Raw genomic sequence first — 144,179 nt, 5'->3', positions numbered from 1 at the left:
AATTCTCTGTGAAGGAGCATAACAAAAGTCATGGCTTTGATATGATTAATAGCACTGTCAGGACCTGTTTGAGATTTAGCTTCCTCATTGTGAAAGTGTAACTTACTAGTTGCAGAATAAAACTCTACATAGATCACAACGTTATGGCAGTTGAAAGCAGGTTTGAAGTCATATGGATTCTTAAGAGCTGAGGCAAAGCGTAGCCATAAAGGGTGTTTATTATACTGAAGCAGTTGGAAAGTCATAGTATTTCATATAATGTACACACCACTGTTTGAATTTTTTGATGCCAGTTAAGCTACTTGAATCATCAATCCAATTAAAAACAAGTGGAACAAGTGTGCCTAAATCCCCTGAGCACCACTGAAGTCTCTGCCTTCATGTATATTGATCTGCTTGCAAATTAAGTAAATAATCTGAAATATTATCACAGAGTCCACACTCAACATCCAGCCTGGTGTTGTCTGCAGACTCATTGAGGGTGCACTCGATCCCCTCGTCCAGATCATTGATAAAGAGATTAAACAGAATTGGCCCCAATACCCAGCCCTGGGAAACACCACCCATGATCAGCCAACTGGGATTGGGCTCCGATCACCAGCTCCGTGAGCCTGGCCCTGCAGCCAGTTCTTTACCCAGCAAAGAGTATGCCCAGATACGGTTTATCTTAAAACCCAGGCACTGTCCCAATTAAGCAAGACTGAACTGTGCATACAAAAATCTACATGAAAGTGGATAGCCTTTGCTTCCTCCTTCCTTTTCCTAATTGCTGCAGTGCCTGTGGTAGTTGTGTCGAATACCAATAAGAACTCATCTGATTTAAACTTCAGACAGTAAGTTTTGGATCATTAAAAAAATTATTCAATCTTTTTTCTATGTCTTAAGCAGGTTGGTTTTGCCCAGAGGTATTCTGTGAGTCATCAAGCTATATTACTTTTTCGAGTTGCTATGTTTACTACTAGTTTTACCTAAATTTCAAATCATATCTTCAAATGCAAAGGTCTGGTAAATCAGCAGTTCTGCTAAGGAATTTATATGTAAAGTTTAGGCGTATTTTGGGGTGAGTCCTCTACTCCCTGGCTAGACTAGGAGCTTTCCTCTCCTTCATATAAAGCAGATAAATATATATATTAAACATTTAGCTTTAACATGGAGGTGTTAGAAACGTCTGCAGAAGCAAGACTCAGATAATTGAAACTGCATAATAACATTCAGCCTAATTAAATGTTGATGTTATAAGAATAGAGAAACATTGCAGAGTACCCATATGACAACACTGAATAATCCAATATTACAGCACTAAAAAACATCCACTTGTTTAGAGGCCAGGAAACAATTCCCTTGGAAACAAATTCTAAGCTCAGTAGAATGTTTCCACTACTAGATAAGGAAATTGCTACATGAACAGCTGCCCACAGAACAACTTTTGCCAGGTGCAAGAGAGTCAGTGATACCCAGCAGGACCCAAGCTCTGAGATAGCATCCCAGGTTTGTATTATACACACCCCTTCTCCACCCCTGAGGAGACTGCAGCCCTCAAACTGAGCAGAACGCTAAAATCAGCAGTGTTTGTACCACCACTGCGCTTTGTACCGCACTGCAACCACAGCCTCAAACTTAATTAAGGCCACCTCTGAGCTACAGACTTCCTCTGTTATTACTTGTACACAGGACAAGAATCACAGAATGTCAGGGATTGGAAGGGACCTGGAAAGTTCATCCAGTGCAATCCCCCCATGGAGCAGGAACACCCAGCTGAGGTTACACAGGAAGGTGTCCAGGCGGGTTGCAATGTCTGCACAGAAGGAGACTCCACAACCCCCCTGGGCAGCCTGGGCCAGGCTCTGCCACCCTCACTGAGAAGAAGTTTCTTCTCATATTTAAGTGGAACCTCCTGTGTTCCAGTTTGAACCCATTACCGTTTGTCCTACCAAGGGCTGTCACCGAGAAGAGCCTGGCTCCACCCTCCTGACACTTACCCTTTATATATTCATAAACATTAACGAGGTCACCCCTCAGTCTCCTCTTCTCCAAGCTAAAAAGCCCCAGCTCCCTCAGCCTTTCCTCACATGGGAGATGCTCCACTCCCTTCATCATCTTTGTTGCCCTACACTGGATTCTCTCCAGCAGTTCCCTGTCCTTCTGGAACTGAGTGGCCCAGAAATGGACACAATATTCCAGATGTGGTCTCACTGGGGCAGAGTAGAGGGGCAGGAGAACCTCTCTGACCTACTGACCACCCCCCTTCTAATACACCCCAAGATGCCATTGACCTTCCTGGCCACAAGGGCACAGTGCTGGCTCATGGTCATCCTGCGGTCCACCAGGACCCCCAGGCCCCTTTCCCCTACACCGCTCTCTAATAGGTCATTCCCCAACTTATATTGGAACCTGGGGTTGTTCCTACCCAGATGCAAGACTCTACACTTGCCCTTGTTCTATTTCATTAAATTTGCAGAGGAATGAAGCTGAGCTATGCCTTGGCCCCTGCCCTCTCTGCAGCATCCTGCTGCTCCCAGCATCACCAGCCAGCCAGGCAGGGCAGGCACAGCACCTACCGCGGGACCAAAGGAGGTTACATTAGGGTGGAAATGCTTAGTTTCTTCAGCTCATTTAATTGGCAAAGGACTTATAAATGTCTTGTCTCTCATCTTCTTTACACCATAAATCAGAACAACTTCTCTAAATTTGATGTAGTTAAACTGGTACAACGCTAATCTCAAAGAACTGTGAAGCCACGTAGCTATGATACAAAGTAAAAAAATATATGAAACCCTTGTCTAATCATTAATTTACATCAGCCTACTGGGCAAACCTCCTGCTAGCACAAGAACAGACAATTTGGAGGAAGAATTGACTCCCACACAGCCAGGATGTAGGTAAGATCTCATCAGAGCATTCACAGGGCCCAAAAAGAGGCAGAGCAAAAAAATTACACAAAGTACTCAAGATGCTTTGTCCCTGCATATTGGCCTTATTAACAGGTAGACGCTTATTCTCTTGGGCAGGTGGTTTATACAGAGGTTCGTTATCTTACACAGTGCTCATAACTCCCTCCACTTTAATTGCAGCATATAAAAGCAGCTGCTCAGTGCTGATTCTAAAGCAGACAAAAAGGCCATAGTGGCTATTTTATATTTTTTTTTTTAAATGGTCACTAGTTTTACTTCCGAAGGGTTGTGGTACCTGTGGGTTAAATCCAATGAAAACGGCTCAATTGGAATCAGTGGAATTGCATCCATTCAAGGTATGGGTGATGTTTTCCTCAAGCCTCAGGTTTGAAGTGCATTTGGGTCAGGAATGGAGGATGACAAGAAAAATAATTCCAATTTACCCCCGCATTTTCCATTTCTTGAGCATCACAAGGACTCAATAAGTTGCTGTCACACCCTCATCCAGGTGTGGACGTGGGCTCCACAGAGCAAAAGACACAGCAAGGCTGCTGGCAGGAATTGCTGTGTTTGCAGATACAGAAAAGGAACACACTGGAGTCCCATATTCCTTAGACAGTCACACTTAAATCTCTACCTATGTAATTTAGTACAGAGGGTGAGACTGACACAATATAACTGGAATATTCAGTTGCATAAACATGAGCATCTAATACCTCATTAGTTGTCTTACTGTAGGCAGCTAAACCCCACATTTCTTGACCAGTTGTGACAATCTTTCCCATCTAAGTGGTCAGACATCTCTCATACAAAAACTGAACAGACCTCTAGCTGAATGATGCACATTTTAGAACTCAGGGAAATTAGTCTTGAGATCAGAATGGAGCAAACAGCCTACTAGTGTTCTTTGAAACAGAGGAAGGATAAAAAATCGCTAAGAAAGATCAGCTTGGAATTGGTTTTCCCTTTTGAAAAGGTACTGAAGACTATATGTGAGGTCAATCTTTTTTTCAGGAAGGACTTTCTTTCAAGACCAAGTTAGACTTGTTTATGGGGAAAATGTAGTTCTGAGAGAGCAAAACAAAATACATAAATAGACTGGCGAGATTTGAAAGAATAAGGCAATAAATCAAATCCCCATAAATAGCATTCAGAGTCACATACCATACAAAGTGACCTAAAGCAGTGCAGGAAGAAAAAACATTTGGAAAGCATAAAACTCAAAACCCAGACAATTTCGAGAGGGCAAACAGTGCATAACTTATAAGTGAGGCAAAACTGCAGTGGTAGCAATAAAGAAGTGAAAATAATAGAAAACTAGAGCTTTTCAATTCGAAGTTTTCCCCTAAAGTACAATAGCTGTACTGTCATCAGGGAGTTGGAGGATACAAGCAAGTGCAGAGCCCCCTGTTCCTGTGACAGCAGCTTCTGGTGGGAACTCACTGATATAAGCACAACAGTAGCATGATGTCCGGTCCAGCAAATGGCATTCTTCAATCATCATTAATCTTGGCATTAACAACATCATATAGATCTTTATCTATCTCAAGGTGCTGTACACAGTTGTATGCTATTCACACAATATTGTAGTGGGCAGCTTGTTCCCATTTCTTCACAGTAATCCACAAGACAAGTGGAAGGCACAACAAATAAAACCCAACCTTCTCTTCTTGGTTCATTCTTTTCCCTGATCACACATTCCCCTCTTCCCACAACCCATACAAATATTACTTTCTAGTCTAGGGTGCAATTATTTAAAACTTTTTGCTCTGATTGATTCGTAGCTCTTGACATTTTCAGGCTACTTTGGATGAATGTTTGACATGGCTACGAAACTGCAGTGTGGTAGCAATGCAAAGTAATCAACTCAACCTGACTCTCCCCCAACCAGCAGGACAGTGAGAGAAAATAGGATGAGAAAGTTCATGGCTGGAGACAAAGACAGGAGATCACTTAACTAACATCACAGGTGAAACAGACCCTAGGATCTAGGACTGGAAATCTTAATGCAAATTTATTATATTTAAACATTGGCAATACCACAAAATCTTAAAAATAGTGAGTATTATCCTACCCAAATTTATTTGTAAATGACAAATGAATAGCCAAGCTTCAAAGGAATTAAGAAACTGTTACTATACCTTTTTTTTATACCCAGGAGACACAGAGATGTTTATTTGTCTATTCCTAGACTTGCTGATTTATATTCTTGTCTTCAAGTTAAGCACCAAAGAACTGAAAAGCAAACAACAAGGACAAGAAAAAATGGGAGTCAGAGAAGAGCAGAGAACATGCTCTGATTCACTGGAATTCAGTTCTCACCACTGGGAACTGCCTTGTACCCTTTAAAAAAAAAAAATCAATCAAAAAAACACACCCACCCTCAAAAAGATTCCCCAGCAATCCCATTGAGAAATTCATCCATTCAGCAATATCCACAAAGGAAAAGAGAAACAAGCCCTTTATCTTGCTTCCCAGATCTGAGCAAGCAACACAGTATGATGCAAGAAGCAAAACCATTTTCATAGGCAAATAAGTCACAGCACAAATCTTCAAGAATAATAGTTTTAACCTAATAACTTAGTTAGGGTTTTTTTAAGCACAGTACAAGGGAGGCATAACGTTTATTGTGAATCCAGAAGAGAAGTTCTCATTCTCTCCATCTCAATTTAATACCATTTAATATTAGCCTGACACCAAGAATACCAACCTAGCTGTTCACATCAATTGCATAGTTAACAAAGTGTTAGTTTTCTTTATAGGACACCTCTCAGGCTTATCATCTTAGGGAAAAAAAAAAGGAGCTTTTATACTTAGGGAGAAAATGGTGCTGGCCAGCTATGTAGTAATCACTGCCAGTATGAAAAATAGCAGGAATCTAAAAGCTATATTATTAAGAGTGTACAGAGGGGACAGTAGTACAGCCACGACCTCACTTGAACTGGTATTAGTGCCTGTTTCTGGAGGAAGATGGAGCCCAAGATACCTAGCAGCGAGTTTGTACGATTACCACAACTTTTATTTGCTTTATAGCACAACTGCAATTCAGACAGATTATCATGAGAAGCACCAAGTAAAGCTTTGCTGTGTTTGCAAACAAGGAGATGAAGTCTGCCCTGACAGTGCTGGCTTTGGTGCTCAGAGTTCCCTCTCAAGCAAGGATTTCCTTCACATCCCACATGTGCATCCACTCCTCACAGCATTCAAAGCAGAGAGCAAGATGACAATCTACAATGAGACTGCAAGACCAGAGTTTTAGCCCAGTGTCACTGATGATTCCCATCACAATTATCACCAGAAGGAGAGGGAATAAGGAATATCACTGAGTTTTTGTGTCCTGCCTCCAAAGAATGTGAGCTTTACTTGTCTGAATGTGTCAGGTTCCCTCCATGCGAATGCCTTATTTTGACCTTTCAGCATTTTGTATTTCAGTCACCGTTCCTTTCTCACCCCCTCCCATCCTGGACTGTGATGGCTGTATTTTAGGAGACATTATGAAAAGACTAGCTAGTTTTAGTAGCTTTTATTATAAGCAGAGCAATTTCTTCTCCTTGGCAGTGTGGTTTCTCCTATGAATCTTGAGCTGAGTCACACAGTTTCCAGCAGTGATATAATTGTTCTCTTTTCCCCAGAAGTGGGGGCACTAAGGAAATAAAGGTAGCAGAAATAACATCTCTACCTAGTGCCACTTGCTGGATTTTCAGCCCCTTTGCCTGTGCGTGCTGGGCAAGCCTCTGCAGAGGGTGTCATTGCCAAGGGCCTGGCGCTGCGAGCTGAATTCAAAAGCAGACTCCCAAGCCAGCCCTGCTGCCATCACCCTCTGGCTGAGGAGAAGTGGCAGCAATCTATATCACAGTCAAGGAAAATTAAGAGGCAAACAGCTGCCTGCAAACCTTGTTTCCTCATGCATCACCATCAGGCAGCTTGCATCTTTCTGAAGGTCTGTTTGAAACAAGACTAAGAAGAAAGCTGTTGTCAGTTGCTTTTGTATTTTGGCTCAATACTGAATTGAAAGTCAAGGAAGTGGGAGCAGAATATTCAAGAAAAGAGCTACTAAATGAGACACTTGTCAAACTAAGTTAATTTCTGGACCACCCACTTTGACAGCAGCTCTTTAATCACATACCAGAACAAGGAGATCATCGGTGCCACTGAATTAACTTCTAATTTCTTCTGAAATATTTAACATAGCATTGTATAACTCTGGCTGATAAAATATGACTATGACCAAGCCTTTTGGAACAGTATGTTGCTATGCTGAGAAGCCCTAGTCAAAATATTTTGTCATGGCATGTTTGTGGTGGACTGCAGGGCTCTGAGGCGGTGTTATCCCTGCTCTGAGATAGAAAACACGCAGTACAGAAACCAGCACACAGCATCTTAGTTAAACAGTGCAGCAGTGCCTTGAGAAACCAAAGTCACCACTAGCAAAAAAGGAGCTTTCAAATTACATCTATGGTTTCAGGCTGCATACATGTGTGAGTCACTCAAGGATCTGCGCATAAAGCTTATAAATTCTGAATAATGCTATAAATTTTTCTCTATAGGAATTGCTACATCTCTGGGTCCCTCTGCCTTGCAGGACAGGCTGTTCTGCCTCAGCTACAGCACGGTCACAGCACAGAGCTCCGTGGTCATCGGGCTAATATCATTTTATGATGGGATCTTGCTAGAAGACAGAAGAAACACCAGCCAAAAAAATTCTTATTCTAGATAGATCAGAGCTGGAAAAAGAGAATTAGAATTGGCCTGATAAGGACAAGAAGAGAAGGAAGAATAGCATGGGGCTAGGAGCTCAGGGCAGAACCTGTAAGGGATTAGAAGGGGGTTTGGAGCAGCACAGGGACCTGCAGCAGCCAAATGAGGTGCCCAACTGCCCAAAAAGAGATGGGCAGTCACAGGCTTGGGCAGAATCACTCAAAGAAAGCAAAGCACTCCAGTTAACCAGCCAGGAGGGCAGGCAGTGTGGGATGTTTATTAGTCTGGTCTCTTCTGCCTAAACAGGCAGTCAGGCCATTTCCAGAGATGTTACCAGTCTGTAAAGGCATCTGATGCACTTTCTTATTGCAGGTGACATTACGTCATGTAGGAGGTGCATGAAATAGAGTTGTAAGTTTTGGTATAATTTCTATGTTGTCTGGATTTGTTTCCAGCAACTTAATATTAGTGAATTGGTCAGACCTTAACAGGTTCACCTTTTATATCTTCATTGTATCCTCACTGAGAAAAAAACCACTAAGTAATAGAAGAGTTATGTGAACTGTTCAGGTTTGAGTTTAAGGATTAGTTTGGGGGCACATGCCAGCCCACACATTTTAATTTACTTGTCAAGCTCGTGTTAGAAATTTGGATAACTTTTCACAGATCTTACTGCAGATGTTTTACTAGCTGTTGGAGTACCGTCTGACAGCTAGATATTTGGGACAGATACTGGAAAAACAATACATGGAGCACACCTACAGAGATGTGTTCCCCCACACTCATTCCAGAGCAGCATTTCCATTTCCCAGCTGAGCCTTTCCCATCTCTTTTGCCGGAAACTGGCACAGGTAACACAAGGACCAAACACAGACCACTGGGCTGAGGTACTTCGGGCACTGGGCTGATAACCAGGTACAGGGTTGGGATTTAATAAAGGAAGGCTACAGGAAAGAACAATCTGAACAGAGGAGATAAAGGGAGAGGAAAAGAGAAAACAGAAGCTCTCCAACAGCAGAGAAGGGAAGAATGCTGTGTAGCCCCAAGGTTTAAACACCACCCTGAGAAATCAGGTTCTTTGCTTAAAACTGCTAACATGAGTCAGAGGACTGGAGTAGCATCTGAATATCAAAAGCTTTGCCAACCAGCAATGAAAAAAGCCCATTCTGCACATTGTTGAACCATGAAAGAAAATGAGGGAAGAAAGAGGGAGAGAAGGAAAATTAAAATCTGCTGAGAGCTTTGTGGTGTCAGGTTTGAAATACTCTTAGTCTGTGACAATAGGTTTCGCTAACACTTAACATGACAGAAAACCTACCTTGATAATTGACCTTAATTCCTTATACAAAGCTTTTGAACCTGCATTACACTGCCATGTTCATTCACACAGGTATAAATAACTACATAGGGTATAGGGGAAAATGTGCTGAGATCTGAGCAGGGAGAACCTGTGTGGCAACAACCCATCTGCAATGGGAGACGTACAGATGATCTTATGCAAGGAGGCATTTTAATTCATTCTTTTCTGAACAATACTGAATAAAACTGTCTATTAATCTAAAGGCCTTAATGTAATCATACAAACTGTGTGTTTTCTTAGTGGCACTTATGTATTGTAAGAAAGCCAATAATGGCCCTGTGGGGAACAATAGCAAAATAGATAGTCACTTAGAGAAATATCTGGAGGGCAAGTAATGCCATTTTTACAGTGCAAATTGAGATGTTCGTGGGGAGTGATCTGGCTCTTTCAGTGACTCAAGCTCTGTCCCTCAGAGTGGACAGCACTGCAGCAGCACGCTGCACTGGAAAGCACTTCATTCAGGGGACAGTCCATGTCCTGGTGGCCAAAGCAGGACCATATATTAAAAACAAACCGGTAATCCCCCCATTTCCCTGTCACAATGCAAGAGCAAAGATTCCTGAGTAAAATAAATATCTATATTTTTTGAGCTGGTTTCTGTGGCACAAGGTGGGAAGCATAGCGAGTGTCCCCACACCCAGAGCATTCAAAAGGCATCAGAAAAAGTCCAGGCCACTACTGTAATTTGCAATCTGGAAAACGAGTTGAATGAACTTGTCCCTGTTTGCCCTGAGGTCAGAAGTTGGGGAAATCACAGACCTGAAGCCCAAGATCTGCTGTGAAAGGCAGTGCCAGGAGATGGTGCTGGGATGGCACAGTGTTAGAGAAGGAGGCGGCAGTGTTAGCTCCACCGTTTCCAGCTCCTGAGCTCTCTCTGCCTCTCAGGTTGTTTCTATCTGAAAATATAACTTCTCACAGTTTTGCTTCCTTAGTATATCCCACACACGTCTCAATGCCCTGCTTCTTGTGAGAACTTTCAAATGAAACAGACTGTACTAAGCTTGCACACATTAATTTATATTATCTTCTTTTCTTTCTGTGAGTGCAACCCTGAAGTTCTACGCAGCTGCCTGCAAGTCCTAAAAACTGCCATCATTTCACAGTTTGTAGGTTGCATCTCTCTTCTTCAGTATTGCCACATCATACAGGGAAATTCCCTTTTCTCAACTCCCAAACTCTGTCTTTAGGTTCAAATACTCCTGTTGTGTCATGTGTTTGACTTCAGACACACAGGGTCATATCCTGAGAGGTGGTTAGGGCCAACAAATTAGAAGTAATACCCATGTGGTGTGACCTCGCAAACTGGGAACAATTGGGCAGGTACTCTACATTCTAGAGCTGGCTGTGACGGCTTCAGAGCTCCTGCCTGTGGGGTATGAGTTCTGCCAAAGGCAGCACAAGAGTCTTCAGTGTGACAGAAAAGCAGCAGTTTAGTTACAATAATGAAAATATTTGCTCATAATTCAATATTGAAGATCTTATTTATAGATAAGAGTAAACAAAATTGTCTTAAAAAGATCCGAAGTATCTAGTATGTTTTAAAAGCTAATTATTGAGGTACTGGGAGATGACTGAGTGCAAAAAGGAACCTGCTCACCACTTCATCCACTCTGGGAAAGGTCTTTTGGAGAAAGGTCTCATGACACGTGTTCTTAGGGAAGTGTAGTCTGAAATACACTTACAGTATCTAGATAATTGTGGGCCAAACAGACTTCAGCGGTGAATCTGCCTGGTTCTCACTCTCTTTCCAGAAGCAGAGCTCATGGACTTATCTGAGACATTAACTGCTCATTAGCAAAGTCAGATTTTCCTCACAGCCATTACTTAGAGTAATTTGTTTTTTTTTTTCTTATCCTTTGCAAACAATATAACAGATCTGTTAAGCCCATTTTGCAAACACCAGAGTATAAAAAGGGGTTGCTAAGGCACACAATGGCCAGTAGCCAGATGCAAACAGAAGCACAGTTGTGAGCTATCTGGTAAAGAATTGGTGATAATACAATAATACCAAAATGATTGTGATTAGTGACTACGAATGCCACACTGTAAGAAAAGTTCATTTTGAGAATGTCACATTCGATTCTGAAAAGAGAGTTACCTAAATCATTTGTCGCTTTCAAAAATCATTCACCATTAATTTTTAATAGCCTGACTCATACCGCATTTATGGAATGACCTGATCAGTTCTATCTGATAATTTCTTAACGTAATGTAGCTTATTTACTGTTCATGGAATTTAAAGCTAATGCTACATGTTTTGTATTCTGCGAGTTTGTTTTAGGGATCCTAACAGTGTCTTTGCACAAACACCTTTGCTGTTTCAGCTGGAGGAGCAGCCAGCATCCTGCATAACAGTGCATTTGTACCCCAAGAGCTTGTTGCCTCACCCTGTCAGATCCAAGCATCCAGCTTCTATAGTGCCTGTTACAACCCAAATGAAAGAAAGCAAAAATCTAATCAAAGGATGGAGCAAATTAAACAAAGTAGTGAAATACCTGCTTTCTACTATTCGAGGACACAGAATAAGAACTTCCAGGCAAACATGTCCAACTTCCAGTCTAAGAAAGTGGTGATAAAAACTCAGCTTTTCTAAATCTGCTCGGTAATACTCCTCACTTAAGTAGGACACTAATTAAATCTACCATATTACCTATTAACTGCATCTTAGACATTCAGAGTCCCTCTCCTAAGACAGACATACCGACCACTGAGATGGCCCTGCAGTAAACTGCACATCATAAAGATAGACATAAATTTCTTCTGTTCTTCCTTATTCTTTCTAGGAACTGACTATGTAGACATAATAAAGCTAAGGTATCTTTTCCAGTGAATCTCTTCTACCAGAAATATAGCTTTTTCCTTAGCTCAATGGATTCATTCTTTAATGTCTCTCAACTCTTGACCTCCATGCAGATTTACATGTTCCTAACTGGTGCACAGAGCAGCTGGATGCAGTAGGTAGTGGGGGGTTAATGGGGAATCCTAAAAAGTTGTGCTTAGGTTTCAGTATGCAGATTGTGCAATTAGGGAAGAGAGGGGCGAGGCGGGGAGAGAGAGAGAGTGAAAAAAAAAAGCCAAAACCAACCAAACAAAAAAAACCACCCCACCACATCCACATCAACTTGTTTGCTTGAAACTTACATAGAACTAGACAGATTCAAATAACAAGTAATGTCAGGTTTTATCATTATATCCTCACTTTGTTTTCTATGACAATCAGTACTTGGCAAATCCCATAAGAAGCTGAGATGCGCCTGGAAGATGCTAAACATTTACAGCTCTAATGACAACAGGAGCTCTCTGAGGAAGATGCTTGGTCCTGTAAGCTATAAAAGCCAGAATCTCAAGTGACTGTATCATAACAATGTCACTTTTATACAGCTTAATCTCTGCTATATAATTAAACTGGTACATAAGTTGTAAAATAATTAAAAATGAGCCACAGTGAAGTCTGCTATAAACATTTGTGCTTCAGTGCTAATTGCTTCCATTATAAATACTGCACACCAGCTTCTCCTCTGTGCAACTCCAGTGAATACATATAGTTGCACCAGGGATAAATTATACTTAACTACCTTTGCACGGTCAAACAAAACTTTATTGCTGTGGAGTGATTAAAAATGGGCTAATCTGCATCATTGCTGTCTTGTAGCAAAAAGGAACAGAGTGTAGTACAAGTGTAGATGTGGTTGTACCAACACTGCAAAACTCTTACCCAGATATTTTTCTACCCTGGTAATACAGGTACGGACTTCAGAGCACTGAACTATTCCTGGAACAAACTTTTTTTTTTTTTAAATGGGATCAAATAAAAATGTGTTGTTACTTTGATCAAATTAAGTAAATAGAAAAGTTTTGTTAAAAGATTTTGAAGTTATATTTCAGTCAAACTCAGATATAACGCTGTCGCATTTATGTTGGTTTATAACAAGTTTGAGACCAATGTGTATGTAATAAACTAAAAGTTTTGACCACCTGCCATAAAGAAGAGGTAGCAAGTTTGTAGTCAGTCAACAATATAGTGACAGAGGCAATAGACCTGACTGAATTGAACGCTTCGGTTTCACTTATATAATTTTTTTACTATTAGAGGGAAATCTAGGGTTTTTCTTCTCTTGCCCAAAAGTTGAGCTGAGTGGCATCTTGTTTTCTCCACTCCCAGCAAAGGATGTTTTCGCTTCACCTTTACTCAATCATTGCAACGTTAAATGAGCCATGAAAAAAGCTGAGCTCAATGCTTACACCTCAGGAGGATCTTAGCAACAACTGCGTGTATTGACCTAGCCGTACAGATTAATTTCTTTGCCAATCTTTAGGTTCTCCTTTCTCTCTCCTTGCGATAATTCAGAGCTGGCTGAGGCTCCCACCAGTGCCTTGTACACACTGATGCCTGAAGCATAGAAAACAGAATGAAAAACCTCCAAATGTATTGGGAATTTGGCAGTACTGGAGAATTTGAGACTAGGGTTTCAAAAGGGTTCAGACGACACTTCAAAGCAAACCCATCACACTCTGCAATTATTTGAAATTCTGGTTTAGAGAGAAGCTTATGCCAGGGGTGTACAAAGCAACTATCACATCAGCTCTAATACTTGCATTTACGATTCTATATAGATCTACCATACACCTCCTCAAAATTCTGTTAATTTCTAAACATTAGTATTAGGGTATTGGAAGATCAGAGGACACTTGAGGTACACAATCCTGATTCACATTCCACAGATGTGATCACCACAGAAAATGAGCAAATTTTGGATTTGTAGTGAACCCACCACTTTACCCTAAGACTAGAGCTTGTCCAGTTAAACAGGAGATGCTTGTCTTTGTTCTCCTTTCAATGTCTATCTTGCAGTTCCACCATTGTAAAATTACATTCTGTTTTAAGTTTTCTCTTATCAGGACAACTCACCAGAAATGAATATGGGCAAGACATTAGTTTTGGTGAGGGAAAGATCAATAGCCAGGGAAAACAAACACAATTTATGGAATCAAGCAATTTTTAGTGAAACCTGGATCTGTTGCAAACACAATAGTTTTTGTCTCTAGAGAACTATTTTTCCATAAAGTATAGACATAAATATTCTCAACTCCTTTACTGAAATAAACACATTTTATTTACTGCTGGATGCTTCATTCTTCTTTCCAGCAGCAAATCTTCAAGACACTGGGACAAGCACAACCCTGCTATCACTCTTGTGATTTCAACAAGAGGCTAAATTAGTCCATCACGAATACCATGTGCTTGTCAAACCATTTGCACTTGCTTGCTGGGGTACATAGCAACTTACTGTGTCTCGTGATAAAATTACCACTCATTACTTCATGCATTAGATTATATCTAAATTATTGTTCACATAGCACAAGTCTCATGTATTATTCAAATTCCAGCCTGTGCATTAACTCTGCCACTCAGCCAAGATTACAGCTGAAAATAGGTAGTACATGTCCTACTTCAGAATGTGCTTTATGTTACTACCAACACAGCCTCAGATTTCACATGTGCTCAGATTTCACATTTTTGACCTTCAAGAGAACGTGAAGAACAAAAATTATTATTACATAATTGCAATAAGAGTAAATGAAAGCCTGTAGCTTCTGGCCACGCGGTACCAGCTGGCATGCGTAATAATGCATGATTTACAGTAGAGGAGGTAGTTATATTTATTCAGATTGTTTATATTTGACTGCTTAGGAATACTATGGTACATAGGCAAGAATAATAATATTCCACAAGTAGCCAGGTCAAAATTAGAACTGTAAATTTAAAATGTTTCCAGATTCACAGCAAGAAATTGCATTTGAACTTCAGTATCCATCCTCTATCCTTGATATGCAAGAAAAGGGCTTACTTCAGGTGCTGTGACTCTACACAGAAAGAGCTAAAGGAATATTAACCTTTCCTCCTCCTGAATACACTCAATACTGCTGCGAGCACCCCTTTGTCCTATAATATACCCGTACATTTGCCCTCTTCCTCACCTGTTTCCTCCGGTTCTCTTCACAAGTCAGCACTGAAGAGTTAAAAGCTGAAGAGATTCCAGCCCCAAATGGGAATACTCTTAGGAGAAGAGATGGTCCTCATCCAATTTACACCATTTCTGCTGGAAGAATTCCTCTACACTATATATACACCAGGCCATCCAGTACAAAGCTAGTTTTACTTACATTCCAGGCTAAATTCTGAGCCACAATATCATTTAAATAGAGTTCAAACCAAGATATAAGCAGATACAGGCAAAGTGCATGAATGGATATCATTCCCAAACACTTATTTCCGAAAAGAATAAAAAAAATTTTCCTAACTCTTTGCTTGTTCTACTAGCATACTTCAAATCACAGCTCACTTTCTGGTACACATGCAATTCCATTTTGACATAAAGTACACATCAGAAATACAGCCATTTTACCATTTAAAATATAGTTCCTTTTATTCTCTAGGGAAAGAATTTTCTCTTAGGCTTGCTATAATCTAAAGACTTAAATTGTACATAGATGACCTGTAGTAGGATCAAAATGTCCTAAATTGGCTCTATATAATTAAGAAATAAGCCTAGAGTGTTTAGAGTAAATGTTCATCCAGACACAGATTCAGTAAGAAACGGCTCCACATTCATTCATCAACCTCTTCAGCTTCCAGTTTAGATACATTAGAGGTGCTCTTCTGAAGATGGAATTGGCCTGCGATTTGTTTGTAATCCCTTTTAGGGTTCTTTTATGTTCATTTTCCTTTTTCATTCTACTTCTGCAGTATTCTGAAAATTTAGGGGCTAGAATTAACGAGGACTGTCCCACAGTGCTTCAAAAGATTCCAAAGCCAGCAAGCTCCTGCCCAGGTTAAAGATGAAAAGTGAAAATAATTCCATTGTATTTGCACCTTCAGAGGCTTTTTTTTACATGACTGATTTGCTGTAGCTCCCTGCTGTATAACAAAGTACTTGCTGCACTGTTATTATAAACCTCAGGCTTTGTTATCGGTAATAGCTATGCTGTTTAAACCATTGTTTAGATAATAGAGAAATGAAAGGGAGAGTAGAAGTGTGTGTAATATTGCTGTTGCCCTCCCTAGCATTTATTTAAATGGGAAACTCACTTAATTGAGCACTTTTAAAAATAATATATAAAACATTTGGACTCTAAAGCTGTGTATCTATTGTTTCTAGAATGCATCTACATATTCTTTCTGCAATATGGTGTCACATACTTCTGTGGGGGGGAGGATTTATTTTTGGCCTCTTCATCTCCTGCAGTATGTACCTTGCATACTTCAAGATGGATAGACTAAGGAGGTCACTCCTGAGCCAGGACTTACTTATGGCCAAGAGCAAATGCATTCTTGCTTGTGACAAATAAAGGAGATTATTGTAATTTATTGCAAATGAGAGTTGCACCACAGATTTTTCCAACACACAAACATCTCCAAATTTTCTTGAAGCTACTCAGAGTCAGCCTCTGTCTCCTGTTTGGCAGCTGCCTCCCTGCAATCTTGTTCCATCTCCAGTGGAGGTTTTTTCTAGCCTGCAGAAATGCAGAGCAGTAGAGCAAAAGCCTACTTTGAATTGGATTTTATTAAATAATAAAACTGATTCTCTAACTCTTGACAAGTAATATTGTCAAAGAGCTGAAGAAGGAGAATTGAAAACTACAGTTGACATTTATTTCTGTGTATAAAGCCTCACACACCACTTCTTGATGATGTGAACTGTAATCTATGCAGCAATATGTTTTACACAAAAGATGTTGAGACAGGTTGACACACACAAAGATTGATTTGCACAGTCTATAACTCATAGCATACATCAACTCTACCAGTAAAAGTTACTTTGGGGGAAAATAAAAACAAATAAAAGGGAAAACTCTCCAGTGGCCAGCCAGAAGAAGAAAAGCAATGTGGTCTCCAGAAGAATGTCCTGACCTGAGCATCCTCTGCAGTGCAAAAGCACTCACTAGTAAAAGTGGAAACTCAAAAGTTTTGTTTCTGATACAGTTTGGTTACACTTGTCAATATGTAGCTCATCCAAGAGGGGGATGGTGTTTGGTTTTTTTGTTTTGATTTTTCTGAGCAAAATCTGGCCGCCAAAAAAAAAAAAAAAATAATAATAATAATAATAATCAAGGTTATTTCTAAACAGGACAAAGCATTATTTAAAAACAAGTACTTAAAGTGAAGCTGTAATCATTATCAATACGGTAATAACTTTCTAAAAGAACTGGATGTTTTTGACATGCATGTTCAATAGTGGTATTGCAGGTATTGTAACTTCACATTTTGGTTACACTGAAATCAGAATAACTTGCTTGCTGGACTAACCTGGACTTCTCAGTGCAAATCAACTGGCTTTCACCGATTTCAGTGGAGCTATACTGACAAGTGCATCTCAGATAGTGTCACAGAAGCAGGAAAAATAAACATTAACCTCAATTATACTGTCCAGAAGCCATTAGCATCTCTAGTCTGCCCTAGAGAAATCTTTTTTTTCTTGCTTTGTACCTCTCAAAATAAAAAGTGGAAGTTTTTATTATCTTGTAGATTGAGTGTTCCACCACCTTAAAGGGTTAAAGTGTCACAAAGAAGGTACCAAGAAGCAGCTGCTATTGCACCAGTGAGAAACACAAGAGCTCTCAGCAGCACTTTCCCCCTTTTTAGGACAGGCAAACAGCTGATACATACACTTGAAATTAATTGTAGAGTTCTTCATGCAGGAAGCAGGGCCTTCAATGCAGTACCTCACACAGATAAGGGCAGAGCACTTGGTAGACCTTTAAATACCAGTGATGAGATGGCTGACTGCCCATTTGTTGGGGAACAACCACCCAAAAACCCACATACAACCTAAAGCTTTGCTTTCATCTGCTATTTTATCGCTATCGCACTCTGAAATTCCATTACTCTTGTTGTCTGCTCTGAAATGTGACCAGGGGTTAAACAGTTGAAGTGTTTAAATAAAAATCTGTTTTGCAGTCCATCTCCTCAGGCACTCAGAGCAAGTCTGAACAAGAACATTCCCAACAAACAGGCACAATGTGAGGAGCAGCAGCTGGAGAACAGCCAGCTCTAGATGGCAAATGCAGTCAGAAATAAGAACCTGGCTCTGGTTCTTATCCCATGTGCAGTGATTTGCCTTCGTGTTTTCTAGCATTCATGACACGCAGTGGCATGGTAGAGAGCAACTACTAGGTTCTCTCATTTTCTATATGGGAACTGGATGAGAAGGAAATCATAGTTTTCTGTGTCCCAAAAAGCTGAGCTTGACATACAAAAATGAATGTTGTATAAGGAATACAGCTAAGTATAAACAATTATGTATCTGGGAACTGTACAGTCATAGACCAAGTTGCAGTCACTGTCAGTATGAAAATAAGAGAGGCCTTCCATCACCAAAAACACAAGTGGGCTATAATTCTTGAGTACCTGTTATAACTCTTGAGTACCTGTTCCTATTCTCAACAAATGAATGGTGGTCTGTGCTTCTGTCTTCTGTCCTGAGCCACATGAAGCATGGGTTTGGAACCAATCAAACCATGCCAAGGAGTTCGTGTGTACAGCAGACAAATAAAGAAGGTGGTAAGGAGGTATGTTCACTCTTACAGAGCTGCTCACATGAGTGAAGTTCACTGTATTTAAAGTGTCCATACCATTTGTACTCCCAGTAGTAGCCCACTCATGTTCAAAACAAAGTTATGAATATTGATACACTGAAGTATCTAGTAGGATTATACTGGCGGGATTCATTTTAGACTTTCTCACCTGATTGCCTACTGACTCTTTATGGCCAACTGCATGAAACTGGCCCATTTCCAACATTATCTGACCCATGTCAAATACCTACCTAAGGAAATGATCAGTAGCCCCCTACAACTGCATAATTCTTCCTCAGTTACAGGAATCCAGCTTAGAGAAAATTAAGAGACAAATCCTTTTCCAGCTGACTCAGAGCACAAGATTCACCATGAGTCAATGGACTATGCAGTCCCTCCATTATTTGTTGTTTTTTTGTGGGTTTTTTTTTTTTTTAATGAGTAGCAGGAAATAAATATCATTGTGACAGCAAGCAAATATTTATTATGAGGGTTAATAATTATGTCTGCTTTAAATATGTATCATAATTCATTAAACAAAATATTTACATGAGAAAATGGAGATTAGTCCCCTTAGCAGTACTATGAAATCTTCCATTTACAGAAATAAGAGACAGTTTTGCAACTACAAACCAGACGGCCTATTCCCAGCAGAAGGATGGTCACATTTAGTTGCAAGCATAGTTCTCTAAGTAAGGCAGAAGCCTGTAAATTGAAAGCTGCTCTACAAGTACATGGTGGCATTACTGCAACATTTGTCTTCCACTGAAATTATCCTTTAAGTTACACAGCATCCTGAGGCACAACCACAGCTAGCATGAGTTATTTGCAGACCTGTATTGTGACTATATATTACAACATATTATCCAAGTTGCAGACCAACTGGATGCAAAAAAGTAATCCTGTATCATCTTGCCACATATTAATTTGTAACTTGAAAGAAAGATCTTCACTCTGTTGCCTTGTGAAGTATTCAGAACATAAATCCTTGGACCCTACTAAATGCATTTCAGAACAGATTTTTGTGTCATTGTGAAATAAGTGCAAAATTCTAGATTCAGGGAGGAATCTCCCAGGCTCCTTGCACTACAGTCACGCTGCAATCAGCTCTAACAAACTCCAGCTGCTGGGAAAGTCACCGCAGCCCAGGTCTGTGAACTGCTCGGTCCACCCCACCTCGCACACAACAGAAGCAGCACAACGAGGTGCCTGAGCTCTCTATACCCTGTAGCTCCCTTCAAACCCATGGGCCTCCATGTGCCCCCAGGAGAACACGATGCCCAGGTTGTAGCTAAGGGGTCACTGGTCAGAAGAGATCCTGCAACCAGTAGCTGTCATTTTAGGAGATACAACCTAGTGCCAGCGTTCTTCAGAAAGTTGTAATGGGGTCTGGAAGAGACAATCTGTAGTCACCATGACATGGTTACTTGTTTTGAGACAGTGGATGGAAGTGCAAGGTCATTGGACAAAAGGAGTTTGGCCTCACCCCCATGGCAACCACCTCTCTCTATTCTCTCTCTAACATAAGTAGAGATAATCAATCCCAGGACTAGTTCTAACTTTCAAGACTCTATTTTTGTACTTAAGATGGAGCAGGCTTTTTGCAGTGAGAGCCTAACTTCATATTCAGTCACAGAGTACCTAGTACATTACCCCTACATAAAAAAGTACAAAAGTTAATGCTGTGTTAAAGTCTTGATTTTCGTAATCCAGTACAAGATTTACAGGTCCAAGACCAGCAGACATTAAAAAAATACTCCGCACAAAATCTGTTCATATTCAATTATTCCTCTACAACCCAAAATATATATTACAGATTTTATCACATCATTATATTAGTACCACAAACTTTTATATAGCTGGTTCCAGTGACATTTTAAAAGATTTTTTAGTAGTATGGTAAATAATTGAAAGCTGTGTTTATTATATGGCTTTTTACAGAGTCTTTTTCATTGCAGTGATTTACCATTTAAAGTTTTATAACAACAATATATGGAGCAGTTGAAGTCCCATGGTGCTCACAATAATCACTCCACAACCCAACCACTGGTTCACCTGAACGACAATGTTTAACTGGGAGCAGAGGATGCGTAAGGAACAGAAAACACAGGTATAGAGGGCTGAATTTTCTGAAGTGTCAGTAAATAAAATTTGCTGCTGGTTTTCCACAGTTTATACACTTCTATAAAAGTATTCCCTGTTTCTCAAGTTTTAACGCTGCTCATTTGCAGAGCTGGAGACACTTCTGTAAACTTTGGCCTGTAAACCTTGGCTTGAGGTTCAAATTCAAAGCGATCGTCAGCTCTGCCTCCCCATGTTGCATCCAGCCGAATGCTGGGCACAATTTGCTGACACCCAGCCAGCTTTCCTGGCTCCGCTTTCCACATCACAGGAAGCTTTGCAAAATTAACTTCTTTTTTGGCAAATATCTATAGTCCTGTTTCTGAACAAGCACTTTTTGAAAGCTGAAAAAGGTGAAAGGTTCCCAGAGCTTCATTATCTGTGCTGTACATGTCATTCAGTAATTTGAAAGTGTTTTTTCTGCACTCCCTTCCCATTATTACAAGTGAGGAAAAAAAAAAAAACACATTAGGTATGCTACACCTAATACACTTTTGCATATTATGGCACCTCTGTTATATACAGTGCTTAATTTGTGAGTACCAGTCAGCTGGATGCCTTGCTGTGGAGGTCATCACCTACTGAACTACACAGCCTAATAAATCATATGTAGAGTGCAATTAGTCTGAGCCCAGTACAAGGGCTGGAATGGCACTTTTTCCCTAACCCTGCCCAAGGCACCAGACAATCTGCATCTCCTGCAATGAGCCAGCACCCAGAAATCAACTTTCTTCCCCACACAAGTTTTTGCCATCATTTTCAGCAGGCAGGTCTGGGTATTATCTGCCATATGATTTTCTTATGAAGATAAATGTGAATAATGTTGATTTTGGGATTCTCAATTATTAAAAAAAAAAAGTTGTGTACAGGCTTTTTTTGGTCTTAATATGCTAAGAAAGCAGAGGCTTGAGCTGATATTAAAAAAAAAAGCTAGAGGCCTTTATGAGCCAAAGTCCCACTACTTTTCCAGCTTCCAGACAGATATAATATCTTGGACTTATTTGAAAAATTCAGAGATCTGTAATTATTGCTCATCAGATGGTGGGTGGCAGCACTACAGCTTTGCTTGATCATCCAAATTTAAGATTCCATAATTTGAATTTCTACCCAGAGGTATACCAAATTAAATCTGACAATAGACACACCAAATGCCTAATTCCACCTGCTTTTATAGATGTACAGATGACACTTACCCTCTAATGTTGTAAATACTCCAAGTAAATGAAATATTAAATACAGATCAAGTTTTTAGATTTCTTTTTTTTAATCTAGGTATATACTTTTCATTCAGGTTAAAAATGAGGCTGCTACCATCTTGTCAGATCTTATTGCAGAGAGACAAAAGACTAATACTTTCAAAATACTGGATGTAAGAAAAAACAATCAAGTACGGATTAAATCCTATTGATTTCTATAGGAGCTGTTTTGATTTGGGTTTTTTTTTTTCAGTTGGGGTTTTTGCCTGTGCTACTGTTCCCAATGGGATCTGGGGAATCCTGGCTTGATAAAATGGTGTGTTCTTTTTATTTATCATAAGAATTCTTGAAGGATCATGCAATCAGCTTTGACTTTCCCCACAGATTTTGAAAACAACCACCACAGACACTTCTGTCAAAGATCAGAATTTTTTTCAGTTCTTGTAGGAAACAGAGAGCTGCTCCCTTCAGACTGAATGATTTAACTTGTGTTAGAAAGCCTCAAAGTATCATACATCCAGAAGACTGAGTGAAAGGGATGACAAATTTTGGTGCAGCCAGCCCATCCAACTTCAAAAGCTGCAGCAATTGTAATATTGTAATAATGCATACTATTGCAGACCTAGTGCAAGGTGCATTAGTGTTTGTACACCTCAGTTAGGTACGATGCCAGGAGCTTTTTTTTTTGGTATTATACAGAAAAACAAAAAGTCATCAATTATTCTAAAATCTGAAGCATTTTCCTTCCTTAACAATTGTCCACTGTACCTTTCTCACACAATTTTAAGCTCCATGTTTTAGCTAAACCCAGCACCCACACACAGGGAGGAGGACTAACCCAGGAATGGGATTCCAAATTGCTAATATCGGTGTTCAGTTCTTGTTACACAACCACCCTTCATCCCTCCACTAATGCAACCAGCTATTCAATGCAGTATCTTCACCTCTCCCAACCTCCAGCTCAATCGATGGCCATGGCCAAGGCAACAGCGACAATACACCCCCTGCCCCACTCCTGCAGCCCCAGCTGTTACTAATACAAATGTGTATTATTTGTGGACACTGACATCTCAGCAGAAAGTACTTAGTCACTGGAGTGATATTCCATATTCACCAAATAACAGACAGAACTCTCAGCCAACAAAAGTACTACCATTACACATATCTAAATTTTTTCATAGCCAAGTATTTGCACCTTTTTTTTTCCTGCTATCCTAATTTTATGGTAGAAGTATAAAATAAGATCTGCTGTTACCACTTATAGTGAACAATCCTTGAAAATACATAAGAGATTAAATATTTTTATTTCCTTAAGGTGAAAATCTAGGACCAGCAAAAAGTCATGCAAGCTTTTCCTGAAAGTATTAAACAAGTTGAAAAGTGTTTTGCATTCGCTTTCTGAAAAGGGAAAGTGTTTTCCTGTCTCTAGGGGAAGCTAAAATTATTTACCAAACAGCACTGAGATCACCTTTACAGACCCCAACACAGTGTAAACAGGATCATTTATAAAGCACTGACATGATAATACTCAGTTCCATGCAAGAAAAATAAGAGGGAAATGTGCAGAGTCAGCCCGTGGCTGTTGGCGCGTTGCCAGCCTGGCCACAAGAACTGCAGTGAGATGGTCATTTAACTTGTGAGCACAGCAGCGCTGACGGGTGTCACTGCCGTGGTCTGCTAAATGCACTGATCTGTGCTGTAAACTGGTTTTAATGTGCAGGTTGAATTCGTCAGCTGAGAACCAACTCCATTCTAAACTGGAAATAAAAGACAACATTTCATTTTGTTCTTTTGCTGAAACCATCAAGGTTTAATATTTAAAGATGACACTGAAGAATACACTGGCTCCATGTAAGCTATCCTTTCGCAGAAAGATCAAAGTATTTTCACTTCAGATACATCCTCACATGACAGACAGATGTTATGGACATCCTGGGCAACTCCACTAAATGACATGTTATTACCTTTTTGTTTCCCTTAACCCAAAGGGAGATTAACATCCAATGGCTTTTCTGAGGAAGGAATACATGATGGGCCAAACTGTGTACAGAACAGACATTTGTTCATGAATAAAGCCAAGATCAAGGTTGCTCAAAAGTGAATCAGAACTAGTTTTCACCCCTTTGCTAATAGAGACCTGGGAAACTTATTTGCACAAGAAACAGCTGCAGAAAAGACAACCAGGCCATCAGATATGACTTTAATCCTCCACATCCTGCCATTCATCTGTATGTTGCCCTACAATTTCCTTTGGTTTTAAATTTAGCTGCGCAGAAGCTAGATGGGCTAGCTGGCAAAAACTTGTTTTTTTATTTATTTTATTTCTTTTCAGGGAATATTTTTTTCATCTTCTTGGAAAGACTGAAATCTGTCTGCTGGAAAATGCAGATATTCTTTTTGGACGAAACAGTATATTGCTTGGTTATCTCTGGAGTGGCCTAGTGTTCACTTTTATCTCTTTGTACTCAAATTGCCTTGTCTTCATGAAACTGAAGCCCCTTTTTCATTGAGGAACTATCACTTATATCTGTAATATATAACAGACATTGCACAAACAAAGGCAGCCTTGGAGTTTCTGAGACAAGCCCTTTCCTCACCTTGCTTGCTTATAAACAGAGCTTATCTAACAAGAAGCTGACATTCCACTTATAACTTACATCTCTGGGAATTAGGACCACACAGTATTCTCTGGATTGTATCTCTCTGATAAAGTTCACCTTCCAAAGAATCTGAGACTGCAAAACTGGAGATGGCAAGCTACTGGTAAAAGAAATTTGAGATATTTAATCTTACAAGAAAACATTTACATAACATTGAGAGATGCATTACATTAAGCCCAGGAATGTCACACCACTGCCTGTGTTGCAGCGTGATAGGAGAGCAAACAGCTGGGGGTATTCCCATTTGAAAAGCAAAACAAACAAACCAACCAAATAACACACAGTACAGCAAACATCCTCCATTCTTATGATAAAAGTATCTGCCAATGCAGCCTCGGTTGTGCGTTACACAAGAAGCACTAAGGAGTTTCGATAACGGGTTGTTTTATCATTAGCATTTCCCAAAGCAACAACTTCAGAAGAAATGAAAACAGTTTCACATAAAAGCAAACATATCTGTATGTGTTTCTTGGGGGCAAAATTCATAAAGTATCAAAAAACATTCTACGGTGAAGTAAATCACATCAGTAGGAGCAGAGTCTCCTAACTTTCACCCATATTGGACCCCAGCACTTTAAATTACTGATGAAGTGAAGGGGACTGTAGCCTTTTTCAGCTGCTCTAGAAGAATGGAAAGAAGCAAAACAAGTGAGCTCCTCACTGGGGCTTACTACAAAAGACCTAAGTCTCTACCTCAATTACTTCACAACTGAATGTTCCTAAGAGGCGGCCAGCAGAAATGTCACGGGTACACCAAAACAGAGAGAAACGAATGAGACTTGTTCTCAAATCCCTGATCAGAGAATATTGCAGAAACATAGACCAGCTAAACAGTTTGAACGAGAATCAGCAGCGTGCCGTTGAGGAACTTAATATCGATGATCAACTACGGTTTCAACAACATCAGCAAAAGCGTAGCCAGCAGGTCAAGGGAAGTGATTATTTCACTCTGCTTGGCACTTGTGAGACCACATCTATAAAACTGTATCCCATTTGGATCCTCAAGAATGAGAGAGCCATTGACAACTGGAGGGTGTCCACTGAAAGGCCACAAGGCCCTGAGCAACCTGGTCTAACCTGAAGTTACTTTTGGTTTGAGTGGAAGCATGTGTGACTTCTGCTTTAAGGAGTAAAGTCATTACAGCAAGGAAAGACCCCTTCGTTCTCCTGCTCCATCCTCCTGGCCCTTCAGAAGAGTCTTCTCAAGTGCAACTGGAGGAACTCAATTTCCCTATTGCCCAGGAACACACTTCACACCTCCCCTTCCTCCCCAGTGGTGGGATACAGCAAAAAACAGCAACATGGATAACGTTTCTAAGCAAAAGAAAACAAAGAAATCACTACTTACAGTGTAACCTCCAATCACTGAAAACAGATACTATCTTGCAATGTTAATGCAGTGGAAAATTAAGTGGAGGTGGGGCGTGCTGGATTTACAGACCGCTTCACCATGACTTTGGAAGTGCCTCATTACTGCGATGTTCTCATTCTGCTCTACAGCCATCAGCCCTGTCGAGGTGATGACTGCACGGGAAAGCAAGGCATAGCTGATGAGGTGACACTGTAAGAAAACTTGACCCTAGACAAATACAGTATTTCTGTCTTCAGTTATGACAATACTTAATACAAAACAAATCATGATTAAAATCCAGTGAGATAATTCTAAACAGCACTCCTCACACAGTCGTTCTGATGCCCTCTGTGTTTGAAAGGGTCAGTACTTTCTGCTGGTTCACTCATACGTGGATGTTTTGGTTTTCTGTCTTTTATTAATCTATGTGAACAAGAGCAGTTCACAAGAAAAATCCTTTGAGCTCTTCTCAACACACACAGTAGCATGAGTTTGCCTCTTGATCTTGGACAAACTGGAGCTCTGGAGTTCCCAGGCTTTCCAATAGGAAAATGTGGCAAAAACAGTATACAAATAAACTTTCTTCTGTCGTGTGTCTACACAACAGTCTGATGATCTCAAATTTCTGACAAATGGTTTAGTGTGATACATCTTGCAATGGGCAGTTGTCTCAGCATTGACTGTTTCCTTATTTCATCAGCCTCTCCATAGCCCAGAGGCTGGTGTAGTCACAGTTTGTGTAAGTAACTGGACAAGAGCAAAATACCACCCACTGAGGAGTAGTGCATTTTCCAAGAGATTCAGCTCTAAAAACTTCCTAGTTCTTATTCTCCCTTCACATTTCATTGGGTACAGGTCCCAAAGTATGAGTGTTGTTGCTTGTCATTATTCCCAACACTTGTTTTCTTAAATTCCTTTGAGTGGAGGAGTCGCACAGAATTGTGTTATGTTTGATAATTAATGCATGGATAGATCTGCTTTAGCTCCACTGAATATTGAGACATTTATATTTTTCTTTCCAAGCTAAATTTAATTTCTCCTGGATTAAAGGCCTTTCTCCCATCATTTCTAGAGCGCTAAGCCTTGCATCCCCATCCCCAAGTGATTCCTCCAGCAGGATCATCTCCACAATGTGAATCACTGCTCAGCACCATCCCTACAATCTGCTCTGGACCTTCTGCAAACTTGAGTAGACATATAAACAAGAGATGTCAAAACTAGCAGTGATCAGATTTAAAATCACAGGAGTTTTAAGAAGGAACCAGAATGAAATACAGACTGTAGATATTTCCAGGTTATCATTCATATTTAACTACAATCGTATGCAGCTAATTTTGTGTTCCTCTCACAATATCAACCCCACACTAGTATTTGGATATGCCAAGGCACGCAGATAATCTGGATTACAATACTACAAGTCACTCTTTTAGATGAAGGCGTTTTATATTCTTACACCTGTGAAAAAACTCTGGTATTAGCAAATTGCCTCATCTATGTATCTTCAGGAGGCCAGGAAAGACTGTTAACCTTAGAAGTCTGGAAGATGCAAGACCAATAGACAGAGGAGCAGCCCCAGAGCTGGGTATTCTGGTTTTGACCCTGCATTTCTGCAGCAGATCAGTGCTCTATCAATCCTTAACATGACTCTGGCAGATCAGCCCTTGCCTTTGTGATTGCTGGTGTTGGGCATTATTTATGGAAATCAGACCAATGGATTCCAGCAGCACGCTGACCCTAGTGAAACTATCTATCTGAGAAAGGACTCACCTGAGTGAAGGTTACAAAACCAGTTTGCTATGTGCTGGGAATAACTTGTAAGTTTGCTTGATATCACATACACACAGCCCTTTGATTGATCCCAGTATAGTCTGTATAGTCCTCAGATAAGGCTGAGGGCTTCCATATATCTAATCAAGTCTTAATATTACTATGCTTATTAGAATTCTTTTTTCTGCTTTCAGAAAATTTAAAAAACAGTATTTATGAGTTAGTTTATAGCCTTTCTCCCCCCTTTATGGCACTTCACTCTTCAAATACACAGTAAGAAGTTGGATTTCAACCCATTGATCATATATTTTTCTAAGTTTCATAGCATAGTAGATTCTGATATCAGTGAAGGTTACTTGCTAGTGCTTGCCCCCTGGCATGAGTGATGGACTGTCCATCTGAACCCTCTCAGGACACACTGTACAAGGAGGGCTCTTCAGTTGCAGCATCTGGTACATCTGCAGTACTGGATGTAAGGGGTAGTATTTTTACAACATAGATTGATAAGCAGCATCAAGAAAAGATCTTAGGAAAGACACTCTTTTTTTCTTCTTTAGCACAGCCATTTCACAAATCGAAGGGATGTGCAATTACACTGTGTATGAAAACAACAGCTGAGCCAAGCTCATGTAAGTGTTCTGATATAACAGGAGCACTTGGAAACCCATCAGGATTTTAGAATAGCAGAAGTCTTTAACAGGAATTAACAACTTGATCAGTACCTGCCCTATATGTATTTTCCAGACCTGTGAGGGTCAGGGCACTGAACACATGCGGACTATTTCCTACAAGTTATGTGTTTATTTACACCTTTCTCCTGCTTTCCTTGGGATAGGACTTGCAAAGACTACTACCCAACGCCTTTTTTTTGGCCATTCTTTGGCTTGGTTGGTGCAAAAGTTAAATTTATGTGGAGACAGGTTTGCTATTACATTACCATGTCATTCCCTTCTAGGAAACAGTCTGGCAAAGAAACTGCAAGGAAAGTAGTTCTTGGGAAGAAGTTCTCTGCTTTTTGTCCCATATTGCTACAAATAAGTCATTGTACCTTCATCTGGGAGTGTTATATTATATAATTAAATCTTAAAATTGGGAACCAAATGCAGTTTAGCTTTCGGTGAAAGACTGAATAAAGAAAATGTCTACATTGGTAGACATTTCACAAGTGAAATTGTCACTTTACCTCCCAATACCATAAATAAGCTAATAAGTATTACTGCTGCAAGTGCATTTCACATAAGATTGTCACATCACAAAATATTAAATGGCCATGATGAGTTAAAAGTCTAAGGCAACTGGGGAATGACACAGGTCTGGGGATCAACCACCACGTTGTGGGCTCAAGTGAGGCCCTTCAAACTGGCAGGGGACATTGCTCTTTCATTAGCAATTCAAAATTGTGTCTTCTTTAGCTTATTGAACTATTCACATGATGCAGTCTCCTAGCAGTCTAACACTTATCTCTGAGGTCTCAGCTGGAAAGTTCAATAAACTTGGAGATATATGGCTTCAGTAGGTCTGAAGCAGAAACTTAGGAGATTCCTGATGTGCTTGATATATTGCACCTCACTGGTACCGGAGCTATCCAACTGGAAAGTCATAAAATAAGACAAAATAAAGTGCTGGAGCAGAAATGGTTTGGTCATTAACACCAGACTCTCAGCCATTAAATCTCACCCACAAAATGGACAGCATGGTGTTTACGCAGAGCACCCTCCGGACACACACAGAGACCCAACAGCCTCATGGACACGTTGGTCAGATTTCCTTAAATCACAGGGATTTGCCACAGGGTTTATCTAGGTTGAGAAATTGTGAAATCACATTATTATTATTTTGCTGCCGGCACCACTACCTGTTCCAGTTTCAGTTTAGGAACATCCAAGCCTCAGACATAGGGTTCAGAAAAGACACTTGCAGTATCTTTGTAGTACACTATGACTTCAAGTTTCTCCTAAGGGCTTGATAAGGATTCCTCTGTGCTCTGCAACCACAGCTATAACAGACCTGAGCTCCTGCAAAGCTCAGAACTGTTCTCCAGAGCGATTACTTGATCCAACATCCTCAAGCTCTGCTGCCTGCAGACTTGGAAAAGGGAAGACTGAAATGACAGCATCCATTGCCATGAAGCAATGCCAGTTTACTGAGACAAGAATCAGGCCCCTGAAGAAAAATAACCCAATTTATCATCACCTTGCAGTTACTTCGTTATTTTGTTCTAATGCAAAGGTTTGTAAAGTACTAAATAAATCAAAATGAGAAATCATTGCTGTGAAGACAACGCAAGGACAATGACGGATTGAGCACAAGTCTGAGGGGGAGAGACTTAAGGAGAGATATGAAGCATTGAAGCAATGAGGAAAAATGGAGGAGTAGAGAGTCCACGTAGGAGTCACAGGAGTAAAGAAGGTTTTATAGCAGGAAAGACAGACCTCTGAGCCTCTTGCAATCCTTCATTTCATACAGCTTTGTTTATTATAGCATCTTCCTTTCCTAAGGCTGTGAGCTCAAGACTTTGATTTATACTTCAGAGCTAATTCTTTCCAACCTTGAAACGCAGGAAAGAAAATGTAAAGGTTTGTCAAAACAACTGCAGGGAGGCTGTAATGCAGCCTTTGCTTACCTCCTCCAAAGCTGAAGGTATTTCAGGCTCAGAAGGCAGAACAAATATGAGATGTTCAAGACTGAATTTCCCCAGCCATTGAGAATCAATGCTTCTGGTTGGTGTGAGACATTACTCTTCGCTGGGTGGCAGAGAAAGGTGATGATATGGTATGATATGATATCAAAAAGCCTGCACAGAGTTATCACAGAAACTCCAAACTGTGTATCCAGGTACCAAAAAAATAAAAAAGGAAGCAATCTGATTCTGTTCTCCCCTCAGCACAGTCACAAAACTTGTGCATATTTTGGAGGATTTAAGTATTAAAAGAAAAGGTCTGAACTGAAGGATGTGAGTTGATGAAGAGACCTCCCAGCAGCTTCGTTTCAAACGTTTATTCTAACCTGTGGGGCAAGAAGAAATAAGGAAGCCTGCAACATCCATCAAACACTAAGTCTGGTTTGCAGGGTCCACATTAGCAGAAACTTCATCACTTTAAAACATCTTAAGGATTCAAGCCCCTGAAGCAGCACGCTGTCTGTATCTAGTGCCGGGGTGCTTCACTCCATAGTTTCTCATTCATCCCACCAAGCTTCAGGGACCCAAAGAGCATAATCACTGAAGAAAGTTAATCAATGAACAGAGACAGGCATCTCCAGAGGGCAATTCAGCCCACACAGGACATCAATCGCTTGCTGAAACCAGCATCTCATTAGCTACAGGGGGGCACAGGTTAAGTACGCGCCAAGTTCAAGCACCTCAGTTAAGTGTCTAATGCTTGATGGAATCCTCATGTAAGAGTCTTTCAAAGACCCTTGTGGCCACTGGAAATGCTCATAGATTTCAATGGGCTCTGGGTCAGGATTTCAATTCATCCTATTTCAGTAATAAAGTCAAACGCAGCCTTAAGCATTTAAGGAAAAAGAACACCTGCAACTTATTACACAACTGAGACGTTTTTGCTGTGACTGCTATCTCTTTCAGTTTATGAAAACAAAAGCTTCCGATACCCTCTGGTAGGACATATAACACTGTTTTCAGAATTCTTCCTCTTCAATACCAATCCAAGACCTGAAGATCAACTTAAAAAAAAACTGTCTGCCAAATAAAAATTAAATTATAGTTTTAAACACTAGCAAGAGAACCTATACTTTTTTCCAAGTTTAATGTCAACAAAAAAAGACAAAAGTCATATTCCCCCTACACAAACATGATTTTTTTTATACCTTTTGTCAGCAGTGCAAACTTCTTCAAGTTACTCTTAAATGCAGCCATTGCAAACAGAGCTAAAACCCATCTACTCTTGTTATCTCACCACACCATAAATTGTCTTGATAGGGAAATAACAGCGACAAGACTGTAATATTCTTGCTAACAATCCCCCGCTATCACCCAAATCAGTAAGTCATGTACACAAAGCCAGGAGCAGACTTTGGCTGCAGCAGCGTATCAAGGAATACGTCAGTAAAATGAAAGCTGCCATCTCTACATGGTGTCAGACATATATAGCCACAGTTAATTATCTGTATTACTGCAGTGCCTGAAAACCTTTTATCTGAACCAGAAGCCCATTCTTCAAAGTGACAAATAAATAAAGAACATAAAAACAGTGCAGTGAGACAAGTACTAAACCCTGTTGTGGGAGAGAGGCCATAACCCAGACAGATGGGGAAGGACGCCCATGCAGATCCATGGGACAGGGGACCCTCAGCCCATCAGCTGCCCCCCATCACCCAGTGAAATAAGAAAACTTGCATGGGGGAACTAGAGAAAAGGTTGGGAGGTGGGTTCAGTTACAGGGAGCTCCTGCTGAGCGTAGGAAAACCTTCAAGGTACATCTCTCAGTATTTAGTGGCTGCACTATTAAGGGTTTTAGCAGGGGCCAGGAGAGAGCTGGTAATTCAAGAGTCATAAAAGGCTTAGTGAGAAGGAGAAGATTAAAGAAGAGGCCATGAGCAGTAGAGAGCTGTTTGTGCTGGCAAAAAGCAGTGAAATGCCTACATTAATAGAGAATATACCTAAGTGTCTTTAAAAGCTATCTACATCTAAAATAGATCCCAAAGGTTATGTTATCCAAGCTGCATTCCTACGACTGAACACATCTAAGCCCCAGAAAGCCATAGCTCTCCCTCCCTGCCCTTCCTAACCCCCCCGCTATTTGGGGTGCCTGTTCCAGGACCCCTGTCACCCTCCTCCTACTGCCATGAGGCTGCCACCCTCGCTCACACAGCTTTTAATTACCAGACAGAAGCTGAAGTAGGGACTAATCACAACCAGCCTTTTTCTCTGCAAAACCCTTGTGTTGCAAAGACAGAAATTTGTCAGAAACTGAACTTCTATGCATCATTCATTTCCATTTGTACCAGTACTTGCTCCTACAGTTTGGTAATTGCTTACTTGCCCTGCAAAATGAAGTGAAAAAAAGGCCAATAATGCCACCCACAGGTGCTCGTGTTTATTGCCGCAATGAATTCCGAAATGGGTTTTCTTGTCTTGCATTTGACTGGAATGTTAATTCTCACCTGATAGTGACACTGAGGTCCTTCTGATCTCACCTGCACTTGTGGTCAGAACCCCAATGCCTGTGTGTGTTCTGTGCTGCTGTGGTGGAGCACACGGTTTTATTGCACAGCTGCCTTAGTTCTACTGCAAATAAGGGGGGGGAAGAACCACCCACACCTAAACAGGCTACAAAATAGAGATTAAAAATAAGAAGTCCTCTCATCTCAGCACTCAGCAATAGGCAGATCTGGTGAAAGCATTTCAAATAATGCACGTTAGCCACTTTTTTAATTAAAAACATACAACAGGCACGTTTCCATAGTTTGTAGCATATTTTGCCCCATTTTATTTTGCCATTCCTAGCTCAGAGATCCTTCAACTGTGATGACAATGACTGTAATGATTTAAGAGCTCTTCTTTACAGAATACAACAAAAACAATTTGAAATAAGACCTCAGTCTTTAGGTACAACTGAAGAGGGAGAGGTTTCCTTACAGACACTGTGCTCTTATTTCCCTTATCCATGTTTATTGAAAATGCTGTAATGGAAACAACCTTTTCAATAATTGTTACCTGAATGTTAAAATATGATTTTATGTTTAAGGTAAAAGGGGTTAAAGGATATTTATTAGCTTATTCTTCTTTTCTGTCAGAGCCACAGGATTCCAGAGAATGAAGTCTGTCAGAAAAGCTCAGGACCACATTGTACTGCAGGGGAGGAGGCAACGCTCTCTCATATACCTGATCTCTCTCAAAAGCAACTCAGGTGGGCCACAATGGGGAGATAAAGCCTTCTACATGGATATATTACATCTCCCAGCTGGAATTAATTTGCATCTCCCAGCTAGATTCACAACAGCTAACTCTGAATTCAGCAGGACATGTGATGGTTCCACACCATTAATCCTTCTCATGTTCTATTGCACCTCAGATCCTTACAAAAGATCAAGTTATCTGAATTTTCTAAGGTTTTCTGTCAGTATGAACTGGGGTAGTAGACACGGGTGCATTTACAGAAAAAGTTGTAGGGGTCAAAAGCACAGGAAAAGTGGGTAAAGCTAGGATTTAGTATCATGAATGTTTAGCTCAAAAATGGACTAGCCCTACCCAAAGTGTATTCACTACATGAAACATGAATGATGTATGTTGAGGTTCTCTCAGATGTCCAAATCAACTGAATAACTTGAGAAAATCAGTCTGGGAAATTTTCTTTATTTAAAAAAGGTAACTGCCTTGTTTGAAACAGGTTTGGTAAATATGAGAATCCAAAGGCAAGCTATCGGGTCCTGCACTTCATCTCATGACAGACATCTTACATTATAGTTTTCTTATACGCAATTGCAGATATGGCATCTACATTCCACAGTCTGTACAGTTTTAATATCATCCTACTTATAACAACAAGTCTCTGTACATTCATTGTATGTGTAATCATTTAGCTTATTTTAACTTATTTAGTGTACAGAACACATATCAGTTGAGGCCAGATTTAAGATAAATTAGAGACTAAACTCTTCCTAGACATCATCGCACTTTGTTGATGAAGTTCATCAATACTTTTATTTAAATCCCCCGAGATCTTAATGAACCACTGTCATGTTAAAGGCTTGCTATCATTGCTTGCACCATAGGGGAGAAGTTGCTTCTAACACCTAATCTGGCTTTCCCACAGAAAGCTCTCTGAACAGTAACACACAGTAGTGACTTTGTAGAGCTACAACAGAGCTGGGCCTTAATTTTAGCCTCCATACATTGCCCAGTCTCTAATATAACAGCAACTCCAGATGTTCAGTGCAGTTACACAACACTCGTGACATAGAAGAACTCAGGTATTGCAGATCAGCCAACTCAAGTTGTTCCCCAAACAAACGTGTTTATCTATTTTTATTTATATGCAATCATTAAAAGAAAAAAATCATATTCATTTTAAAGGTTCTATAACAACATAAGACCACTCAAATGGTTTCTGTGAGAAGTGTTGTGTTTGTTGTCGTGCAGGCTGCCACCAGGCAGATGATAACGTGTTTCATGACAAAACCAAAACACCCTCCAGGCAAATTTATGGAAATCCTCACTCACAGACGAGTGTGATAAAAATCTATAAAGCTTAACTTAACGGTGAGGGTGAGAGATTGGATCCTCAGTAAACTTACTTTCAAGGCGATACTTATCTGGGTGATCTGGAGGACACGTTATTTAACAGCACAATTGGATTTTGCTGATGAACGACTGCCCGTTTGGTGGTTTTGCTCGGTCTGTCATTGACTAAGTGTCAGCGTACATGGACTGCTACATATATGCCTTCATCCACCACAACCAGCACTGCTTGCTGACTTGCTGAAGTGTATTTCACCAGGAAAACACCAGGAAAAAGCAAATGCTGATTCATTAGATCATTTGGGTGGTGACAGAGACTGTGAAAGAGAGTTTGCAACTGGGGAGGCTGGTGCATCTGGAGATCCATCCAGATCTCCTGAAACTGAACAGTAATTCTCCAGGAACAAAGTTCTCCCTGGTGCTCTCCCCATGAGGAACAACAGCACGGAGTCTCTGCTCCGTCATGGAAAGCTCTTCTGCGTTTAGTCCCTGAAGAAGGTGAGGAGCTGCTACACCAGGCACCACCGTTAAACAGCCCAGACCCCACCAAAAGCAGTTCTACACAAAGCTCTCACCTATTCACAGATTTTATCCATCCTCTGGACACAGCCTGCCTCCAAACGCTAAGACAACATTAAATCTGTAAGAGTTTGTGACTCTACCACAGGAGAGAAGAGCGGCAATCCAAGTCAGCAGTTTGAAATAGTTAAATATGGTAGCCATGGATTAAAATCACTACGGATCTTCAGAAAACCCAGCATATCTGTGCCTGAAATTGGACACCCAGTAATCAAGCTTTCAAATACATCCATCCTATAGCCATATTTACAACTGAAATCTTAAGACATCTAAAAGAAACACTAAATTGCAACACAGGAACACCAGCCCCGCAGTGTGCCAAAACACACAGCTGGTCCCAAAACAAATAATGACAAGTGCTAAAGGCTGTGCAACGGGAGGAAAAAACATTTAAAAATCTCAATGCAGGAGTTTTCCGGCACCTCCTGGAAATGGTATTGATACATGTCTGCAGAAGAGAGCTACTCAGAATGGCAATAATTAACTCCTGCTAGAAATCTGCAGATTGGTACTATTTCCTTTGGGTCCAAAAGAAATGGTACCACAGAGAAGAGCTAGTTTTACAGATATCTATGAAAGTTTTTGCCAGGAGAGGTTGTGAAGCCCTTCCCCAGGAGCTAATACCACTCACACATCCCAAGACTCCAAAATTCAGAGGAAAAGCAGCTCAGGGACTCAGGAGAGGACAGACACTCAACCTGCACCAGGGCAAGCACATTGCTAATACACATATCATAGGAGATATGGGGCCCGATCTTCCATTGAGCCTGTAAAGTCTCCTCTTGCTCCCTCAATATAATGTGTCAAGTGCCTGCAGTCTCCAAAGGTTGAGAAGCAAAACTTTATATATATATATATATATATTTATATACACATACACATATATACAAAAAAACACCAACTATTTTACCTTCCATATATTTAAACCTTAATCCTCTTCAGTTAAACTACAATTTTCTGAGAGCTTCTTTAGCTGGCAGGCTTGCTTTGACACAGCTCCTCCCTCCACACCTCCTCCTGCCCCACGCTCCAGCCCCTTCATTACTCTCAGCTGCTTCTGCAGATGTAGCTGAACTGGGCAACAGATTAAAGACAGGGATTTAAGTGGCCACGACTTTCGGCAGCTTATTTTCAGCCAGATGAGCTCCAAGCGCAGCTCCCAAGCAGAGGTTAAGAACAAACACACAGGAAGGAGCACTCCATGACCTGCCACAACCCTCGAAGCAGAAACTTGCAAAATTACACTCCAGCAGAGACCCAGCAGGACGTCGCAACCACCTAATGTGAAAATTTGCTATTGGATGTTTTAAAAGCGCCACAGGAATCGTATCCTATACCCACACCGACTCCCCAGAGAACGAGGTAATGTTTGCACCAGCAAGGAAAACCTGCAAAAGTATGCTGCTGATACGTTTTGCTGGACTGAAATACAGTTATAAATACTATTTGCTCCACTGGAATATCAAAAAGGAAACCCAGCCAAAGCCCCAATAAGAAACAGATAAATACCTTGGCAGTTATCCAGCAAGTGTGCAGCTTGGATTCATCCACAGAGAACCAATGATGGAAAACTTCAAGCACAAATCTCTTTTTCAATTTGTAATAAAGCTTAAAAGCAATATTTAGGAAAAAACAAACAAACAAAAAACAGAAGTTTTCTTCTGCAGACACAGTTTGCCATAGCATGGGTGTCACAACATAAGCCATAAGACACACATTGCATCTGCCGAGCCCACGTAACCGCTCTCAGAGGCATGAAAAATATCACTAGCAGCAACACAACCTTTGACAACACAAAGGTAACAGGCCAGAAAAAATGCTTCAGAGCATGTTGTAGGGGCTGGTTTCTTCACCCAGCCATCACAGCCAGCCTGCTGGAGCTCTCACACCAGGGCACATGGCAATGAGCAAACTCCCATCCACTTTCCTTCCTAAAATACATCTATTTAACCTTAAACAATACCAGTTTACCTACTGCCTCTTGGTAAGAAGTCTGAGTTCACTACAGCAGCTGGCTGCCTTGACCTCCTTCTCTATAAGCCCCACATGAGCTCAGTGGTGCTGATGTGCTCCCTCCCACCAAGGCTGGTCTGACCCTTGTCCCCACCTCACCTGGAAAACAGCACCGCAGCCAGGACACCAAACAGAAACACATCTCGTCCTCTCCAGGAGGTCCGTTCACCTCCACACTTTTTACCATGTTCAGTGTTCTAAGATGAGGATGGGATCCCATTTCACTGGTCTGTCCCAGGAAAACAAGGTGTTATCCACTGACAGGCTGTGTGCTTGGACAGGAAGATTTGCCACATCTCAGCACAGCTCTGACTAACTCTATCTGCAAGCAGATGTTTGAAAGATTTTCAAATTGCAGTGAGTAATTTGGGATTATAGCTGGGAAGTTTCTAAGTGTTTTGACTTTAAACTGGGTGTGTTGCAAAAAATTCAATAAAAGTCACAAACAGGCATTCTTCACAAGTCATATAACCCCTACAAATTGCTGTGACATCAATGAAACTGACTCCTGAAGAAACTAGAAAGTTTGTCATAAACCTGGCCAGTCTCTAAACAATGTCAGGGTATTTTAAAGAGAACTTTTCCCATTTACAACCCAGCAGCACAGCCTTCTACCAGACACTCAGCTCCACGGCTCACCCCCAGGGACCAGAATGGTGAGCTCTCCATCCATGAAAAATGAATATACGTTTTATGCAGCTTCTGAACTCTGAATGACCATGCACTTTACTGAAATGTTATTTCTTTTTATAACTATGTAAGAGCTTAAGGGGGGAAGAAAGAGAAGAAGGAACCCAATGCTGTCACTTTGGAAAGGTTTTATTCTAATCAACCTTACAACGCTTTTTGTTCTACAATAGAAAGAATGTTTAATCTCTCTTGGCTGGCACATTCCCTCCAGGGTTTTACCACTTACAATGGGAGTTTTCACTTTGACTGTGGTAAAAATAGCATCAAACCCCATTGCGAGGCCCCACTTTTACTCTGGATTCATTTGGGAAGTTCTGAAGAACCAATGATGTCATGAGATGTGGGAAAAAAGTAGGAATTCTTTTGAAGAGGAATCATACTTCACTTCATACGCTTCACTTCCTGTGAATACAACTGTCTCTGAAACGTGTTTCACTTGGCTGTTGCAAATCCCTGCATAGCTTGTGGTTTGAATGATTTTTAAAAATATATATAAATGAGCTAAGATTTCCATAACACTTGTTCTTCATGAAATTTCTCCAAACCCTTTCTGGATGTGCAGGCTCAAGGTGTTCCAGATAGGGAGGGAGGACGCAACAGAGGTCTTGGAGTGGAGCCACTCAACTAGGGCTCCAAAGTGCTGAGCTGTTTGTAGAACTGAAACTTCAGCTTTTTCTTCTTTTTTTCACATTGGTTTAGAGGGAAACGAAGCAGTTTTTGTGTAATGAGCTCTGGCCTGAATATTTTCTAAAGCTCAGGCCAAATTCAGCCTCTGAGTTTTGGAAAAGGTTATTAGAAAGTTACAGTGCAAGAAACTCCCCTGTACTTCCAGATTTGTACCAGGCATACAGACTGACAGATGGAAACTTCCCAAGAGGATTTCATTTTGTTCAGAGAGAGGCAAACAAGCGATTTCCATCTGGATGACTCCATTGCAATTGGGAGAACTAAAAAGAAGTGTAGCTCTGGATTGAAGCCAGCACAGACTGAAGCACCAGGTAGTGAGCAATGTGTATGTCCTGTACCAGGAACCACAGGCACCTCTTTGGTTTAGACAAGTCCCATGAAATAGAATAAATGTATTTATCTTTCTACATTTTTTTTCCTACTCTCCATATCAGCACTTTCCAGACTGATGAGGCCATTCCAGATAAACATCCAGATTGAATCTCTGTATCCAACAGAAGCCAAAGCTAAGCTTGTATTTTCAGTCTCTGCCATGGTGACATATAAAGGGGTATCATAAATAAAAAAAGTGAATGTGTTGAATTGCATTAACAGCCATTATGAAGACACCTTTGCTCTCTTTGAGGCCCTGACAATGACAACAGTGCTTTGCTCCTTTCCCAAGAATGAATTTTTGTTCTTTATTTATTTCTCAGGAAGACATATTTAGTTTATAATAGGTGGATTTAATTGCTATCTTAACAGTTGTTGTACCCAACATAAAATGCATCCACAATAGATTGCCAGTAATAAAGCCACAAGAACTGTATTTTAGTAGCAACTAGAAAGCAATAGAAATGGTGTGCTTCTTTTGCTCGAAATAGCTACGGATTGCTGAAATATAAAATTAGACTAAAGGGTCACAGTGTCTCTGCAGCTTTCTCAGCTGTATATTGTGCAGCTCCATTAGTGGAGTCCAACTCTGGTACGAGGTGATGAGCCTTGCACCCTGGATTGAAGAGGCCATGTTTAGTGACAGGTTTGGAAAAAGTATCCTGTTATTCCACACAGAACAGAAGTGAAAGTACTTCAGTCAAATAACAGAAATACCTCCACAGAGTTTACTAAAAATAGGTCAGATTTTCAAAGGAATACAAAGAGTTACATGCCTCTTTTTCCTGACTTTCTGTTCAGGCTGAAGCTCATAACCCCTTTGGTGGGAACAGCAAATAACCGGAGTGAAGGTGGCATCTGACAGCCCAGTGGGTGAAAGGTTTTGGCATACACTGGTCAGGAGACATTTCTACACGTGTCACATACAGGGTGTCAAAGCCAAACATGCAATTTTCTAGCAGTGTACAAGTGGAAAAATAGGTCATAAAATAGGTCAAAAATAAATGCTGGGTAGTTTCTCATTCATTATTTTGATGAGTCCTGATTGAGACGCTAACGGTTTGAAGGGGAAAGGATAAGACATGGACATAAGAGAGACTCTCATTTCCCTGATAGGTGTAAATAATCCATCATGGAGAAGCTTTGGGGTGCTGGAGAGCTTTCTGGTCTGCTAGAGATGTTTCTTAGTCTTGTGCTGGATAAAAATGCAGAAGGCAGGTCACATTTATGCTGCTGCTCTGTAGCCTTCCAGATGATAGGTAATTACTCATGCATGTGTTCTGCAGATGCTCCAGGGATCCATCTGCACACATCTGACTGAGAGTAGATGGTTCTGGATGGGTTCAGAAGAGACCAGAGCTGTATGAAGAGTGGTGGGGCTTGGGGATGCTTAGTAATTCAATTTTGCAGTCTCTGGATAGAAAATAATAAAGCAATGATAATAAGGCTAGCAATATAACACCAGTTCCTTGGGAAACCAAACAACTGTACAGCCATGGAAGAGCAGGGATGTGGCCAAGTGGGGGCAGCCAGCCCACTCTTCAGCTCCAGGACCTATGGCCACAATGTTTGACGCATGCTTCTCCAACCTATAAAAAGTTCTACCACCCCTCAACAACATATCTCTGGGCTTCACTAGGTTTTTCTACTGGAAGGTGTGTTTTTCTGAATGCCCATCCTCAGTCTGCTCTCTTACAACTGAAGGTCACCATAGTTTGTCTGTCCCCAATGGCAATGGTGACCACGCTGATCACTGTTGAGGTTAAGCTCAGCTCTGCTGTGGCAAGTGCAGGCTCCTCGGCAGATGGGCCAACCTGGCAAAGCCTGCGGAGCTCAGGGAGCAAGTGGGGAGGTGAGATCTATGAGGTGTGTGGAGGTGGGAGCACAGAGCATATGATTATCTATTTTCACTGACTGGAGCAACCAGAGAAAGAAGCGATCCCCCAAATCATCCAGGATAAGTTAGGGCTCTATACTGCTTTATCTGACATTAATAGTGAGGTTTGCAATTAATTCAACTCAAAGGGACTTTTGTGTTGACCATAATTCCTCTGCTGCTGGAGAGAATTGCTCTGCAATTTTCTGGAGAAGGAAAACTCTGTAGCTAAGACAAAGCACAGAGGTGGACAGCCAGATGTGATAAAACTCCAGGGAGCCAGCACAGGGAAAATAAGAACTGCCTTATGCAGGACTTAGAAATGGAATAAACAGGTTATTTTTACAAGCTGGAAATGAACATATAACTCCAGGGATGAGGAGGAATGTAGCAAGTAACAGCATTTGCAGCTCAGCATATTCCATTGCTACTAAAAAAAAAAAAAAAGGCAATGAAAGCAGATGGGAATAACACAACCAAAGCACCTCAGAGTTTTATTTAGCCACAGAAGAATTTTGAGAAGCAGAGCAGACAGCACTGTGGTATCTGTAGTTATGGATTCTGCCTCCTGTATGCTCCCTGATAATGGGAGATGTGAACCCCTAATCTGCTGCAGAAGTGCTGGTCATTTTATGCCACCATTAAAATGCAGAATGAGAGCTGCTCTAGTTCTCCTGTGGACACTTATACGTTTTTTTTTTTCTTTGCAGCTTTGGCCAATCCACACTAACAGTCAATTGGACTGGAGTTTTCTTTGCCCCCCAGGCTGGAAAAGTTCAACTGGTTCCTCTGTGAAGTGGGAGACCCAGGTATTAATTATCATAAGGTGGATTTGCAAAGCACCAGTTGGCTCAGCTCTTTTCATTCGTTTTTTCAGCTCACACTAAGTCCTTGAGTCTGTTGTGTCTTATCCCAGTGCATGGAATAGTACATCATTCAACATTATTAAGCATGGCCAAAAGAGATTCTAAATATTAAAAATAAAAAGCAAAAAAAAATGAATTATCACTTGAGAAAGCATTTCTTCACTTATGTTTTATGATCTGTGACAGAAAATTTTGCAATGAACCACAGCTCTTTGTCACTTGGAATAGTTCTGATATTGTTGTTGTTGTTGTACTTTTCCACTACAGCAAAATCACTGGTATTACCCTTGAAACGTCCAGACAGCTCAGGCCAGGGGACCAGACCTTCTGTGGGAATGAACTACTATATCTACAGAAATTTTAATGCATCCAGTGTACCGAGTGTACATTCAGTGGTCATACTTGTAGGAATAACTGTCCTGCGATATGTAAAAAGCTACTGATGGACACCGGTGTGCCGGAGCGTGGCAGTCGGGAGCAGGCACAGGTTGTCACTGTCACACATGTATTGGCTGTGGGTACAAGGCGGGACAAGCACCAGGTTGTTGGCAGCTGATAGGAGTCTAAACTAAGAACTTCAAGAATCATTTGGCCCTTCGCATCCCCTTTTCAAGACATATTTCTTTTGTTTTTCAGTACATTTATTTTGTTTTTTGGTTTTTAACAGGCCCTGTTACGACAGGACAAGGGGTGATGGCTTCAAACTAAAGGAGGGAGATTCAGGCTGGACATGAGGAAGAATGTTTTACACTGGGGGTGGTGAGAGCCTGGCCCAGGTTGCCCAAAGAGGTGGTGGATGAACCATCCCTGGAGACATCCCAGGCCAGGCTGGACGGGGCTCTGAGCAACCTGAGCTGGTGAAGATGTCCCTGCTCATGGCAGGGGGGGCACTGGGGGAGCTTTGGAGGTCCCTTCCAACCCAAACTATCCTATGATTCTATTCTACGATTTTATGAAAGACGTTCCCATGGGTACACACGGCTCTGAGAAGACACAAGCCTTTCTCCACAGACTGGACTTGAGTGCAAAATCATCTGTAAGGTCAGAAACAGAGCAGCAAACAGTGGGGCAGCTGAGTGTGCTCTGAGCCCTCTGAAGGACTCCTCTACATTGAGCCTTTGGAATTTGTCTCTCCTAAGGAGCAGGGGCAACAAACTGCACTATTGTACCCTCTCCCAGCCACACTCAAGTGTTTGCAATGGAAAATGACTATCCCAAGAATAAGAGAAGATGTCACTAAGCCTTACATGTATTTGCTGTTTAGATTCATGCCATCACTTATTCCATTTCCCTGTAATGGCTTCAGACTCTTCTATCTCTCTCTCAGCAGACTTCTCTGCTGCTTTGCATTTAAATTCACCTGCCTTCATAAAAGCATAGTCGAACTGTAAGCAATAAATGAGCCAGACAAAACCAAACATGCTGTTGTTTTCTCGGCTTGCTCTGCGGTCCCAGGCAGAGGATGTTTTTGTGCCCCTTTGAGAAAACTCTGCACATGCTGAGTAACTATTTGAAAACAAATGGGTAGGATTGTACCAGACATCTACTCCTCAGCCTTAGAAGCCTATCCATAAATATTTGTTACCATGATAGTTCTGAAAATAAAGCAATCTGGAACATTCCTTATCAGGCCAGGCTACAGTATCCAGCTTCCTTACACCAATTACTGTCTATTTGACATGATTCGTGCTCTCTTCATTAATGGGATGAAAGGCTTTATGGGATAATAACCTAGTTCCAGTGAACAAGTGTACTTATGAGACCAAAGGCCAAGTCATTTATCCTTGCAGAAGGAGCCTTGAGACTGTAGTGGTTGGAACTGGTCTAGGATGGATAAAACACAAGAGCAAAACTTCTGTCCCATTGGACACAGATCCATCCATGAATGGCTGAGTACGCAGGGGTTCTCACCACAGGAAAGCTGACAGAGCAGAGAACATCCTGCTGATGATGCTGCTACAGGACAAAAGTAGGAGGACAGCCATTGGCTTCACTTGCATATTGAAGATGCTGTAATTAGAGTTACTGCCATGTTAAATAGTTCCTAATGTTTTCTTCAGCTGAATCAAGACTGGGTTGAAAACTAGTGACTTGAAATCATGGCCATTACATTATTGCCAGAATTTATTGGTTTTCTCCCTCTGCAGACAGGACACAGACGGCAATTGCTTCCTAAAACATTCCTCAGCTGTACAACAGTGACAAACATTCTTCTCAGCTCACAAAACCCTAAGACACATTAGAATCTACCTGAGCTGAAAGGTTTTCCTTGGTTCTGGTAGGAGCCATGCAGCAGCCCCTCTCATCGGGGGTGAGGCGTGTTTGATAGACAATAACCGCACAGGCTTTCCACCCCGGCTGTGCCCTACTATCGATCTCTTTGCATTAGCACCCAATTTGTGTGTTCCCTCTAGTAACTTCTGCTGGGTAAGAACAGCACAATCACCTCTGATTGTGATTTCTGGCCATGTGGGACAGTGTCTGCACACCAGGTTCTTGCTGCAGGCTCCGTTTCAGTTCACACAATCCATACACAGAGGTCTACCACAAAGGAAAAAAAATCCATACTGACCAAATATTATCACAGAGTGGCATCAACATATCACATTGGACAGTCCTAATCTATGTGCTGAACAATAACGTGGTGTTCAAAACACCACTGTGAGGAAACCATTCGCTGTAAAGGCAGGCACGGTAAGACAGAGCCTGACAAGGATTTGTAGTAAGGATTTTAGAGGGGTCTGTACTTGTGGCACGTAAAATCAAAGTGGCAATACAGAAAATACCATTTTTAAACTCAGACTGTGTGTTGAAGTTAGACCTCTAAACCAGAGATTTCTGAGTTAACAGCAGGTTCTTACACAGCAGCATTTACTAGAAAAGCAAAGATTTTTATGCAAATCAGTGACTGTAATATAGTTCAAATTATGGCTGTAAGAGAAAGCTTTTGGTTTCTATCACCTTCTTAATCAAGGCAGTATTTACTAACATCTGTGTTTTTTCAGTTTTCTAGTCTGCAGTGATTTTGTGCAGACACCTCTGTCTAACTGGAGGCTTCTACTTGAAAAGTCTTCCTTAGCATCTCTCAGAGACGTTCTGTGTTAGATTGACATAGCAAAAAAAAAAAATTCGATCATTTGGGAGCAATTTATTTTCCACAGCTCTACACTAGTAAACACCCATTTCCATACCACCTACAGATATGTGTATATCTTTTTGTTCTAATATTGAGAAAACAATATTTCCATTCCTCCAATACAAGCAATTCTTGGCTTGATTTTTTAGCTGGTCAAATAATGCTAAGGAAGCAAAGACATTGGAGTTTCTGTCCACACCACTGGGACTATGCAGGCAGGCAAACTCTATTACGGCCACAGACTTATCAAAGGAAAGCTGAATCTCCTCATTAAATCTTGGCGGTTGTTATTTTCAAGAAGAAAGACTCTCTATTGCAGGCAAAATTATGGAAAAATGTGCAAAGGAGTGGTGAAGGATGGCACAGAGAGGCTGCGGGGGGGAGCTGGAGCCCCTGCCCGGGAACATTAATGCTCTTCATCTGATGGGTACCAGGTACAGCCAGGATTGGCTCGGGATTTATGTATTTTAGCCATCAACCCCTATACTGGGCATTTGGATACAATCTGGCATCACTCCATCTTACCTTAACAAAATAAATAAATAAAACCACCAAAACTCACACTTATGTTTTCCTCCAGCATATGGACAGCAAAAACTCATTAAGGGAGGCTTCGTTTGACAAGGATGTATGCCAAAGCTCCCCTTTACAGAGAAGTGTCCAAAGTGCAAAGGGCTAAATTAGAACTGAAGTAATTAAGAGTACACTCCAATAGAAGTGGCATTGATCCCAAAGCCCTGTTGCTCTCTCTATGCCTTTTACTAGTTTGCCATCTGTTAAAATGGATATAAAATTAGTCCTGTTTTCCTAGTGTTTTGGGAGGAAGGGGGAAAACAGAAAAGATGAAGAGGGGATGAGGTACAAGAAGAAGGACTCTGACACAAGGATAATTATGCCTATCTTAAATAATTCTAATTTTTTTCTTAGAATGTTTAGGGAATGCAGTTTGAAGGGAGTTTAAGAGGTTTCCAGTGATCATGTTTAAAGTATGTAGAAGTAATCTAAATGGTTGTTAAAATGCTGACTGGAAGAGAAACATGTTTATGTTATGTTAAACTAGATATTAAAATTGCTTTTTCAGTACTTCAAATGCAAGAAACTGCCTCGCGCTTTTGCTAGCACTCTTAAGAAATGTTAATAAGACCTTTTTCCTGCTACATTTTAAATGGAAGATAGGCAGTATAAACAAAGCTGCAGATTGCTTTCTTTATTCTGCTGGGACATCCAGCTATGCTCCTACTGATAAGAGAGAATTTTGTTTACATATTCTGCATAAAGTTGTCCAGCAAACTTCAAATGAACTCATACCAGGATCCCAAATTCAGTGTATTCAATGGACAACTAGAGCTTTCCCTGGGCACCATCTCCCCCAGCTCCAAGCCAGCTGGGGAACACTAATTCAAATATTGGTGGCAGGGGACTTTGTGATTTAGGAGTCTAGCAAATTATACTGAAGGATTTTTTTAAAATGATGTTGGCAATACTGTAGGCTAGATGTTATCTCAATTCAGGTCGTATTAACCCAGCTCTAAGTCCCTTTATTGGAGGCATCAACCTCTGCTCTGGAGCTGCGATCACAGCCTGGCCAGGCTGGAAGGGACAAACCAGCTGCTGCGGGGTGCAGACATATGCACTGTATGTCTGTCTTTAGCTTAGGATATGTTGCAAAGGAAAGGTAAAGCTGGGATCAGTCAGGCCTTACTGAGAGCTCCCTTCAAAGGAAGGTTTTGATGTATTCTGAACTGTTTGAAATAAACCCCCACCAAATACCTGATGTCCCAGTTGTACCTACACAGGCTCAATTGCCAGAATGTTTAGGTATGTGCATAACAGAAGCCACAATCATACTATGCCTTTAATGCTTAAAACAAACTACTGGGAAAGCACCAATATTTTTGCAAAATAATGGTTTTTTTGGTTGTTTGGTTCCTTTTTTTTCCTCAAAGACTGGATTGACTACAAAAACGAAGGCAAGTTAAAAGTACGAATTCTGTAAAAAATTTGTTCCAAGGAGCAAGCACATGCACCCAGGAAATCTTTGTTGATTGTTGCTAATATCTATGATAATTAAGCTAAAAATACCCACAAAGCAATAGAATTTGCTGAGATGACTCTATTGTCTTAAGCAAATAACGAAGGAAGGAACAGCTAAATTGATCCCATGGCTCTCATTTCAATAATAAAGCAGCAACAACTGTTAATCTATAGCACTTACTTTAGATTACAAACCTAACACCGAATGGGCAATTTCATTAGGGAGAATATAGCTAAGAGAGAAATGCTGGCAGGGAAAAAAGAAGACATCCCCATTGAAACCAAAACATCCTGAGAACTTCTTGCTGCTCTGTACCCAGATATTGGTGTTAGAGAGGCTCCAGCACATGAGACACACGTGTCCCTGGGGACAGAAGGAGCCAAATGAGCAGATGGGGAACTTTTTTCCCCCCCTCTTTTTATTCTTGGCCACGAAATCAACCCATGATCCAAAAGCCAAGAAAACTCACCCACAGATCCCAGCACTGCCTGGAAGAAACAGTTCTCGTTTTCAGTTCGATTCCAGACACTGACACAAATCCACAGATATCGCAGGGGCTGCAGAGCTGGAGCTGAACATCCCCGGAGCGATGCTGCAGGTGAAGAAAAGGCTTCCACCACCTCTGCTGGCAGCTGTGTGGAGCTCATGGGAGTAACAACATTCTGTTCTCACTGAAGGACTTTAAATACCAACATGGAACAACTGACTACCATACTAACAGCCATTTTTTATGGTAGGACCAGATTTCACAGGTACTAGGCAACTTTCTGAGACCTTGTTGAGGTCTTTGCCAATCTTTGAAAACAGACCCTAGAAGTTTTGGTAACATCTTCTGTGTGTCTTCATGAAGAGTAAATGTCTCTTAAGATTTCTGCATATGTATATATATATATCACATTCTGTGATTCTGTGAGATATAGATATATAGATATATAGATATATAGATATATAGATATATAGATATATAGATATATAGATATATAGATATATATGCATGCTCTCCCCAGGTGTCATGCTGTCTTACACCAACATTCTACATTCTTTTCAACACTAATAAAGGACAAGGAAAAGCCAAAATTCAACTGACATCACCAGGAGTTTTTACTGACCGCAGTGACCTTGAAAATACCCTGGTCATGTCAGTGCAACAGCAGGAATCAGGATGTCAGTGTTAGTGCTGGAATTGAGTTATTTTAACGTGACTTTACTGAAAAGGAAGATTTAGTAGCTGCTCAAGAGGGAGGAGGCTTGAAATCTATAACCAGTATTCCTGTTTAAAATTCTGTTAGCCAAATTTATGACACACACTGGAGTCCCATTTTTCCTCTAGTAAGAATATTTCTTTCAGCCATTCATTTTGCATTTCACGAGACACTCCTGCAGATGCAATGAGCTATATCACTCTATTCTGTTTATACAGCATCCTGAAATCTAGACACTTCAAAACCTGTGTGTGTTGTGATGACTGTGTAGAATACCTCAATGAAAGTCTACTTCTGCATCCTTGATAATTCATTTGTATCCAAGTGAAAATATTTATTGTAGCATTTGAAAAGGCTGTTCTAAGCCATGGGGTAGGTGTTCACAAAACCTAACTCCCTGCACCCAGGTTCTTGCAAGAATTCATCCTGTACATAGAATCTCCTTTATCACAGGAGTTTAGTAAAACGTTGCCTCTCCCTAATGAATTTTCCATTTTTCTTTTCCTTTGTTGCAATACACATGCATTTTACCAGTACACCATAACTGTGTGGCTTTAATTTTGTTATAATACTCAGGGAATAGTTAGTTCTGTATCTTCTAATGAAGAACAAATGTATGCATTCAAAAATTAAATATTTACTTTCCAAAGAGCCATCATGAGTTTTTGTGAGTGCTTATCTTCATTACGCATGGAAAATTAAATGCACTCTGTGTAATAATTCCGCTGGTATAATAAAGGATTATGTATGACAAGGGAAAAGTGATCCAGTTCAGCAAGAAAAAAGCACACACCCTTCTCATAAAATTTGAGTTCAAATTGCAATAGGCTCAGGTCTTATCAGATATAACAAGTTTAGACTTATTTTACTGCATTGAGATATACTGTAGTGGGTGACACTGATTGCTCAGGAGGTCCAATACTGACTCAGCCTACAGGTTTGAGGGAAACATTGGGTAGTACCAAATGTTGCAAGTCTCATGTGAAACTTATGCAGGCAGAAGTATTCTCATTCCTTCCCCAGGTGCTAAAACAGATATGGCTCAGTGGCAACTCCCCTAATTAATTAATTAATTAATTAGTTAATTAATTAAAATATATGTGTATATATACATTAAAAATAAAATATTCAGGATTTACTGAATATCTGATTTCTACAAAGGGGGTGAATTGAGAACTTCACAGATGGGTGGAAATCAATACCTAAGTATAGGTGTTGTGGTGTCACGGAGACACCTCAAAAGTCAGTTTCAGGTGGACAACAAGTTCCAAAACAGACTTTCTTCTAGTCAGAAAAGTGTAGCAAACTGACTAGAAGCAGGGTTTATATAATTATTTAGCACTCTGACAACATAAAATACAGGTTCAGATATCAGTTGAGGAGATTATGACAACATAAGAATAATGAGGATCCACAACGTGCATGCAAACACAAGCAACAAAACCAGAGGCCTCTCACTCAAGGGCACCCACAAGAAATAATCTCCACCTGGGTTAGGCAAGGGCTCACACTCACCTGGGTTAGGTGAGAACTCATTCCAGGATATATCCAGTAAATAACCACTTACCACAGCAGGAGGTGAGATGCTCTCAATCCCAGGAAGTCTCCTTAGACGGCATCCCAGTCTAAGGGAAGGGCTCCAGTTCATAGACCCACTGCTCCGAGAAGACCACTCCAAGGGGTTCTTCAGCAGGGACCACATTTTAAACCTTGGTCAGATCAGGCTGTGGGCATCACAACATGGTGCAGAAGCTTCTCAGCTTCTCTGGGCACCTCCTTTTTTAAGGACACTGTCAATCAACTGAGGGTCCCACCCCTCTTGCCCCCCAAGCTGGATGGAGGTGAGGTCACCCTGCTGGGGGGTGGCACCTTGGCATAATTTTAGATGTGTCCCTTGGGACAGGCACAACGGAGCACAAAAGGTCCTAAGGAGCCATCAACTCCCCTATTGAAGACTCCAGAGCTCAGGAGGATGTGCAACTGCCACAAGTGGGATGGGAAGGCCAGGAAGACAGCTCAAGAAAGCACTAGCCTTATTTTTAGCAGATCATAGTTGTGCACAACTCACAGATACCACTCCAGATGAAATCAGCAGCAGGGCTGTTCCTGTAACAGAGATGCATTATAGCTAAGCACATTGCCTTAGCACTTACCCCACCTAAAACCTGCAAGTCTCCTCATTTCTCTTTCTTGGGCACATCAGTGGTACATGAAACAATCCAATGCCTCTGGTAGCCAAGACACATGGTTTACACAGCAAAATCTGCTGTTCTCCCTGTTTCCTGGCACTGGGGAATCTGTTTATTCCTCATCTTCTTTGGAAACCTTGTGATGCTGGAGCTTTTGAATTTTGACCCTTGTCTTCAGGCTATTAAACAGTTGTTCCAGCCTTTTAGATTAGATAACCCAACTTCCAACTTGCTTTAGGAGGTTAAAAGATACAGAGACAACCTCGAGCTTTTTGCATCAACTAATCTATTGCTAAACCACTTGCAATTTCCCTCTCTCTGCAGATATGCTAACCTCCAGTCACTGCATGAAAAGGTTTAACAGTTTCTAAAACACAGAAATATACACAAGCCCAGAACTTCGAACTGCTTTTTGCTGTGGATTTCATGGACAATTTGAGGCTTGCAAGGCATTACCCAAACTTGGGGTTCTGCAGGAGCTGTGTCCCTCTGCTCCCTTGCATAGCCCTGCAACCTTCCCAAAGCTCTTCCACTGCTGTCTTACATCTCCCAGCATCCTTTCCAGGGACAACTCTTACACCATCTGCTAATCTTAGCTCTTCTTCTACAAATGAGCTGTCTCCTAGTAGTATATTTGGCTGTCTTAAGTACAGTTTTCAAAACAACCTAAAATATTCAGCAGCCATTTTCCAAAATAACCTAGAGTGAAACCTACAAAATTATGGAATTGTGAAAAAGCCACAGAAGCTTGTCAGAGGATTTTTAACAACAGGCGAGACACCTGGTGAGACGCCCATCTGCATCTCCACCCACCTCAGTGCTCACCGGCCCCAAGGTCTCAGGATGCCTCAGTCCCAACCTCAAACAAACATGAGTTTGTAAATCATCTTGGCAGTTTTGAGAATCAGTCAGTTTAATTAAACTCAATATAAAAAAAAATTAATCTGTGATGTAAAATGCCATGGGCAAACATTTCACCAGCATAAGCTGTTATAGCTCCATTAAAGTCAAAGGAATTATGACAATGTACACCAGCTGGAACCCGTCACCAGCATGTGTGACAACAAATGAGTTTGTAACTTGAGAAAACAGTACCTAAGTGTACAGTTAAGCACCTGGGGCCAAATCCTCATCATGCATCCTCGTTCCCTTACACACCCACTTATGTTGTCAGAGCAGCATTAATTGGTGTGAAAACAAACACAAATCAAATTTAACAAAATAACGCACACACCAGGGAGAGAATAGCTGCGAGGCCACATGCATTATGATAGAGTGCTCAATGCCATATGCAGCAACAGTATCTTGATTTAAAGCTCAGAAATTTCCAGCAGCCCAGGCTGCACTCACACAGCTGCTGCTCACCTGAGCAGCCCCTCTGCAATTCGTTGACCTGCTTATGCAAACGCACACAGGCACAAAGCACAACCATTCTCTTGCCTCATGTGGCACCTCAGCATTCAATAGATCTGTTATCGCTCCAAGCTGAATGTACCCACAAGCCAAAAAATGAATCAAAGTAGAAAAACAGCTGTGGTTTCCCTGGTGGCAGCTGACCTTGCTTTCCGAGAGCACGTCTGCATGGGGAGCACCATCCGGCAGAGCGTCAATCACGGCTGTCGGAACGGCTCCCATCAGAGCTCCGGCTTCACCAGGCTGCAAACTCAGCTGCAGAGCAGCTGGGTGGGACCTGAGGATAATCAAAGTCTACTCAGAGATCACAAAGGAGACCAGACCTACTTACCAATGGGGAGACTGAGGCACAGAGCAATGTAGAAATTGCCAAGCAGCAGCTGAGCACATCCATCCACAAAGTCCTGTAAGAACAGAACTCTTTTCACAACTCTAATGGGAGCTGGGGCAAGTATATTTTTCTACTTTTCTTGGCTTACACTAATCCAAATACTGTTCTTAGAGCCACTAGTACCATCTTCTGGGTCTTAATGGTGTTAGGCAGAGCTGGACAACAAGCTTCACCCAGCAAGGGAACCATCCTGCGTGCAGCTGCATGGCTCTTGCTGACACGCTGGGGTCAGGAGCCAAGCCTGGAAGTGGAAGACCCTATTTGGATGGTCATCAACCACAACAGAAACTCTGAATGCGATGCTTCACCCAGTTGTAATTCTGTTAGCTCTAGTATTATTGTGCTTGTTACTTACAATTATTTTATGTATAAAAGCCCAGTACACATGTAAGCGAAGGATCTCTATTTGATGATCAGTGGAACTACTGAGTGAAAAACTGTATTATCTTAGAATAAATGTGGTTCACCAAAAAAAGTATTTAAATTCAGCTTAATGTAATATGAACTCTTGTGTTATCCACCAGCCATGGATGAACCTGCATCTTCTCCTTCAGACTGGAAAGCAGCTTATTGCCATCATGTCAATGGTACGTTCTGAAATTGACATAGGAGATAGTCAGTACATTATGTCCAGGAGATTTTTCAGCAATTTGAGGAATCCTCTGTTCTTTTCAGGTCTGCTTTAAAACATCTGTAAAATAAGCTGAATTATTTGAAACTACCCTGATGCTTAAACTTACGGCTGAACTTTCTGAAATAGATTTTCTGGCACTCCAGACACTTAACACAATTGTTCTATGTTTACTCTTTTTTAGAGAACAGGACTAGAAACAGTCAAGTAAGAATCACTCTCTTAGATCAGATTTTGTAAACTTTAGACATGACAAGGTGCAAGCAGGTGAATTAGGTTGGTTTTCATCTTTTTTTCCCTAGTTTTGGAAACAGTGTTTTCGCTACTTCCTCTGAGGATTTTCTGCACTGCCTTCCCCCCTGATTCTTCCTGAAAAATGTGATGATGAAAGAGAAAGAAAAACGATTGCCGTTCTCTTCCGGCATCTCCTCGGCCCCCAGCGCGCTGTTTCCAGCAGGACACACCTGATCTGCTGTGCCCATGTGAGATCTGGCAGGGACTTTCCCCTCCTCAGATTCACTTTTGGGCCTGTTTCTCCCGCCTCAGGCTGGGAACAGATACCAGCGTTGCCTGCAAATTAAAATGCTATTGCCTGACCACAGCCTTGGATCTAATGACCTAATTACACCATCCCACCTCAGACCCCTTCAATGAGTCATTTTCACTATGACCTCATTGCCAAGTGTTCTGTTTTATTGATTTTAAGTGTCTCATTGCCAAATTCCAGGGTTTCCCTTGCTGCTCCTTCACCCCTGTTCTAAGTGTCTCTGTTCTTGCTAGTGAGCTGCTCCCCCTTTTCCCATCCATTACTTCCAGGGATCTTCTGTGGAAGCCAGTAAAGCCTCCCAGCAAGTTGTATTGATTTCACGTGGAAACACACACTGTTTTTGAAACCTGCATAGTAACTAGAACAAGTCATCCGTCTCTGGAGTTCTACCAAATTCCCTGAGGTCTGCAAAGGTACAAACTTCAGTGGCATCGTCCCATTTCACCCCTTTTTCTTTAGGAATCAACAAGCCTGAGCTGCTTTGTAAAAGTTGTTGTTTACTGTTTGCTCCTCCAAATAAACTTTTTCTTCCTTGCTACACCGTGGTAATCTGGCTCTGGCAAATAAAGCGGCTCCCGATGATCTCACCGCAGGGCTGCTTCTTCTTGTTGGAACAATCAGCGCAGGAGCAGCAGGAGAGTGTTCAGATAGCAACAGAGAGATGAGAGAGAAAACAACAACAAAAAAAAAAGGAATAAAGCAAACAAACAAACAAACAAACCAAACAAAAAACACTTCACCAAAATATGAGCAGGCCTCTTGTTTCTCCAGATGTTCTCAGAAAGGACTGAAGCACGTTATCCCAGCTTCCTCTGATCAGCACAGACATGGGGATGCTGGGCTCCTCTCCTGCCGCTTCCTGCAGACCCCCAGAAACCACAGGGCTGTTCCTCCTGGTAGCTGCAAAGGACCCTCAGCTGTTAGAAAGGTGACACTTCAAGTCCCACCTCACTTTGATTTTCCACCAAGCTCTCTGAAGTACCCAACAGCCGTGTGCAAAACTCATTCCTCGTAGCCAGAGCAGAGCACAGAGGTTTCAGAAAGGCAGAGGGAGCCATGGGAAGGAAGGCTTGGGAGAAAGTGAAGCACCTACTTTTCTTGCTGGAGTTTTCTATCCTGTAATTTTACCTACAGCAGAACTGTGCAATTTTGCAGTAAAGGCTGGGAGACCCATTGTGAGCTACTGAACCTTGTGAATTACAAAGTAATTGGAAAAACACAATGAAAACCAGGATTTGCACCATAAAGCATTCCTAATTCGTTTATTGCTATGGCTATAGGTTTGGTTATTTAAGAGAACACTTTGCAACACACTGCCGTACTTATGAGGGGATGCTTAGTGAAGGAAACAAACAGATTACAAAGTCCTAATAAAGGGAGGTTTCACTGTAAGCCAGAAGGGCAGCATTATTGCAGCAGTAAAGATCCTGTCTATGAAGAAATACCCGGAGCCAACTGAATTGCACTGGACTTTATAAGAGGACAGATTAATGAAATCACATTTGCAGCTGTTGCACAAACCCCTACCTAGTCCTCTCTCCCTTGGGGAAGCCACCTTCTCCATATCTCAGTGATGTAGGGCAGAGCAGTCACCTGCACGAGCAAGAAACCTCCTCTGCAGCCACTCTCGACACCCCGCAAATCCATCAGCATACTTTTTTCTTTCCAGTCCTGACAGCCTTTCGCCTCTTGCTACACAGACCAGACAAATGGGGTTTAGCAGTAAATATACCAGCAGGTGCTAAATAAAACCGTTCAGCTCAGGTAATGGCAGCACATCCACCGAGCCAGCAGCAGGACCGACGCTTTCATTTGGCAGTAGTCTGGGTCCAGACCAGGCATTCTGTCCTTCGCAGAGCTGCAGCCGCCGTGCTCGCTGCCCCACGCTGGCGTGTGCAGGGCAGGGTACGGAACACTGGACTCTGCTTCTGCTTCAGACACGGGTGCTGTTGAGTATACATGGTACAAAATCATTCAGAGGAGACCAAATCCTCTGCTGCAACACCTGCAGACCTCAAAATAAGTACAGATCGTGCGAATGCACAGGAAGGGACAGGGTTCAGCCCACCGGCTCCCTGTGGGGAGCAGCCCGCGCCGCCAGGCGCAGCCCCGGCTCCCCGACAAGCCTCAGATCCATTCCAAAAAGTGGAAAAGGTTGCCCTACACTTTGTCATTTCTCTCTGCTTCCAGCTGTGATACTCATTCTCACCCTTCACACGCTCAGTAATAAACGAAGAGCAAGTACGAGATGATAAAAATGTTTATCTTCCCCTTCCTTTTTTCTTTCTCTTTCTGTGGATTTGCTACACATGTGCTAGTTAGTGATGGATGAGTTTAATCCTTACCCTTTTCCTAAGGTCTGGTGATTATTTACTGGTGTTCTTGTAGTTTGCTGATCTATATCTACAAAGGGAATTTTGTAATATGTAATGCCTGCGTTAATGGGATTTTTGGCCTGTATAAATCATCCAACACCGATAGTCACTGTGGAATACATGCCTCTGAAGTGGACAAGGTCCCACAGCCCCTTTGAAAGCCACAAATGGTGCTTTTTAACCCTCTAATTCTTTTTAAACCCTCTATGAAGATCCCTCCTTCTCTCCCAACTCCCCCAAAAAACAATGTACCAAAAAACCCACCTGTGAATGCTTTTGGTGTTTGAATACACTAAACTCTTCAATGGCTTTGCTGCTGATCTGGTTTGGGTTACAGTTCAGCCACCTGAATTTTTAATCTTTAGGTTATTTGTGTTTGTGCTATATTGGTCAGAAAAAGCAGGCTGACCTTACCCCTATAGATGTCTGACTCTAGAAGGGTGGGATTTTACTTTGAAATTGTTAAAAACTCCCATAAGTCTATAACATTGAAGATATGCCCACTTTTCCTACTAAAATTTCCTTTTATTATAGGATTATAAACATAATAGGCAATGCAATATTTGCAGAGATAGAATACCTTCCCCAGCTTTATTTATTCAGCACTATTAATATCTGGACGCAATCCCCTAGTTCACATAAAATATCTGAGGGAGACAGTCGCTCTCGACCCTGCTGTGTAAATATGGCAGGCTGACCTTTAAAACAATGCTGCAGGAGTCGCATTTTGCATTTATAGGTCTCCACTTATCCCGTATGATCCCACACCAGCACCAGACACACCGACTGTGGGGAGGCAGGAGCTCCAGTGTGTGAGCTGGGGGACACACAGCTTGAGATCTGGGGCACAGAAGCCAGCAGAACCTCAGACATCAGCCTGGCAGGTAGACTCAGCTACCCCACAGTTTACTTTGTCCCCTGAGAAATACTTGTGCACCCAGACATTTGCCTGTTCTTTCTAAATTCGACAATAAAAGATATTACCTCTTCCCACACATCTTATTCCAAATAGAAATTAACTGGAATTGAGCGATAGGAGATTTGGTTTTCCTATATCAGGTTTGCTACCTGCCTCATGAAGTCACAATACAACTTGCATGAAAAGGTTGGGGAGCACGATTGGAGAAATTCCTGGCTTGGGAGTCAGTGATACTTCTGTGGAAGCCCTTTTATCATTTAGGAAATAATTTCTGTTTAAACGGTTTGAGTGGGGATGACCTTAGAAATAACAAGAGAAGATCTCTTCTCATTTCTAGGTAAGTTTGTTAACTTCTCAGAAAGTCCACTGAATATTCAGAGACTCCTCATTTACACAGAGAAGATATTCCCCTTCATGCCAAGTAACATCAATAGCATGTATCTTCACTACCCAATGAATATTAGGAGAAAATAAATGAGTGAGGCTTTTCAAACCACAATGGAAACATTATTCATCTTGAAAATCTTTTGGATGCTTATACACATAGTTTTGTTTCAATGAACAGGCAGAAGAACTGTTGGAGTCAGTATTTGTATATACGCACATGTATAGAAAGCTTTTCAAGATCTGAGTCTATTCTTCCCAGCTCTTATAACTTCATATAGAATATGATGCAGAGGGTATGTCTGATCCAGTAACAAGAAAAAATTTCTCAACTTTGTCTGAATCATGCAGACACATTTTTTGAGAGAAACAAGCTTCACTGATGACAGAACCACTTGTAAATTATTCAGCCCTGGCATTCATCTCTGAGACTTCAACTAAAACTTCATTTTTTATGCTGAACTATCACAGAAGACACAGAAATAACAATAACTCCTGTTTGTTAAGATCACACCTGCTTTCAAGATGTGCAGCTGAATAAAATGAAATCTGCCTTCATTTACCACCCAAGAGGCTGCTGCATTTCAAAGAGGTGATAGCCAAATGCATGAGGATGATAAGAAAGAGCTGTTCAAGGAATGATTCTCAGCAATGACTAATATTCGATAATAACAGCCATGAAATGAAAGCAGAGTTAACTTTTATTAAATAATTTTCCACTGCCTCCACACTGAAGCATTAGCATGAGCAGCAGAGAGCTTAACTAAATTATCAGTTGAGAAAGTGCGGTCGGGAGCTATTACAAAATGTAGCAGCAGTAATGAAATTCAAATCCCATGATTGCTCTTAGAGAAGTTGTTTTATAGACGTGGAGGTGGGGAAGGAAAGGCAATCCTAGTTAGTAGCCGATAACAACAGTAACCATCAGCCTCCTCCACTTCACCCACCTTGGCAGGTGGCACTTACTGCGCCTTGGTGCGAGCACAGGACAACTCATGTCCATAATAGGTATGTCTCATGTTGTCTTCTTCTGACTCATCTGATTTTCAAAACATAAAGGTCTAGGGACTCTAGTTTTGTTTTCATGACTTGCTGCTTTGCTGGAAATTTTTATTAAGGGCTTTTCCTCCTTTCCCTTCATACGTGGTTGGTGGCTGTGCTGATCTAAGAGTGAAATACAAAGACGAGCAGCAATGGTGAACCAGGCCAAAACGCGTTTAAAGACACACAATGGAGACATAAATCAGACGAATGCAGACAACAAAGAAAACATAAATAATCGTGTACAGAAAAGAGATTCACCTAAAGGTTAGATTAAAAATATCCTCAAACGAACAAACAAAAAATTAGTTGCACAAGGCGGTTGGGCTGGAATCCATTTTGTTATTACAGTTCTCTCCCACTTTCTGTTGAATTATGAAGGATTATTAATTATTGCGGCTACCATGGTATTCCTGGTATGGTACTGTGCTAAATAAACACAATACACAAAATGCAAACAATACAACATGCTTTATACTCCCACCTGCCTATATTTCTTCATCACCTATACATATTCATCAGAGCTCCTTGGACTCAATGCAGCAGGATAAGAAAATCATCCATGAGTGACCAGCGCACCAGCTGAGTTAGGAGAACAGAAGGGGAACAGTTGGAAGTCCTCCTAGTGAAGACATTAAAAAATAAAATAAAATTAAAATAAAATTAAAATAAAATAAAATAAAATAAAATAAATAAAATAAAATAAAATAAAATAAAATAAAATAAAATAAAATAAAATAAAATAAAATAAAATAAAATAAAATAAAATAAAATAAAATAAAATAAAATAAAATAAAATAAAATAATGCAAATGATATGACCTACTCATTTTTGCTCCTTCTTGTTGGTGCCCTTACTGATACCTCCTGATGTGCTGTAACTCACTGTTTAGTCATCTCAGAGCTAATTATACATCTACTCCTTAGTTTCTTTGATCCATTATTTTTATGAGAAACTGAAAGAGCTCAGTCTAGCAAGATATTCAAAGTAAAGACACCTTGTTCAGGAGCTATAATTAACAAACTGGAGAGGAGATATCTGAGACTAGAAAATTTGAGAAAAAGAAAAGAAAATTAAAATGAGATGCCATGTGTAAAAAGTGGTCAGCCACATTCACACTGAAAATAAAATCAAACTTAATGTGACTAAGCACTAAGTAGACCACACATTGGTATTGTGGATTTATTGGCAACTGAGTCTCTGAATTCCAAAGCACAATGTTCAATCACAGGCAATTAGAATTCATGTAAGAAACGCTGGCTGGAAAGTGTGGTCGGTTATTCAGGTCAGAGAAGACAGGACTCTGGCTTCCGAATTTACTACCCAAAAAGATAAACTGCAATGGCTGGTAGGTTAGACCTACTACAAAACATTCACAACTCCATACTTTGCTAAAGTATCAAATGCCAATTACTTTTCTTAGCTGCTCAACATGGTCATTAATACCTGCTCTGGGATCACTTGTTTTTCCTTTCACAGGAAAGATGCATTGACAGAAATTTATAACAATATGGACTCATTCATGGTATTCAACGAAGATATATTTTCTCCCCTCACTCTCATGTACTCTTTCCAAGGGATAAACCTTGGCTTTGGCTTTACTGTACGTTGCCTTGCATGGGTGGCTCATTTCAATAGCCACCAGATTGCCTCCCAGCATTAGTTTCAGGTTCTCCATCTCTTCAGTTTACAGCTCTCTCTCTGGACCTGGCTGTTTTGTGCCTTATTAAAACAACACGCAATTCCCTCAAATCTATGTCCTGATTTTATCTAAATTAATCAGCAGGCTTTATTTTGTTGGTTTGCTTTCCTCTTGGAGCATGGCCTCATCATACCCTTATTCATGAAACAGAGATCATCTCCAATCCCAGAATGTCAATATATTTTATCTCCTGCAGAGCTCAAAACATCAGTAGCATTCTCAGTGCGATCTTAGAGCAGAGCTGCATCGTTTCATCATCTCTGGCTCTCGTTGTGCTCATCCAGCCTCCCTGTGTTATTACACCATTACACTCCTCTGCATTGTGCTGAGCACGTGCTAAGCCGAACAGCTGTGCATGCGAATGCTCCTGGATCAGTAAACTGATTTCCAGATAGCTATTAGGGGCAGAAGACATCGCCACTAAAAAGTGGGGAAAAAGAAAGACTGACACAGTTAAATCAGTTCCAAAAGTGACCTGGAGGACCTGTGGGTTACAGGAGTGTACAGATGGGGCAGCTCCCGGTGTCACCTAGACAGCCATGGAGCCAAACTGCTCTGAAAGCCAGTAATAGCATATGTCTTATTTTCACAGGACCCTTGAAAACACTACTTAAATCCACTGTAGAGCTTTGTGAATTGAAGTAGTGATGGAATATTATGAAACACTTGGAGATATGATTCTTCTACAGAGGGAAAATGCCATCTTATGAGCCTTTTATCTTATGGCAAGAATTGTATCTTGCCTCAATATGCAAATGTTGGAAGCATCTTTTCATCTGCTTCCACAAGGGAGCAGCCACGATTATCTGAACCTATCTGTAGGCTTTAGCTGCTCTTACCAACTGCTCACAACATTTTAGGGCTTCCCACAATCCAGGTACGATAAAGGTTTCCCCAAAAAATAAACTCAATACATCTGAGAGATTAAAAGATCCTCAATTCCAAATGCTACTGGACATCAGTGCATCCTGTGGCTGGGAGTTCTTCCATGTGTTAAAATACATGAACTCCACTCCCGGCTTTGCTGCAGACCTTCTTGACCTTGGGTAAGTCATTTTGCTTCTGCTGTTTCTGCTCTAGTGCTTTGTTTTTCAAGTGAAAGATCCCTTGGGAATGGATGTGTCTCACACCGTGTGTTGAAATACCACCACCCTGAGCAGTAGGATCAGAGTCCTGACTGGACAGCACACTTCATTAGCAAAGACACATACCGCAAGTAAATGCTTCCTATCAGGACTTACTTAACAATTAAAGCTTTAAAACACATGCTTTTTTGCATCAGAATTATCTTTTTCACTTGAAATTATGCAAAAGAAAAAAATGTCCTGCACCTCAAGAGATTTGGATTGATTTGTCACTGACACCCACAGGGACATGTTGCAAGGTCTGGTTCATACACTACCTGTCATCTTCCCGACTGCGGCACATTTCCAACAGATGGGCTGGACTCTCTTGAGACTCCCAGCTATGTTACATGTCCTGATATAGCTGTGACAATTGTTCCTAATCATCTAGGATATCTCTGCTGCTTCTTTTTAACATCTTCTGAGAAAACACAATCATCTGCGTGTCTACTTTCTGTAGTAATCTGACAACACAGAGCAGCAGTCCATGTCGTACCCCCTGTTTGCAGAGATTTTGCTCTGAGGTCAATGTTCTGCCTGGTAATTTGTTTTCCATCAATCTTTTTTTGTTTACTGCCTAGGAAAAGTGTCTGTGGCAAACCCATGCTATGTCATTAAAATCTGGGGAGTGTTAGCCAGGAAAGGGCACTGTCATTAAGCAAAATTATTGGTAAATATGTTCATCTCTCCCAAATGCACAATACTTTTTTCTTACTGTGACTTACGCATTATGAACATTGCAACAGTTACGCATGGAAGAGGTATATACTTACATATCTCAAGGTATCCTCTTATTCTAGTTCACTACAGGTGACTCCTAAAGACCCTAAGGGAGAAAGAAAATAGATTTCAAGGACATTTTGGGAAGATATCCTGAGAAACATAAAAGCCTTATCCTTCTGTGGATTACCATCCTGACCCCAGAAGCTGCAGGTTCCTGGTTTAATGCTCCTTATGAAGACAGATAAATTGCAGACTGAACAGACGCAAGCAAAGCTTCACGATTAAATAGAGGAGTCAATGCGTGGGAACAATCAATATAAAAGAACAAAACTCTACTTTTAACAGGATCATTAATTTCATGGGTAGAGCAAAATGCTTGTCCTTTAAAGGACTTTCTACTGTATATCACCTCCAAAGCCCAGGTGGTTACAAGCTTGCAGCACTTGTTTCCAAGGCCTAAACTTCAGCAGAAACTTTGGAGGCAACTGTTCTTTCTCCTTGAAGATCCAAATGACCTTGAGATTTTTAATATAAAAATTACACCTTTGTTCATGCTGTAGTCTGTAAAAGCCATTTTAGTACTGATCAGGAGCTTTTAAACAAGACCCAAATAATTGGCACGTTGCTGGGACTTAATAAAAACATCAGTTAAACACATAAAAGCTCTGCAACTCATCTGCAGAAGCAAATGGTTGTAGCTCACTGGGTTGGTCCCTAATAGATACGCACAAATGCCACCTAGAGGGAAGAGCAAGCAATAGCCATTTTCTTCTCTGAGGTGTGTGGGGCGTAAGCGGGTACGGGGGGTCCGGGCATGACGCCGGGGTTCCGAGGGGGTCCCGACGTTGGCGCCGACATCTCGCCTTGAAACGGATAAATTAACAGCAGAGTCAATTATACTCTTAATTGGCATTCTTATATTGACAGCGCTGGGGAGCTCTGGCGATCATCCTCCATGAGTGCTCCAACCACTGGATGTTCTTGCATTGCTTATATTCGCACAATTATTGCATATTAATTACAATTTTTAAGGATTTTTAACATAGAATGTACCTTTACTAGGAAATGATTACATCAAGATGGAGTTAGTTATTTATCGGTCTTTGCTGCCATCTAGCGGCCTATTGCCGGTACCACAGTCTCTTTCGGCGGGGGCCTCTAGTGGTCTTCTCAGGTGTCCCCTGATTGACACCTCCATGTTAGCAGCTCTTCGAATTAGTGCTCACTAATTGATTATTTTCTTTCTTACAATGCACCTATTAATTTACAGTTAAACATAAGCTAAATACTCTGCTTCTAAACAGTATGTTCCTTAATAGTCTGTCTCTAGCTTGTCATGCAAGAGAATCTAAGGCTTGAAAATTACCCCTTCCTTTGGTGGGTACTTAGAAAGCATTCGCCATGTCTATTGATTAATGATGGGTGTGTCCTTTGCAACTTAATCACGGTATAGGTTAGATTGGCAGCTCCTCTTCAGCCTGGGGGTCCGGGCATGACCCTCGTGTCAGTCCAGTGTGGTCCCGTGGGTCCTGGCGTTGACCCCGGCATCACGCAGGGGGGGGGCGGGCATGACCCCGGGGGTCCCGGCTTAGACCCCAGCATCACGCTGGGGCGGGGGGGGTCCAGGCGTGACCCGGGGTCATATCGGCAGGGTCCCGGGGGGTCCCGACGTGGATCCCGGCATCACACCGGCGGGGGTTGAGGCATGAATCCAGAGTCACACCGGTGGGATCCTGGCAGGTTCCTCGAGCTGACCCCGGCATCATGCCGTGGGTGTCTCAGTATGACCCTGGGGTAATGCTGGCAGGGCCCTGAGGGTGTCCTGGACCTTATCCGGCATGATGCTTTGGGTCTGGGCATGACCCTGGGTCCATGGCAGCCCAGTCTGCGGTACCCGGGACTAGCCCTTGCTCCGCCCACGGGCCCGACAGTCTGGCCCGCTGGCCCCCGGCCCCCTATAGCCCGGGGCCGCGGCTCCGCTCGCCGGGTCGGGGGAACGTAGGGCTGGCCTCGGTCCCCCAGGGGGCTGAGCCGGTGGGCTGCCAGGTGCAGCCGGGGGGGAACCACTGTGGTAGTCGGAACGGTTATGTGGGTAGGGTGCGGACAAGGTGCGGGCAATTCAGGCAGGGTGTGGGCAGTGCGGGATGAAGTGCGGGCAGCTCACTGAGGCTGCAGGCAGTATCCGTGCAGGGTGCGGGCACTGGGGACAAGGTGTTGGCAGGCTGCGGGACTGTGGGCAGGCTGCGGGACTGTGGGCAAGCAGCGGGCAGCGCGGGCCGGGTGCTTGCCGGGCGCGGGCAGGCGCTGCGCGGGCGCGCACGGCGGATGAGCTCACTGCAGTCTCACCGCACATGAGCGGCGGGGCTGGAGCCGCCCGGCGCCGAGGGGCGGGGGCGGGCGGGGGCGGGCAGCGGAGCCGCCGCGTCTGCGGGAGCCGCCGCCGCCGCCCCGCCGGGCCGCGCCGGGCAGCGCCGGGGAGCGCAGCGGGGAGCGCCGGGGAGCGCAGCGGAGCAGCCGGCACCGCCGAGCGCGGCGGCAGCGGGCGGGAGGAGCGCGGCCGCGGGACCCGGCGGGGCCGCTGACATCGGCAGAGCCGCACCCCGGGCCCCGGCAGCGACCTCCCCGCCCGGCCCTGGGGGCGCTGGGCCCCTCCGCCCCGGCCATGCTCGGCCTGGATGTGTGCGAGGCCGGCGGGCAGCTGCTGGAGCTGCTCTGGCTGGCGCTGTGCTACCGAGGTGAGCGGCGGCCGGGCCGGGGGAGTGCGTCCCCGCATCGGGAGGGCATCGCCCGGGTGCCCCGGGGGTGGGCATCGCCTGGGGGCGGCGGGGTGGGCATCGCCCCGGGGGGAGCATCGCCCCGAGTCCCCAACAGGTGAGCATCACCTCGGGTACCATGTGCGTTCAGGAGTGAGCATCACCCCAGGCCCTGGGGGACCAGAGCATCCTGTAGGGGCGGGGGACCCCCCAGCCGCTGCCTCTGCCACCTTGCAGCCCGACCTGTGGCACCCAACACCCGCCGCTCTGTCCTGACACCCACGGGGGGCTGGGCAAAGCCCTGGGCGGGTGTATCCCTGGGCTGGGAGCCAGCGTGGCCCAGTGCCGCATGGCATCACGCCAGCTGGGGTGCTGGAGCCTTTGCTGGGTACCCAGAGGTGCAGCAGGGCCACTGCTCCATGCCCCAGTCACTGCCACTGCCCCAGGGACCTGCACAGCTGGCCCTGTGGCCCCAGGGGCTGAGCACAGTGGGACACTGCCATGTGCTGTGTCACCAGAGATTGGGTTTCCAGGGGCTTTGGGGAGCTCAGTGCTTGCAGTCAGAAGGGGTGGGGGAGTGATGTAGTGGGCAGGGCAGAGTGAGAGGCTATGGGGACATTGCCTGTCCTTGTGCCCCCTGGCAGCCTGTCACCCACCAGAACCACCATTTGCCCCAGAGCTGGCTTTTTTTCTCTGCAGCCACTGGTGGTTCGGGATGGGACACAGGGCTGGTAGCTTCCCATTGGGGTTGGAGGGGATCATGCAGCAGTGACTAGGACCTCTCCGAGTGATGGGGCATGAAGGACACCTGCAGGCCATGGTGGGCTGCAGGCACCCCCCGGGCTGTGCACACCACGGAGGCACCAGCTTGTCTTGCTCCATGACTGTGCGGAAATGAAGCTGGTGGCAAAGCCTCAGGTCTCAGCTGTGCCACCAGGCCCTGGGGACATGAAGCCCAGTGGTGTCCCCATGGCCCCGAGCAGGGGCACAGCTCGGCTACCCACAGGGGATTGCCCACATCCAACTGTGGCATATCCAGCTCACCCACCCCCTGCCCACAAAAGCCAGTGTGTCACAGAGTGAGGGTGTCCCCTGGGGTGTCCCTGGGGTGGCAGGACTGCCTCTGCCTGTCCCCTGCAGACATCATGGCTGACAAGGAGGGGGTGATGCTGTCACTGGAGGAGGAGGAGGATGCCGACGTGGCCCTGGCATACAAGACACCAGAGAAGAAGAGCCTGCGGGAAATCCAGGAGCTGGACCCAGGGGACGAGAGCCTGCGCAAGTACAAGCAGGCGCTGCTGGGCGCCATCCCTGCTGCTGTGGGTAAGGCTGGGGGCTGCCCACTACAGCTGGGCACCCTGGCACCCAGACCGGGTGATGCAGCCTCAGGGGGTTCAGGGAGCTCAGGCATCCTCAGCACCCATGAGGCATCCCCAGTAGGGAGGGCACATCCTGACTGGCATCGCCCACGGGTGCAGCCTGTGCCCTCTGCCTGCGCAGGGACTCCAGCATCCCCCTGCTGACAGGGTAACGGCTGCCCGGGGACCCCGGTTACCTTGGTTACGGGATCACCGCCGCAGTTTCCATAGGAACGGTTACAGGGGACCGGGAAATTCATTGGGATGACAGAGATGGAACGAGCAGCTGCGGGGGCTGTGATGGCATGGCTGTCGGTGCCCAGACAGTGTCCCTTGCTCCCCATGGCACCTACAGAAGCCACGTACCCCAGCCTGGTGCTGCCCTCGGTGTCTGTGGGGCCTGGGCCATCCTGGGGTGCTCCATGGGCCCAGGACCTCTGTGTGGTAGCTGATGGGTGCATGAGGGTTGGGGAGATGTTGTGCAAGCTGGTGAGGCTTGTGCAAACCAGTGGGGTGCATGAGGTGTGTGCAAGCTGCGGGGGGGTGCAGGCTGATGGGGTGCAAGTGGGCTGGTGGGGTGTAGGTTGGGCTGGTGGGGTGAATTAGGCCAGTGTCTGCCTCAAAGGACGCCTTTGCCTACATGTGCTGCCTTGTCCTCTCCACTCCTCTTGGCCTACATCAGGAGCATTGCACCCAAACGGGAGCTACCTGTGGCTGAGCCCCTTCAATGTGTTGGTACCCCGAAGGCCAAATTTGGGGCTGGCCTGAAGTGCCCCTGGTCTCCTGCACCCTGCCGGGCACTCGCTGGCTCACAACCCCTCCACCATGGCCACTATGGCCCTTTGTGCCATTACAAGGGGCATTGGCAGCCCCCCGGCTGTACTGGGATGGAGGTGCCGGTGGCAGTGGGCTGGGCACAGGTGGGTAAGGTCTGTGCCCTGCCACTTGTCCCTAGATGCCAGCGTGCCCAATGTGCAGGTGACGAGGCTCACCTTGATGTGCGAGCAGGCACCGGGGCCCATCACCATGGAACTGACAGGTGAGTGGTGGGGCCACCCATGGGAGGAGGAAGAGGGGGAAGGGGTGCTGGGCTGATGGGCTGTGTCGCCATGCAGGAGACCTGGAGGTGCTGCGGGGCCGAGCCTTTGTGCTGAAGGAGGGGGTGGACTACAGGGTGAAGGTGTCCTTCAAGGTGAGGCGGGTGCATGGTGCCCTGTGACCTCTGGCTGGGCATGGCCTTGCTGTCCTTACACCCCAGGGTCCCTGCCCCAAAAGGTCCCTGTTGCCCTGGGTCCCTGCCCTCACACTCTGACCCATGGTGTCCTTACTCCCCATGGATTCCTTTTCCATGTGTCCCTGTCTCACAGGATCCCTCCTGCCACCCGTGGGTCTCTGCTTCCCCATTGTCCCTGCTGCCTTGGGGCATCCCTGCCCCATGCCCCTCACCCCCAGGGCCTGTGTTCCTGCCTACCCTGGGGTCCCTGCCCTCCTGGGTCTCTGCCACCTTGGGAGTCCTTGCTGCCTTCAACATCACTGACGCTTGATGGTCACTGCTAGCTTGGGGTCCTTACCCCTCTCAGGGATCTGGGCCACCCCTGGGTCCCTGCTCCTCTTAAAGGTCCCAGCCACATTGGGTTCCTGCCTTTCCCAGGGGTCCCTGGAGGTCCCTACCCCTCCCAAGGGTCCCTGCCTTCCCAGGGTTCCTGTCCCTTTTGGGTGTCCTTGCCACCGTTGATGCTGCTCAGTGCCCGACCCTGCCCAGGAGGCTGGACCCTGGGGGGTCAGTATGGGGCTTTACAGGTGGGTGTCCCCAAGGCCAGGGGTCCCCAGCGCGGGGAGCACCATGCCATGGGGCAGCACCCATGGTGCCTTTGCTCTCTATCTGCAGGTGAACAGGGAGATCGTCTGTGGGCTGCGGTGCCTGCACCTCACCTACCGCCGGGGCCGGCCCGGTGAGTGGGGTTGGGGATCTGGGATTGGTGGGGGGGCCATGCCACCCCGGCCCCACTCACCCGTCCCCCTTCTCCCCTTCTTGCCCAGTGGACCACGATGTCTTCATGGTGGGCAGCTACGCACCGCGGGCTGAGGAGTATGAGGTGGTGACACCGGCGGAGGAGGTTCCGCGGGGCTGGCTGGCGCGGGGCTCCTACCACGTCCGTTCCCTCGTCACTGACGATGACAAGACGGAGCATCTCTCCTGGGAGTGGGGCCTCTGCATAAAAAAGGCCTGGGAGGACTGAGCCCCCATCACACCCCGGTTTCCCCCCACCGCCAGCTCGGGGACGTGGTGCCTGCCATCCTGGGGGGACCCCTCACCGGCACCACCGTGCTTGCCCCGGTCATGTGAAGGGTTGTGTGGGGGGGGTCCCTTAGCGAGTGGGCACCCACAGTCGTGGTCTTCGCAACCAAAGTTATTTTTAATTGCTGGTTTTTTTTTTAAAACACGGACGCCCACCTGGTCCTCGCAGTGTCCCCATCGCTGGGCCCAGGGCCGTGACCCTGCCATGGCAGCGCCGTGCCCGGCTGCCCACCCGGTCGCAGGCTGTGCTCTTCCATCGCCATTAAACCCTACAGACTGGTCTCTTACTGGTGTGTCTGTGCCCCCATCGTCTCTGTTCCGCTGGCAGGGCAGGTTCTGCTGTGGGGACAAGTGGCTGGAAAACAGCCACCTGGTCCTGCTGCCTTATCGGTGGTGCCGGGCAGCCAGTAGCAAAGGGCCACGAGCACCAGGGGACCGGCACCACCTGCCCTGGGGCCCTTATCTGTGTCCTTCCCTCTGGGCACTGGCTTTGGCACCATGCAGGGCTGGGGGACCTGGCTGGTTTGGCTGCTGGCACTGCCTTGGCTGTGCCTGGTATTGGGGGGTGAGGGGGAGGATGGGGAGGTGGTGGTGGAGGAGAAGGATGAAGCGCTCTCGGACGAGCTTGGGGAGGAGGACGGCGTCCTGGTGCTCCATGAGCACAACTTTGCCCGTGCTCTGAGTGAGCATGGGCTGCTGCTGGTGGAGTTCTGTAAGTGTCCCCGCTGTGGGCAGGGGTGCAGGCAGGGGCGTGGGGTACAGGGCAGGGGTGCAGGTGCAGAATGGGGCACAGGATGGGTGCAGGATGGAGGTTGGGTGGTGTGGGCAGGGACAAGGCTGTGGGTCAGAGGGGCACAGGGCATGGCATGTGACAGGGCAGGGGTGTGGGGCATGGGACGGAGACAGGGACTTGGAGCAGGGACACAGGCAGAGGGATGGTGGGGGACATGTAGCAGGGATGGGGGGACACATGGCGGGTGTGTGGGACATGGCCCCTGGTGCAGGGGATGTGGGCAGGGGCACGAGCTGGAGCCCAACAGGCTCATGCAGCCATTCTGTGCCCCAGCCACCCACTGAGCCCACCCTGGGAACCAGGGACACCTCAAAGCTGTCCTGGGGCCGCCCCTACTGCCAACACTGTCCGCTGCCCGCAGACGCGCCGTGGTGCGGGCACTGCCAGCGGCTGGCCCCGGCCTTTGCCCAGGCAGCCGCCACGCTGAAGAACGAGTCCAGCCTGGCACGGCTGGGCAAGGTGGATGCCATGGCACAGGGGGCCCTGGCCAGCGAGTTTGGCATCACTTCATACCCCACGCTCAAGCTCTTCCGTGATGGCAACCGCACCCACCCCCTCGCCTACACCGGTATGGCTGTGACACCGCGCGGTGACTGTGGCACCTGTTGTGGGGGGCGCCACGATGGGTGCTGGCATGGGCTGGCATGCAAAGACAGGTGGCGGGGGGTGATAATGGGAAGGGTGGCAATGTCCTGGTGGGGAGTGCAGGGTGGTGATGGTGTGCAGGTGACAGCATGGCAATGGTGCATGGAGTGGTGCTGGCAGTGTCGTGGTGGTGATGGCAGGTGGTGCTGGGGACAGGAGGGCTGTGTGGCAGCCCAGTGAGGGGTGGCCGAGGTGACCACGGGGACCCTGCCCTGCGTGGCAGGCCGCATGGACGCTGAGGGCATCGTGCGCTGGATGCAGCGTCGGGCCGGCCCCAGAGCCACGCTGCTGCAGGACACCGACACCGCCGCCGCCTTCATCAGCTCCCAGGATTTGGTGGTCATCGGCTTCTTCAAGGTGGGCTGTGGTGAGTGGGGGCTGGATTGGGGCCGTGGCTGTGGCTGCTCACGGGGCGGCTGCACAGGACCTGCAGGGCCAGGCAGCCCAGGCGTTTTACGAGGTGGCCGGCGAGGTGGTGGACGTGCCGTTTGGAGTGGCCGAGGCAGCCGAGCTGTTCCAGGTGTATGGGCTGTCAGCTGACACTGTCTGCCTCTTCAAGAAGGTGAGGAGGTGGCAGGGGAGTGGTGGGGCTGTCCTGGTCCCCCCCAGCCCTCACCAGCCCTGCCCCCGGCAGTTCGACGAGGGACGGACAGACTTCCCCGTGGACCCAGCCCAAGGGCTGGACGTGGCTGAGCTCACCCAGCTGCTCCGCGTCCACAGCCTGGAGCTGGTGATGGAGTTCACCAACGAGGTACAGCCCATCCCCATCCCTGTTCCTGAACCCGCAAGGGCCATGTTCCCCTTGCCCTCACCTTCCTCCTCCTCCTCAGACCTCTGCACAGATATTTGATGCCAAGATCCCCCACCACATGCTGCTTTTCCTCAACAAGTCCTCACCGGTGCAGCTGACACTGCGGGATGGATTCCGAGCAGCTGCCAGTGCCTTCCGGGGCAAGGTGAGGAGATGGTGGGGATGTGGAAGGGTGACCATGGGGCACCGCAACCTCAGTGTCACCCACCTCCTGCCTAGGTACTCTTTGTGGTGGTGGATGTGACTGGGCACGGTGCTCACGTCCTGCCCTTCTTCGCCTTGACACCTGCTGACACCCCCACCCTGCGCCTGGTCAAGATGGAGAACAACCGCAAGTACCGGATGGACCAGGACACCTTCTCGGAGGCGGCCATCCACACCTTCGTCCAGGCGGTGCTGGATGGAAAGGTGAAGGTGAGGGATGCAACACGGTGCCAGCTGACACCAAGGATGCTTCCTAGTGCTGAGCGGTGGGCTGTTAACTCTGAGGCCTAATGATGGCAGTTGTGTGGTGAACACCAGCCACCTGCTCACTGATGCTTGTGCTGCGAGGCCCGAGGATCTGGGGGGGTTTGTTGTGGGACAGGAGGCAGGAGACTGTTGCTATGGAGGCACACAGAGATGGGATGGTGGCAGAGTTGGTCCGAAAGGCAGCACAGGCGCACTGTTGGCTACAGGCTGGGGTCCCCCCGTTCCATCCTGTGCCCAGGGGGCCCTGGCACCACTCACCCCAGGCTGTGTGGCTGTCCCGATTGTTCCCACAGCCCCACCTGCTGAGCGCGGAGCCCACCGAGGGCTGGGACACACGGCCCGTTAAAGTCCTGGTGGGGAAGACCTTTGAGCAGGTGGCGTTTGACGAGACCAAGAACGTCTTTGTTAAGTTCTGTAAGTGCCGGGGCTGCCTGTGACCCTCCTCAAGCTCTGCACGGGACTCGGGCCCGCACTGCGACATCCCCAGTCGCGTCCCCAACCCCTGCCCAGCGGATGCTGTGCCCTGACCCCGGCAGAGCCCCGATCCCCTGGTTTGTGCCGGTCCCGCAGACGCGCCGTGGTGCTCCCACTGCCAGGCTATGGCAGCCGCCTGGGAGGAGCTGGGCGAGCGCTACAAGGACCACGAGGACATCATTATCGCTGAGCTGGATGCCACGGCCAACGAGTTGGAGAACATCACCATCAATGGCTTCCCCACCCTGCAGTACTTCCCCGCGGGGCCAGGCAGGAAGGTAAGTGGGGGCATCTGCAGGGCCACCCTGGCTCTGCCAGCACCTGGGAAATGGGGTCACCCCTCATCTCCATTCCATCCCATGGCTGCAGATGGTTGAGTACAAGAGCACCCGAGATGTGGAGACCTTCTCTAAGTTCCTGGAAAATGGGGGGATGCTGCCTGAGGAGCCACCTGCAGTGAGTGAGGTCCCCCCACACCAGGGCCCCCACCCCAACACAGCTCCCAGCCTTTGCTGGGCGGGATCAGCTCCTCTGGCATGGGGACAGGGACAGGCAGCGGGCATGTGTCTGCCCGTGCCTCACCACCACTGTCTTCTCCAGGTGCCCCAGACCCCCGAGAACAGCACAGACAGCGAGGAGCCGAGTTCACTTGGGACGGCCGAATCCCGGGATGAGCTATGAGCCCCGTCCCACTCGTGCTCCTGCTATAAACCACCTGGAAACGATGCGGGCTCTGTGTGTCTGTGGCTCCGCAGCACCGCGGGGTGCACGTTGTGGGGACACACCTGTGTCCTTGGGGACACAGCAGAGCCAGCTGCTGGGGCAAAGGTGATGGAGGGACCAGCTGGGGTCCCTTGGTTGTGGCTCCCAGGCAGCTCTCCCGCCACAGGTCTGGACTCCAGTCATCTGCCAGCCCCAGGGGAGCCCCAGGAGCTGCTGTCCCAGCCAGCACGGGGCTCGCCATGGTCAAGCCTGGCTCGCAGCCCCTGGGACCCCCCCAGCATCCCCCAGAACACCCCGCACGGTCCCCTCTCCCTGGGCTTGTTGATCCCAGATCCTGGGCGATTCCTCTGAGGGCAACACCTCGGTTCCCCTGGGCCGGGACCTGCCCAGCCACCCCTCAAGGGAGCTCACAGACACCCCAGCCCCACCACATGCCCAAGCCCACAAGAGGGCCCTTTGCCCAACCCATCCCATCCTTCACCACCCCAGCTGGCTGCCGGGGGCCTGGGCATCTGCTCAGCGGGGAAGGAAGAAACCAGCAGGCAGTGGGACATGGAGTTTTATTTCAATTTATCCAAGTACCTTTGAAAAGATCATTGTACAAGCCAGCACATGAGAATGCAGAGGAGACGTTGCCAGAGTCGCGCAGCCACTGTACATATTTACAGGGGACCCCCTGAGTAAAAAAGGGGGAGACGGAAATCCCGGGCATGTTAACAACCTCACCAGACACAACACCATCAGAACTGAAAAAAAAAAAAGGAGGAGGGGGGAAACTGCTCATAACGCTGTTCCCGGGCTGAATATGATTGTGGATTTTGTTGGATGTCACGTATAGGCTAGTCTCAGAACCATAATTTTAAAGGCACTCGGTGACATGTACAACAGGCTGAGTCGTGTCCCGGCGCGGTGCCACAGGGGCCCCAGCAGCTCCAAAGCGCCACCGCGGCTGTGAGCAGCGCTGGGCAGGGAGAGCGCCGATGTGGAACCCCCGGCTTCAGGGGCCACCCCAGTTTGTGTGGGTGGGTGAGCGCCGGTGTCTGAAGGAGCGGGGAAAGGACAGGGCCTGCGGCCAAATAAGCCCAGGAGGCTTCCCCGGGTGCCGACTGCCCCATGGGGTCACCTGACCCTTCACGAGCCCCACGAACTGGCACCAACACCCCCCTTGCGTTTGGCAGTGGCCTGCAGTGCCATCACGCGGCCTCTCCTGAGACACAAGCCAACAAAAGACAGAGGACTCATAAAAAGATGGTTTTTGTCCTCAGACTGAGTGTCTCTTCAGTTCCCTCCCCTACCAAGTTTCTCCTAAGGGAGTCCCCTGACCGCAGCTTGGCGCTGGAGGCCCGGGCATGTCTGTGCTGGGGACACAGGTGCTGGCGCTCTGCAGAGACACAGCACCCGCTTGGGGGGTGAACCCTTCTCCAGGGGCAGGGCACACACGGGGGAACACCAGCACCCAGCCTGCCGCCCTGGCTCCTCGCCAGTCCTTGCACTGAGGGAAATCCGCAGCCCCAGAGCTGGCACCAACCCTTCTATCCCTCAGGTATTTATTCAGTTGCAAGAAAGCTCAGGAGGGAAAAAAAACCTCATCCTACCACGTCCAGCCGCTGCGGCTGCCAGGGCGGCGAGAGACCAACTTGTTCCAAATGGCTCAACAGTCTTCAGAGGCGAGCTGGGACCACAGCCCCTCCCGAGCGGCGGCGCTCCGAAGCCACCCACGCCGGGAAGCAGGGCAGGGTGACGTGAAAGCGAGGAGCAGACGGAGTCTGAGGGATGGCTGTACACTTTGGGCACATTCTGCAGTACCTGTATGTTTTACATTTACATAAGAGCACTGTGACATTGGAAATATTTTCCTTTTATTACAATATATCAAAAATATGCAGCTTTAGTAAACAAGGTCATATTACACTTTCTAATGTACTGTACAATGCTACATTACACTTATAGTCGTTATGGAGAGGGAGCCCGGGCTCCCACTGGCAGGTTGATGGGGTGAAACGTCACCCACCGGCAGCCCGGAGCTCGCCCAGGTCAGTGCCGGAGTTGGCTGTGTCCTCCAGCACCCGTGGCAGCGGCACTGCCAGCATCTGCCCCAGGCCCTCTCCTCCGGTCCCGGAGTCTTTCACAGTCCTGTCCTCACGCCGTGGCACCCTAGTCGATCTTCTCCACCTTCCCGATGATCTTCTCTTCGAAGATGGGCAAGATGGTGTCATCCTCCCGCACCTCCTCAAAGACCACACCACAGTCAAACTCGTCACTCACTTTCTTAAAGTAATACCTGAAAAAAACAGAAACATGGGAGAGAGGACAAAAAGAGCAAGTGAATGGTCATGAGGACACCACGGTCACCAAACCTGGGTACAACTCCTTTCCATGCCCCTGAGCTCATGGTGCATGGGGAGCAGCTCCCCCTGACATGGAGGCAACTGCAGCCACACTTTTGCCCCGGCCCTCACCCAGTGAGCAAACCAGAGTGGTCGGGATCTGTGTTGGCACATTCAGGAGCTCCAGCCCTGAACCCAAGCCCATTCGGAGCTCTCCCAAAAGCAGAGGCTGGAGACACTGATGGTGCCAGTGTGTTTCGAGGCAGGCTTCTCTATGGCAGCTCCACTTGGAAGGGGGAATTTGGAGAGCTACATGTCCCATGCCTGGCTGCTTTGGGATTCGGGCAGGACCCAACCTCCCTATCCTCGCTGGAGGAAAGTCTGGGAGGAGCTGAAGTGGCTCTGGAAATCGGAGGGTTCCTCACAGCATCACTGACCACCATCTGACACTGCTCCTCACCAGCCCAGGACCTTGTGAGGGCCCCACAGGGCAGCTCAGCAGCTTCTGCTGAAGTTGCAAACTGTGATGCAAGACATTTCTGGTACAAAACCCAACCTGCCCCGACCCTGTAACCTGCCTCTTCAACAGCTTTGGCTCTACTGCCACACCCCCACTGCAGCACAACTAGCGGGAGCCCTTGTGGAAGGCTGTCAGGACCTCCAGGAGCTCCAAATCTACCTCCACCACACTCCTTTGCCTTGAGGGGGGCAACATTGCCATGTCCTGGCAACAGCATCTGCCAGGGGTTGCTGACAGTCTGCTGGCACCACACCGCACACAGGGAGCAGCCCTTACCTGTAGTTCCCTTTCTTGGTCAGCAGCTCCTTGAACTGTCCCAGCGTCACCACGCGCCCTTTGACGAGGGTGCGGTAAGGGATCGGCTCTCCGCAGAAGTAATAAGCGACCACGATGTTCTCGCATGGCTGGGATGCTCCACTGCCTGGTCTCTTCTGGGGCTTCAACCTGCCATGCAAAAAATACAAGCGACCTGCTGAGTGTGGGTTCTGGGGTTGCCCAGGCCAGCGGTGGGTGTCAGGCCCCACCAGAGGTGACAGAAACGGGCTGGAGGAACTTCAGTGTGATCCCTGAACACTCTTTGCTGTGACCACTGGCTCTCTTGGCACACAGCTGCACACTGAGGGTGGTGAAGTAGCGAACGGCACTTGGAAAGGCTGGATGAGGCCAGGCTGCCACTACAAGGAGGGCACAGGTTCCAGCTCAGCCCCTTTGTGCTGAAGAAACCCATCCACAGGCCCTGAGATGGGACAGAGTCACCGGTGAGCATCCCGGCCAGGGCAGCAGCCAGGGCAGCAGCAGCACGTTCCTCACGCACACCGAGCATGCCCGGGGACCGTAACGCAAACACTGCTCAGACTACTCGGGATTATTGCTGCCATGGCCAAAACAGCTCAGCATGGCTCTCTGCGGACCTGCATCTGCCAGGCTGCGCAGCCAGAACTGCTCCTGCTCCCACAGCTCCCCAGGCACCTCTCCCGGCGCAGAGGGAGGTCGGAGGGGATGGAGCTCCCAGCAGGACGTGCCCTGGAGGCTTTGCTATCTGCACAGAGTAGGGAGGCAGCCACCATCCCCAAAACCTCGGTGACTTTAAACCTCCCATGTTTTCCTGACTCTCAGGATGTTGGTCTGGTCTCTGCTTCCAGCCCACACACTGGGGTTCTGCTACGTGGTGCCATCACTAGACCAAAAGCGTCAGCCCAGTCCTAACCCCATTTTGAGAGGCTGACAAAAGTAGCAATAACAACACCCAGGGTACTTTGCCCTTCTGTGGAGCCTTTCATCTGGGGTGCTGTAAATGCTGCACAAACACTGGAGCAGCCTACGCAAACTGGCAACTTGGCATGTGTGGTCTGAGCCAGAGGCAGCCCTCGCTTTCAAAGTCACATACAGCAAATTCGGCAGCTTTAAAAAAATATTTTAAAAGCATGCTGGATAAAAAAGATAATTTTGTATTTACATGACTGGAAAGTTGCTATAAAAAACAGAATTTGCAAGCACATGAGGTAATCACAGTTTTGGAACTGACGCTGACCCTAACCTTTAAACACCGGCTTGCGGGCAGAGCACCTTTTCAATGGCATGCCCACGTAAATGCTGGCTTTGCCAACAAGACCAGGCACTATCTTTTCTTGTCTTTCTAAAGGCATGAGAGGTCTGAAGTTCAGCTGAACAACCCTCCTGGTTCCTGCTCTGCCTGGGAGACCTTTGGAGAAGACGCAGCACCCTGAGAGGTGAGGGTCCACTCCTGGTGCCAGCAGAGCCCCCGGAGCCGCTCCCATCCCCGTACCACAGCACAGGATGCCCTTTAGCTAGAAAAACATTAAGGAATTGAGTCATTCTTGGAAAAAAAAAAATATGAGGCATTTAAAGGAAAAATGGGTCATAAATTCAGGCAGATTCTGTGAACCCTGTGAGCCAAAGTTAACTGAAGGGGTTTGGAAAACCTCAGAGTCCCTGAGCTTCTCTTTAATCCTGCTAGAAACAAGTTGTGACTGAGAGAGCTGCTGCACACCTGGGGATGCGGGGACAAACCCCCGCGCCCTGTGCAGGCAGCACAGCCGGGGCTGCCCTTCTGCTTCACCCGGGGAGATGGACAGGACACCCCCAAGTTCTGCTGTGGTCAAAGCAAGAGGGGGACCGTGCTGGTGGCTGGGAGCCTCCTTCCTCCTCCTCCTCCTGCCAATGTATCCCTGAAAAGTCGTTTCTGAACATGCTCAGCCCAGCTCCAATGCTCACCTCTTTCCAGAGCAGAGATGTGCCTGAAAATCATGCCCAAAAGCAGAAACTCTGCACTGCTCCACAGAGCGAGAGTTAAAAATACAGAATCACTGAAAATGTGATTTTCCAAGAGCTCCTCTCAAAACAATGAGACAACACAACTGCCTCCACTTTCGTCATCGCCAAGAGATCTCCTGAGAGCACAGTTTACCCAAACCAGACCCCCTCTGGGCCCTGCCTCATTAAGGCTTCCACCTGCATCCATCTCCTGGCAGCAGTGTGACCCAGAAGCACAGCCAGGTACCACCACCCTGCCCTCCTGGGATCACCCCCCCTGCTGCATGTGTCACAAGCACAAATGTTCTCCAGCACAGAAACTGCAGCCCCCACTCCACCTATTGCATCTATACTTCACCACCCTCCCGATTTCTTGGCCGCCTAACCCGGTGGTGCTGTGACAGGGACACAAAGTCTGGGCACTAGCTCAGTCCAGCTCAGCCCTGGGGCTGGAGAGCTCTGGAAAGCCTGAAACGCATGCACCAGATGTCACCTCGGGAGGTGTCCCAGCCGCCAGCTCTGCTCCTCTTCCAGGCTTGGCCCAACCCAATTAATTCCCAACCGAGCTCAGGCTAATGTCCTCACTGCTGGCAGAAATCTATTCTCTGAAGAGCTGGTAGTAATTACTTCATCCAGCTGCAAACGTAATTGAACTGTGACACTGAGCTACAGAAAATGGCTCAAAACCTGACTGTACATGGAAAAACCTGATGGTCACTGCAACACCAATGCTGGGCACAACAGATCTGCCGGTCATTCAGTACCAGACATGTAACCCTGCATTGCTAGCAGCAGCCAGGTGACTATCTCAGACATCAGTGGCCCTCCAAACACTGTGGAATAGGGAGAGAAAGGCTTTTTCTGCAATGGAAGTGTGGTTTCTGAAATAGTATTTACAATTGTCAGTCCAGGCACTGCAGATACCTCCCGTATTTCTGACGGGGCAGTGCTGGGTGGGAGCGGGGCTGCTGGCCCCCCGGCAGGGCACACGCAGGGATTTGGGGAAGGGCGCTGCTGGCCAGGGCTGTGCCGAGGAGAGCGGCTGCCGGGCCGGGTAACCGTGCTGGCAAGGTCAGCTTGGGCACACAAAGCCGGCACGCTGCGCTCTCCTCCCGCAGCCAGCCCAAGCTCAAGGACACCTCCGGGCCCACCTCCACCTCTCCTGCCAAGGGCACCGCGCTTCCCCGAGGCTGTTGACAAACTTGAACACTGGCTCAAATTTCCCAGAGCTCTCCAAAGCTCCCGACTGAAATAAATGTTTTTTTCACAAGCTCCCCTCTCCATTTCTGCTTTGCTCTCCAAAGAGCCGTGAGGTCTGTTTTCAGGCAGGCTCCTCTGCCAACCACAGCAGGAGCTCTCTAAGAAGCTGCTGGCTCAGGTGTACTCCAGCCAGAGCACCCAATCCTGCCAAAACCCAGCAGAGAGATTTCAACACCCTGAAATCCCTGGGGACCGCTGCATCCATTCTTGCCTGCTACTTGGCACAGGCACATTTGCTTTTCACGAGCAGTTCCCCACCGGCAAACACAGCTCCCTGGCTTTCCCTGCATGGGGCACATTGGGGGACCCTGTGTCACCAGGAGAAGAGCTGGACCTTGTGGGGAGGCAGCGAACACAGAGCAGCCCAGTGCGTGTCCTCCCTCTGGTCTGCACCGCACCTACCACAGTGCCACAGGATTCTTACAAAAGCTACGCTTACAATACACACCAAATTAGTATTAGAGTATTAATTGTATATTCATTTAGCCCAGGTTGATGTTTCCGAAGTGCGTATCTGCATCTAGACATTTCTGGGGAAGGTGCATGAATTTCATATGACTATAAACAACTCTACTAATAAAGCCTCTTTAGTTACACCAACTGAAAGGTAGGACAAATAAACTTGGCTTATCCTGACTTGGGAGAGCCCTCTAATTACCTGGCTTTCAATCAGTGCTCTGATATAAATACGCAGAAGTCTGCTACATGGTCACTGCAAGCAAAAATAATTGGAGCTCGGCAATTAACAGAGTTTCTTTTTAAAATTACACTCGTGTTTCTAAGAGTCAGATGTCAAAGTTTCAAGTTCTCAGAATACAGCTATAAAGCTGTGAAATGTTTTTAAGGGACTAAGTGCTTTTAGCTGTTAACAGTAATTATCTAGCACTTCCAAAACGCTTTTCATCTGAGAGCTCCATGTGCCTGGTGAACAACCTTCCCTGACACATAACACAGGAGCAGGAGAATTTGCTCTGCAACAGGCAGGAGCTGAGTCCCAGGAAGATGCAGTGACCTGGACAGGGCCATGCAGCCACTGCTGCTGCAGTGGGACACAGGGATGCGGGAGATGTAGATAATGAGCAAATACATCTTGTCCTGCACTTAATTTTGCTGCGTCCTGCTGAATTCTGCTCCTACACCAACCTTTGAAATCATCGTGCAAGTGTAAATGAGTGGAGTCAGTCAGCTCTCCCATCCCATGTCCCTCCAGGCATGTTCCCCCTGCCCAGCCTTTCCTCAAGCTCTCAGCACCCCCTTCCCCACCCTCCCATGGGCATTTCCAGCCTCTCCAGCCACAAACCACAAGCCCAGGTCCTCACGGTGGGTTTTGGCACTTGTGTCACCACATCAGAGGGACTGGGACAGATTTCTCTCACCTCTCTGCTCAGGCTTGCATGCAGTTGTTGCTGGGAGCTGGAGACCAGAGCAGAGTGGACATGTCCCTCAGCTGCCCACCTTCAGAGCAGTCCCCCGCTTCCCTCCCATGCACAACCAGACCGTATCACCATACCTTTGTTTAAGGGGGAGTTTTCCAGCCCTTTTTTCCTCCTCCTCCAACCTCCTGCGAGCTTCTTCCAGCTGGGTGAGTGGGTTGGGAGCTGGATTGGGTGGCATGGTAGGATCTTGGATGAAGGGGTGAGAAGGCTGGACGACGTTCCGGAGCTGAGCACTGACCCATGGATGCACTGCAACAGGTCGCTCAATGGAGAGGGGTCGGACCATATCATGGGACAGCTGCTTCTTAGCACCTGAAGATCTGCACACAAACACAAAGGTTTTACATGGGCCGCTGGGTGGCTCTGCTGCGGTGCACTGTCACTCCTACACGGATCTGCTGCTCCTGCAGCTGCACATGGGCACAACTGAACCTCCTTACAGCACGGCTTCCAAGGAGAGGGGACCACCATCCACCTCTAGAGGAGATTTCAGGACAGCAAGTCCTGAGACATCAGGGTGAGCAACCCAGCCCTGACACAAAGCCCACAGGTCTGTTTAAGGGCTCTCATCAAGCACAAAATACATAAGAATAAAACAAGCAAAATGCAGCTCCACCATTTGTGACACTGCCCCAGAAGACGTCCTCCCAGGCTGGGAGCCTCTCCATGAGCCACTGTTCGGCAGCTCTGGAAAAGGGACGTTGCAGGGATGCGCTCGTGCTTCCCCAGCCCCGGGGGCAGACTCTGCTGCCGGGCTCCTTGCTGACCTGGCACCACCCATGGCTCTGGCGCTTGGCCTCAGCTGCCCGCAGTGCAACCCGCCCTGGCTTCCACTGTCCAGCATGGAGGAAACCACCAGCAGTTCCACCACTCAGCGCTGCTGCGCCAGTGGGGACGAGGCCACAGACCCCTCTCATCGGCACCCACCAAGCTGTTTTTTGCCAGAGCCTGACCAGACTGTGACTGAGGATCTGTGCCTGTGGATCTGCGCAGCTCCAGAGAGATCCCTGAGCCAGCCATGTCCTCAGCTCTGCTCAAGGCAGGTGAGGCCAGCCCAGAGGATGCTACCAGCAAGCTGAACGCTGGGCAACCCTGAGCCACGCTGAACTGCTGCCTCAGGACCCATGACTCCAGCACAGTAGATTCTGCATTTCTATCAGCACCTTGCAGGAGTAACAGGCATTTACAGACAGCAAATGCTTAAAGGAATAATCCTGCCTGCTGTACGCCATGTTATCCACCTCAGAACCACAGCAGTGACTTGTGAGATTCTCCTGGGGCTGCAACCCTCCCCTAGCACAACCACAAAAACAGCCCTTACAGCCCTTGATCAATCCTCAGTCTCCAAAGTGCCTAAACCCTTGTGCCTGGTGAAGTCTTGTCTCCCCAAGGTCTCCAGGAACAAGGCAGAGTGCCAGACAGTCCAGACACACGTGCCCTGTGCAGGGGACACAACACAACAGTGTGAAGACCCCTCGCTCTGCCAGCCCTTACCCATGGTTTGTTTTCTTATGCCTGCTGATCTCCTTCTCTCCTTCTATGATCCACTGAAGGATCTTCTGGTTTCTCTCCACGTCTTCAGGAGATCCTGGCATCTCATAGTTGGCACCATCACTTTTCCCTGAATCAGTCTTCTTAACATTTCTTTTTGAGAGCAGACTTGCTTTCCCACTGCAAGAACAAAGCTTGAGACATTAGCGTTTTGCCTAAGCCAAACCACCGCAGACCGTGGCAGAGGATGGACACATCTATCTCCAGACTTACTCAGCCCTGCCAGGGTCTGGTGCTGCTCATGGCAGTGGCCCTGGCTGCCCTGCACAGCCCCCTGGCTCTACCACAGCTCAAACCAGCCGTGCTGTGGTTGAGGCTAAAGCAAGACTAGCCAGACCCAGGCACAGCGGCTTCTCCATCCAGCTACCAGCTACAGAGCATGAGGTTCATTCTTGGGCTGCAATCCATCAGCTGCCTTTCAGTGCCAGACACTGCTTGAAACTTGAGCCCTTTCTTAATTCGCTGACACCCCAAAACGCTGATTTGCCGTGCCCAGCATCTACTTCTCACCCTGACTTGAACTGAGGCTTCACATCAGGGTGGAAGATCACACCACAGCAGGGTGGGCTGCCTCTCATGCACTGGAAGCCCAGCCACGTCAAACATGGTGGCCAAACGGGCTCCAGGCAGCAGCTGACACTCCAGCCATGCTTATGGCTGCAGGAACAGCTCCTACAGAAGCCCCTTGCCCACATGCAGCCCCACGTGCCCGGCTGGGCAGCCCCACGCTCACTGGGCCGCACAGAATTCACCCATGCTGGCCTGTCACTGCCACAGCCTGTGGCTTCATGGGACCACCCTAATCAGCCACCCACTTCACTCCATAGGACCTTCCCTCCCTACAGGAAAAACAACCTTAACACCACAGAGGAGCAACAGGTCCCCAGGCAGCTTGGCTGATTTTTTAGGGAAAAAGCCTGGAGAGAGGTTGCTGAAGATCTCCTAAGGCAGAGCAAACTGACAGCTTCTCTGCTTCTCCCCACACGAGACCTAGCAGGTATCAAATGAAATTATCCAGGAGCAGGTTTTCAGTGCAAACCAAAAAAAGGATCTTTTTTGGCAGGTTGTAGTAAACCCAGAGACACAGGCACAGCCGCAGGGGTATGGGGACAGCAGCCCAGCTGGGTTCAACAAGGAGCCAGACCAGCCACCACAGGGTGGTGCCAAACAAGACTGTTGAGATGCAAACTCTTGTCTTGCGCAGCCCCTAATCTGTCAGGAACTGTGAGTTTGTGCCAGAGGAAGGAAAGCTACGAATATGCCCTCTTAAATTCCCCTTAATATGCAGTGTAGTCCACGCTAGAGAGGGTCCTGTGTCTAGACGGGGCTTTGGGTTGACCCAGCATGGTCAGACTTGTGCTCTGTTGAAGCAACAGCTCTGAATAAACAGGGAAAATTTAGGCATCATCCCCAATGATCCCACCCCTGGTATGCTGCAAAGCATCACCCCAAACCCAGTGCCTGGGGGAGCTGGGGTGAGCAGAGCTCTCCCCTGGGGCTGCTCCCTCTCAGCACAGACGGGACGCAGGAATTGAAGCGGCCAAGGGAAGTTGGACAAAAACCCGTGAGGCAGCTCCACGTCTTTCTGGGGCAGAGGGTTCCCTGCCCCAGAGAACATCCCCTCAGGACAGGGTGCCACAGCAGCACCGCAGCGTCCATCGCTTCGACAGAAGAGAAAGGAGCTTTTCTGGTGAGTGGGTCAGGCCTTGCAATATGGAGAGCGTTTCTGTCCTGGCACGAATACCTGAGGAGAGTGGTTACCCAGACCCCGAGGCACAGCTCTATACTTAGCAACTCCTGATACAGGGGTTTCTAAGCACCTCCACTGCTTTAAGGAGCAGAAAACCTACATTACCACTAAGGCCATTAAAAACCCTGACTAGAGGGTGTCTTTCAGCACCAGATCACAGACATTAAAAGGGGTCTATAAAGGTTATCAGGGAACACATCAATTTCTAAAGAGGAAGAGCAGTGGGCAGCCCTTAAACCATTTCACAGCACAGGTTTTAAGGAGAAAACGTGGTTTAACCACCCTGTTTCACTGGCACGATACAGCCCATTTATGAAAGAGCTTCCTAGAGAAGCCACAGCTTTGGGACTCACCTGTAGCCTAACGAGTCCATGGGGACAGGGCCCATGCCCAAGTTTTCAGTGTAGTTTCGTGACTTTGTTGCATAGTTATGTGAATCTACATTCCAAGCAAAGCTGTTCTGCACTCGCTGAGTGGCCTCGGCCTCGATCTGCTCTTTTGGTTTCATCATGCTGTGGTGATGGATGTGGTGGTAGACATGTTTATGGTGGTATAAGTTAGCTGCATCCAGTTTCATTCCTGATTTTGTTGCATGCTTGCCATGTCCTGGAGGAATTGTTCCTAGTGTCCCTGACAGCTTTCCTAAGTGGCCGCTTTCTGGGGACCGTGGCTTAGGAGAGTGGCGGCCAGGTCCTGGAGACTGGCAGCCTGGTGTTTTCATCACACGCTGGACATGTTCATCGAGGATGCTTTCTGGGTTTTCTTCATGAGCATCTCTCATCTGCATCCCAGCGCAGCCCATCTCAGAGTAACGAGGAGCAAAATGATGAAAGGCTTGGGCAGAAGGCATCTTGTGGCTAATGACCGAGGGACCAGAAGAGATATCTGCATCCTCACCTTCTTCTTCCTGCAAGAAACACAAGGACAATCAGAGAATGACAGCAGGGTAGCAGGAGGGGTCTCCAGTCCCACCGCCCGCCCGCAGCCAACCCTTGAGGGTGTCAGGCCTGGCTTTGTCCTGCCAGATCTTGCAAGCCTTCAAGAGGGAGATGCACCAGACCTCTGGAGACCTGTCCCAGATTGTGCCACCCTCCTGCAGAACATTTCCTGATACTCCATCCAAGCCTGTGCAGTGTTGCTGACACCAAGCAGAGCTGCTCAGGTCCCTGTACCTGCTTTTTGAGCCACCATTAGCAAGGGTCTCCACATGTTACCCGAAGAGACTGAGGCCACCTCCGACAAGGAGCCCACACATCACTACCAGGGTTTACAGATGCAGCTTTCTGACGAGCCTAACAACTCAATCGGATGTATGAGCAGGCAGAACCTTACCAGAAAGCTCCCTAAGTCCCTTGAAAGTGGTTCTGTAACAACCAGCAGCGGAAACACAACTTACCGCATTGTACCTGCGACTTCCTACGAGCCCTTGGTAAGGCATCACTTCAAAGCCCATCAGATAAAGCCCAAAGTTACAGGATATGTGGCAAAATTGTTCTTGAGTCAGGCGAGACCAGGGGGGTTCTCACCCAAATGACTATTTCACAAGGCAAAGCCAACAGCGGGTTTGTAACAGAAAGGGCCAAGTGAAGGTTGACAGCTGCATGAATGGTTTTGAAAATCAAACATCAGTTTCTCCTGGGCATGCTAAGGCTGGAGGGAAGCACTTCACACAGATAAAGAAACAAGTTGGAACTAACTGCTTGTTCTTGTAGTTCACAACGGTCCAGGACACACTGTTAGCAGCTCTTAAGTCCTTGCCAGGAAGAATAAAACTCCTCCATGCTGACAGCCACAGTTTTGATGCTGACAAACTATTTTACACTCCAACATAAACTCAAATATTTATGAAGTTTCTCTATTGGAAGTCAGGATTCCTATTCTTTTTAATTACACAAGCAGGATTCCAGTGAGTCCTTTAATCCCGCTCTCTTTTCCTCCTTTGGCACAGTAAAGAAATGAGTTGCAGCACAGGGTATCTCTGCCCGGCCAGACAAATGCATCTGCTCGAGAACACTGACTCCCGTCAGCTTTGCCTGTCAGATGTCATCATCCATCACTTGCTAACCAGCTTCAAAGTCTCCGCTGCCAACCACACAGCAAGAAAGCAAATAACAGACTTCCTCCCAGTGTCACATTGGGGGATTCAAACTTAAGCCAGGGACAATGCCAGGCTTTGGAAGTGCCAAAGGCATGGGCGCCGCAAGCCTGAGGGGCGACATGATGCCCGTGTCTGGAGGGGATGCATCACTTTCTAACTAAATGGCTTTGAAGAAGTTCAGAGGCACCTTCAGTCTGTCACACTGCAGCCTGCCAACCACTGTCCCTGGGCACCTCACTTGGGGAGAAGAGGAAGCACGTGCTGACTAAATCCCCGCCACTGGGGTAAGCGTTTATTTCAGTTTATGAAAGCCCGAAGACGCACCCAGCACTTGGGAGGCTTTTAGGGCTGGTACCTACTTTCTAGAAAACTCATAGGTTTAAACACTAACTAAAGTGCAGGACAAGATCTGACCCCGGCACAGATCCCTGAGGAACGGCAGCCTGTCCTCGTGCTCAGAGCCCAGAGCTCTGGCTCTGCTGTCACACTGGAGCGGGGTGGCACGGCCCTGGAAACCCAGGGTGGTCCAGCCAGATGGGTGCCTGGGATCTGGGAAATCCTCTGGCTGCCCAGAACCCTATTTTGCCAAAAACTGGGACACGGAACTTTGCTTTGCTCTGAGACTGAGATCAGGGTGGACTGAGGGAAGGAGATGGGTGCATCGACTCACTCTTGGTTTGCATCGGCTCAGCTCATCTGTGTCACTGCACAGGAGATCTGGACCCCAGTCAGGAGCAAGTGCTGCTGGGGCAGGGGGTGTGCATGCAGCCCCAGGACAGCTGCCTTCTCTCTCCCCCAGGTGCTGGTCTCAGCCTCACACTGGGTAGGAAAGACCCAAGAGTAGAAGATAATGGCAGCTAATGAAGAAATTTGGGTGCCTAACTCAAGCTGTCCTCTCTCCTTGAGCAGGGCAGAGGCCAAAGGTTTGAGTCAAGGCTACAGATACCAGTTCTGCTAAATCTGTTCACTGTTCTTAGTCTGCAGTGGGAAAAACAACAAAGGGCATGAGGTCGGGGCAGCCCAAGCTGGGACGGTAAGGTGGTAGTTTGGACACGGCAGAGCTGCGCCGTGTCTCCGCCGCATGCACCGGTGCATTGCCGGGTGCTGCTTGCCCGGTTACCCGACTGCAGCCCCAGCCCAGCAACGCAGCCGCAACCCCCGCTCTCACCGACCCTGCCCGCGCCAGCCCGCTGCCCAGCCTGCCCCCGAGCACCCTCGCCCTGCCCGCGCTGCAGAAAAGGGAGACAAGACAACACGAGGACCAAGGAGGCACATGCAAACTGCAGTGTTTCACACCAAAGGAACCCACAGGGCTGGGGGGCCGCCTCCTCCAGGGACTTAGCTCTCCCTGACACAGGGCTGGTGGGAGTTCCAGAGCCACGTTTCAGCATCTCACTGCGGTGAGCCGGGCAGCCCCGGGTGCCATAACCACTAGATGGTGCTTGGTTGACATAATACTGTCAGAAAGCTCTTCCATCCGGGAGCGGCAGCAAGAGAGATGCAGGTTTCAACTTTGCTGACTGTCTGCTGAGCTATTTTTGCTCTGCAGCAAGCTCGGGGGTGCCCTTCCCTTTGAATTTGGAGGCTGAAATCTGCACTGATGAGCTATGGGCAAGTGATATCTTGCTGCAAACCTTCTCCTCTGCCTTCTCCCAGTCCCACCCATCAGGCTGCTACTGGTCAGTAGGGCGAAACAGCTCACCTAACCACGAGCACATTTTCAATCATCGTGCAAATGAAACCCCTCTTTATTTAGGCAGTATTTTATATTCAAACAGTGAGAATCTCAGCACTGGCTTTGCTTCTCCTGGCTGATTTTCAATTCGCTCAGTTCAGACAAAGACAGAGCGATCTGTATGATACGATACTGACTTGTACAATACGATCCCGCAGCCTCCATACACGGACATGAGGCTGAAGTGGCTCAAAAAGTAATACAGGAACATGCATATCCTCTAATCCTTTCCTGTGTTTAATCAGTTAATCAGAAAAATTAATGAATTCAGAGTTATTTTTTAAAAAAAATCTTACAGTTTTTCCAGTAAAAGCCGTTTGGCTCTAAATCAGATGCCTCTTCTCTACATTACTGCATGATGTGGCTTTGAAAGGGAAGCTGCAGACTGCTCAGCATGGGTGAGAAAAAATCTTGTTTTTCCTAGCTTTTGCAAAATATTCCCAGCTTCTCTGCTAAGCTGATAACTACCCAGTGTGACTAACGCTCGTGGCTTTCCCTGTGCTGCTGTTCAGTGAGCCATGCTGACCTGGTAAGAGGTTACCCTGTAGTCCTGGTGCTCAGGTCATAGACAAAATCCCTGTGATCTATCAGGATGCAAGCTCTCCTCTTGCTGATACCAGCAGCTCCTGCACCTTAAGCGCTGACCTAAAAAAGCTACAATTGCTTACTCTGAGTTTTTCCTGAATGGCTAATGCCAGATGCCAGCCAGTCAATGAAATACATTCTGGAGACAGCAGAGAGGTTTAATATATAGCATTAGTGGGAGTCCTGGGCTTAAAAATAGATTAAGTCACACAAAAATGTGTTTAAACAGACTTCAATTTATTCTCTGGCACATAGGTATTTGCTGATTTTACGGTATTGCTACTGGCAGACTCTTCAAGGAGGCAGAGGGCTGGGATAATGTAGTCTGGTACAGGTGGAGGCTGCCATGGGAGGAGGATGAAGAGTGCTCTAGGACTGTGTTAGCAGACAATGCTGCTGGTTAAATCAGCTATGTCTAGAGAGCAATAGGTACCAGAGAGAAAAATGGACCAGTTCCAGAAGAACAGGAATCTAATCACAAAATAGCACCTCATGGCCTTTTCTGGCTGGATGCTGGATGCAGATGTGAAGGGAGCTATCTGGACAACACCTGGAGCTGGAGGGAAGCTTAGAGATCCCTCTGCCTTCTGCACTTCTCCATATTTGAAATATGCATATAATTTAAAGCAAATACTACAACCTACAGCTCTTTTTTGTGTTTAAAAGATAAACATTTAAACATATTGATGAATATTTTAAAATACTCCAATGGGGCTGAAGGCTCTGCCCTGGAGCCCCAGCGGCTCAGCTTCTCCCACAGCACAGAGCTGAGATGGGCACTCACGCCTCTGTTTTCGGGGAGAGCTGGGAGTTCCTGTGCACAGAGCCCTTGCCTCAGGGCCATGGGAGCTATTAACTGCAGACACCCGTGATTTCTTCACACAGGGATGCAGTTACACTGATATGGGTGATGCTCAGTAACACTGTGATGTCCTCTAAAAGCTCTCCCATACCCCAGCACAAGATGCACAGGTAGCTGGGAGGTGCAGTATCACAGAAGATACAGTGTCAACACTGTGGAATAGGATGTCCCACACAGGCAATACTAGATGACCAATAGTGAATTCTCTTCCGTTTGGAGCTTGTTGCGGAGCTAAAGGCCTTGCACGCTTCCCATGGTTCATCTACCAAGTCCCTGAGCTCTGCCAGGCCCCAGCAGTGCCAGGGGCCCTGTTTCCCCAGTCACCCACATGGAGTCACTGTGTTTCTCTGCCCAGGAGAGCGGTTTTGGATGCTACACCTGAGCAGTTCCAAATCTTCTAGGGATGTGCTAGGCACTGATGGGCAGAGCCCTTTTGGCTGTGCTAGGAACAGCCTGATGGCAGACACAAACACCTCCAAGCAAAACATCACCTACCATCTGGGTACCATTTCTGGGAGAAACAGGGATCACATAAACCCCATAGGGGAAGGCAAACCCCTGTCACATAGTCCCCGTGCTCGCACAGAAGGAATTGCTCACAAAGTCAGGAGAGCTAGCGTGCTGGAGAAGATGATGGAGGGCATCCACAGCCCCTAACTGGTGGCAAAAGCAGGCACTGCTGTGCCATAGCTGGTACCTTATGGCAGGGAGGGAGCGCTGGAGCTCACAGAGCCCTGCATGGAAGAGGGAACAGCACTGTGGAAGCTCCTGGGGCAATGGGAGCCTACAGAATCCCCCATGCAAGCGATGACCATGGCTGTTGGAGCAGGGAAGTGGTCACCCCGGTTGCTTCCATAGCAGCTGAAAGCTCCCTGTGGTGCAGGGTACACACACAGCCCCCCAGGCTGGTAGAGGAGGCAAGGAGGCTACTAACCGCTCGAACGCGTTTAAGGCGCTCCTCTAGTTTCTCCTCTGCTTCACGTTCCTTTTGTACTTCCTCCAAACGATTGATCAGTTCTGCAGCAAACTTCTCTGGTTCAACATGGATATCCTTTGGCATTCGGTATGTACGCTGCAGGAAAAAACACACCAGGGGTTAGCAAAAGATGCACCAAAAAAATTACACGTTTACTTTGGAGGCTTTGCTAACTGAAAATGCCACTCGTTCTGGCGGGGAGTTGAGGGAGGACAGGCCGGCTGGATGCTGAGCCACCACCACAAGCTCCCCAGCCAGCATTAGCTCTGCATACTAAGGGAAAGGCTTTCTGGAGCCACAATGCAACAAGGTCTTTCGGCATCAAACCCCTCTTTGGGATGGATGTCAAGACCTCTTATGTATATTTCTTCAGCTTACCCCAAGTAGATCATTGTGAGCCAGGAAATGTGCAAATCTTGCCCATAGCCACAAAGAGGAGTGGAAATCCTGTCAACTCAAAGAACAGTTTGGGCTGGAAGGGAAATTCAAGGCTCCCCCAGTTCCACCACTGCCACGAGCAGGGACATCTTCACCAGCTCAGGTTGCTCAGAGCCCTGTCCAGCCTGGCCTGGGATGTCCCCAGGGATGGTTCATCCACCACCTCCCTGGGCAACCTCCAAGACATTTTACTTCCCTCAACCTTCTGCTACAACCCAGCCCAGCCACAAAAAGCCACGATTCCCACAAAGCATCATCTCCTCCTAGAGGATCCTGCAGGATGGTGTCTCAGCCCTTCAGAGCTGTGCAACTATCCCCTGCTTGCTTTATCAATACAGCAATCTTACAAGCGCAGAGATACCATTTTTCTGCTTGCTTTGGGTGAACAAATGAATATCTATGAAAGTTCAAGGGCATTCATTCCTTCCTTCCTTGTGCTGAGTTACTTTGTCCCTAAATTCCTGAGCTCTGGGATAAGAGGAGTGTGTAGTGAAGTATGAAGTTATCAGCTGCTGTATTTTTCTCCTCATTTTTATCCCCTCTGCATTATTTTATTAAAATACTAGAAAAACTAAAATGACAAGGCAGAGATAAAAATTTAATTTGGAGGAAAAAATATATGGAAAATTCAACAGTATAAAAACCTGCATTGAAATATTTCAATACCAACATGAGAGAAATATACACTCTGTCAGACCAGAGATAAAATTAAATGTGAAGACATGAGATAATTCATCGTAAAAGAACAAATACAGCACCAGAGGCAGCCATCGAGCTCGAAATCTTTAAAGGAGGATAAGAGACCACCTGAATTTAACCCAGATCAACCGAAAGATCAGTGCAGAAGACTAAAATAATGCTTTGCCTCAAAACCTGACAGAAGTATGCAAATCATTTTGGTTTTCCACTCTGCCAGCTGCTGAGTGGAGGGCAGAGGAAGAAAAACGGAGGCAGTAAGTATCCTCCTGATGGCACCCAGAAGCTGAAGATATCTTTTATGACACCCAGGTTTGGTTGCTGAGGTCTCAGTTAAAGCACCGCTTGCTTTGTTCACCAAGAGCAAGACCCCATCCCAGTGCTTGTTGCCACCACCTCGTCTTCCACACCGCACGGTGCTGGGCTGCAGCATCCCTGGGGACACCATGAGGCTCTGTGGGCAAGAGGACTGTCTGCTCTAGCATCTGCTTTCCACGACAGCAGAGGGACCCAACGCTGTCCCAGGCAGGACTGAGCCACCCGAGCTGGGAACAGCCCCAAACAGCCATCCCCTTCACCCAGGGATGCAGCTGTTGGAGAGGGCGCAGCCTGGGACGACAAAGCCTTTGCTGCCACCAGGACCTCCAGCCCTGCAAATCAATGGCCTGTATTAAAAAGAAACATTGCAAAAAAAAAAAAAAAAGTTATCAAGAAAAATGACATTTAGTCTTGAAATATTGGCATAATGGATGAAGTCACATGTGTTGTCCCAGCACAAGGACCTTGTGTTGCCCAGAAATGATTCCTAGATGTGCTCCATCATGCGGGAAGATGTGGCAGAGCTGGTCCCTCCTCTCTTAGTCCCTGAGGAGCTTCCAGAATACAAGCGATGATTCCCCATTCCCCTTGCATAGCCTGGGGGAGCACTTCTGGCTAGGGCGTCTGCTTTCATCAGAAACCCCAAACCCATGACCAGAACCAGCCATTCCCAAGGAGGGAAATCCCTGTCTCACCTGACAAGTCGCAACCCGCCAGGTGATGTGCTCGCTCCCTCCTGCCACTTCAGATGTGCCAATTCTCTCTGCAGTTGTTTACACGACAGCAGCACCAAGCCCTGCTCCATTAGAAACTTAATGAGCCTAATGAGAGGCAGCTTGGCGCTCAGCAGTTACAGTCTCAGGTCTCCCCGTCGCAGTTTCCATAGAAAAGCAGAACTGGAAAGAATTTCCCTTTATTTTCATGACCTTTGATGCAATGCAGCATCCCAAACCAGAGGCTCTCCCAAGCCCGTGACAGCAGTGGATGCAAAGGCTGAAGTTTGCTAACCTGTGTGTTCGAGTCCTGGCACAGCAAGGTGGTTCCCTCCAAGCCCAGCAATGCTCAAGGACCACAGCTCTGTCTCTAACGAGGAGCTGAAGACATTCAGGGTCACTGCTGTACCCAGGGCGTTGGGAGTTGCCTGGATTTTGCTACATCAGGCATATGCTGTTCTTGGGTTTTGATGGATTTCACCTTCCCTAAGAAACTGAGGTTTGAGGACGAAGCTGCACAACAGAACACACTGTCACCCTAAATGTGCAGCTTTACTATGATCTATATGTGAAAAGGCAGAAAGGGAAGAATCTCACTGTGGCTTGGGGGTTCCTCTTGGGAAGAATAAACCCCAATTGCTCTGAGATGAAACAGCAAGTTTTCCAATGTCATCATTGGGTAGAGGTCTCTAACCAGCCCCAGGGATCCCGGCGTTGGGCTGAACAGATCCGACTGGGCCAAAGAATTCCATGTTGGTAAATCTCCCTCACCTACAGGAGGTTTGATGCCTCCATGACGCTTGAGTGGCTGATGTTAGACCACAAGTCAGTCTTGGAGATGAAGTGAAGGTGGCAGGCTAGAGGACCCAAGAGAAAGAACTTCTGAACCTCCACATTTCCCAGGTTAATAATGCATTCCACTGTGACATACATTATTAAAGGATAAATGGTGCTTCCATACTAGAAACACGCGTGGCAGAGCTCATGGATAGCTGGATTTCAGTATTGACTCCCGCAGCATTCAGGGATTAGCGAGGAGCCCCGCTGCTGCAAGGCATTAGAGGAAAGAAGCATGAAATGGCTGATGGGGATTCTGAGCAGGTTCCCAGCTCGCAGGAGCAGAAAGCTCATTTTGCTGTAGTTCTCCAGGCGGCGTGAGGCCAGGGCTCCTCCTGTACACTCCTTACTTGTGCAGCGCTGCAGGGCGCTCACTCAAAACCTTCCGTTCCACTCAAGAACACTATGCAAGCCACCTCTGCACAGAGGACATTCTGTTGGGGCAGCTCAGCAATCAGCCTGACCCACTCTGCTGCTGCTTCTACTCGTTTTCTTCTCATGTGGGAATAGCGTAAAGACCTGCAGCTTCCTTGATTGTGGGGCAGAACAGGAGAGCTCCCACCCTATGATCAAGCTACAGCAAGAACATCCCAAAATGGCTTCTTAATGCAGTTAAACAAGCAAACAAAAAAAGGAATCCCAAGTCATAATGCTTGAGGTTGGATTTTTCTAAATTTGCTGGGAAAAAGGAGCATCTCCCATCCTCTCCTGGGAACAGATGAATGCAACAGCACAGGTACAGCCCTGCGTTCTCTGGGCTTTCACTCTTCCTTTGGGACCCTGCTTGCTCCTTTTCTCTTTGGTGTTCCAATGCTCTGCTTGAATCCAAGAAGAAAACCACATGAAAAGCAACATTCACATGCTGTGTAACGGGATCCTGCCAGAGGCACAAAATGAAGGTCTCGTTGCTTGCTAGAGACCTTCACCCACCACAGCATTCCTGGGCAGAGCGCCATTTCACAAACGCCGCTTTTCCAAACTGAGTTTGTGAGCGTGGAACACGCAGCCGTCCACGCAGCGGGATGGGCTGCAGAGCATCCTACACAACCCGCACACGTCTTCGGTATCCAGCAGCAGCACCGCTGTTGAAACCAGCGGCAGTCTCCTCTGAATGTATAATCACTACAGTTCATAGCTTCTGGACCTAACTACAAGTGCTGCTATTAAAAGCAATATAAGTTCTTTGGGAATTTTGCGTAATAGCCCCATAACTCATTTGTAAGAGAATGGTAAGGTCTCCAAAGGCCTTCTGAAACGACTTTTCGGAAGTAGGAGGAAAACATGCCACGCATTCTGCAAGCGCTATCAGTGTGGACTCTGGCTACTCTGGTGAGATACGAGTCCATAAAGACCTTCACCAAAGCTGCAATTTAGTCATTGCTGCACGTTTAAAATCACACTAAGCACCAGGGCCGGGCGACTGAAGGAGACGGCTTTAGCCACGGGCTGCGAGGTAGCCAAACCACCGGCTTCGGAAAGCAACATTTGCATGGCTCCTTGCTAATTGGGGAAGTTTAATTCAATAAGCGTGCAGTTAGAGGTGATTTTAAAAGACTAGCTTTATAACATTTCACGCCGGTGTTGTCAAAACATATTGTCTAATTACCTTCTCCTTTCTTGGCTGATTGATAAGCGAGGGCAGAGCAGAGCCTCTCTGAAGTCGATGCCAATTCTGTGTCAGTAATTGGCTGGCAGGAGGTGCCAGAATGTCTGAACCAAACTTTTATTCCCTGGAGAAAGACTAGAACTAACTCGACTTCTCAGTCCTCCACTCCCATATAAATATGCGTCAAGATGCCTTTTTCCCTGGGACTTAAAATTACGGCGCAGAACCTAATGGGAACAGCGGATGTTTCACAGAAAAATCCTTGTGAAGCTCCTGTGTGTAATTTAGGAGGAATATGTAATTCTAAAAGACCATGTAGATAAGTAGGATAATATAAAAATTTATAAGCAGCAGGTGGCCAATTTAAACCTTGGTTTTTTCCCCCCTCTTTTTTAACTGGTTTCCGAAAAGGTCGATAAAATTTAATGCTAAGTAAAACTAATTAGCCTGCAAGGAACTGCTGCTGGAATGACACTTATTCTGTTCAACAAAAGAAATGTTTGGCAGATGGAAGTTCATTAAAGCAGAGCTCACTATACATATTTAATGCTCCATACTCTGAGTTTATAACCTGCAGTTCGTCGAGGCATTGCCAGTGCACACAATCAACAGAAAGCCACTATTATTTTTATCCAAAAGGTAAAGCCACTGACAAGCTTTGAAGCTGGAGAATATTCACTCGGTAGTTCCCACTGTTGGGGAACAGCAACAACAACAACAAAAAATAAAGGCCAAGCTTTCAAACTTCAACTCTAACAAAGCCATGCTTACAGTAAAAATGGCATCAAGCGAAATAAAAAGGCACCCAGCCAGCCTTTTCAACAGCGACCACACTGTGAAAGCAACTGTGTGAAAAGAGAGGTGACTGAGCAAGGATGGCTAGTGAGCGTCCGCGGCCAGGGCTTTTATTGTCAACCCAGTGATCAAAGCATAGGAGACCCTCTTAAATCTAAGGAAAATAATCTATTTTAAAAGGCAAAACAAAGAGTGATTTTTTTTTTTTTTAAATCAGATTAAAACAAGGGTGTATTTCTGCTGGCATTGTGCTGCTTTGAGCAGGCAGGATGAGAACAGCTGTGTCAAGTTTGAAGGCACTTCTGGAAAAAGCAGATGGAGGTTCTTTTTCTCCCTATTTGATTTGTGCTGGAGTCCAGCTGTCCAAAGGGGAAAGAAGTACCTTTATTCCCTGCTAGATATTAAATGTCACCTGTAACTTGTCACAGAAAGAAAATAATAATAAGCAGAGCTGCAGCTGGTGCTGCAGAGCCCTAGCAGGTATTATCATCCTCCAAAGCTGTTTGCTTACCTGGAGCAACCAGGGAGACAATCTCAGACAAATGAAACACTTATGCCTGCACCTTCTATACTCTCCTGCCTTATACCCCCAGGCAGACTCTGCTGAGTCCTTGAGAACAGGTTACAGCTCCCTTTGGCTGCCCAGTGCAGAAATACCGCTCGGGACAGTTGCATTTCTCCCCAGCCAACCTTGGCTGAGAGCTACATCAGCCTTCACGTCCAACGGCCTCCTACACCTTCCACAAACACCTCCAGCTCACCTGAGGGCACATACCCTGCTTGCAGGTAGATTCCAGCCAGCGCTTCCATTCTCATCCAGGAGAAACAACTGGTTACTGACTGAACAGTTAAGAAAAATTATGTGTTTTGGGCAGCCCTGGATGATGGGTTTGGCAGAAGGCTACCAAGACCTTTCTTAGCATGGTCTATTTCCATCTTAAAACATCCCCAAATGAATACAGCACTAAGAGGGGGGTTAAAACTTGAGCAAGCAGAGCAACTATACACTAGAGATCTCATGTATTTTGCATGTTTACCTCTGGGGAAGGAGACAGTGCTACTTACCGGAATGTGAGGTAGTGGCACGCGTCCATTTGCTTTGGCACTTTCTTGCATCTCTCGGCGATGCTGCTTTCGGAGTCTGTACGGTGGGATCCCATCTCTGCCAGAATAAAACAACAACATGCGCTGCTTTAGTCCTCTGATACATTACGTTCATTTAAGCCTTGTCACCATGGAATGGCAGGTAGGGAACCTCTTTACATTTGAGAAAGGCTTTGCACGCCCAGGGCGAACACAGCAGAGCAGGACAAATCCCTGCAGGGAACGATGCTTGCCCAGGTCCCTGAACCAGCAGCACTCTGGTACTGGGTGCTGGGGGTGACTGAGACGGCATCCGCTGGGAGCAGAGCAAACCAGGGCTCCTGCAACCACTGCCCAAGGCAGAGGGCAGGGAGAAGGACTTGGACCATATCCTGGTACCTTTTATATTTGGTTGCTTTCTACAGTAAACCACAGGGCAGGCGAGGAGGGGGAGCTCAGTGAACATCTACACCGAGGGGAACTCGGTCATGGAACAAGGTATCTATTTTTAAGAGAGCACGACAACTTCTCAAATGGCTTATCAAAGTGAAGAGGTAGGCTCTGCTGCTCTTAAGACCATCTCTAGCTCAGTCAGAAGTTCTGCCATGAGTGGGGTAGGGCACAGACTTGCTCTGCCAGCCCGCACACAGCCCTGCTGCAAAGATGGGTGCACGTGGGTCTCAAAAATGGGTATCAGAGGGTCAGAGCCAGCAGACTTGGCTAAGCACTGCAAACCATCACCGGCTGAGCCTAACTTCGGGTGAAGAAAGGAACCACATTTTTGTCCTCACTATTGCGACCACCCTGCTTACACCCTGGGATGAGGAGACTGTGAGTGAGCTGGAGCTCGGTTACAAGATAAGGACATGGGCCCATGTCCTGGTGACACTGTGTTACTTGGAGAAAAATCAACGAATGCAAAAACAAATGCCAGCCTGGAGCTTGGCAATTTGGAGTCTTCCCTTTTTATTTCACACGTTTCCCTTTATCAGTAAAAGTAACCGCTTGGGGAAGCTGTGCAATGGCACAGAAATGAAGGGGGGCTCTGGTTTGACCATGTACCCAATAACTTCCCTGCACACACGTCTCCTTCCAACCCCACACCACTCCGAGTGGTGCGAATGAGCCCGCCCCAGCACATCGCACAGCAACAAGATGTTTGCACAAGCCAAATGTACTTAGCACCTATCCCCCTCCCCAACCGCCAAGCACAGCTGCTTCTCAAGAACATAAGCCAAACAGTTTAACCAGCAGAGTTTTCAAGTCAAGATGCCATTTGGCAAGGGAAACACAATTTACTGCAGCGTTTTCTGTGCAAAGCTCCTGAGTTACAAGCCCCAGCCTGTGCAAGGAGGTCACCACCAGCTCTTCGTACCCGGTGCCTCCCTGGAAACGCGGGCGCAAGCAAGAGTCGCCACCAAATTACATCAGGCAAACACAATTTCATGCAGTAAGCCAGGCATTCAAAATTAAACACCATTAAAATAAAATGAAACCTATGATTAATGACAAGTGCTTTTTAGTAGGAAGACAAATGAGAGAAAAGAAAATTAGCCAAGCTAATTACAGCTCTGACTGGTGGCTGCAGGTAATGCGGGAGCTGGAGCATCACCTGGCTGCGCCCGGCAGGGACACCTCCGATGGGCCATTCCCATCGCTTTCATTAGGTGGCTTCATTTTCCCTAATGACGAACCTCCATTTGAAAAATAACTTAAGAGTCACGACGGTCAAAGAGTTTTATCGCAACATGCCACGGCTTTTTCCAGACTGGATGGCAATGAAACAACTGGCAATTTTTACAGAAAAAATAAATCTTGGGGATTACCACGGCCATTGCTGGTCAGCATCAATAGACAACATTTCAGCTTAACCACCGCACAAAACCCGGGTCCCAGAACACAACTCGCACGCTAAAGCCGCAGAGCCATTTGCGGGAAAAGCGGCATTATATTAGAAGGTGCAATTTTTCTTTCTCTCTCTCTTTTTTTTTTAATTCTCCCCAGCAGCAGTCCCAGCGGAAAGAGCGACTTTTGTTCCCAGCACAGTAGCGAAAGGCTGATAATGGCCTCTAATCTATCCGGCTTCAAACACATGTTCAGCCCTGCTGTGCTGCCTTTGATGTCATTTTAACTAGATTCCCCAATGCCACCTCTGAACTTGGAACATTCCTTCGTTCAATGTACTGTGCCAACTCAACCAGAGGAAGCAAATTCAAAGATAAGCACTTTAATTTTATCCCAACAAAACCTTATTCAATAGATGGGGGGAAAGCAAGGAAAACCAATACCGTACTTTTGTTTTCCTTTTGTCAGGTAGCTTGCTTTGAGATATTTTCAATAGATAGAGAAATAATATATATATATATATTTAAAAAAAAAAAAATCAAAACTTTTTTACAGCACATCTACTTTTAAAATAAAACTTTCCCAAACAGTTTTTCCTTGTTTCATCACGTGATTTTCCCTAGTACCAGAAAGCTCTGTGCTGAAATGCAACGCGGGGGGAGCAAGAGGATTTCTATCGTTTACTTAATGAGAATGCAATTGGTTTGCTATGGGGGAGAGGTGGGGGCTTCCAAACCGAACCGAACAGACCCGCAAGGGCCTCTAGCGAGCAGGGAGGCTTTGCTGTGGCTCTGCAGTTGGACTCTTCAAACAAGGGCTGTCTTTGCTTGTCCGTAAACAGCCTCCAAACCCAACCATTAAGCCTAAGCAGTTAAAAATCATCATTGAGGATTTTTTAAATTAAAAGTTGTTAAACTTGTTTAAATTAGGGACATGGTTTAGTCCCAGAGTTAGGTTATGGTTGGACTCCATGATCTTGAGGGTCTCTTCCAACCTAAATGATTCTATGAAATACAGCAGAACTCAAGGTCATTCTGGATCAGTGCCTGTAGGAAAGACGAGAAACAAATCCACAGTGAAGCTGGTATTTTCTACCAAATACTCTTATCAAAGCACCACCGTCACCAAGAGACCTCTCTCACATAGAGAAGATGGGAAAATGGCCAGGCATTTTGGCCTAAGGTCAGGCATCTGAGGAAAAATATTTAATCTGCGAGGTTTTTTAAGCACTGTCCTAAACCTCTTTGCTCTGGGGAATGACCATCCTTACTGCAGGGCAGGTTCAGCTGGAGCTGCGGAAGAACAGGGATCCCTCCAGCCAAGCCCACTGGCTTCCTGAAGACAAAGCTCATCTCCCAACCAAGATAAACCAGGACACACGATAAGACCCAGAGGAAGGAGTACTCTTGTTTAGTTGGACCACAACACTGGGCTAAAGAGGAGACATTACCTCTTGTTCACCCATCTAAGCTCTTGACGGACCTAAAGCATTTCTGTGTCTGAACTGGCGATTTGATGCATTTCAGCTCCCGCATGTTACCTTCCTACCTAGATTTACCAGAATTTTCCTTCACAGTCTCTGCTGTGACAAACCCCCAACCAGAGACTGTCTCCTCCCCTTGGGGAAGATGCTCTTTGTATGTGGGGGGTTGTCTGGGAGGGCAGGAGAAGTTCTAGATGTGCCAGAAATGCCAAAGCAGCCTGGGGCAGGCTCTGAGCAGCCCAGGGTGGGGGGCAGAGCCCCAAAGCCCCAACCCACCACTGACCCACCTCTGAGCACCAGCAGCTCGTCCCACCTGCACCCACGGCACGATGGCCGGGCCAGCGCTCACCAGGGCTTTCCACCGTGTCCTCCCAGCCCTTGCCCCCGCACACACCAGCTAAAACAACACAGCTGCCGTGCTGATTATAAAAACAGGTTTCAGCAGAGAGGACCAGAGCTGTTTTGCCTACAAGGGCAGAGGAATTCGTATGACACAGGAAGACTGAAAAATAATCAGCGGAGCACAGGCATTTAAGAGCAATGTTTTTTAAGCCACTCAAAAGCAAACTCCTTGAACAACAGGGACTGATAACATATTCGTTATATAAGTTCAACCCATTACAATAATATTTACCAGTGCTTAGAAAGGCATCCTGTTTAAAGTTTGTCTTTTAGGCAAGCGTGCTTGTAGCTGGTACCACAGAAATGACTTTTAAAAACACTGGGCGGTCCAAAAAGCCTGTGCCTGCCTCCCCTCACCCCAGCTCAGGGGGCCAGAGCATCGCCCAGGTCCTTACCAGCAGGTTTGCATAGCTGGGCTGTGCATGCAGCCACATCCAGACCCTGCTGTGCCGTGATCCATACAATATCAAAGCCTGGATGCAAGCTGGTGCAACTGCAATACGTAAGAGTACAGCATTCACACAGTGTGCCTGCCCTGTCCACAGGCTTGCGTTGGCCAACATTGGAAGAGCACACCTTGCATCACACCACACTCCCCAATGCGCCTGCCTGCTTCTCCGGCTTATTAGTACTCCTCAATTAACCAACATTTGCATCCTGATTGTCCAGACACATTCCCCTCTGATGGAGGGTCACAGAGGTTCCTGCCTTGGGATCACATGCTGTTCATATGCTGCCTTGGAGCAGAAGCCAGATTTCTTTATTATTGAGCCCGATTGCTGTATGTAAACAGCACACAAAGGGAAGAACCTCACTCACCAGCAAACGAGGCTTTTATTGCCATTTTCCTTAGAGAAGGCCTAAATTCAAAGCACCGAGACATGCAAGTCTTGTCAAGCAGCAGGAGTCCCTTCTTTAACTTGCGTCTGGTTGTTCTTCATTTTTGCTGCCTTGAGCAATTCTGCAAAAATTCCTTTGAAACTCGGGAGGCAGACAGGCTGAGCAATGCCATGTAAAAACAGAACAAAACCTGGTACTGGAGTTTTAAAGGACGTAATGAAGAGTATGTGTTGAAAGCACACAGAGTCTTCCTAAGTCAAAGGTCAAGGCCATATGTCCAGAATCCCAATTTAAGGATCAATCTGCATGCACCCAGTTTGAGATGCACAGAAAGAAAGATCACGGGTTTAGCCTTACGATTTTTGAGACTTACTTAAAATGAACCACTGAGATTGGGCTAGTTATTAGCAGAAGGCAGCACATGTTTCAGTGATAATTAAAGTCCTAGAAGCAGCCTATGGTGGGCATAGAAGGGATAAAATGCTTAAGGGAAAAATGGAGCAAAGAATAAAGAATGCATAGAATGGTCAAACAGAAATTATTCTGCCTGTGAAAGAAATAAATTATGGCTACTGAAATAAAAATTAGGAAGGTGAAGAACTCTGGCATAAATGATCACAACTTATCACAGGTATAACCACCTGTGAAGCCCCACAAACCCGCTGGACCAGTGGAAAAGAAAATGTTAAAAGCTAATTAATTTTGAAGAGTTCTTACATCTGTCTCTCCTGATAACAAGAAGTTACATGACCCCTGCTGGCTTCAGAGTACTTCTCCATATAAATTGATGAATATGAAGAATCACAGTAGGATGTGGCAAAGCAGCTGGATTTGTATCAAACAGAGCTTTTAATTAGCGGTTGGTCCTCTACAGCTTTCTGTCCCAGGGGCATCTTCTGCCTCCCGTGCCCCTTTGGCCAAGGTCTGCCTTCTCCACTTTGCACCACGACATGGGGAAGGTGTGAGGAGCTGGTGACCGGCTCACACAGTCACCACACGTCACACACCCACCAGCTCACCTTATTAACCGAGGGCAGGTGGGGAACTGCTGCAGCACCCATTAAGAACAGTCGTGACACAGGCTGGAAAGTATCTCCAACAAGGTCTGACAGCTCCTAACATTCACAGTGACACTAAATGAGCCTCTTGCAGGACTTTGTGTTTATAGCACTGCTGTCAATAAAAACCTCTCCTAATTCTGTAAACCTGTCATCTTTTGCTTGAAAAATCAAAGGGTTCCTCTGCTCTACAGAAAGACACTTTGCATTTGCACTACTAAAAACCAGACCAAACATTGAATATTTTTGCCCAAATCCTTTTCTTTATCACAGAGATTCAGTCACAACAAAATCTCATAACCCCTTTTTTCTCCCTTTGCAGACCGTCTTTAAGGAAGGTATCTCATGGGTGAGATACAGGATGCTGTCGGGAAGGTAGGAACTAGAAAAAAGCAAAAAAGATTCAGCGGGGGCTTATCAGTACAAGTTGTGTTAGATTGTTCACCAGACAACTAAAACTGGTCAGTCAACAATCCTACTGAAGAGCCATCAGAGACTGAGCACAGTTTGGCAGCAAAAAACCTCAAGAGAAGTACCCAGGTAAGTAGAAAGCTCTGTCTGACACTGAGAAGATATTGTATCTCGAACACCAGCTGTAGCAATGCCTCCCCAAGACTAAGACAACAGCAGCACCACTACTAAGGCAACACACACGCTATGGTTCCAGTACTTACACACTGCTGTCCGTCAGCGACATCGTATCGGCGTCACTGGACATGCTCTGCTGCTCACTGTCGTTGGCGCTGGTCGCTGGTGCCAACGCGTAGCCCGTGTTGACATAGTAAGGGTTAACAGGCTCTCTCCACGGCCCATGCCTGCAAGAAAAATGAGAGTCAAATTAGAGAGACACAACCTTGACCATACTCTGCATCCCTGGGCTTGAGGGCTGGTATCGGTGACAGGCTACAGAGCAAGTTGCGTTAACATTCAGTTGCACTGACAGAACCATGAACAATTTGACTCATAACTGGAAGCAAAAGAAAATTCATGGAGTAATGAAGATGACACTATTAGAGCTGGAGAAGAGAGGGAACAAGACTATATGGAACAAGTCCAGTTCACATCAGGATTTATTGTGTCCATCAGCTAACTGCTTAGCATTGTCATTCTATGAACATGGCAGAACATCTAAAAGCAATACCTAGATAATAAGACAGCATTTTTCTTAGTCAAAACAGGCTTCTACTTTTCCAGCTGTGAGGGATGTGTACGCTTCCTTCTACATCCCTCTACTTTACTCCAACATGTCTGCCAAGGGAGGTAGGTAAAGCAAGAAATGGCTGTTGCTTACAATGCAGTACCTAAAGCTGGAAAATGTACCTAAAGTGGAAATGTTCCACTCATCTACATCAAATACTTGCAAATTCTACCACGAAGGACCATGTAATCACACCAGCTTTCCCCATGGACAATCTGGCCCTGGATCTACGCCTTGTCCTGCAGACGGGTTATTCAAGTACACATGTGAGCAGGCCAACCTCCTTCTCTCAAACATAGTAGGAAAGGGACTGCTCGCCTGAGCTAAGTTGGGAAGCGAGTTCCTTGCTGAGGAGGAGACCTGCACGAACGGTGGGGCAGGCTGTGAGTCAGGCAGGAGCTCCTGCACACCCAGCACCACGGCGCAGAACCACCACCGCTGCCAAGGCGCCTCCCGCTCCGCCGTGCAGGACAGCCCGGCCACGCAGCCGTCTGTGCTCCCTGCAAGTCATTGTGCAGCTTGCCAGAGGAAGGAACAAGTTGAAATGTTCACACCAACACAGCATCATTTAACCCCCCACTCTCCCTGCCCACCCACCTGCGTGAAGAGCAGCATTCTGTGATTCTGTGACTTGTAAGATATCTTGGAGTTGATAAATTCCTGGGTTTTCCAAGCTCTGTTACCAGCTCTGAAAATCCTGTTTTAATTCAGATCACAGAGCTCATCAGCATGGCCTTTTATTTAGCAACTCAGCAAGCGGAACCTAGTTGATGTGGTTTGCAATGAAACCTGAGCAAACACCTCCAAGGAGGACACATCATACAAGTTCTGCCGTGAAAAGCCTTCCTGGCAGCACCGCAATGGCCAAAGTCCTACAGACAACAGAAGACAGTCCCTGCCCTGATGAGTTTACATTTAGACAAGACAAGGAAACCCATGAGAAACACACAGATGGAAGGATTGGAGGCGAGAAAGCCATCAGCAAAGGCAAGAGTTGGCAGTTTCTGCATATTTGTACAGGTTATAAATGCAGGACAGCCACTACATGAACTGGGACTAGCAGACAACCCATTTGAAGTGGAGGTTTACAGAATGATCTACGTGTAATATGGTAGTCTGTGTACAAGGATGGGAGCACTACTGAAGTATTTTAAACCCCAAATTCAGGTCCACTATGGGGTCAGTTAGAAACAAATTGCCCTCCTATTCTCACAAAGAGAAAACTAATATTTTGCTTGCCACAAGTCAACAAAAACTCCAAGCTATTTCTCCTCGGAGGTCGAAGCTCAGTGCAGTTGCAGAGTGGTGCAAAGAGCATCCAGACCTGTGTTTGCTGAGGTTTTTCACGACCGTTCGAGGTAAATGGGGCTTTGTGAGGTTTCTCCACGCTTGGGTGCAGTACAGAGCCGGTGGGGTACGAACACTTAGGGGTGCTTTGGGATGGCAAGTCATCTAGCACACAAGCTTTCTGTCTGTCACTGTAAATATGCACTAGCAACCTTATTTCTATATTCCAGAACAACTTTTTAGGGCAAATATTTAAGGCTGGAAGTAATTTGAACAAGTTTGCCCTAAAAAGCAAGGTATAATAAGTGAAAACCTTACCACCCTCCCTCCACCAGTTCTCCCCTTGCATAATGGTCAGTTCTGAACATGAAAGAAGCGCTGTGCAGCACAACCCTCCTGTCAAATCCGATACCACAGTTGCATGATGGAGGCTGATACAACCTCTTAAATTGAGGCAGGAATGACGGATAGCTCAGGTCTTCCCTGCGGGCAAAGAGAAGGGCGCTTTTTGGATAACCCAATTAAAATATAGCACCGACTTCCAGAGGACTTTCTGCCAGGCCTCTGCCGAAGAGGAATGGATTATTCTAGCAGTTTATTAAGAAAGCACTATAACATACAGAATAAAATGTACAGCTCAATCCATTTCTCCTTTGTATCTGCTGATACAGAGACAAAGCAGCAGAGAACATCTGAAGGAACCAGACAGGTGCTGGGTGGTCCCTGGTCCCCCACGGTAGTTGGGATGGACAGGCTCTCCCGCAGCACTCTATGTCCGTGGGCTTCCCGCTGAGGATGCAGGCAAGAGTTTGGTCACAACTGTTGTATTTAGCTAAAATTACACACTTAAGCATGTATACAACAGGGATTACTTCCATTTTAGCTCTGCCTCTAATACATCAATGCAAATGTAAACTTTTGGTAAGCGTAAGTAGATGGAAAGGGTATAGGATTTCAAAGCAATCATAACAGGTTACATTACTTTTGAGGAATCCATCTGTATTCAATCCTTCTCCTAATGTTCCCTCTCCCTGACAACTCTCTTCAGCTGGCTCGTATCACTATTTGAATGTTTTGTGCCGTGCCTCTGAAGAACGCTTTCAACATCTATTAGGAGGAAAACATTAAAGGAACATGGAGTCTAACAAAAAAAACCCTGGTCACTTCTGATCTGGAAGGGGAGGCTGCTTTAAAAGGGATACAGGCGCACTCAGAGCAATTTGAAATGTCAGCTAAAAACCTCACATACAGAGGTCTATGTGCTGATAAGGGTGATAAAAAGAAAGGTGAACATTTAAAGTTAGACTTCACAAAAACTCCTGCAGACTTCCAGAATTTTTTTTTTTTTTGATCGAAAGAGCAATGAACAGTTTTGAAATGAACACAGAACGTTTCACGCATTGCAGAAATAAAGCTGCACGTCTCTTCTGCAGCTCTCAGTTGCTCAACCCTCAAAATAATCACATAGGGAACAATTATAATAGAGATCACAGCGACCCAAGTAAGTCAACCTGACCAGCTGCCTTTTCTTTGCATAAAGCCCTCCACTGATCCCTGTCAATTCTGGTAATGCTGACATGGGCCAAAACGGTTTTAGAGAACCAGCAAGCACCTCCTTAGGGCTTCCTTGTATCTGTTCAGAGTTTATTTTGCATGTTTGCTTGGCTGTATCCCATCCCCAAACCTCCTGCTCCTCCAACCAAGACCACCACAAAGCACTCTGAACATCAGCACCGTCAGACCGTGGAGCTTCAATGTCAGCAAGAAAAGAGGTGAGGTCCCCTTTGGTCCTCTTGCCCTAGCGGGAGCTCCCACTGCATCACGAGTCCCTAAGGGCATCTTTCTCCTTCCAGCTGGGGATCCCCAGCGTCCTTCACACAGCTCCCCACTGATGGCTATTTCAATTTTAAATCAAAGACACAAAGTTCCCAATTTTTGCTAAATACACTATTGTTTGCTCTTTGCAACAAAAGCGTGTTTGGTTGGCATGCTCTGGGGAAGCACAGCATCACCTTCATCCACAGTGGGAGGAAGATCTCATGGATCCTGCCTGCAAACCCAAATCCACACTGCACTCCCTTTGGTTCTCAACAGTTATGCTCCTCCTTCACTGACATGCTTCATCAAGCACAGAAAACAAAACTAAAGCAAGAAGGAAACCTCCTGTGAGATGAAAGACCTGTAGGCAACTAATATCTGTAGAATTTAAATTTTCACTGGAGGGAATAAATTGCACAACACTCTATTGGCAGGTCTGTGAGACATGGTCTTCCCAAATCTGCTGGCCGTTCCCATGTGGCTGGAGCAGCTGCCAGTCTAACAGGGACACTGATCAGATCCATCAGTTTTAATTGCTACCATCTTCTCCAGCTCTTGCACTGAATTTTTATGACACATTTTCTGGAAGAAAAGCAGCACTAGATTAGTAAACCCAAGAGATAAAGACGCACAAAGCTGACAACCACAAAATCCCAACACATTCTGCTTGTGTTCCCCCAAAGAGCGCTTCTGTAAGATTTCTTCCCACAACACGCTCTGAACCTTGGTCACCAGGATCTGGGTCAGCAGCTTGTTATTAACATGGGAGGAATTCCATTTTCTAGACAGCCTGATAACCACCCAAACTTCACAAGTTGCCTTGGAAAGCTCCAAGCTGCAGAAGTTGGGCCAGGGGTACATCTCAGGGAAGGACACCCCAAAACAGGCTCTGCAGAAACTGGGGATCTCTCAGCGGAGCTGAGGGTAGGTCCGAGTAGCTGTGACACCCTCGCTCCCGCGCGGCAGGACACGATTCCTGCCCTCCTCTTTCAGTGGGTGCTGTCTGGGCTGAGGGACGGTGCCCACTGACCACAGAGCGGGGCTGCAACTCAGCCAGACCCGGTTACCGAACCTGCGCTCCCACCTGCTTTTTCACACCAGCTCCTGGCAACTTAGTTTAAACTCTTACAGTCCATGGTTTTTAAGGATGACTATTTCCAGAACTACATTTGCAGCAGGAAAGCAGGACTAAGCCCTACCCTTATTTGGTGTCCTTCGTCATTTTGTCTTAGTGACTGGGAGGATGCAGTCTAATGCTGAGACATCCTTCCAGGTGATTATTTTAACATCTCCCATTGCTTCATAGCAAAAAAAAAATAAAAATCCCTGTAAAAAGTTAAATTTCCACCCAAGAAAAAAAAAGAAAAAGCTTTCAAAACGACAGCTGGCTGAGTGTCTGGCTGGGCAGACATGACCAAGAGCTCCCCCACTTCCCATACTACATCTACCAACAAGTACGTGACTGTCACATCCTTCACGCAATACCACATTTCATTATCACAACCAGTCAATCAAATTAAAAGGTGCGCATGTTAGCTTATGATGTACGAGCCAAAGCAAATCCCTTCAGCGTATTTAAATAGCATGTGCTGACAAGAGTGTCTGAGCAGCAGGGTCACCTTTAAACAAGGGATTAGAACAGGATCCACCAAGAAGTCTGACTTACAAGATTACATTAATCTACTGCCTGAACAGAAAAGTCTCCATTTCCAATCCTCAGTACCAACAACCAGCACAAAAGTTGCACCATACCGGGTATAAAACCATAAGCAATGTCCCACAGCATTCACAGTGTTCCCCGATACATCATCACAGGTATGGCTTGGAGCCAAGAACAAAATGTCTATGAAGATGCAAAGTCTTCACTCCTGACTGGATTTAACCTGCACTGAAGACACAGAGTCTCCTCAAGAGGTTAAAATTGGGGATTTAGCTGATAATTTGATTGCAGATCATTGGGGTTGCTCCACTTAAAACTCTTCCCAATTACTCTGGGTACTCAGCCACTGCTGTGCATCTCAGCTTTATCACTGCCAATGTCAAGTTAATCACATGTGTTCTAGGCAAGGGCAGCTTCTTCAAAGATCACATCAATTCTGGACAAGTTAATCTGTTCTTTGAGGTCTCCAGATGGCTCTCGCCAAGAAAGTTCACTTCCAGCCCTGCAGCCGGCGAGCGCGGCGGCCCCGGCGCTCTGCAGAACATTACAAAGGAACCAGATCAAAGTTGTGTCTTACAAAAAAATGAAATCTGAAGTTTGAAAAGCAACAGCAGCCTGTCACTTGTAGGCTTAAAGACGACTTCTGCATGCTCCAGCTATCAGGGAATTTATGATTACAGTCTGGCTTTTAAAAGCTGATGAAAAAAACTACGCTCTTTAGCACTCCTTGCCTTTGCAAATCTGTATCTTCTTCCGTGCTTATTCATCCTCCTACACTGGAGGAAGAAGGGAAATAAATAAAAACTTAACTGAAAGTACAGATAAGGGCTCCTCTTCACTTTTATTCTAAGACATTTGATTCCATTTTAGGAGATTACTTTACGGGGAGCTTCAGTAATTATTCAGTAATTTATTGCCATGTATTAGAGTTACAAATGCTAAACCCAAGATCTACCTGCCTGAGCTTCCAATTTCTCACTCCTATGCATTTACCAAGGACCATCCTACTTCGCAGGCAGGACTAAGGTACAGAGGATGCATTTGTTGAAACCATAATTCAGATCACAGGATACAGCAAGGCGGGTGAGAAAAGTGATCTTGAATCCGTCAGAATCTAGGAAGGAAGCTGGAATACAGGAAATAAAATGTTTGCCTTAGGAGGCAAATAAAGACTAGATAGGCTAAATATTGTGGCTGTGCTGCCCTATTGCCACCCAAACCGCCCTAGGAAAGGATTTCAGACAACAGGACGCAACCACTGTGTTCCAAGGAAACTGCAGAACAAGTCCCTCAATATTCATCTGACCGTGCATCTACAAATAAGCCCTCCCAGCTCCGCCTTCCCCACAGAGGCAAGGCTGTGCTCATCCACTGATCCAATTTAATACCAAATTTTGTCCACTAGTTACAAATTTAAAATCAAAACTGTAAAAACCTGATTTTGACATACAACAAAGTCAAGTTCTTCCTAAAAACAATGCACATCTTCCCTAGAATAAGGCCATAAACCTTACTTATTTAATAGCTCAACGTACAATAAATGAATTAAAATAGAAGAGAAAATATGGGCAACACAATGTCTGCACATCGATTAACAGGACACTTGGATCATCTTCCTGAAATAAACTGAATGTCACGGAACATTCTGTTCCACATCTAACAAAAACAGGTACCTGCCTAGACTCATTTCAACGCATTAATTAGTCTGAATTTATACCATAAGAGGTTGTTGCTTTTTTTTTTCATGATGACATAATTAATATGAATTTTTATCCATTATGAAAGGTTGACATTAAATAAGGACATTTACTATAAAATATACAGGATATTTGGCTGCATTAATTGCAATTGAACAAGAGCCTTTCTGCTTTGGAGGGCAATCCCACCATTCCCTGTGTGCATTTTGGATATCCAGGGTATATTACTCCCACCCATAAGCCACGCTCACTTCTGTGCCATAGCCTTTGTCAGATAATACTCCATAGGTGAATTATTTTTAATACTTTATTAGAAGGGACAGAATCAAGCCCACACAGGGCTGTGCCAAACACCACGCTTGTGTGGATCATCACATCAAAGTGCATCCTGAACGTACTGAGAGGACCCTGAATCTTTTCCAATCACAGGGCCTGTCTACACAAGCCTTGCAGCACACCCAAGAGCTTGGGTTCCCATCCCCAGGCAGGGGATGCCGCCCTCCAGCACGCTCCCAGTGCATCCCAGTGCATCCCAGCATGCTTCCAGTGCATCCCAGCATGCTCCCAATGCATCCCAGCACGCTCCCAGTGCGCCCCAGCTGCTCATGGGCCTGGGTGAGAACCAGCGCACAGCAAACCTTTGCCAAAACAAGTGGGATCCCAGTCCTCATCCCCCTCTTCTCTGACCCTGCCAATGTGCTCTCCCGGGGCCGTGGGGCTCGCTAGTGTGGACATGGGCACGAGGGCCTGGATAATGCGGTTTCCTGCATGAACTGAGAGCTGGGGAAAAATTAGCAACAGGCTGATAGGCAAGACCTTTCTCTCTGCTAACTGGCTGCTCAGAGTGAAATGACATCTATCTTTAATAGAGAAAATGAGATATATATGTATATACACATATATAACGTGCTTAAGTGGGTGAACACACAGAGCAGCCATTTCAGCCAGCACACAGCAGTGCCAGCTCCCACGTTTCTGCTTTCCCGGGTGATTCTCACAGATATTCTGGTAAATTGGGGCCATCAGAGAAGGGAAACCCCCACGGGGAGCTCTGGGGGCCTCTGCACGGGCTCCTGTGCCTTTTCCCTGTGGTCTCCCAGCTCTGGGAAGGCAGGCAGGGCAGCTGGGAGATGTAAAGGAGCTGCAGAGGAAACGGTTCTTCCCAGATGGGGCAACACAACTATGATCACACTGCAGATGTAAAAATACCAGCGAACCCCCCAAGCTGCTCAGAGCCATCCCCATCACGCTGAGCGAGTGACCACCCGTCCCCTCCCTCCATGGCTGAAATACGGAGCCAAAAGCACCTTCCAGCCCAGAGCATCCCCCTCACCCACATCGCAAGGGCCTTCGTCAAACAAATTCCTTCTAAACGCCTGCCTCTGAGGTGCGGGGAGAAAGCAAAGCGAAGCCCAGGTTTATACCTGGGCCTGCACATAACCTAAAGAAGGCAGCAGCTCCACTTAAAAACACCGCTGCCTGCAAACTATCAAATTAATCCCGGCATTTCAACAGCTTTTCTTCATTATTTTTCGTCTCAACCAAACCACAAATTTACTTAATGACTAAACCAGGCAAGCAAGTGCTTTGTTTTCCAGACAGCGGGTACCTTTCTAACGGGATCCAGGTTTTCAGAAAACACATTTACCTAATGTCAGGCATGGGAAAGGGTCCATTTCCAAGATGTGTTTGATGCTTTTTTTAATTTCCCCAAACACACCAGCATCATGGTTGGGGTATCTCTGAGTCCCAAGCCCAAGGAGAGGCTCTGGAGGAGGAATACAATAAGAACACTGTGATCCAGGAATGACTGAATAAAGGCAAGAGCATGCTTTTGGCTGGCACAATTCAGCGCTGTAACTCCGTCTGCTGCTTTTCTTCTCCATCTGAAGCAACGTTGTTTGTCCACGCTTCTCTGAAATGGAAAGTATTTCCTCTTGCCTGTTCGTTCCAAGGAAAGATCCGAGGAGGCCTGGTATAACCAGGCAGAACTGGGGATTCTCCAGTGCCTCGAGTCTTGTTTGCCAAAACTTCTGCTCATCAAGAAAGGACTTACAAGAAAGAAATTACGAGCAGATTTCTCTGCAAGCTCAGTAACTTAAGACCAGGTCCTGTAGGATAAGTAAGTTTTGGACAGGAACATAGCACCCAGCTTTGGCCATTCCCCTCCTTCCTACATACCTATGGAGCCTCTGGAGCGTTCAAGAACATGAGACAGATGGAGCAGGGACATCTACAGGCACGTGGACCACATTGGGGGACAGGAGCTATTGGAATCAAAGAGCAAATAGGAGCATCTGGGCTCACTCCTTCCTCACATCACCGAAGCTCTTCAGGAGGGCACAAACCCCAGCACTGCAGGGATAATAACATTTCCTGATACTTATATCACAACAGTGGTGTTGCTGCTGGCTGAAGTGAAAGGCGAAGATATGCAACTCAAGGAGGCTCCGTTTGACATTAAACTGCCTGCTTGTGCCACGTAACGTAGGCTGAGCCACACAACCACAGACTTGCTAGCCTCGCTTAAAATCCTCATTGAAACAACACCATGAAACTCAATACTCATTACCAATTTATTGCCAATAAACTTGGTATTTTAATGAAATTACAGAATTGGTGGTGGAAGAAAATGGTTGATGCAATATTTTGAATACCTATGAGGGATCTGACTTGCCGCATCAAAACTACTCAGGTTTGTTCCCAAAGACGTTTGATGAAGCTCCACTAATTATGAGGTGGGTAGGATTACTGAGGGACCTGTAGCAATAATCCCGCACAAAAAAAAAAACCACCCAAAACCTTTATTTCACCAAAAAAGGTCTGGCACATTAATGCACATGAAACAAAGAGACCTGACTCCAAGCAGAGTCACTCACTGATGTCTTAACTCTTACAGAAAGGATCCAAGAAACCCCTCAATTGAACAAGAACCTTTGAGGTGACCGAACTCCAACCTCAGCTGGTAACAAAACCAAAAACACAGAGGGCTGGCAAGACCTGGCAGAGATAAAGCTGAGAGTCAGGATTTAATAGTGCTCCCAGAGGGGAGATTCAGCTGATTAGAAACATCCTCGTCTTCTCTCTCAGTGTATATTAAAGGTCAAGAAGTGGGATCGGATATTGGCAGCACATGAAAAAACCAACTCAGTCAAGCAAAAGACCTTCACAAAGACATTTCACACCTTTGCATTAAGAATTCCTGCAAAGCCTTATTTAACTTCACTTCTATCTGGGGAACAAATTTATGTTTCAAGTCAAGAGACCATTAGATCGGGACAGGAAAGACGATCCTCCCCATAAGACTTCTGCCACCAATCAGTACTTTATAATGAGCAGGAACTCATAAGCATCAGTTGTCTGCAACAATGTGGGTCTCAGAAGTACAGAACCAGGAAATGGAGCTTGTCCAGCAGGGCTCTGGGGTCTCACGAGCTCCCCAAATGGGATCTTTAAAGGATATTTGTTGGAACATGGTAACAAGAGGCAGGCTTTATCAACAACAAAACACTGGTAATCTGCAAAAAGCTTTTAAACTTGCTCTATCGTTAACTACCCAGCTCTGAAGAGATGTCAGCATCACAGTAGATGTATAAATCATAATCTGGTCTCTTGGTCTCTATTGAGAGCCCATAGTCTGACATTCTTTTCTCATCTCAGACTGACCTGGCTGATATAATGCAGTGGCTGGGGCGAGATGAGGGTGACTGAGTCGTGCTATCCATCTGACAAGGTCCATCGGGGTTGACAGCAATGACAAGTCCCCAGAAGAACTGTAATAACAACAACCAGAAGGAATGAACCACGCAGAAATTGTGTCTAAGGGAGACAAATGTTGTTTAAAAGGATCTTTTTCTAGAGATACTTATTTTTTTCCTCTTCTAAGAGTTCAGCATACTAACAGCAAATAACCTGCTGCTGTCCCCAGAAAACAGGCATACAGAGGGAAGCTAGTCTTGTGAAGATGCTGCAGACAGTTTTCCTTTTGAATAAGGACTAAAGCAACTTTTCCTTAGATGTTGCAGAATGAAGTCTTCTTTCACAGTCCTAGTTTTGGGACAGTCACCAAACCTTGCATTTCGAGCCAGCCCTGGAAGCCAAACCACCAATCGCTGCACCCAGGTCACACGAAGCCATGTTTAAAAATGATGAATGAGATTGGTGGATTCAGCTTCTCATTTCTCATGGTTGTACTTTCACAAATGGATCTCAGTTTCAGTGGCTGACTGGCAAACCAAGAGCAAATAATTCAGCAGGGGGAAAGACAGAGACCAGCACCCAAAGCAGTGCCTCTTTACTGCATACACCTTGACGGTGACATGAAGGACCCCGCTGGGTATGCTCTGCTCTGCAAGGTGACAACATCTCCAGAGGCAGTCACTGAATAGTTCAAGGTGCCAGAACCAGTTCACCTCATCTAAATGGATATTAAAATGTAGTGAAAAACAGCTAAAGAAGGCAGGGAAAGGGAAAAAAAAAAAAGCAGCTGCTCACAGACAAATGGCATGGGAGCTCACACGGCAGCCATGGGGACACTGCGGTACCAGAAGGTCCAGCTGAACTCCAGACCAGAGAGGAGATGAAATACCTTTAACGGCAGCGGTCAGGAGGCTCATTAGGTGCAGTCCACCCCGTTACAGCGCTCATCCTGCTCAGGAAAGTCCTGTGCGTGGTTTTTCTCAGTGCGCTTAAAAGCAAGTGAAACTTGACTTCAAGAACTGTTGTTATTTTTGCCTTATGCAATTTTTCTGTTTTGGTTCTCAGCCATTAGAACAGGCAGATATATGGGCTTTTACCTTTATTACACAAATTCCACAGTATCTTTTCATCTGGTATGCATTATTGTGGGGATATATATGAAGTACCATGTCCATTTAAAGTGCGGTAAGAAAGCTGTTTGAACTCTTGTTCCATTCCTATGTGTCTTCACACAATTAAAACCAGTTGATGGTTCCATTTAGAAAAAAATAAGTGACAATGTAAGCAATGTGCTTTTTGTTCTAAACAAATTAGCCACTGTTCAGATAAAAGATAGCTGTGTTTTCGTTTACCTCAGTTTCTTGAAGACAGAAGGCTAGGTGATCAAACTCCGTGTTTCTCTCTTTTTCTGTTTCCCTGTGATCTCTTTTTACTCCCTCCAGAAATTCTGAGTACAAGATATTTGCTGACACTCACCCAAATTCAACAGGGGAGGGAGGCCCCAAAGACACTGTGATAATTAGTGAAAACAGGAAGGTGAGGAGAGACTTAAATATTCTGAATAATGATGAGGCTGTGGCCAGATCTCAGCAGAAAACCTACATGGAGAAGAGATCTTACAAACCACCTCAAATGCAAACAGAAGCTTCAGCTCCAGCTGACGCCCGCCCAGACACTGAAGTCAGCGCAGGCCCATCGCAAAAGCCACACTTTGTGAGTCTCAGTGCTGAGACTAGGTTTAACTCTGCATTTTGGATGGCCGTGGATGGGCTTCAAATCACCTCCAGTTGACATGACATGTTGCTTCTACCATTTTCTTCTTGTATAGCAAGTGAAGTCCAGAGCAGAGCACCACGGCTCCGCTGACCCACTGCAACCATCCCGCTGCCACAATTAGAAATGAAATCCTGCAGAGGAAGGAGAAGGCTGTTTTCTGTCTAGGGGCTGGGGCACAAGAGCTGTGAAACACTGGAGCCCACAAACATACCATCTGTTACGGAATGCATATGTGCTGTACTATACATATAGAATTTCAATGACCAAGTAGGTAATACAAAAATGCCTCATTGCTTTAAATGTTTTCTCCTTAAGACAGCAGTGAAAAGCAACCTACAGTTTTGAAAAAAAAAAATATCTTCTACTCAACTCTCCTGTGCCCATGTATCTCAGTATCTATTACTGATCCTGCACTACCTCTGCAGAACTTCATCTGCTCAGGGCACACGATAAACGGATTGATATCCTTATTTTCCTCTCTTTGTACTTCCACATCACCCAAACCTCACGCTGAATGCAGCATTATCCACTTGGTTGGAGATTCTTCTACAGCAATTTTCACAAGTGAATCTTGTATTTATTTGTGATGCTATTCTGGAAGAAGGAAAAGCTATTATCCTCTTATGTGCAAAAAGCCAACTGTAATGCTGAAATAGTCAAAACTTTCTCAAAATATGGATGCTCAATTTGAAATGCTCTGGGCTTAATACTCAGCATTTTTGTAAGTCTTCTGCCTCAATGCATGCTCAGCACATCAGTAAGTCTGATCTGGGTCTTAAGTTGCACACAGAAAAGCTACACGCACGATGACTCTTCTGAGAAAATCTGTCTTACAGGATGTCTCTGGAAGAAACCAGCACAGAGGGAATGGTGGTTTTCTGTTTGCATTTTCTGCCTCTTCCACTGCAAGAGCTTCTAATGCTGCAAGAGGCAATGCAGGTGCCCTGCGCACCTTCCTTCCCACCTGCTCTGTTGGTTCCCCCAGCCCGAGTCATCCCATGCATTGAACACGCAAGACTCTATGATCACACACCAACAAGTAGCTACAAGAGCAGAGAAAGCTATGAAACACAATGTGATAGCAGCAGGGCAAACATCCCCAGCCTCTCTCTCCCACTCAGCTCTACTGGCTCAACCCTACAGAGTCCGCTCACAGTCCTCCCCCTCGGAGGCGAACAGGGTTTCTCTCCTCTAATCTGCCATCCTTGTGCACAAAAGGGACTTTCACCCCATTATCAAAACTGTCTGAGGTTAGTGGATAAGCAGTATCTTCCTCCTGCATAATAAGCTCAAACTGAGGTTGACCAGGAGGCAGCTTCAGCTGCAGCACATGAAATCTCCGGGAAGCATCAGAAAACCCCTTTCCCATTTTATCCCCTGGTACAGCCTTGTCTCCTGCCAGCTCCCAAGATCACTGCTCACTACTGGAGGATCTCACGCTCCTCACCTCCTCCCGTTACTGCCCAAAAAGACAATTTTCAGCCGAGTGCCTTTTCTGAAGGATGCGAGAAGAGAGCTGGCTCCCCTAACGATGAGGGTCAGACACTCCAGAATCAGCAGCAGCATCAGCAACAAGAATTGCAGTTTCCAGTCTCTGAAGTCTTCACCATGAAGATACTTTTCAGATACTCTGAAAATTTTAAACTGCCAAAATTTTAAACCACGTCCTATAGAGCTTGTGCAATTTTCACAAGCTTATAATTTAATCAAATTGGACGATTCTCACATGGACAGCAAAAGGTATGTTCAAGCTGCCAGCACCCCTCCCATCTCCAGCAACCCACTTGCCAAACAATACACCCCTGCTTCAAAGGAGGAAAGCTGGAAGGTTATCAATGAAAAGTAAATTGTAAGACTCTGACATGAGCAAAACAATGTAATTTCCTCCCCCTCTGTTTTTGCTAAAATTTGCCAAAATAATTCAGCCTTAGGCAGAATCTCAGCATGGAAGAAGACCAAACAACACAGTCTGATAAAGATATGAGCAACTACAACAAAGTTTTATACGACGGGAAACATTAGGCAACCATGACTACAGCCATTGCCGCCAGCTCCGCCTATATAGTAAACGAGTGATATTTTAACATCACTATTAACCCCCCCCCTGCAAAACTACAAGCGAGTCTGTAACATGAGTCATAATATACTGGGCATATACTTTGATTGCAAAGTTGATGAAAGCACCCGTCCCCGAATCTGTGTGTGAAAACTGTGGATGAATTAATCAAAACATGCAGGAGCTTGTGACACCGATGCCTGAGCCTGCACATTTGCATCTGCAGTTGTACGATGCAACAGCACAGAGACTTGGCTGCCAACTTTTGCTGCCCGTACCTTGTCACATCCAGGGAAGAGAGAACAATATTCACTAGCGGTTCTTATTTTAGGACTGATCTTTCTGGACTACGTGTATATCCACAGAACGACATAAAATTCACAACGTGAATAAATGAGCAAAGAGAGACTCATCTGTTTCGCATGTGCGTGTTGCTAACACAGCAACTGCTCAATGGCATCATCTTCCCTGCTCGAGATGCTAACAGATGTCTGCGTGTGCTGCAGACATGTGGTTTAAGCAAATAATAAATGAATTTATGAATCCCACTGTTGGCAACTTACGGAGATCCTCCACATGCAGGATCGCTCCGTTACTTGCCTGCGGGCAGCAGGTTGGCTGCCTGGTGGTGTTGCCTGCGAAGGGCCACAATTCCTGACCTCCAAATCTTCCACTTCACAACTGCTCTCAGTCTCACCACTGGAAGCCTACCTCAGTCCAGATGAGCAATCAGAATAATTAATCAGGCCGCTTTCTCCAGTAGCAAGGAAGAGGGCTTTCCCAAGCAGCTATTTCCCAACACTAACTTTGCAAATCTACCCCCAGGGTTTATTCTCTGGGAAAAGTTAGGGAACAGGTTGGGACAAAGAAATATCTGTGTATTTCCTTGACACCAGGAGATCAGGAAGCATGTCTGTGAGCAGCTGTCCCTGTGATCAGGAACAACAATCTTCTTTTACTGTTGGAAATGCACCCCAAACACCTTTCAGGGATATTATTTGCTGCTGCAAGCTGAGGAGACACAGGCCCACAACAGCTCTCAGGACACTGCTCATGGAGACATGGGCTTTGTTTTTGGGAAGAACGCCATTGCTGAGGAAGACTTCTGTCTCCGTGGTAGTTTAGGGCAAGTTCATGGAGTGACAGAACTCTGACAGTGACCTTCACTGAAAATGTGGTAAGAATCCAGAAGATTGAATATATCCCCAGAACGGTGCCTGCTCAGCTGCTAATCTTTTAGAGAGGTGTTTCTGTCAGTCCTAAAGAGGACCAAGGACTGTGATTTGATCAGAGGAGAGGATGTGTTGGTGATTATCAGACCTTACAAAATCTTTTCTGATCCTGATCAATGCCACTTTCCCAAGTGATGAAGACTAGCAGGCCAAGGTCACTGTGTGGCTGAAATTCGGCTCAGGAGGGCTGGTTGAACAGCGATAATAAAGACGTCTCTTCAAACACAAGCCTGAAACGTGTGGAACTTTTAGTTCTAGAGCAAGGAAAGATTTTGACCCAGTTTCAGATTTTAAGTCCATCTCCTAAACAAAAGCAGCTGAAGTTTAATTGAGCCAATTCTGCAGATCATTACGCTGCTATTACACAATTCCTTCTAATCCCTGAAGTGTGGAAGATGTGCCAACGCCAACCCAGGCACATCTTTGTCATTTCAGCTGGACTTCCACCCTTTCCACTAAAGATTTCATTCTGCTAAAACATTCTTGACACATGCCAAACACTAAAATCTCCCAAATATTTATTGTAATTTCTTTGGCCACGCTATCACAAGTGCCTAAACTCCTCTTCTCAGTTGGAGAGCTATCTAGACCAGAGGTCTCCAAATCTTTCATCCTAATAAACATCACAAAGGCTCATGAGCCCCTACAAGTAGCAAGGGAGAGATTGTTTGTGCCACAAAAGGAACAAAAATGACCAGCCATCCCCTGCTGGTTATTCTCTTCCCTAAGAACTTGGTCTAATCCCCTCCACCCTAAGGCCCTTCAAAAACAATGTGCCAAGGAAAGGGAGCAACTGCTACGCATACTGATTGCCCTCAGCTTGGACGTGGCTCCTGGAGGACCACAGCCAGCTGCTGAGACGCTCTGCTGAGGCAGAAGGTTGCTTGCCATCCCTCTGTGCTGTGGACTGTGCAAAGAAACCACCAGGCTGGTTGCAGCTCTCCTGGGCTCATGTAACAGCAGAACTCTTCCCACAAGCTCTTTGGGACTCCAAAGCCCAGCAGATAAAAGGGTCCCGCAGCCACTCTCAGCCCCTGAGCCAGCCTGAGAAGCAACTCAGGTTTGTACAAACATCCTGGGGTGAAGGCAGAGGATACAGCCCAAGGAGCACAATTCTCTTTCAATGTTCTAACGCAGCACCTTTAGGTGAGGAGCTACATGAGCAAGAGTCCAAGGTACTAAGGGAAAGGAGGAAGATGTGCCAGAAACACGGGGCTATGGCAGCTCTCAAAGCTGCCCCTGTGTGCTCCAGCACGCCAGGGCCAACCCTGGAAGTACTGGTGTCTCTAAAAGAAGTCCCAGTTGAGAAGGTAATATTATAAACCTATAAAATAAGGTTTTACTGCTGCTGACTAGTTGGGACATGCAGAACATGTTGCAGGGAACATAGCATGATTTTATTAGCAAACACAAAGCCATTCAAACAGAGTGGCCCGAATGGGGTGGGTTGAATTAAGAGAACAATAGCAGCTCATCAGATGGCCCTTTCTTTCACATATGTCTTCAACTTACTACGCTAGCAAATACTTAGAGCAACTTGGAAATACATTTTCATCTGAAGAGCCTCACGCTATTAACACATTAGATTAAAATCAAAATAATTGAGAATGTAACCCATTCCTGATGCTGTTCATTAAATGACTAAATCTAAACCACCAGCACTCACCAGCCTCCCTCTCTTTGGGAAACTCACTTGTGATCAAGTGACTATTTGCCCGATTTGGCCCAAATCAGCACTTTGCAGCTTTAATGAGACTAAATGGGACGGTCTTTCGGCACCAAACACAACGTGGCCTCACCACCTGAGCACGTGGATCACAGGAGAGCCGGGGACCCCTCAAGTTGGCCGGGGGAAGATGTGCTCAGGCTCAGACCAATCTGAAAGGAAAACAAAAACTGTGTTGCGTCAGAGGCTAATGCTAACCACCTTTCAAATTTGATCATGGATTCCAGTTCCCCAAATAACAATAGACAGCAAAAAGGAAAAATGGAAACTGCTGCTTGGGGAAGCTTGCCACGATGTGCTGGCTGGAGATGTGCTGGGACTAAACCCTGCTGCAGCCAGGCTGGGCTCAGCACATCACGGAGCCCGCAGCAAAGGCAGGGCTGGCTCCCCAAAACGGAGCGCCTTCCTCCCCGTTTCATCTCCAGCTCCCCTCACAGTGCCTGGCCAATGGATCTAGGCACAGTATTTATGCTGCTCACTCACCCCACGGTGGGAGGGATGAGAAGAGACGAGCAGGGAGACGGACAGCATGGAGATGGCCTTGGGAAGGAGAGACTTCAAAAGGCACACAGCAGGCTCCAGCTCTGCACATCCTGGCAATGGGCACCCCTGTAGAGGCTTTAGGATCTAGAGTTGCCCCACTCTTGTTTTATGCCTAATAATTTTTCAAGGCTTTGCTTTGCAAAACAATCGGGTAGGTGAGCAGAGATACTGCTGCTTTAAAGCTAGCGTGAGGAACAGCCTGCTACTGTTCATGGCTTAAATTACAGATTTGCCACAGGACACCAGTACAAATGATAAAACAGCAGCACCCTGGCTTGACCTTTGTCAGAGAACTCCTAATCTTCTCCAAGATTAGACTTTTGTTCTTCTTAACTGCCAGCCCAAGAGCCACCTAGACTGCAGGGGGCCAGGCCCACAAACACAAATTAATTACATCAGCTGTAATTCACACCTCTGGATGTTTTTGAAGTGACTTGTTAAGGGCTTTTGCATAAGACAGTTGGGCAAAGAAACCCCACTAGTAGTGTATCACATTGACATACAGATTTCTGTTATGGAAGGAGCACTACACAGATTAAACCCTAATATACCAACGAGTGCGCATGCAAGCAGATGCAGTTCGTTTCAGCACTGGCCTGATGGTCTTATCAACTCACAGAGTCCAGTCAGACACCTTCAGGACCTGCAACAGCAGCAATAAAACAGATGTAACGTGGGCTCAGCTCCTCATCTCATCAATCTGCACTCCAGGATCCAGCCCCTTTCCCTCACAGGAGCTCAGACACTACCCAGCTGCCCCTGACCACCATCCAGCCACACCAAAGGGGAGCTGAAACATCCCTAAGGAAGATGCTGTTCCTCGAGGGCTGGAAAATCCCCTGTCCTAATGCAAATCATAACGTTCCCCTTGTAGTCCAACAAGCAAGGGGGGTCTCCAAACACCACTGCTGTGCAAGCAATAAATGAGAAGTGTTTCGGCTACAGCAGCCTTTGCAATATGACCTTGAGAGAAGCAACACGGTGCTGCCGGCGAGCCTCTGGAGAGCGAGCGAGCTCGGCATCGCCACTGCGTGCAGCAGCGACAGACCTGCAGGTCAGACATGGCCAGGTAACCACACAGGCGTTCCTGGTGCTCAGCATCCCGCAGGGAAGCTTTGAAAGATCTATTCAATCCGAAACTGGTGCTGCACAGCTTTCAAGGGAGAAGGATAAACTCATTTTCCTTTCATTCACTGTAAAGAAATCGCAGAGCAGCTCAGCTTGCCCAGAGGAAGACAACTGCCCACGGCATGGGATGATGGTCACAGCAAGGAGGAGACCCAGCCGTGTCTGAGCAGCCGGCACTGCCAAAGCCATGCAGATCCCAACCCTAACCCAGGCAGCACGTGTCCGAAGGGAAATCTCCATGCTTCGGTCCTCGCCTGCTCCTTCAGCCTGGGGACTACAGAGAGAGAACATCACTGGCAGCTTAATGATGGATGGGCAAAACCTTTTCACGTATCAGATGATCAGCACCCGGAGCCTAATCTCATCCTGCCAGAATGGCACATCGGAAATGCAGGGGCAGGATGGGGCACTGGAGACAACTTTTCACCATTTCTGCAAGTTTAGTATTCCTACAGCAACCACATGCTGCACAAGAACAACTGGCAAGACAATCAGAAAACTAAAAAAACCCTCAACACGAAGGACTAATTACTTAAGATAAAAACACCACTTAAGTCCCCAACAATTTCCCTTGACCCTTTGGTTCATGGCAGTTCTCTGAATAAAAACATGAGCTATTTACCCAGGGTGGGATTTTCATGCAGGTGTGTCAAGGTAAGGTCAGTAAGGAGAGAGTTGGTTTTTATTTATTTTTTTAAGCCAACAGCTACAGCTTGGAAAAGCTAGCAAGCAAGCTTTCAGACCCTCAGATTACCCTCCTAGTCTGCAAGAGAAGCAAGAAACTGAAAGTCAAACACAGGCTGAGAACAAATGTTCCAAGTTAAATATGCTAATCAATTAGATAATTGGAGTGAAAATGCTGCTCCGTGCCTCTGAAGAGGCCGGGAGAGGTTAGCAGGGTTGGCGGGAGGGACGTGGCAAAGCTGCGGAGAGGACAGCTGTCCTCAGCTGAGAACTGAGGTTATGTGCTGGTGAAGCATTAAGATATGTCAGAAAAAAAAAATCTTTTATTGAATTTAAGATTTTTAGGATGAAGCAGAGAAACGCAGCTCCCAGGCCCATCTTCAGAGGCAGCTTCTGGGCCTCCACCGCGAATCACAGCCACTTCTCAGCACTCACCCCCAGAAACACACAGTTTGCAACCTGGAGCAATACCCAGTGGGTCCCCACAGCCTACATCCTCCAGACTTTCCAAAAGCAAGCTGCTTTAGACGGCAGGGTTTCTCTGGAACGGCAAAGCCCTCCATGTGTGCAGGGATCCTACACCAAGCCTGGGCAAGGAGGGCGACCACAGGTCCCCTGCCATGGGCCACCGCAGCCAGAGCAACACCGCGGCTCCACACAAGGCCAAACTCTTTCTTTGCATCGCCTGGAAAGAATCCCAGCAATGTCAATGACGGCAATCTCCCTGCCTGCCATCTCCCCTGGATTTTCAGCGCGGCTCCTCCACGCTGCTGAGTGTCAGCCCAATACCCTGCACGAGCGAGTTATTTCAAACATTTTCAGCCCATGTTGTTGAGCACCGAGGTAGAGTCGAGCGTGAAGAAAGCGTTCGTTAACTCTGTTTTACTCGGCAAGGGGAACAAATTTTATCACCCCCTACAAGTCCATTCTGTTTTCTATTTATACCGCAGCCATTTGGTGCAGGAGTCAGAAGCAGCAGGAACAGGTGATGTAATGCACTGTACAAACAGCATTCTGTTCATACAGTGGGAAAATAAAGTGCATTCTCTTGGTTTCTTTGATCATGTTTAAAACAATCAGATTAGAAGTCACAGATAACCCAATACATGCTGGAGATGAAAGGACTCTGGAGAAATAAATCACCCAAAGTTAGATATTAAGCAAGATTTCTCTCTCAACAATCAACTTATCTGCAGAGAGAGGAGGAATGACCATGTGGTTTCAAAATCCTGCCAGGCATTTTATTTATTTTTATAATACCATAAAGCTACTCCACCCACTTTTTCAGAATGAACATTGCATTACACAACACATCAAAGGGACTTTATGGCCTAAATTAAGCAATAAAATAGTTGAGATTGTGCGTTATGCTGAAAATTGGCCGGCGCCTGGTGCCTGGTGAGATGGGAGGTGAACCCCATGTGTTCAGAACACCTGAAGAAAGCTCGGGGCGGCATGTCCTGAGGTATCAAAGCGTGTGGCACTTGCATTTAATAGACCAAAGTGAAGTTCAAGGCCCTCAGTGCTGGTTGTAACCCTCTCTTGCCCAGGGGACGGTACCAGCCCAAGGCACAGGATACCGGTGCTGGCATGAAGAGCTGCTGCATTATTATGATATGGTCCTTCATGCCCACGACCTTTAAGGTTTGGTTTATATGCAAAGCTTTGCCAGAAGCTCTGGGCTTTACGGATGCGGTTCCCCACCTTTGACAGCAAGCCATGCCTTGGGAAAAGGGGATGGGAAAACCCAGGGGAAAGCACTGTCAGGTCTGCAGTGCTGCCCATCTCCTGCCTCTCCCACCTTGATCAAAAGTACACAAAATTTAGAACAAATTAAAGCCCCTCTTGAAATGCTTTCTGACTTGTATGCATTTTAAATTGAAAAATAACCAGAAGACGGGATATGTACGAGTGATGTGTTGGTGCTAAGTGTTTGTTTTCCAGCTCTGCCTCATGTCCTTACACAGAAAGGTGAGAAACGAGAGGCTATCGAGAGGAGAAAGTTGGCCAGTCCATTACTCCAGAGCAGAACAGAGGCCAAGTTTCTACTGAAGCAGCTCAGAAGACACAAGAAAAGTCAACTTGCAATAAGAGATGACCTGGCAGGTCCCACACACCCCGGTGCGTGTGTGTCCTTCCCTTCTCGCTTTCAAAACAGGGTTAAAAAAGAAAAAAAAAAAAAAAAGGATTTAATTAATTTGGTCTCTATCATGATTTTCTGCAGCCTGAGTCATTGCGTTTGATCTCCCAAGGCTGGTGAGAGGTGTTTGAGCCTGCCCTCGAGCCCCCGGCGCTCCGGCCCAGCACCAACAATGACTAGACAGACCTATCAATAGAGTCACTGTTGGGCGAGCTGACTCACCGCCCTCCCCGAGAACTGTTCGGCACCGGTGCTCCATCAAAAGAGCAAAAATAAAACTAAATAATTCTATGTTTGCGGAGAGTCAGTTTAGCAAGAAGAGGGTTTTTATTTTAAGGTTTTGTTTTTAGGAGGTTTCTCCAAAGGAAGCTTGCATTGCTGCTTTGGGGTGGCAGAATCGGCCAGCTGCTCCTAGAGGACCCTTAAGCAGCTCTTGCTTTTAAGTCATGCTCAAAAGGCACAGTGAGGAGGGTATTTAAACCTACAGAGTGCGCGTAAGGAAAACACATGTACAGAAAAATTCTGGAAACCCCCAGGAATGGAAGCAGAGCCGCTCATAAACCAGCCTGTCTTGGCACAGCATCGCCCAGGGCTGCAGTGGGGAATGACAGGGCTTTTCCTTTTCCCTTGATGTCTCTCCATCCCCCAAACACCAAATGTAAAACCCCAGACTGGCCGTGTCAACCCATGTTACATCTTCCTCCAGCATTTCCCAGAGCTGCACTTGGGCTCAGTACAGCCAAGCCCAGGTGGAGATCCAGGAGGGGGTAACATACCCCGCCTGACACTTCCATCACCACTGTAAAACACAAAAAATACCCAGAACTACAACAAAGAATTCTCCAGTAACGTCTGAGTTCAATTAACTAATAATGTTTAATGCCCCTGCAAGGACAGATGGGGCTTGGGAAGACAATGACAATGAAAGCTTCAGCATAAATGAGCATAACACAAACCCAGGGAGATCCAAGTTCACAGGTAGACCTTGGCCATGCAGCGCAACCCCCAATCAGTCACCCTGGCATCGCAGACCCACATTCCCAGCCCACGCCAGCGCGGGACGTGAGGACCAGCTCCCCATACAGACGTGTCGGACTGCGATAAGACACACTCTTAGTCTGTAGTAGATCCCAGGCCATTCAAGACCTATTCTCTGTTCTGCATCCAGGTACCAGCACACACCGATGAAAACTGGGATCCTCTGTATCAATCAACTCCCTTCAGGCTGCCAGGCTTTAATTAACTGATTTCTCTATGGTATTCATGAACATTAGCAAGCTCTACCACATCTTCTGATTAACTGCATTTAAGAAATTAATTCCAATTCAGCCTCTTCCTCCTGAAACTTCACACAATACGTCAGAATGAAGAGATGCCACCACCTTGCTAAGATGACAGTATCTATTTCAAGAGTGTTTTAGGAAAGCGCAAGCCAGACTTGCACACAACAAGACGTAAGGATGGTATATAAGGTTTCCAGGTTCTTTGAAGGTCTCCAGGACTTTACAGGAGAGACCAGTCCCAGTACAAACAAGTCACCTGATGCAATTTTAAGTCATGGTGGAGTCGCCAAACTTATCTCAATCAGACACTCTTGATTTCCTGTTTGCGGCATCGACAAATAAAAAGCTCTACATTACAGGTAATTATACTTCACAGAGGACAACAATTAAGAAATAGCCAATTACATTTTACAAGCTCAGGATAATCAAAAGCTTCCTCAACTATCTAGAGTTGCAATAAGCACTTCGAAATGGCAACTCCCAACAAATTGCAGGTAATTTAGAGCAATTTACACAGATGACATATTTCCCTATCTGTGCTTAAAACCTTCAAACACTGTTCTGAAAAATATTGCAGGAATTCCTGGAATGTATCACTGCTGATTACTAAAAATAGTGCATTGCCCATTCCCACTTTTACTGGCCTCAGAGGTGAGGTGCAGGACCTCTGGTCACCACGCTGCAAAGAGAAATCCACAAGCAGGAGAATAGATTTTTAGATCAGATATTTAAAAGGAGGATCCTAACATGCACACCACCAAAAAAACAACAACATCATCATTATTTATGTTGTTTGAAAAATATGCTCGATTTCAATACTGCAGAATTTGATTTAAGCCTTATAGCTTTTAAAGGAACAGTCACCTGCTTTGTTTGTAAGCCAATGCCGCAGCTCCCGTGCAGTCAATGCATGAGGACCAGGATCAAACAGCAAATTAAAAAACATTACATGATTGAGAGAAAAAGAAACACACCTTTCTCACTTTTGAAGCCTAACGTTTTAGATAGGAGATTTAAAAACCCGAGAGATGGACAAGGATATGATCTAGTGTAGATGGCCATTACAGTATGGCAGTTTCCTCTCTCACTTCCAATGCATTTTTAGGGGAGGGAAAAAATGCCTTTCCTTGCTCATGTGGCTTGGGTTGCTGGAATTGCACTTTTATCTTAGAGCAGGGCTCTCATATTGTATTTCATTATACCTTCCAGTGATGGCCCCCCATCTTCTGGCCACCAGTCCAGCTGTTAGTGCCATTACTTCAGCTGCATGAGCATATGAATTTCTGCAGGGCTCACTGTTGCATAAAAGCTAATGAAGTCCTTCAGATATGCATGTGACAAAGGAGGATCTGCTTGGCAATTAAAGATTAAAATCACCAAGGTATTGATTGAAAGTGATCTCAGAAGGAGCAGAGTCATCCAACCTCCAGCTTGAAGTAGGACTACTGTCAACACCAGGTAAGGTGGCCATAGCTGAGGTACTTACTAAGAATATGAATATTTTAAGAAATCTGGAGAGAGAAGTAGAATTATGATCACCTATAGTGAGATACTAGAACAGTCTTTACTGATCTTTCTTCATAGGGAACACAGGAAGAGCAAGGAGGAAAGATTAACTCAAGCCAACAACACACTTGAAAGAGCCTGGGACAAGCTTTAACACACTTCTCTCCAAGAAATGGCACACGCCTGTTTTGTCTATATGGAAAGCCAGAGGTAAGAGGGACAGTAAAGGGCTAACAAGGCAATCCTGCAGGACTCAGAGGGCACTCAGACTTTAAACAGCTCGCACAGCCAGCAGGTCCCCAGCCAACACGGGGCCGCACCATCTGCTCTCTTCCCTATTCCAGGCCCTCCAGCCCAGATCAATGCAGGTCACAGACTGCAGGTGGTATTTCCCCTCCTTCCCACAGCACTGCTGCTCTGATGCTCCCCACCTCCACGCTTCCCCCAGCACCTGAGAAGAATTTCCCACCCCTGAAATCCTGCTCTGTTTTCAAATACACACTCAGAATACGGAGGGAACTGATGCACTGAGTGCTAGGAGAGCGAGAGGTGGAATCCAGCAGCCCAGCACAAATATAAACCATGGTTGCAACATCAGCTGGGGAGGGGGACTTAGTGCAGAAAGGTCCCCTGTATGAAAGGGAAAGCTTGTGAAAATCGTTTTACTGCCTAAAGGGATTGACTGTTTAATGCACAGTTTAGATCTGCAACACAAACAGCTGACCCTAGAAAGGAGGAAAAATTTATTTTTGAACTCTATCTCTACCATCACTGCACTAGCAACAATACGGTTAGAAAGAGAGCTCACTACTATACTCCAGGACTGTCTTACTTGTCCGCTATGCCAAACACAGATTAACCTGGTGTTATAAATCCCGTTCACACGCTGCTGTGGCTCAGGACTGAATGGAATCCCATTTGACAAACCTGCCTGTTTAATTAACTTACTAACTACATGAGTTAGATAATTTCAGATGCTTACTCTTACAATCCTGATTTTGCCTACTTGGCATATCAATGCATGTATGTTCAATTTCAAAGGAAAAACTATTTTCAAAATTCAAATTTTCAAGGAAGCACATTTTTCTTCCCTGCTAATTGTCTCCTGTGGCTTGGCAACATCTTTGTGGACAATAGGTGTTCCTGCCACTACTGTCCCATCTGGAACGAGAGGTTTGGCTCCAGTCCCACCCTCTTTCTTCAGCTCAGGCTTCCAGGATGATTTCCAAATCTGGGAAGTGAGAGAATTATGCTACTCCCTGCCACCCGAGGCAACACACTACACCCAAGTCCACAGTCCAAGATGGGCTACCTGGGAGGGTTTCTGATGTTGCTGGTGCCAAGCCACAGGCGGCAATTAACAAAGAAAAAGGGTTGCTCACAGCTTGACTGCTGGCAATGTGGTTGATGGCTCCAGAGAGAGGAACCTGCATGAGGTGAGAAAGGCAGCAATCCACACAGAGCTGACTCAGGGCGTCACCATCGGGGACCTAAACCCTGGCGACCTTGCTGAGCCCCAGCAACTGCTGCCTCTCAAGTGTACCCTGCCATTGGGGAGGCAAACGAGTGAGCTGCAGGAAGCATCCACACTTCTGAGCATGTGGAAGGACTGCAAGGCCAGCACCTTCACTGCAAAATCAGTGGGATGTCAGCTTACTCGCTACAGCTCCAGCAAGGCACCTCTCCCAGGCTGAGAGCACCCAAGTCACTATTTGCAAGGGTCTCAAGGAGAGGAGTTCTATTACTGCATCAAGAAAGGAAAACAGATCAACATGGGGTCAGCCGACACTTCTGCCGAGACTGCTGTAGGATCAGAAAAGCCTCCTTGAGCTCTTTACTAAAGCTGCAGGCAGCAGGGCTCAGCAGGAGACGGACTAGAGCATGCGCTGGGGTTTCTGCCTTCCTCAAATTTGCTCATCTCTTCCACCCAAGCAGAGCGATGGAGCAGTGGAGCTTGACTGGTGATCTGTCCCAGGGACTGGGGACACCCTGCTAACGTCTGGATCCGAGACCCTTCCCCTCTTCTCCCTGCTCCACCGTCATAAAGCAAAGCGAGAGGCAGCTCAGGCGCCCGTGCCCGTCACCCTGAGGCTGGTGGCACTGGACAGCACTGGCTGCTCGGCGGTGACTGCGCTGCAGTGCCGGCTGCCCTCCCGGCCGCGGGGGCCGGAGCCGAGCCCTGTGTGGATGCTTCTCTGGGCCGGTGAGCCGGGCAGCACTGTGTTGGCGTAAAAACAACAACAGCACCATACAGTTTTCAGCCCGTTCAGTGTAGCACATTTCCACCCTCTTGGCAACCACAGAGAGAAGCGTGTGAGAAATGCCCCTCTCGCAGCACAGGCTAACTTCTCCTGAACACCACAGGCCTGAAAATAAAAGTACTGAGTTTTGCCCAGTTGGGCAGGAAGCAGCAACACCTGCAACAACAAGACACAAGGAAAAGCACCGTATCTTCCAACACTGCTAAAATCAGATATGGCCAGTCTGCTGCATCCTAGAGAGACCACCCAAAGGACCTTCCCTCCCTTCTTCCCTGGGCCACCACAATCCATACGACAGACACTGCTGGGGAGACATATTAACAGAACAGAGAGCAGACACAGCCCATAGTTTGCCTGCTGTGGCTGTGGGGACACAAAGCCACTCCACAGCCACCTCTCCCCAAGTCCCATCGGTGTATTTGTGTCATCCAGGTGCTACAGCCTTTGCCACCTAAACATGCAGAGAGCAAATCTGCATAAAACAGTTATTAAAATGGTGTGAGCCTCAGCACCCTGCCTGTCCCAGTGCCAGCCACTGCCACGACTGGTTCCAGCTCACCGGTGAGAACTCTGCAGATGGAACGGCCAGCACAGACACAGGTGCTGGGGTTACCTTTGAAGGGATTTAGATTTGGAGCACTCAACACCGCCAAACTGCTGAGACAGGCATTTACTCAGGTGTATAAACATCATGGATGGCAAACAGCCTTGAAAGAATTCTCCTCCAAAGCTTAAGAATAAATTCAACACGTTTTTAAATAATTATGGATGAATCATTCAGAAAAAAAAAAACTTTCTACATTTTATCTTCAGTAGCTGACACTGATCGTGCAGCTGTTCTGTTTTTAATATAATTACATATTCCCACCTACTTGCACACTTGTTGTGTAGCGCAGCACTTCAGGTATTACTAGCAGAAAACCTAAAGCAAAGGCTGACGTTTCCCTTCCACCTTTAGAAGTGACAGAACAGTTAACACAAAACTTAATTTATTTGAGATGGGAGGGGGAAAGAGAGGCCGCAAGTTAATTTCCCTTAGAAGCCCAATGGTCCCCACCCAGAAACCTGCACACAAAAGAATACTGCCTTTTAAACTGGTAGGTTAGGTCTGAGACCAGAGCGAAGGTTTGTCAACCATGACAAGCTACGGCTTGTTTAACAGTCAACCGGAGGGTTGAGAAGTCTAATAAAACCAAAGGGCCTTCCATAACAAAGCTGCTGCCACTTAAGGAGAACATTCACACCCATTCAGTAGGGTTTTTTCAAACATGCAAAGATATTTGGAGCCACTGAAGTGGGCAAAGACACACCAAAACGCAGCAGCTAGAAAATGAAGCTGGAAAAAACTGAAGCAAGCAATAAGGGACAGAGAACAGTGAGAATAATTAACCAGGGGAAGAGATAACAAAAATGCTGCACGACCTCCCATCACTTGGATGCCTTTCTAAAATAGCCACTTCAGCCTGACCACCAGTTGTTGCGCAAGAGTCAGTGGGTGAAGCTGCAAGACCTGTTATCTCCAGGATTACCAAGTTTTTCCCATGCCCACTTGGAAAGCTTCCTCTCTGCAGGACGAAGGTTTGTGGATGGGTTTTAGCAGGTTCCTCTAGACTCTCTCTCACTCATTGCTCGCGGCCACTGAGATGCTCAACTTTCCCAAATGCCTCCAGCCCCGCTGGGATTTCCCAAATGCCTCCAGCCCGGCTCTTTTCCCAGCACTCAAATCACCTCCAGGTCACAAACTTCACTGCATGTTCCTGGAGGGGAAAACCCAGGGAGCTGTGACAAATCCTGCACTCCAGTGACACATCCACCCATCCTTTGCTGCCCATTTCCATCTTGTTTCAAGCTCACCTATTTTTACCAGCGCTGGCACATCTTGAAGAAAAGAGGGTCAAGCGAGCCTTTTCAAAGCACCTTTTCCCAAGAGAGGAAAATAAAGTTTCCCCAAATGTGCAGATGTTCAAAGGCACTATAAATATAAATACTTCCACAACAAAGAAAGCGGCTTCTGTCGTTTCTTGGCAGAGCCTTGGACCAAGCAACAAAGGACTCGAGGTGATGGTCTTTGTCCAGCACTAGCAGACCAGCAGAAGACACCTGCTGCACACACCTGAGGTTGCCAGCGTACCCAACGGCTTTCTCTTGTAGCTTCCCTCAAGATGCAACATTTTTCATTTCTTAAGAAATAAATGTTATGACAGTCACATGGACTGAATTGAAAGTACAAAGACAAGGCTTCTTAGCCAAAGACACCAACTTTTATTAAAAAAATATATAAAAAATACATGCCCTGTGGAAATCCAATCTGGGTAGGGCCATAAGGAGAGCAAGAAGGTTCCAAGGTCACGTTTTACAGTCTTTTGAAGCAGGAATGAAGCCAGCATCCGACAGAGACATTTTGTGCTGCAATCTGGACAGAGCTTCCCTTTCTTCAGCACGCTGCAAATGTTACAGTGGAAGAACTTGCTGTCTTTGCTCGGGCACTCTTATTTATACACAATAAAGCCCTTGTGCAGGAGATCAAGGCTGTATTTCATTGATTTGACATGATGGTTAACCTGTGAACTTTGCCCCTGCTAATAGAATAATTTCTATTTGTTGATTCCTCTTTTGGGATCCTTGTTGGGTACTGGCCACTTCAGCCCAGCTCTCATTTGCATGTCTGGTGCCAAATGGCTTTACAGCTCTTACTTCTGCAGGGCACAGCCAGGACAAAGTTAATCAAACCCAGCAGCTACAGCTGGAGATGGAGTCACCTCTCTTCCAGGATCCTACGTGTAATTCCCAGGAGCTCTCGGCTCTGATTTGCACTTTGCTTGTGAAAGCTTGGAGAGATCCTCAGCTACCAAACGATCGATCCCACGGGAATACCTGTGTGGGACCGAGCAACCGCCTGGACCAGGCTGGCAGCAATGGCAAAACAGGGAAGCCCCTCTTCCATATAAATCCCACCCAGTCCGAAAAGCTGATTGCCAGCCAAGGAAAAGCCCCAAATTTATGACTGAAAATGGTAAATCTGACTGAGACTCTCCATCCTACAACAGAACGGGAAATACGTGGGGGTTGGAGGGCCAAAGGAAGAATTAAACCAGTATCTTCTGGTCATTAGTCGGAGGACTAACACAAGGTCCTGGTGCTAACCAGTAGGTCTCACTGGGTATTTCAATGATGTTTTTTCTTCTAGCTATAGTTTTCCCTCCCTCTGCTGTTTTTTATCAAGATAGATAAAAGCCACTGATCTATTATCTGTTTAGATCAGCTAAAGACCTTCTAAAAGCTGGTACTTTAAGGACAGATTGTATCTTGGGGGCCATAGGACCAAAAAATTCCACATCTTACCACAAAAGTGTACTCTAGACTCTTCAAAGGCAAAATCCAATTTCCACATGGGTTTTATAGAATTTGGATAATCTGACTTAAAACTGCAACGGTTCTACTTAAACTCATCACTGCCTTACAACAGTGAACAACGCAGACCAGGGCTGCAAGTAATGATGGGTTTGCTTTTGCATGCAAGCGTGACCTGCTACAATTGAATTTCTGAGCGTGACTTCAGGCAAAGCCGCTCGCTCTGGCACATGGTAGAGGGGAACGAGAAGATGCGTGTCTCCAGAAGAGTCCTAAAGTGCTCAGAGCTGGGTATTCAGGGCTGCACCAGTGAAGGGGCATCCTTGCCCCAAGGAACACAGACGGGGCTGCAGCCCCCCGAGCTGCTCACACCTGAGCCATGTGCATACTGCAGCAGTAGGAAACAAACGAGCCTCTTAAGAAATAAAGAGCCCCCAAACCAGCTGCAGCGCTGGAGATGATGTATCTCCATGAGGGTCATCTTTGTAGAGTCCACAGCTGCACTTCCAAATGAAGCGGGCAGTAATTAGCCAATTGCTGGCATTAGGATGGATGGTGTCAGATCTGTTTTATAGCTGATACGCTCAAAAGCGCAGCTCTCCGCCGGTGGTGTTCCACCTCCAAGTCACCTCCTGGAAGCCAGCAGCAGAGCAAGTTGACAACAAGGCACCGAGGACAACCGGGATGGCAAACGGCTGCTCACGCTGCCAGGAGCAGCCAGGCAGGGCAAACCCCTGCTCTTCACCAAGCGTCAAATCTTTTCAGAAAGATGCCCAGAATTATATCCACAAGCAATTTGACTTTTTAATCATTTCAATTGCTGTGACTAAAACCCTTCAATCGGAACAAAACCGGGGAAAATAACCCCTCTCCTTCTGAAACAGCCTGCCTAGCTTAACAGACCATACCAAATCATGAAGGTTTTTGCTTTTGTGGTCTTCACATATTTCATTTAACGCAGATAATTAACCTCAGTTTCTAATTTCAAATCCTCCACATAAGGAAGTGAAGTGATTGAATACATTCACTGACAGATGGAAAATTAAAATATTACTACAGCTTCTGCATGTGGCTCAAAAGACAGGGCCTTGCAAAAGATCTTTCTTCTTTTATTTGACTGATTAACTGTAATTTGCTTAATGGATTTAAGGATGAGCCTAATAATCCAATGATATTTCCAGGAATCTATTTAGGATAACAGCACCTTCGTTCTGAGTGTTTTTCAAACACAACGATTTTCTGCGCTACACATACAGCCGCTTCTGAAACCAGATTTCTCTCCTGATTCTAATAAAACCAGGCACGTAATTTATTTTCCATGGACAGGGACTGCCTGGCTGACCTTGCAGCACGCAACCATGGTGCTGTAACTTCTTGGAGCACCTTCTGAAGCACCAAACCTTGGGATGACCCACGGCTACGGGATGCTCAGGCAACAGCATCCCAGCCCAGTGGGCAGGAGGGATGTCTCACATGGCTTGGGAAGCCAACAGCTCTACCCAAACACGAGGCCAGCGTGTGTTCTCCCAACACCCCCACACCCTTCTCAGTCCCTTTTCCACTGAGAAAGCCTGCTGTAACAGGATTTCACAGTCTGTCTCAATAGTTAATAAATCCAGGATCTAACAGACTATTAAAGGAAAACATCCAAGAAGCAGTCATTTTTAAAACATCCAATGGCAACTAATTATTCAAGGGATTAGTCCATTATAGCGACAACAAAGAAACTGTTAAAACATAAAGCCAAGCTGAAGGGCAGATCAAACCCAAGGTGCACCCACCCCGTGGCCACCCTGCCCAGCACCCCGGGATCGGTTCAGCTCCCATGCAGCCTTTTAGCACCCAGTTCTTTCTGAATCCAGGCAGACCCCAAACCAGTCCGACCCCCAACCTGGTTCTCAAACACAGATTTGTGCCGCCATCGTAACTGCACATGCAAGTAGGAGCACGGCCAACACTGGACCAGACAGGCCGTGGCTCTGTCTGACCCAGCTGTGAAGCCCCCCAAGGATGGAGAACCCCTCCCTTCTGCTGACCTGTATCGCACCCCCCATGAAGAACTTCCCCCCCCATGTCCAACCTGAACCTCCCCAGCACCAAAAAGAGGTGGATAAAATTCCCCTTCTGTGCTTTTAATATAAAAGACCCTAAAACCCAAATAAAACTCAATCACAACAAAATAAGGTAGCTTTTTGCTGGAGAAGGGGAGAAAATGCTATTCATTTATCAAAAGAGAGTGCTAAAAGCTTAACTACCTGTCTTTAAAAAGAAGCCAAAGCACTGATCCATAACCAAACAACAAATACACCACTTCTTCATCTTGATTTGTGTAAAGGCAAAGCTATGGGCACAAAAGGTATTCTTCTTCAAATAAAATCCATTTTAAAACTTGGCAAACACAAGTATAAATACTTTACACTGTTAATATAAGCATTTCCATGCAGAAGTTTCATCAACTTAACAATGTATTTTAAAAAGCTGGCATAAGTTCTGTGCAAAAACACCATCAGTCTTTGTCTTGTATATCTTACAGTGCTGGAGTCACTAAATTACCACTTAGAGCCATTAGCTTCAGACCCCACCTCCCCGTTAGAGTCAGTAACTTCTCTCAAGAACAATGCAGAACCAAAACTATTCTTCTGCAATTTATTTTCTTTAAAATTGGAAATAGCAGCTGCTCTGCACAGGCTGCAAATAGGGTTGTATTGATTGCAAGTGACATTATGGGCCTAGTAATTTTAATTCAAGCTAAGCATCCAAAACTTTTCTTTCTGCCTTTATGTATGGGTTTAACATTCAGTAGCTGCCTTTTTTCCAGCAAACAAGCTCTCATGAAGCTTGAACAGCCTAACTCCAAGACACACATGCTGCATTTCCACTTAAAAGAAGCATCGGTAAGACAGGAATACATGCCTTAAATCTTCTAAGCACAGACTGCTCCTGCATCAGTGTTCGTGAATTTGCATCCCCAGTTTTCCACTCGTTCGGTACAATTAGCACTGATTCCTTCACCACACAGTCTTGAGTCAGAAGTCTGCAATTTAATATTCAATTATAAATGAAGTAGCAAACCTCAAAATTAGGTCTGCCAGCTAAATTTCTGCTTCTTCCTGATGCAGGCCCAGCTTCTGGCCACCAGACCATTTGTGCTGCTCAAGCAACAGAGATCCCACATCTTTCCTGAACCACCCCACGCTCTTTCTCTCCGCATTATGGTTTGTCATGGCATTCTCTCAGACTAGAGGTTGTCACATCCCTCTAAAAGCTCCTTCAGATGATTCTCCACTTGCTTTCTCTGTGTACCCGATTGGAGAACCACATCTTGAACCCCTTGAACCACCAAAATTTGCGAAACACCGTGAGCTTAGTCAGCTCAGTGCTGTGGAAATCAAAGCTTGGATCATGTAGACAGCTTCCTTTAAAAAAACAACAAACCACATGTATATCAAAGGCCCTGTTGGGAAATTTTGTTCTACCACAATACACCCCAACGTCCAACAACTGGACATCTCAGCCAGCACCACGTGTCCTCTCATCGCCATCCTCCAGGTCTCCTTTTCAACACGTTCTATACTTCATGACACGGGTCAAACCCCAAAACTGGCAGAGGCAGCCTCCATCTCCCAGCTTGCTGGTCCTTCAGAAGAGATGAAGGCGAAGCTGCTCACAGGGAACAGCGTACGCTCTTCTTGCTTTCCACCACGGGAAGAAAGCAAAGGCAACGGCTGTGAGTGCTGGTCCTCAACGCTTTGGGAGCAGGAGGGGAGCTAAAGAGATGGCAGAAGAAACCCACCCCATCAAAAGACACAACAGCAACCTGACACTTGCACCACCAAACACCAAATTTCCAACATTTTAAAACGGGCATCTTCCTGGAGTGCTCGAAAACCAGGCTGCAGGGCGGTTCTCAGGCACAGGTTTAATTTCTGCTCTTCGGATCCGAGGAACGCTGTCCCGGCGTGTCAGAAGAAGGTTAATGAACGATTTAGCCGCCCTCACAACCACGTTAGTGTCACTTTCGGAAGCTGCGAGTTAATGCCCGAGATCTTCGGGGGTTGCCCTCTTTGAAGTTCACTGATCCATAACCAATGTCCAATTAATTTGCAGGAGCCTAACTATAATGACTATTGGCCTTTTCCTACGCATACAAAAACACAGTGGGTAACAGCGATGCTTTTGGCTTCGGGATATTCTCAAATACACACGCACATGTGCAGACCTTCAAAATATCCAACACTAATAATTGGTTGTCTTCTGCCGTTTGAGGAATTTTTTACATTTGCTCTCCCGAGAGCAAGAGCTACCAAATCAAGATTTATGAACTTTCTACTGCAAAAAATTTGGAGCTGATTCAAGATGCTCATTTGCTAACAGAGAAATACTTCTATTGCATTTGCTCAGATTCCTCTTTATTTAGGGTTTCCATGGAAGCCAAGGAATAGAAGCTCAATCTTGGGAAGATTAAACAGGCCCTCAGATATAATGCAAAACAGCTTATTTCAACATTCTCTCAAGAACAGAAACAAAAAATTCTTCCACACATATGTCAAAAAATAAAAAGTTTGTGGAAATGTTCAAAATAAATTGGGACCCAGCCTTTCAAATGCTGCATACCGCTATTGCTTCTTGCTGCAAGCCGCTCCACCAGCTTCCAGCACGCTTACTCAGGTGAGAAAGTAAATGAACAAAATAAGTCTGCAGGATAAAGACGCTACGGCTGAAAAAACAGCTTATTCAAGACAGCTATAGCTATATAACATCTGGGAAGTTAATTCAACCACAAGGTCTTACACAAAGAGGAACAATCACCTCATAAATTAGTATCTCAGCAGATTTTTTAGAATAAAAAATGCAGAGATTACACAGTTCAGCAGCATCTTCCATGGTGATGCTCTGGATGCTACTAGAGCTGACATAACAACATTTAAAGAATAAATCACTTATCCTCAGTTACTCCAGGCTGAGAAATGACTCCTGCGCTGGTGAGAACAGTAAACATTTCCGTGTCTCCCTACTCAACAGGTCAATGGAGCTTCAGTAGCCACAATGACAGGCTGTTGGACACTACAAATTAATAGCAACGCATTTTTTCTGACCTCCACCCCCCAGGTAAAAATATATTTAATGTTGTTCCAGTTTCGTAAGAAAATGCCCAAGACTGAGGAATACCGCACTAAAATGCTTCTGTTTCTCAGCACATTTCTTAACCATTTTAAAATCTGGCACAGATGTATTCAGATAATGGATAAAGTGCATTTTTTTCTGAAGCTGGAGCTGAGAAGCACAGTGTTGCGTGCGGGTTTTTGCTACCTGCTCCGGTAAGGAAACTAAACACAGCAGAACCTCAGGTTATTTTCAATCTTAAAGCCACTATCACTTAAATAAAAAGTTACTTAAATCATAGACTTCTCTAATCCTTTGCTTATGGTGAGTACCTGATCGCTCACTGAAAACCCATTGTAAGAAATATCCAAGTTTTTTATTAACTCCACAGGAAGGTCCCAGGATCCTGGGATTTTGTTTTTCAGACTTCTGATTAAAACAGCAGGGAGTCCACGTGAATTTTCCCTCTTTTTCTTTCTTTTTTTAAAATCAAGTTTCACACACAACATCCCCCTCCTCAAAATCTAAAACGAACAAGAATCAAACCAAACACATTTTGCCAGCTAAAAGGAGCCGGGACCTTGCGCAGGGTGGGATGCGTTTCCAGCTGCCAGCCTAAAGGGACGGCCGAGGGAGATGAAACACAGAAATGTTTTTCATAAGGCACACGGCTTTGAAGAGGACAGTTCAGCTACTTCATTTCGTAATCTTCACAAAGCGTCAGGTTTTAGCCTAAGTAGGTCTTAAAACAAGGAGATTTTATTTAAAAAAAAAAAAAAAGAAAAAAGTAGGAATGTGTTCTGGCTGGGTTCTGTTGATTCAGCAAGGGTTAGACACACACACGCTTATTGATCCCAGAGAGCTCCCTGCTAAGTTAATTGTCTGGAATTTTAACTGAGCTCTCAGCAAGTTTCAAAATCCATGTTGGCTGGAGGTGGGTGGGGAACCCAGAAAAAAAAACAGGCTGCAAAACTGTGCAACTCCTCTAGTTAAAAAACAAACAAACAGACCAACAAACCAACAGCAATTACTCTGATGAAGGGAAAAGCTGCAGCAGGGAACCGTTTTAACTGGATTTGGTGATTCCGCCTTTGACACCGCTAGAATTCAGTGCTGGGAATATTGCGTGCAAAGCAGTTCCGTTATCAGGCAGTACTGTGAACCCCATTTCACTCATATAAATATTACAGAGGTGAGAGTATCCCCTGCAAGCTACCTGCAGCCTCTAGCTGTGGCTCATCACGACTATTTCCTGGTGTATTTACAAAGAGGAGTTTTACCATGAGCTGTTCTTGCCTGCATTCCTGTAGCTGAGCCCTGACCTGCTGCCGGTGCAGGCTACAGCCAACCTGAAACTGCAGCTTGCTCGACTCCCTGCACGTGCACAAGGACCTTCACTGTCCACCAAGCCTGACCCGCCTCCAGACTACATCTAGCAGCTGTTCACCTGGATGAAGAACATGCTGCAGGGATGACCCAGGGCAATCAGACAGGAACAGCCAAAGACACCCTTAGAACAACCCGCGACTACTTTCAAATAAAGCTTTGCATTCCAGCAAAGCGCCCAAGCGATGGCATCCCACACCAATGGGGATGCTGCCCAGCACCCAAGGTTTCCTGCATCCATGGCGGCTCCCGATCCATCCCCCACCGAAGCGACGCATCCCCGGCGGCGCTCACCCACCTGAACTCCCTGCCCTCGCTGTAGCGCCGGGCCGAGGCGGCGCGCTGGTTGGCCGTCTCCAGGAGCAGCTTCTGCGTCAGCCTGCTGGAAGGCGCCGAGTCCCTGCTGGCCTCGGGCTCGGCCTCTTGGTCACATTTCCATTCCTCGTCCTCGTTCAGAGTCGGCAGATAACCAGGTAGCCCTTTACCTGTCCCAGACCCCGAGCTCGGATCGCTATATATTTTTGGACTTTCCCCACCTGTCCTCGTGTATTCCAAATAAATATCCGACTTAAGGAATAAAGGGTAGGTATTGTCTTCTATCATGCACTGAATCTCCGTTTGGGCCTGGTCAAACATGTCGGGGTCAATCTGCAGTTTCATGACGCAGTCTTTGATGAAGCTTTTTGTGGCCGGTTTGATCTGCCGGGACACAATGCCATTGTTGTCAAGGATGTATTTTTTGTAAATGGCTTTTGCCAGCTTGAGTCTTTTTTCCTCATTAGACGTGCAAGGCTCCAGCTTCCTGAAGCCGCTGCAGGCAAACCAGAAGTCCAGCAGATCCGCACAGTCCTCCTGCTTCAGAAAAGTCCTGAAGAGGTTGATACCGTCCTGATCATCCAGCAAGGAGTGCAGCGACTCGGCCCACTTCAGGTAGGGTGGAGTTGGAGAAGCACTCCCCTCGGGCTCGTACCCCAAATCCAAATCGGAGCGCCTTGGTGTTGCCGTGGACGTCTCATTTCTAACCACATCACTTTTACTGGAGTAGAAACCGTGGCTAACTGGCCTTGGATCTGTGGACACGAGCTCCCCCTCCTCACCAGGAACCGGTGGCCTCGGAGCATCCTCAGTGAAGCTTCCTCCGAGGTCCAAGGGGAAGCCTTTCCCCTGGATATTCATTTTTCTGGTGCTTGCTTGCGCAGGAACAGTGGGGGATGAGCTCAACTCTCAAATGGCCAATATTTGTAGATCCAAGGGGAACAAGTTTGTTTGGCTGAAACAGATGAGAAAAAAAAAAAAGTTAGTATCACTGTAAATAAACACTCTAAGGCTACAAACCACTAATTTTGCTCTGCATCGTTATTGTATTAATGCCACTTTTTCAACAGAACCAATGCCAAAGCTCTTGGTGATTTCAGAGAGTGCAGAATCAGGCATAAACCAGGCACCCTCTAAAAATGACAGCTACAGAATATCCCAAAACTTTGCATTCAGGCATTGCTGGTACGGCTGGTGCTACCCAAAACCAACAGCCAACTTCACAAGAGAGCTGGTTTTATAGGGCCCTGGGATCTCACTGTCTCCACACCCAGGAGATCTATGCTCAGGTACCAGCTGGTGCCACAGGACACACGCTGTCTTCTGCACTGGCATGAGCTCCTCTGCACAGCCCACCTGGGCAGCACACATGCCAGGTCACACTAAGGCTTTTAACTAGCTACTGATCTAGGAAATGCTCATCCCCAAACAGGAATTTAAGTCTCATGAAAAATATTCTGAAAGAATACCCAGTTAGTCCTGAAAGCGAGACTGCACCTTAATCAAACACAGGTGGCTTTTGTACGCTCAAGTGACATACCAGCGCCACATTCCTCACAAATATCTGCATTTTAGAAATACACTGTGTTGCCTTGTCTAGCTCCAGAGGAATCCAGATGCATTATTGACCCTAATATTTTGGGTATCTGGACTACATTCTTGCTTCAGATGGGCACGTTAGCACAGGATCTCAGTACTGGCATCGGTTTTTGTAGACAGGCCATTGAGAAAAGGTTCATTTACACTAACAACATTGCATGCTACGAGTCTGGGAAAATTTCAGGTCATGGAAGGAAGATGAGAAAACCACCTCGGGAAAGAAATCTGATCAAGTATAATGTTTTTAAAGAAGAACAACGAATCAACATGGAGGATGGGAGGTGCGGGGAAGGAGGGGAAGGCAGAGGAAGGCAATGCCTGAGTTGCTACTTCTGCTGCTCGACAAGGTAACTTCATCATTTAAAGGCAGTAGCGAAAGTATTGTTTTGCAGAATGGCATCAGCCTCAAAGCCGAAAGTGCTGCAGAGCACCAACTGTCTGACAAATTACTCCTTGCACTGGATAAACTCAATTGTATGTGAAAACACACCAGGGAAGACAAATTTTAGCTTGGCCTCCCTCTCAAAGCTCGCCCCACCCCAACAAACATATCTTTGGGATGCTTTGCCATTTCCCCCCCATTTTCTCACCCCCGTTGAACCAAGAACAACCGCCTACACTGTGCCTGTCCTTACGGCGCCCCTGCACATCACTAAATGACCCCAGCGAGACCGGGGGCAGGCGGGGAGCAGGGCCGGGCCCCGAGTGCCCGACCCGGGCCGAACGCCGCCCTCGCACCTCGACCGAGCCACCCGGAGCACGCAGCCGCTGCCCCGGCACCCAACGGGGCTGGATTTTTCGCACCACGCTGCGTTTTTAGGTCGCTTTCACCCCGGTTATGAATGCGAGCCCTGCACTCGCCCCCGTCTCCCCGGTGAGAGTGCCCGGTTACCCCAGCCCGGGCGCTGGGGACCCCCCGGGGCAGCTGCCCCACAGCCATGTCGGTCATTGTTGCGGCGAGGCGGCGCTCGCTGCTCTCCCGGCCGGGGGGAGCCCCGCGGGGTGCGCGCCGAGAGCCGGGGAGACGAGCCAAGCGCCCGGCCGAGGGACGGCGGCGCCGGCCGCTGCTCTCCGCGGAGCGGGACCCTCCGCCTCACGGCCCGCGGCAGCAGCAGCCAAACCCCCAGCCCAGCCGAGCCCCCGCCGCCCCAAGTTGCCCCGCGGGAGGCGCCGGGCCGGGGCGGGCTCCGCGGGCAGCCCCGGCGCTGACAGGGCGCCGCGCGGGGCCCCTCGCCGCCCCCGGGCAACTTCGGGGGAAGCGACCCGGGCGGGCCCCTCGCCGCCGCCGCCCCCGGCCCCGCTCGCCCTCCGCGGCGCGGCCCGGCCCGTGGCGGCCGGCAGGCGCCCGCCCCCCGCGCCCAGGGCGGCCTAGCGCCGGCTCGGCGGCGCCCGGCGCGGCCCCGCGCCTCCCGCCCGGCGGCGGCCTCCGGCGCGGCCTCGGCGCAGGGCCTGGGCTCGGGGCCGCCTCCCCGCTCACTCACTCACCCGCACGGAGCAGCAGCGGCGGCGGCGGCTGAGCCCATGCGGCTCAGCAGCGGCGGCCCGGGGCGGCGGGCGGCGGCGGGGCGGCGGCGGCACAAAGCGGGCGGCCCGGGACGCCCATGGCCGCGGCCGCTGGCTTGTGGCGGCGACAGGGAGAGAGCAGCAACGAGCCCCGCACCGCTCCGCTCCGCCTGCGCCGCTGCCTCCCAGCGCCGGGGAGAGCGGCTCAGCCGCGCCCCCCGCGCCCCCGGCCGGTACTGCGGGCCCGGCAGCCCGCGCCGGCAGCCGGCTCGGGGGCGGAGCGGGGCCGGCCCGGGGGAGGCGGTGCTGGGCACACGGGGCCCGAGGGCGGCGGCGGCCGGGCAGGCCGGGGGGCCAACGGGACCCGCAGCCCTGCGCTCACTGCCGGGCAGGCGGGGGGGCGCACGGAGGTCCCCGCCCGAAGAGGCCTGGAGCCCCCGGGAGCCCCCGGCACATGGCCGAAGGTCCGGGCAGGGCATGGGCGCCCAGCAGGGCTCTGTCTGCGCTGGCGCCTCCTCAAGGGCTGAGCTGCTCCAGGGCTCCGTCTGGCTCTGGCCTAGAGGAGCCCCCTGAGCTCCCCCGAGCATCCCCGGCAGAGGGTCTCGCTCTGCAGACCTCCAGGGCCTGGGCTCGGCACTGAACACGCAGCCACCTTCAAAGCCGCCGCCGGCCTCCCCTGCTCCGTCCAGGCTCGAACAACAACGTCTGTACAGCCGAGCTCTGCCCAGGAGCAACCGCGCACCGGGGGCGGAGGAGCGCGGTGGCTGCTTCCCCAGCCGCTCTTGCCTCCACCATCAACTGGAGCTGGCTTAGAAACCGCAGCATGTGTCCTGCACCTCTGAGCCGGGCAATTCTGCGGCGGGGAGAAATAAGGAGACTCGCCAAGAGGTGGCACTCTATGGAATGAAATGGGTCCAACAACATGGAGACTCCCGAGAAGGGCGGTGGGGAGCGTGTTGTACCCCGGGATGGAGCTTCTGGCCAGGCAGGGTACCCCACACTGTGCCTGCAGCGCTGGCCTGGAGCGATGTGGGACATCGCAGGAAGAAAAAGAGAGTTACCAGATGCAGAGACCAAATGAGAGTGGCGTGATGGGGAAATGCAAAGCCTTATTCTTCCTTGGAAAGTGACGATATGCTTGGAGCCCTGGGACTGAGCCAGGCAGATCCCTAGGTACCATCCCAAAAGCTTGAACATGCAAACAAGCCCTGAGACAGTTCTCTAAAAATCAGAAATTACTCAGATTTCTGATAGAGATTGTTTCTGATGCAATTATTCTACAGCGTGTGCCTGTTTCCGTGAGCACTTTCAGAAACGTACAACACTTTTTCCCCGCTCTCTGAACTGCACAGAAGTCCACCCTGGGCAGCGGCGCTTCCCTTCCCGCCCCGGCGCAGAGCCCGGCAGGACGGAGCCGCTCCTCGAGCTCTTTCATGTGAACGATGCTCGGAGCTGATTTACATGTAGCAGTGCAACACTGATCTCGGGCACAATAATAGAAAAGCTGATGTGGGATTCAGCTGGTAAAGAATTAAAGGATGGGAATATAATTAATGCAATCAGCCTAGTTTCTGGAAAATAGCTCTTGTCAAACTCTGATGTCATCCTTTGAAGAGATTACAAGTTTGGCTGATAAAGGTTATGGCATAGAAATAATAGACCTGGACTCCGTTCAGGCATGTGACTTAATCCATATA

At 46.5% G+C, this 144,179-nt stretch overlaps 3 protein-coding genes across 4 annotated transcripts; 2 read left to right on the top strand and 1 right to left on the bottom strand.

Moving 5' to 3' along the window:
• Nucleotides 1-64,067: 64,067 nt before the first annotated feature.
• Nucleotides 64,068-68,413, top strand: ARHGDIG (Rho GDP dissociation inhibitor gamma; the record flags this gene model as incomplete). The annotated part of the gene is given in 8 exon segments (XM_082064400.1): nucleotides 64,068-64,162; nucleotides 64,164-64,361; nucleotides 64,363-64,451; nucleotides 65,610-65,792; nucleotides 66,783-66,866; nucleotides 66,943-67,019; nucleotides 67,716-67,779; nucleotides 67,868-68,413. Coding segments are annotated over 8 exon segments (990 nt in total). The 3' UTR covers nucleotides 68,068-68,413.
• Nucleotides 68,414-68,624: 211 nt separating this feature from the next.
• Nucleotides 68,625-72,001, top strand: PDIA2 (protein disulfide isomerase family A member 2; the record flags this gene model as incomplete). Its single annotated transcript, XM_082064697.1, has 11 exons — nucleotides 68,625-68,838; nucleotides 69,281-69,487; nucleotides 69,788-69,921; nucleotides 69,989-70,126; nucleotides 70,199-70,315; nucleotides 70,395-70,520; nucleotides 70,595-70,789; nucleotides 71,140-71,260; nucleotides 71,417-71,598; nucleotides 71,690-71,776; nucleotides 71,921-72,001. The coding sequence occupies 11 exons, from the start codon at nucleotides 68,625-68,627 to the stop codon at nucleotides 71,999-72,001; spliced, it is 1,602 nt and encodes a 533-aa protein (XP_081920823.1).
• Nucleotides 72,002-72,585: 584 nt separating this feature from the next.
• AXIN1 (axin 1) lies at nucleotides 72,586-142,693 on the bottom strand. 2 transcript variants are annotated; one of them, XM_082064730.1, is made up of 10 exons: nucleotides 142,465-142,690; nucleotides 139,364-140,335; nucleotides 102,206-102,346; nucleotides 95,886-95,982; nucleotides 89,376-89,513; nucleotides 83,515-84,068; nucleotides 81,355-81,531; nucleotides 79,935-80,180; nucleotides 75,167-75,334; nucleotides 72,586-74,324 (listed from the first exon to the last, which is right to left on the bottom strand). In XM_082064730.1, the coding sequence occupies exons 2-10, from the start codon at nucleotides 140,239-140,241 to the stop codon at nucleotides 74,198-74,200; spliced, it is 2,526 nt and encodes an 841-aa protein (XP_081920856.1). In that variant the 5' UTR covers nucleotides 140,242-140,335; nucleotides 142,465-142,690; the 3' UTR covers nucleotides 72,586-74,197. The 2 variants fall into 2 exon arrangements, with proteins under 2 accessions (XP_081920856.1, XP_081920857.1); XM_082064731.1 differs by lacking the exon at nucleotides 81,355-81,531 and having other exon boundaries at nucleotides 142,465-142,693.
• Between the last annotated feature and the right edge of the window lie 1,486 nt (nucleotides 142,694-144,179).

The sequence above is a fragment of the Streptopelia decaocto genome (assembly GCF_964273445.1).
Source record: "Streptopelia decaocto genome assembly, chromosome: 13".
Taxonomy (NCBI): Eukaryota; Metazoa; Chordata; class Aves; order Columbiformes; family Columbidae; genus Streptopelia; species Streptopelia decaocto.
Note: the sequence above shows the minus strand (reverse complement) of the source record. Positions and strands in the feature narration are given on the sequence as shown.

Excerpts from the sequence above, each read along its gene's own strand:
- AXIN1 (XM_082064730.1), bottom strand. The coding sequence starts at position 140,241 with ATGAATATCCAGGGGAAAGGCTTCCCCTTGGACCTCGGAGGAAGCTTC. Across the intron at positions 102,347-139,363 it reads AGCGAGGGCAGGGAGTTCAG|GCATGGGCCGTGGAGAGAGC; the intron begins GTGGGTGAGCGC and ends TTTTTCTTGCAG. Across the intron at positions 81,532-83,514 it reads ATGGACTCGTTAGGCTACAG|TGGGAAAGCAAGTCTGCTCT; the intron begins GTGAGTCCCAAA and ends TTGTTCTTGCAG.